This window comes from Vigna unguiculata, chromosome 6 (assembly GCF_004118075.2).
Source record: "Vigna unguiculata cultivar IT97K-499-35 chromosome 6, ASM411807v1, whole genome shotgun sequence".
In the NCBI taxonomy this organism is placed as follows: Eukaryota; Viridiplantae; Streptophyta; class Magnoliopsida; order Fabales; family Fabaceae; genus Vigna; species Vigna unguiculata.
The window spans coordinates 22,294,478-22,416,884 of NC_040284.1; the positions used below are offsets into that span (position 1 = coordinate 22,294,478).

Here is a 122,407-nt window from a genome sequence, read left to right on the forward strand (position 1 = left end):
CGTTATCAATTAGCATAACATTTTATTTATAATTCTAGAAAGAATGGTTTTGAAAGTCTTCCATTTATAAAGATTAACACAATTTAGTTACGAACATATTAACATTTCCACTATATATAGTGATATAAAATGTACGATTAGGATGACAAAATAGGTCAATCTGGTTTGTTTTGGCCTGCTTCGCTCTTGGCCCGCCAAAAATGGATTAGGTTGTCACTGCACAACGAGTCAAAAACTACAATTTGTCCCGCTACAGGACTGACCAACCACTTTTATTTTTATTTCTTTTATTTCTTTTAAATTTTTATTTAAATTTTTTACATATATACTTATAAATAAATATTTAAAAGATATTTAATTATATAAATATTTTCTAAACTTTTAATTGATCCATTAATATATTTAATTCAATAAATTAAAATAATTATTATATTTACATATTAAATTACTCTATTATAACTAATAATTAAAACTTAATTTGTAAATGTTAATGATTTAAATTATAATAGTATTACATATTTATATTTATACAAAAATTTAATTTTTTTATTTAAAAAAAAAACGGATCAGCGAACCAAAGACGAAATTACCCATTTTTGGCCTATTAGTTTAACGGATTAGATGGATCAAATCAAAACAGATCAACAAGTTAAAAATTTCAACTCGACTTATCTTTTTCTAGGCAGCCTAGCAGACCGACCCAATAGACAATACCCGCTTTGACACCCTATGCACAACGAAGTTATTTACCAACACTAATAATTAAATAAAAAACACAAAAATGATAACACTTCTATGGAATCTCGTTTAACAACTTATTTGTAAAGACCAAATTTAATTAGCATCGGTACACATACAAGAAGACTAAATTCAAACACAATTTTGTCGGTTGGACTAGGATTTTAGGCCTAGAATTCATTGGATTGGGCATTTATAGGTCTACTTTTTATGTCGGGCCACTTCTTCCTGCACCTCCATGGATATCAGCCTCCAACCCCATAGACATGTTAAATGACTTATCTGCTCTTAGTTTTTTTTTTCTCCATCTCCTTCTTCTTCCACTTGCGCACCCTCTCTCCCCCATCTTCTTCCACCTGTGCCGCATCTCTTCTATTTTATTAGAAAAATATATTTTCGTCGTACATTTAGAATGCATTATTTATTTTATATCATGAAATATACAATTTGAAATATAAAAATTATATTTTAAATTGTATAACCTAAAAATATTTCTAAATATATAAATGGAAATATAATTTTTGTATTATGAATTGTAAATTTTGAAATGTTTTTTAATTTTGTATTTTAGAATTCAAAATAAAAACAGGGTAAAATTAAAATTTTAAAATATATGAGGTGCAGGATGAAATTATGGAGGTGCAGAAAGAAACTGCTTCGTTTTTGTCATGTAACACCATACGTGGGATTTACCCGTAAATCTCAATTTATTAGTTTTTTTTTTTATTTGGGAAGGAATTGAAACACATTACAGTCCAAGTCTTAGATTGTCATATTTTAGACAGAGTATAATATTTTAGATGGAGACTAACTCTTTATAAATCCTTGATATGATTAAAACGAGTTTCATGCTGTTAATAAAATCTTCTTTATAGCTATATAGTCTGAAATCAAACATAAGTAGCATGATAAAAAACTTAACTTTCTTTTAATTCTTTTGGATTTCACTGGCAAAACAATTTCAGCAAGAAATGATCCCAATGCTACTACTACCACAAATTTGGAGTGTGAATACATTATTATATTTTTAGGGGAAATAGTAGTGAAGCTATACCACATGCTATAATCTCCAATAAAAGGTTTCAAGTGAAGACAAACCTTGCATCAGTGATCACTTTATCTCATTTCTCCACCATACAATTCACACAACACTTAGTTTGTCACGAACTTCTGCTACTAATGCAAGCTAACATTTTCTTCTATCTTCCAAAAAACACCATGAACCTCATTCTCCAATAACCAACCTCGCACATCAGTGACAAAAGAGCACTCAATCAAATAGAAAAAAAGAAAAAAACATGTCATGCAGTGGTGGTAGCTTGGGTTATGGGGGAGCAATAACCTGCTTGAGCAATGTTGACCACACAAAGAAGGTGCAGCAATCAGTGAGAAACAGTTTCATGGGAAGAAAAATTGTTGGAGCGATGAAGAGTTGGAGAGGAAAAAATGGTTGGAAAAGAAGGGTAGGAGTTGTGCAGTGTAGAGGGATTGGAGACTTTGTTGGAGGGGACTTGATATGGCTTGATATTGATCGTTGGCTTTCAGATGTTGAAGAGCACAAAGCACTTGCAATATACCCTCCTCATGAGGGAGGCTATGAGGGGCGTTACTTGTCTCGTCTCACACGTCAGGGCTACTATTTCCTTGACCTCTCAGCTCGTGGCCTTGGTGACCCTGAAACCACCCTCACCAAGATTCACCCTGTTTGCCCTGTCAGTTCTTTTTTCACACCACTCTTGTTTGTTTCTGGTTGCTTAACCATGTTTACTTGTGATGAGTTTTTTTTATAGGAGTTCACTAGAGAGATTATACATATGTTCACCACTTTTAATCCAAATCCTCAAAATATTAGTATTCATACCACGTCCAATAGTCTAACCTTATTTAGAAGTCGAGACCCACGACGGTTTGAATATCCTTTCTCTTTTCATTCATCGAGATACTTTATAAAAACAAAACTGTGTTGAAGTACGCGTTCCAAAGTACACGTTCCAATGTATAATGATTTACATCGATTTTATCATCGGACTTAAGATCGAAACAATTGGATTTATGGATTTTTGTTCTTATACTGTGTTTAACTTTGTAACTTTTATTCAATGTGAGACTTAAACTCACGCTTGTGTTATTCTGAACAACTTGATTGTTCTTGATGGATGACTGTGTGTTATAGTCTGTAATTGCAAATGGTTTTGTGATGAATCTCAGGCTCATGTTGGAAAGCAGCCAATAGCAAGGTGGTATTATCCTCCAGAAGTTGATTTCAGATTAGAATCATTGCCACCAAATGCCAAAGGATTGGTGGTGTGGATACTTGAAGCCAAGGTGTGAGGGTTATGGCACTACTTCTTCACTTGTTTTCCATTAACAATTTACTTAACACACAATTACAGGGTATAAGTCACTGTCATCTTCTTTTGTTATGTGTTCCCTTAACTAATATGTGTTGTGTTGCACAGGTTCTCTCTAAGGCAGAACTGCAGTTCCTAGCTTTGCTGCCAACACTTAGGCCTAATGTGAGGGTCATTGCTGAATGTGGAAACTGGTAAAGCTAACTTTTTGAACCTTTAGTTATTGTAGCTAGATTTTATAGTTTTTCTTTTGTTGTTGTTGTTCCTTGTGTCTTGAAACTATGAGTGCTTTCTGCTGTAAAACTTGTGCTTGAGAACTTTAATTTGTCTAACTAAGAAGGGTTTGATTAGAACAGCATGAAACATAGTATATAAGATTCATTTTGTTTTTACTATAAAGTGTAGAACACAATATAAGATTCATTGTACAACAACACAATATAAGATTCATAGATTTTCACCTTTTGTGATGATCAGGAGAAAGTTTATGTGGAAGCCACTGAAAGAAATTGCAGGACTAACTACCAGTGAGGAAACTTAGTGGTGCTTCAGTGTTACTTATCATTCCTTATTTTCAACCTTCAACAATCAAGTACAGATAATTTATTTTACCTTCTCCAATTTAAGGCTTTTCATAGCTGCAGAGAAGTCACATAAGAAAGGAAGACACAGAGATGTAGGAAAGATCAATTTCCTTGTAAATAATTAGATTTGTCTGTCATGAGTGACCCTTTAATTCTCAAGGTTTAATTTTGTCCAAGCACATACATTTCCTCAAAATATGATATCCTCAAATTCCAATGTGAAATTGTTCACAATAATTTATTTGATCTAATACTTAATCCTGTCTCTTCTTCCACTGTGTTTTAAGTTATAAACAGTATAATGGTGGCTTTGTTATGGTATGCTTTCTGAAATTTTTTAATAATTAAATTTTGATAATTTTTTTTATGAGCTGAAGTGGTGACATATTCTAATTTTATTTTCCCAAGTCATAAACTCTTGAATCACCTTTTTATATTCTGTATTTACATTAATGTTTTTGTTTTACAATTGTTCCATTCAACAGTTCTATATCACATAATTCTGAGACCAAAAACCATTTAAATGCTCATTTTTCTTTTCAACATTTCAAAATATCTTTTACAAAATAAAATCGTAACAATAAATTCTAAATTTCAAAACGAACGGTAACTATCTTTTAAGTCTAACTCTAAGTAGTAATACATTATAAAATCAGAACAACAAATTTGAGATTTGTTCAACTAAGTTCAAAAATGTTATTTCTAAATTTTATTATTAAAAAATAATATTCATCCTTAAAAACAAGTTAGAGTTCTTTAAATCTTATCATGCAAGTTATGTTGAAGTGGACACATCTACACAAACATTTATTAGTATTAAAGTTCAATAATATGGTATGAAGTGCTGAAATATACTCAATTTGACTACTTATTTTCCACCATGTTTATTCTAATTTATATAATAACCTTCGAGGATAATGTGATTTATTCAAATGTCATTGAATATCAATAGTTATCATCTTCAATTATATATATATATATATATATATATATATATATATATATATATGCATGACATTTAATTCAATTTACTTCATAAAACTAATAAAACTACTAATACTTGTTATTTCAACCCTAAATCATTTAATATTTAATGTATTTTTTTTTAATTATTCTCAGGGTTCAGAGTGATAAGTCAAGCTTAATCTATTTAGAGAAAGGATAGAAATTACTTCAAAAAGTTAGAAAAAAGAAAAAAGAAAAGAGAGGAAAGAGTTTTACATAAAAATAACAATACTTATAACATAGTCACACCTTAAATCAACTTTAGAAAAATTTAAAATAGGAGAAATAGAAAATAATGAAATGATGAAGGATCAGGAACTCTCTTTCTAAACAAGTTTATACTCCTTGAGCATGTGTCTTCATCTTTGATAAGGGTTAAGGTCTCATCACAATTCGAAGAGTCCAAATACGATGCAATTATGATATGAAGTTCCTCCTCACATTTTCTAAGTTTCTATGTCTTTTTTGGTAAAGCCCGTAATTCTCAAGCTAGCCTATTTGATGGAAAAAATGCGTCAAAATAAACAATACCACCATCTTTACCTCAAAAGTCATCTTACTATCAAAGAAACAAGATAAAAATCATCAACATAAAAGTATAATGTGAAAACTACAAATTCAAAAAAAAAAAATCATGATTGTTGTTTATCAGAAAATAACACTATGTAAAAATATTTATATATAAACAACTCTCATGTGTCCTTTCACCCTAAATATATCCACACTTTTCGATGTAAGAGTTTAATCCAATTTCAGAACACACTCTATTATAAAAATATAAAAAAAATCAAATACAAATTTAAATATCTTCAACTTGAGACAACATAAACTTAAAAGTCTTTATATAATAATTAACACCTACTCTATTGATTATCTAGATGATATGAAACTATACGATATATATTATTTTGGCTTAAATGGTCTTTTGATCCTAGTTTTGGACGACTTTTTTCATTTTGGACCTATTTTTGAAAATGTTTTCAGTTTGGTCATACCTTTCGTAATTTGTTTTCAATCGACTCCTTTTCGTTAACTCCGTCTAAATCATTAACGGAACAGTGTCAGCGTGGTGATTTTGTGTGACGTGGATACTGTTCAGTGACATGTTCGTTTGCACTGTCATAGCCCAGATTTTAAATTGAAATTTAGGGTTTGTGTTCATTGTGGTTTAGGGTTTCATTAAAGTTCAGCTGAAAACGAATGTCTCGTGGGGCATCTTCATCTTCTTGCAATAGTTGGGTTCACCGAACATGCAATTCCTGCCATGGTGGTTCTAGGGTTTCAGGCTCATCCCCAATTTACGATTGCGGAGACATTGCAGTGGTGCGCACAGCTAGAACTACAAAGAACTTGGTAAACCCAATCAATACTGACCAAAAATAATACCCTAAAGCAGGACATACCTCCGTGATGAAAACGTTTTTTCCTCCGCAACGATTGTCCAAAGATGAGCGACGAACTGAGAAGACATAAATTGATCCGAAAGGCCAAATTCCAGAATTTCAAAAAGCGACGACAAAATCCCCAATTCGAACCCCAAATCCACAATTCTACATAAACAACCCTAAACCTAATTTAATCCAACTTAAACCCTAAAATGAATCCGCAATTTCAATGAAATGGTCAGCACAGTGCAAACGGACACGTCACTGAACAGTATTCACGTCACACAAAATCACCACGCTGGCATTGTTCCGTTAACGATTTAGACGGAGTTAACGAAAATGAGTCTATTGAAAACAAATTACGAAAAGTAGGACCAAACTGAAAACATTTTCAAAAATAGGACCAAAGTGAAAAAAATCGTCCAAAACTAAGACCAAAAGACCATTTAAGCCTATTATTTTCATCACTTTAACATTGTCTTTAGTAATTTGGAGATTGAGATGTAATTTCTTATTATCAATCCATATCTAGCCGAGGTGCTTCTCTAATAACCAGTCCTTTCCCACTTCCATAAATCTCACGTATCCAATATTTTTCCTTTCCGGTTTAATCTTTTGGATAAAAACACCTCTTGCACCTTTCACCATCTTCGGAAAACTCTCCGCATATCGTATTCTCCATACCTCACCGAAAAACAGAGAAGCGGTCCCTTTCGCATTACTTCCCTTCTGACATTTCATTAATTATTGGCACTTTGATAGCAGAAAATTACCAAAGTCAACGAGTCTAAGAGATAAGAGAACTGGACCCCAAATGCCATGCGCAACAACACGTACTCACCAAGCTGTCTACCATGCATTGCTCTTCCAACTTTCACCAAACACCATGTCACATTTATTTATTTACATCTGCAACTTATTTAATAAGCTCATACTGTAACAGTATAATTTATTGTGCGACAGCTTTTCTATTTTATTTTATTCAGCAAATGTGGTTAAACCGTATGTTTATGTAGTTTTGGACAAGAGAATACCAATTTAAAATTAGACTTTAAAAGTAGATTAATTCCAATTATGAAATTAAAATCAATCTTTAGTTAAATTAGTATAAATCAGCATTAGGATATACTATTATCATAATTAAAATGATGTATTGAGAAAAACATTGAATAGTGTGCCTATCATACGATCCTTGAAAGAAGCATCAGTATAAAACATTATAATTAAATAATTTTTAAATGAAAAGAAAAACTAAGGAAGTTAAAAGTGCAAAATGATCTATATATGTACGGGATTACCTGTCCTGTATCATAATCCAAGACAACAGAGCTTGGATGTGACTAGAGTCTGCAGTGAAGAGAAGGTGTTCTGTAACCATGCAGCTTCAATTTGATTCTCAGTTTTTCATGTCTATTGTGTTTCTTGGTTTTGCTGGGTTGTTATGTTATCTCTACACTTCCTTTGTGGAGAAGCCAAAAAGGCTTCGTTCAAAGCTAATGAAGCAAGGTATCAATGGTCCACCTCCAACTATTCTAGTTGGAAATATTTTGGAGTTAAAGAAAGCTCGATCAGACACTTCAAAGCCTTCTTCTTCTTCAAAAATCCCTTCCTCTCACAACTGTGCTGCTCTTCTCCTTCCACTCTTTGATAAATGGAGAAACGAATATGGTATATGTCTTTCCTTCTCTTAATATACATCATTATTTGTAGCTACTACCAGTATTGTGTTAGTTAGATTAGATCACAAGTATACATAATGCAGGATTTTTCACCTTCAGCTTGTAGACTAATTAATGTGTGCAGTGATGTTGCAAATAGTTTGAGTGATTTGAGAATCACCATGTTTTAATTATCATGTGTAAACAGGTCAAGTGTTCATGTTTTCTCTTGGAACCACTCAAATACTGTGTGTGAACCAACCAGACATAGTGAGAGAGGTCACTGTATGCACATCCTTGGACTTGGGGAAGCCTGCATATCAACTGAAACAACTAGGGCCTTTGGTGGGTCAAGGCATTTTAACTTCCAATGGGACTAAATGGGTTCATCAAAGAAAAATCATAGCTCCAGAACTATACATGGAAAAGGTTAAGGTATATATAAGGATTTCATTTTGCTTGATATTCATATGGATACTTCATTTCACTGACTCTTAACTTGAAAGAACTTTATTTGATGTGATCCCAAGGGAATAATGAATATAATTAGCGAGTCTGCTGTATCTGTGGTAAACTTGTGGAGTAATAGAATAGAAGCAGAAGGTGGAGCTGCTGACATCAAAGTTGATGAGTGCATGAGAAACTTCTCGGGGAATGTTATTTCAAAAGCATGCTTTGGAAGCAATTATGCCAAGAGTAAAGAAATTTTCTTGAAACTCACAGCTCTCCAAGAGCGATTGTCCTGGAAAAACTTATTCAGACGTATCCCTGGCACGTGGTATAATACCGTTTTTCCTTATATAGCATCACGAATTTTTTTCTGATATTGTCCTTTTCCTTTTTCAATTTAAGAACAATTTATACATGTGACAGCTACCTTCCAACAAAGACCAACAGAGAAATATGGAGATTAGAAAAGGAGGTGAAAGAAATGATACTCCAGGTGGTGAAGGAAAGAAAGGAAACTAGTTTTGAGAAGGACCTGCTGCAAATGGTTCTTGAAAATGCTATGGGTAGTAACCTAAGCAAAGAGGCCATTGGCAGTTTTATCGTTGATAACTGCAAGAATATATACTTGGCAGGGTATGAGACAACTGCAGTTACTGCTACATGGTGCCTCATGCTTCTGGCCTCAAACCCAGATTGGCAAGATCGTGTTCGTGCTGAGGTGACTGAAATTTGCAGGGGTGGAATCCCAGATTTTAGTATGCTTGGTAAGATGAAGCAGGTAAGGATGTTAGTTTCAGAAGAAGTTGAGAATTTGAAAATAAAATGAAGCATAACTTGCATATTTGTTGTGGCAGCTAGGAATGGTTATTAATGAAGCATTGCGGCTTTATCCTCCTGTGACTGTGGTGTCAAGAGAGGCCTTGAAGGACATGAAATTTGGGAACCTTGACGTTCCAAAGGGGTTTAACCTTTGGATAATGGTTGTTAGTTTGCATACAAATCCAGAGATATGGGGAGATGATGCATACAAATTCAAACCAGAAAGATTTGCGAATGGAACCACAGGGTGTTGCAAGTTGCCACACGTGTACATGCCCTTTGGGGTTGGGCCACGTGTGTGTCTTGGACAGAACTTGGCTATTGTGGAACTTAAGATGATCATAGCTCTCATATTGTCCAAATTCACTTTCTCACTCTCTCCACGCTACGTTCATTCGCCTACTCTCAGGTTGCTCATAGAGCCTGAGCATGGAGTCAATATCTTAGTTAAAAAACTATGAACTGCTCCTTCTACTACTAAGATTTAGCATTCTGGTGAAACTCGTTTTTTAAGCATATATATGTTGACGTTATGATGCATGAAATCTTGTAACGAAAAAATAAGGCTCGTATTTTATTTCTCTAGTTTCCTATTTCAGCTTGTAGAAGAAAAGCAATAAAAGCACTTATCGTTATGCTTCTTGAACCTGCACAAGTGTTGTTTGTTACATTCCAACACAGATTTATATGCGCTTTGTGAAATTTCTTTCATATTGACACAGCACTAGTTTGTAGTGCGGTGATATATTGTTGTGGTGTTGGTTTTTTACGAAAGGGGCTAATTTAATTTGAAAATTATACAAATGGGTCTACTTTAAAAATAATTACAAAGGGGTTAAGTCGTGATGCATAATGATGACATGTTTATAAGGAGTCGTTGTATACACGAACGAGTTTTGAGGATGAGTTCGCAATCTGAACAATAATCGTAACACGTGATGACAATTTCTGTCCAAGTTAAAGTCGTCACCTGGCCATCTAATTGATTAAAAACAAAATTTGTTTAATGCTAATTGATGAGAAGAAATGATCATTTGTACGATGACTTTGGTTAAAAATGTTGCATAACAAAAGTCGTTCTCATCTTTGACGAAGTTTAGAGCAAGTAATTTTGAACTCAAGTCGCCATCTCCTCTGATGATTTCAGTGTTTTGAGCTGAAGTTATGTACGAGTTTAGTGTAATTGCTTTTGAATTAAAGTTATCAGCGTCTCTAGAGACTTCATTGTAATTTGATTATGAAGTTGGCAAAAGATATTATAACTTTAGATTAAACTCATTTCGTCTAAACTCGTGGGAGTGTTGGAAATTTAAGTGAGTCTAAGTGTCACATTGATTAGAAATGAAAAAATACAGTACTATATAAGGATAAACATCCATAAATCCATTGTTTTAGGGTTTTAGGTTGAGAGTGATGTCAATACCTTATGTGATTGATTAATTAGTTTTAAGCAAATTTGATTTTTAATCAAAATAGGTGATTAGGTGGGTGACTTTAACTTGCACAAAAGTCATCATCTGGTATTAGGGATACTATTTCTACTCATGATTACTTGTCACTATTGGACGTGAAATATTTATTATTTTATCTCAATTTGGTCCAAATTTTTTTCAAATTGAATCAATTTCATCCCTATACCAAATTTTATTTATATATAAATTTTACAATGATATTTTTATTATAATTCATATTTTTAACAAAATTAAGTTTATTTAAATGTATATTTTGCATTGAATTTTATTTAAATTTTGTTTTAAATATTTATATATCTATAATTTATAGATAAATTTTAGAGTTGCTTTAAAAATAAAAAACTTTATAAATTCAAATATAAAATTTTAAAACAATTTAAAATAAATATATTTATAAAGTTGTTATTTTTAAACTAACTCTAACATTTGTCTATAAATTATTGATATATAAATATTTGGAACAATATTTAAATAAAGTTCAATGTAAAATAAAAACTTAATCTTGTTATAAATATTGTTGTGGCATTTATATCATTGTGACATTTAAATAAAATTCAATGCAAAATATATATTTAAATAAACTTAGTTATGTTAAAAATATTAATTATAATAAAAATACTATTGCAAAATTTATATAAAAATTAAATTTGGTATATGGACTGAAATTGATTTAGTTTTAAAAAAATTAGAATCAAATTGAGACAAAATAACAAATAGATGGACTATATCGAGGCTTTTCGCATTTAATAATGACATGTGGTAGTGTCACATCACACTGTCTCTATCTCGTAGCACAACGTCAAATTGACACATGACAATTTTGTTATTTGTTTTTTTTTTAAATTATAAAAAAAATTAAAAAAATTAGTAAATAAAACACGTGGTGACACGTGACACATAATTAACACTATTAGTGTACTATTAACGAAAAAGACCTAATTGTAACAAATTTTCTAAAATAGGGACCCAAATGAGTCAAATAAAAAGAAGGAGAAGCACTTGAGATTTCGTTACAAAAATGAAGACTTCTGGAATGATTTAACCTTTAATTTAATTTTTTTTAATTTTATTTAAATTTTATTTCAAAAATTTATTAAATATCTTTTTTTTTAAAATTTATATAAACTCATTGACAATGACTCTATCGAGTGGTAGAGACTACCATAAGTAAAAGTATCTAGTGATCCTGAATCCAAATGCATGTATTTGAATAATTGAGTTTAGTGTCAATTGTTTGTGTGCAACCATGTGAATTATTTGTAGTTATCCATGAGTGACTTATAATTGATATGATTTAAATAGTCTTAATTATGACAACTTTTTTGTATCAATTTTAATGGATTTATATTTTTTAAAAATTTATATATTTTTCATATTTTTAGTTTTTGTGTTTTGATATAAAATTAAAATTCGTTCTTAACAATTGAGTTATTTACTGTATTTATCATGTCTTTGTTTCAATATTTGTTAAAAAACGGATTTGATATATAAAAAAATTAATTTAATTATATTATATCCATTTATTTAAATTTAAGAATTAAAATGTATCAAAATTTATACAATAACATATTTTAATTTTATATCAAAATTTATAAATTAAAAATATATTAGACACCTAAGATCCGCTACTGTATATAAATGATTTTATTTCATTGATTTACTATTATGTAAGATCTTAGAGCATAAATAATTACTTTCTTTATAATTTGGTTGAAATCATATAAGATAAGCTAAATCCCAATTACCAAAAAAATTATTTAGGATTTTAATTGCCTTTTACAGTTATAGTTACAATGAATTGGATTGAAAACTATATTTAAATGAAACCGCGTTTCTGTCATAGATGCAAACACTTTTTTTTCGACGGAGTTGTTTATTTTGCACTTCAAATGGGATGAAATTTAGACATGTCAAAATGGGTTTCAACCCGTGAGTTAACTTGGCTCACCACGGGTTCGAGCCGGATTGGGTTGAGAAAAATTCAATTTTTTCAAAAGTGGGTTGAACTCAACCCGGTTCACTTAACCCACGGGTTGAAGGTGGGTTGGCTCACTTAACCTACCAACATTTTTTTTAATTTTTTTTTAATTTTTTTTAAATTTTTTTAGTAATTATTTACTACTATTATATTTGTTCACAATTTCATATTTTTAAATGCTAGTTTGTTGCTTAATTATATTTGAATAGTTTGAATGTTTAATTAATTTGATTGTCAAGTTATATATATGTTGATACTTGAATCTTTAACTATAATCTTTATAGTAAATTACTCAAGTAACTGTCTTATAAACAATTTTTTCTAAATTAGCATGAAAAAAATGTGTAGTTTTTTTATTTATATTTTGTTGAATAGCATGATAGAAAATTTGTAATATTAGTCATGCTTTCTTAGACTAATGGATACTTTATTAGAAATAATTCTTCATATATTGATGGTGAGCATGATCAAAACATTGGTTCTTGATTTTACTATGATTGTTATCTCATGGGTTACTTAAAAATTTATTTAAAAATTTGAATACTAAAAAAAAACATTTTTTAGGTGGGTTGATGAGTCAACCCACTTAACCACCAACCCGTAGTGAGTTGAGCCGGATTACAAAATTTCTGACTCACCAGAGAGTGAGTTGGATTGGGTTTACTCATTTTCAATCCAGCTCGTGATAAGCCAACCTGTGTGAGCCGGGTTAGCTCACTTTAACATGTCTAATGAAATTTGATTATATTACATGTGCAACTTAATTTATTTAATTTTAAAGAGTAGATGTGCAACTTATTTCAGCAAATGACAGCGTGATATTTTATATATGGATATTTTTTTATTATATGTTTATTGTTTTATTATTTATCATGTTTATTATTTATAAGGTGCGAAAAGTAAGTCAACTCATTTTGTATGAGTTAACTATAGGTTGAGTTAAAATCAACTAGTTTAATTTGACGTAATATTTTTCTAATGAGCCAATAAATTTTTAATTCAATTTGATCTATCAAAATTATTTGGGAGGTTTAAATATTGGCTCATTTAACAATATTTTTATTTTTGATGTATTTTATATATTTATTACGGTATCATTAAAATAAATTAACTCAAATTTTATTTTTATAACACTAAAATTAAAATATTCATATATTTTATCAAATATTATTATAATAATATTAGTTAAAAAAAAGTGTGAACTTATATATATAATTGATAAATAAATAAATTAAACATTCGTACTATTCAAATATTATTGAATAATTTTTTAATATTAAAACGTTTTTATTATTATATTAAAAGACAAAATATATCAATATTGATTGTATTTTATTTAACGTTTATTTTCTAAATTCAGACTATGCAATGCAAACCACAAAACATTTCATGCATACGGGACAAGGAGAGAAAAAAAAAAGAGAAGTTAAGAGGAAAACTAAAAATTTACCTGCTCTACCATTTTCTAACTAGTGTGCTCTATAAAATAAAGAGAACCAACATGGTTAAAAAAATATATAGAGACAAATGAAAGATTTTCTAAGTATACAGTGAAACAAAATTTTAGAAAAATGAAAAACTAGTGTGCGTGCGTGTGTTTTTGGCTTCTCTAAAAAAAAAAATTACAATTAGCTGTGTGTGTTATCCTTTAAATTTATAAAATATGTTTCTCGCTTCTTTTTAAAAAAAATTACAATTAGCTGCATCAATTAGTTTTATGGTTTTTTTAATAAAATCAATAAATATATTCATTGCTAAAACTTTATATATAAATAACATAGCTAAATTTCCTTTATTTATAAAAATTATAGAGAGGGTGAAGTATAAAAATAAGACAGAAGAGTAAAATGGAAGGAATGAAAAATTTAAATACAATTTATAATTTTCTTTGATCTTAATAATTTATAATTTTCTTTTTAAATTTTAATTTCAAATTTCATTTAATAAACAATCAAACAAAAAAATATAATCTAAACCATTTTAAATTTCCTTAAAAAGTTTTTTTTTCTTCTAGAAATACACTTTTTGGTGTTTTTCTTTCTTTTTGTAGAGATTAAAATATTTTGCAGTGTAAAACTATCAAAACGAGTTTAATCTCTTTGAGTAAAGATACAGTTAGATATTGATTCTTTCTCAATTCATTTAAAAAATTATGACTTAAATATATATTTTATATTTATTTTTGTTGTTTTTATTCATTTTGATTGATCTTTATTTTTATTTTATGTTTAATTAGATGCTCGTTTTTATCAAATTTTGGTCAATTTGGTTATTTTTACTAACTCTTTAAATAGTTAATGTTTTTTAATAATATATGTCACATGACAGTTCCTCGTCATTTTTTTTTTAATTTTTAGTTTTAAAAAAATTGTTTAAGTGTCAAGTCAGAATTGTGTGTCAATTTTGATTAAAATGAATCAATTTTATCTTTTTCAAATTTATACCAAATTTAATATCATTTATAGAAATTATACTAATAATTTTTGTTAAATTGAAATTTTTATTAATTATTTTTGAAATTCAATTATAAATTATTAAATTTAATTCTAAATTGAATATAATTCTTAAATTTAATTGTTAAATAGAATGCAATTATTTAAAATATTATTAGAATATAATTATTAAATGTTTTATTCTAATATTTATATTATAAAATACTAATACTTTTAAAATTGATATTTAAATATTTAAAATATTAGAAATATTAGAAATATTTTACAAAAGTAAACTAATATTTATAAAATTAACCTTTAAATATAAAAAAATTTAGATTTTAATATCTAAAATGCAATAATTTATAATTAAAAAATTAACAATTAAATATAATAATTTATAATTGAATTTAAAAAATAATTAATAATAATTTCAATTTTAAAAATAAATATATAATATTTATAAAAATTAAATTTGGTCTCAACTTAAAAGGGAAAAAATTGTTTTATTTTAACAAAAATTGAGACTAAATTGAATAAAAATAACGAATATATGAACTAAATTGAATAAAAATAACAAATATCAGAACTAAATTGAACAAAAAAAATGATACAACTACAAACTGACACGTGACACTAGCGTTGACACGTGACTTGACATGTGAACAGTTTTTTTGAAATTAAAAAAATTTAAAAAAATTAAAAAGAAATTTAAAAAAAAATAGGAGTTGACACGTGACATGTACTGTTCAAAAACATTAACAATTTAAATACCATTAGTCAAAGTTAAAAGAACCAAATTAACTAAAATTTCACAAAAATAAAAACCTAATCGAAAGCAAAAAGCCAAAATTCATTTACTTGCTAACCGTTATGAAGCTTTTATTATATGAATTATACATATAATGTAAGCAGGATCTTTAATTCCATTTTCAATTTCTATGTTAATAGTATAACAATTATTTGTTCGCTTGATTTGTCCATTAATCAAATCAATAGTAGTTGGATTTATTATTATGTAAGATCTTAGAGCATAAATAATAACCAATGCCCAAAAATTTCTTCCGGATTGTTAATTGATTTTTACGGTTCTATAAATACAGAGAATGGGATTGTAAAGTATATTTAAATGAACCACGTTTCTGTTCGAGATGCAAGCATTTTTCTTAGACGACTTTGTTTATTTGCACTTGTAATGACATGAAATTTAGTTATATTACATGTGCAACTTAAACTTAAATTTATTTAATTTTGAAAAGTACACGAAAAGAACAGCGTAATGCCTTATTAATATAATCAATAAATTAACGAATTCAAAGAAAAAAACCATAACGATGCATGTTCTAAGACTATAGTTAGACCCTAAAGTAAAGGCTGCATTTCGGGCTATCTTACTTCAAGTGCATGAGAATATTATTACAATATAAGTCAGAGTATTTAAAAAGTGTTTTTTTTTTTTTTTTTTTTTTTTATATCTGGTCCATGTGATTATTCTTAGGAATCCAGAAAACCTAAACATTATATATTCTTGAACTTTGAATATTATATTGAACTTGAGCTTGAAAAACACACAACAATGTTTAAAGGCGTAAATGTACTGTCAACTTGCAAGATAGAAAAAGAAAAGAAAAGAAAAACTCGGAGAACTTAAATATTTCTTCAAATTGAAGTGATGAGATGAAAATATTTTCTTTTAAAGTCAAAGAAAGCATATTCTGAATTGAATTGCTTGAATAATAAAACCATAAGATTTTCTTTTGTATTGACAAGGAGGTATTATTGACATGGATCATATTGGTGTTTTTTTTTTAAAAGTTGCAATAAATATATTTATAAATTTAGATTCTTGGGTTTTTGATATTTTAGTTTTATATATTGTACTTTTACAATACACTAAATATTTGAAGTTATATTAAAAATCTAGCTTATTAAATTAGTGTTATTGTCACTAAGTTAAAATATAAAAGAAATTAAACATATCTAAAAAAATGTCCATAGTTTTTTTATATTTTTAAAGTCATAATAATTGAATCAGGACTAAATTTTTTAGCTATTCTTTTTCTAATGTAAATAACCATATTTCTGCAAAATATTCATCTTTTATTTTATTAACGTGCACAGATTGATTCAAAAGTTTTTACAAACTTTTATTTCATTGTGATGCGACGATGAACAATTATATTATCATGTTTTCATACGTTATTACTATGTCAAAAGAAGATCAAGGTGTTATTTTTGATGATGTTCAAATATTATGAAAGTTGTGTTTAGAATTATACCAAACTAAAACTCATTAGAATCTTAATCATTTGCATAATCTACATTGGATAAAAATAAAAATTTGAGCACAAGAAGAAGACTAATAAATCTATAAATGTTTTGTTTAGAAATAATGTTAATCTTTTATATAAGTTCCATTTATATCTCATTGATGTTTTGTGTTCGATAAGATTTTCTAGAAAGAACTATACAAGATCTGTAACTTACCTTCATTTTCAATTTAAAGTAAAACATTTTTTTATTATAAAAATATGCAATCTTGATATGATATTATTTTTTTTTATTGGTACCGATTATATAAAACGTTATAATTAAATAACTTTATAATGAAAAAAAAAACAAAGTGTAAAATGATCAATATATGTACGTGATTATCTGTCATATATCACCCCATCACAACAGAGCTTGGATGTGATCACTTGAGTCTGCAGAAAAGAGAAGGTGTTCTGTAACCATGCAGCTTGAATTTGATTCTCAGTTTTTCATGTCTATCGTGTTCCTTGGTTTTGCTGGTTTGTTATGTTATTTGTACACTTTCTTTGTGGAGAAGCAAAAGAGGCTTCGTTCTAAGCTAATGAAGCAAGGTATCACTGGTCCACCTTCAACTATTCTGCTTGGAAATATATTGGAGTTACAGAAAGTTCGCTCTTCCACTTCAAAGTCGTCTTCTTCTTCTTCTCAAATCCCTTCCCCTCACAACTGTGCTGCTCTTCTCCTTCCAATTTTTGATAAATGGAGGGACCAATATGGTATAATATGTGTTTCATTCTCTTAATATATGAAGTTCATTACTCAAGAATCATGAATGAAACCTATCAGTAATAGAATTTCAAATTGCTGGGGTACTGGCTGAAATAAATTGCTTATAGGTGTGACTTAGATATTTAGGAATACATTTTTTCACCACTCTCCAACCAAACTAGTAATTGCGTAAGTTTTAAGGAATATGAGTATATGATATCTAATATTGTCCTGAATATATACCAACTTATATAAGGGGGAATGTTATGTTAATGATAATTTGTACCTACTATCAGTACTGTGCTATTTAGATCACAAGTACATAATGCAGGATTGTTCACCTTCAGCCTGTGGACTAATATGTACACTGATTTTGCAAATAGTTTGAGTGATTTGAGAATCACCGTGCTTCAATTATCATGCGTAAACAGGTCAAGTGTTCATGTTTTCTCTTGGAACCACTCAAATCCTGTGTGTGAACCATCCAGACATAGTGAGAGAGGTCACTGTATGCACATCCTTGGACTTGGGGAAGCCTGCATATCAACTGAAACAACTAGGGCCTTTGGTGGGTCAAGGCATTTTAACTTCCAATGGGACTAAATGGGTTCATCAAAGAAAGATCCTAGCTCCAGAACTATACATGGAAAAGGTTAAGGTATATATATAAGGTTTTCATTTTGCTTGATATTCATATTCATATCATTGGAATAACTTTATTTGATGTGCTCCCAAGGGAATGATGAATATCGTTAGAGAGTCTGCTGTTTCTGTGGTAAACTCGTGGAGTACTAGAATAGAAGCAGAAGGTGGAGTTGCTGACATCGAAATTGACGAGTACATGAGAAATTTCTCTGGGAATGTTATTTCAAAAGCGTGTTTTGGAAGCAATTACGCCGAGAGTGAAGAAATTTTCTTGAAATTCGTAGCTCTCCAAGAGTTATTGTCCTGGAAAAATATCTTCAGACTTATCCCTGGCATGAGGTGAAATGCAGTTTTTCCTTATATAGCATCACGATTTTTTTTCTGATATTGTCATTTTCCTTTTTCAATTTAAGAACAATTTATGCATGTGACAGCTACCTTCCAACAAAGGCCAACAGAGAAATATGGAGATTAGAAAAGGAAATGAAAGAAATGATACTCCAGGTGGTGAAGGAAAGAAAGGAAACTAGTTTTGAGAAGGACCTGCTGCAAGTAGTTCTTGAAAATGTTAAGGATAGTAAGCTAAGTAAAGAGGCGATTGACAATTTCATCGTTGATAACTGCAAGAATATATACTTGGCAGGGTATGAGACAACTGCAGTTTCTGCTACATGGTGCATGATGCTGCTGGCCTCAAACCAAGATTGGCAAGATCGTGTTCGTGCTGAGGTGACTGAAATTTGCATGGGTGAGATCCCAGATTTTAGTATGCTTGGTAAGATGAAGCAGGTAAGGATGTTAGTTTCAGAAGAAGTTGAGAATTTGAAAATATTATGAAGCATAACTTGCATATTTGTTGTGGCAGCTAGGAATGGTTATTAATGAAGCATTGCGGCTTTATCCTCCTGTGACTGTGGTGTCAAGAGAGGCCTTGAAGGACATGAAATTTGGGAACCTTGACGTTCCAAAGGGGTTTAACCTTTGGATAATGGTTGTTAGTTTGCATACAAATCCAGAGATATGGGGAGATGATGCATACAAATTCAAACCAGAAAGATTTGCGAATGGAACCACAGGGTGTTGCAAGTTGCCACACGTGTACATGCCCTTTGGGGTTGGGCCACGTGTGTGTCTTGGACAGAACTTGGCTATTGTGGAACTTAAGATGATCATAGCTCTCATATTGTCCAAATTCACTTTCTCACTCTCTCCACGCTACGTTCATTCGCCCATTTTCAGGTTGCTCATAGAGCCTGAACATGGAATCAATATCTTGGTCAAAAAACTATGAAGTGCTCCTTCTACTACTAAGATATGTAGCATTCTGGTGAAACTGGTTCTCTAAGCATATATATGTTGATGTTATGATGCATGAAATCTTGTAACGCAAAAATAAGGCTAGTATTTTATTTCTCTAGTTTCCTATTTCAGCTTGTAGAAGATAAGCAATAAAAGCACTTGACAGTTATCATTATGCTTCAAGAACATGAATAAGACTTGAGCTCAATCACATAAGGCATTGACATCACTCTTAACCAAAATCCTTAAGGCGATGTGTTTATGGACCTTGATCCTTATATGGTACTCAACTTTCTCATTTTTACTCAATGTGTGACTTAGACTCACACTTGTATTCTCAACAATCTCCCCCTCAAGTGTGGGTTCCTTCACATTGGTACTTCCCTCTCGAGCTAACTACTGAGTACCAATTTTTTTTTGTACCGCCGTTATTCTTAACAGGACTTTCGATATATGACCTCGTCTAAGCCGGTCACCACATGAACCCAGGCTCTACTACCACTGTTGGGTCTTTCGAGAGAGGATGACCTGAGAGATATAACACTAATGAGCATGAGCCCAACCCAGGATTGACACCACTCTTAACCCAAAACCTTAAGGCTTTGGGTTGAGACTGATGTCAATGCCTTATGTGGTTGGGCTCAGGTTTCATTGGTGTTGTATCTCTCCATGAGACCCTCACTGTAAACCTAACAAGTGGTATCAGAGCTGATGGTTAAAATCGACTCAGACGAGTGCAATATGATCCTTGTATCGAAAGTCTTCCTAGCAAGGGTTCCAAGTAAATTTGTCCCGTTAAGAAGAACGACAGTACAAAAAAGGCAGAAAATGAGTACTCGTGGTTGGGAATGCTTCCGCTGGAGGGGGAGTGTACCAATGTGGTTGAAGGGACTCACCCTTGAGGGAGAGATTGTTAGGAATCCAAGTGTAAGTCTAAGTCCCACATTGATTAGAAACGAGAAAGTAAAGCACTATATAAGAATAAAGACACATAAACCCATTGTCTTTAAGATTTTGGGTTGAGAGTAGTGTCAATGTCTTAGGACTCAGGTCTCATTGGTGTTGTATCTCCCCAGTGAAACCCCCTCTCTGAACTTAACAAATGCACTCTGAAATTTCTCCTATAGTGTTCTATTGAACAACCAAAGTTTACAAATGCAAAACTTTCACATACAAATATTAGAGACCATACCCTTCTCCATATAATCCCAAAATGTTCCATCAAACACCAAGATATGAAGACATGTCGGCCAAAGTCGAAGAGCATCCGTCCGAGAGATTCAAAGATTGGGATAAAATAATAAGATTTGAGTCTCATAATAATCTGTTATTTTTCTGCAAAAACACATGCAAAGAAGAGATTAATATTGTTAGATATATATAAATAATGAGAAGTAAAAGTATGTATAAGAAGTGCTTCAAGAAAAATAGTTGAGAGAATTTTCCTACATTTCATATTGATCTATTAAAAACTTATTTAATATATAAAATACAATATTCTATAATATAAAGGCAAAATTAAAACTTAAAATATAATAATAATATTTAATATTTAATAATAATAAAAAAATAATATATTATATTTTCATCAATAAAATTAAAATCAGATATGTCTGACAAATATATTTTCCGTGGTCTTGTAGGGAGGTTTTCATTTGACGAGGACAGAGCAAGAAAAGAGATAAGATAGCCTCTGTCTTTCATTTTTGTTTCACCGATGTAGGGGTTCCCATTTGGTGTTGGTTTCAAAAAATTGTATCCTTTGTGTTCGTCTCCGGAGTTTCTATTTGTTGGTGCCATTTTGGGTTGGGTCTGGTAAAGTGTTCGCGTTCTTGGTTGTTTGAATAAGGGCGCGTTGAATCCCTTCCCTTTTTAGTTGCTTAAAACTTTTGTGTTTCTGTTTAACTGTTGGAGTTTATTTTTTATTTTCTGTTAATTCTGAAATGTAATGGTTAGTTAAGATTTGATGATAATGGCCTGCAACCTAATTCTCGAGTTTATGTGCGAGTGTTTAAAGAGGTTTATTTTGTCGAATATGAAAAGAAATTATTGTCCAGTGCTTTCTTTATGCATAAATGGAGCTCATGTAATATTGTTTAATTAATGCTTTTGAAACTTAAGCATGATTGCATGTAGGCCAAAGCATATAATGTGATGCTGTGATGCGCGTGGGAGTTGTTTTTTTTTTTTTTTTTTTCTATATTCATATAACGTGGTCAATTATAATAACAGTGACTTAAATTATAAAAATTATGGTCTAAAATTTAGAAAACGTTTTTTAGACATGATCTCGATCAGTATGCATAAGCAATAATTTTCAGTACAACATTTATAAAATTGTTAGTTTAAAATATTCGTAATAAGCAACAATTTTTGTATTGAGTTTAGACTATATTAATATAAATGTTATCTTTGAGGTTAAGTCACATTTATAAAAATGAGATTTTTTTTTAAATTATACATATAGTACTTATACAAAAAATTCAATATTTAAAAAAATGTATGACTTCAAACCACAATATTATACAATTAGATACATTATCAACACTCCAAACAATATTCAAAAGCAAAATATCTATAGTAAATCCATGATAAATGTCATACATATATTTTAATATTAGAGTTGAAACTACATTATTAAAATAACTATTTTAAAGTTATTAGTAAAATGAATCTTTCAAAGTTAAACTTACGAAACTAAAATATAATATAAGTAAAATTGTTTCTTTATTACATAACAAATTTCATTATTCTACAAGATTATCTTTATTGTCTTCGTAGTCTTCATTCTCTGCATTATATTTAAGCTGAAAATAACATCAAAATATATTCTCAATTTTTTTAACATATTATTTATTTTAATTAGTTAATTAAGTAAAAGATTGATGATTCGTGAATATGATAATTAATTTGGAGAATAAATATAGTTTAGGTTTTATATATGTTATTTAATGTGTGACAAAACTGGATAATAGTGAAAATTCCACCAGCCCTCAGCAGATTTGGGGGCCATTGCATTACTGTTTGAGATATGAGATAGACACCTATTTCCGACAGATATAATAGAAAAATTATAATTTGATTTACTTTTTTTATTCATTATTTATTTTCTAGTTTATGTGAATTATTGATTTTTTTAAAAGATAATAATATATTAATGAATGACTTATAAATAAAAAATGTAAGTCATATAAAATAGAAATCATAATATTATTATTCAATATAATAATATCAACAAAACTGCTTCATCCTCCTAATTCAAAAACAAAACATTGAAAGCCCCAGAAAAAAGTATACTAAACTATAAGAGAGAAACAGTAAGCAACAAACTAATGATTTGGTTCAGTTAGACAACGGAAATAAGAGAGATCAAAACATAGACAAAATACTAAATTATAAAATTACGTCATTTACTTGATTTATACATCTGTTCATGCTAAAATATGAATAATTATAAAAACAATCCATTACTATTTTTTATTAAATGTCCTGTTATTGAGATGACAAACTCCTTGTTTTTGTTGAAACCTTCCAAACAAAACATAAGAAACTGTATACAAACAGAGTATCATTCATCAAGCAAACCCTTAAACTAACTTGATGTAACTTCCACCGATAGACTCGACGATGTGAACTGACGTAAGAAAATATTTTATTAATAACTTATTATTTAGATAAAAATTATTAATTATTATAATGACAATTTTATATATTAATTATTAAAATAATTATTATTATGAATATAAAATTATAATTAACTTTTTAAAATTTAGTTAAAAAGAATTGATTATTAAATATTATTTATCAAAATTTTTATTATTAAAAAATTAATTTTAAATAAATCTTTAATTAATTAATAATAATTTAATGATTAATTATAATTTTTATTTATAATAGTTACTATTTTATTAATTAATAACTTTTTATTTTATAAATTAGTATACAGGAAAAACATATTTTCATATGAGACATTCTTTTAATGAATGTTCAGTAATATCATCATGGATAATACCCTTAAAAGGTTTATTAAGTTCACCGAAAAACACTAAAATATCCAATCAAACACTTAAACACTAGAACATCACCCTTGTTTACCTTATTGCAGTACCAACCAACGACATTCTAAAACATATACAGTAATTGATAATGGAATTTTTTAATGTTGAAAATATTTTAATATAATTTAATAAATAAATATTTATGTTTTCATTGATTTTAATTTTATAATTAAATGTTATTTATGATTTTAATTTTAATATATTTTTTATTATGAATTAATCTTTTATTTAATCAGATTTATTATAATTAATTGTTAAATCTCTTCCTGTTATATGTAAATATCTCTTATTTGTACGAGAATAAATACACCAACAAACACCGGATCTCATATAAGTATTTTGTACTTTTACTTATATATTATCTTTAAGACATAGTGCTCATAAGGTTTGGAGATCTTGAGATTTTTCACTCAACTCAATTGATTCGACAGGTTGTTGTATTTTAAATGAGAAACGCATATGATTTTGTTATGTTCTATACAATAGAAATGTTTTCTCTCTAAAGATAGTGCTATGTGTGCTTCAATCCAGACTATTTATACTCCTCCCCTCATCTATTTTTTATATCTTGTTGTTATAAAAGTTATTAGGTCTCTAATTAATATTTATTTATATATATATATATATATATATATTAGTATTATTATTGTTCTAATAATTATTATTATATTATTTCATATTTTTATTATTAATAATTTTATTTTGATTCATCGTTTTCTAACCATATGCACCTATCCATACATACCTAAGATAATATACTAATTATTAATGAGGAAGAATAAGGGGATGTTAAGTGAACGCTTTGGCTGTATATATTATGTTCCTTCATAGTTTTTTTAAATCCGGAAAACTTTTAATCCCACACAACTCCTCTATATCTGGCATAAAGATCTAGAATTTATTTGTGCAAGGAGACCATAAAAAAACAGAGGTAATAAAAGCCTTGCTACACCTAATTTATTTGTGCAATCAGACAATAAAAAAAATAAATAGAGATAACTAGTCTTTGAATGTATACGTTGTCCATGATCTCTAGACAACAAACACACATTAATTTCTCTGAGATTCTTTCCAGAAAGATAGATAACTGCCCTACCTACTCTATCCAACCTTCAATAATCTCCAAATCTGAAAAATACTGATCAATAAAATACCAATAATAATCGAGCTGAATCATTGTCAATACAGAACAGTATATTTTAAAATGATTTATTTAAATATAATAAAATTATATTTATATTTATTTAAAAATAATAATAATAAGAAAATAAAAAAATGAAGCCCGTGCATGCCCACGGGTATCACACAACATATATAAAAAATTCACGGGTTGGGTCTCATACTTATTATACATATATATAAATACACATGTCCATAAGTCTGCTGAGACGAGTGTTCTCTAGCCATGCAGCTTCATTTTGATTCTCAGTTTTTTATGACTATTGTGTTTCTTTCTTTTATTGGGTTTCTATGTTATCTCTACACTTCTTTTGTGGAGAAGCCAAATAAGCTTCTTTCAAAGCTAATGAAGCAAGGTATCAATGGTCCACCTCCAACTATTCTGCTTGGAAATATTTTGGAGTTAAAGAAAGCTCACTCTGCCGCTTCAAAGCCTTCCTCTTCTTCAAAAATCCCTTCTTCTCACAACTGTGCTGCTCTTCTTCTTCCACTCTTCGATAAATGGAGAAACGAATATGGTATATGTGTTTCGTTCTCTTAATATACATCATTATTTGTAGCTACTACCAGTATTGTGTTAGTTAGATCACAAGTATACATAATGCAGGATTTTTCACCATCAGCTTGTGGACTAATTAATCTGTGCAGTGATGTGCAAATAGTTTGAGTGATTTGAGAATCACCATGCTTCAATTATCATGTGTAAACAGGTCAAGTGTTCACGTTTTCTCTTGGAACCATTCAAATACTGTGCGTGAACCAACCAGATATAGTGAGAGACTTCACAGTATGCACATCCTTGGACTTGGGGAAGTCTGCATATCAACTCAAAAACCTAGAGCCTTTGTTGGGTCAAGGCATTTTATCTTCAAATGGGACAAAATGGGTCCACCAAAGAAAGATCCTAGCTCCAGAACTATACATGGAAAAGGTTAAGGTATATATATATATATATATATATATATATATATATATATATATATATATGTATGTATAAGGTTTTCATTTTGCTTGATATTCATATTCATACTTCATATCATTGGAATAACTTTATTTGATGTGCTACTAGGGAATGATGAATATAGTTAGAGAGTCTGCTGTTTCTGTGGTAAACTCGTGGAGTAATAGAATAGAAGCAGAAGGTGGAGTTGCTGACATCGAAATTGACGAGTGCATGAGAAATTTCTCTGGGAATGTTATTTCAAAAGCGTGCTTTGGAAGCAATTATGACAAGAGTGAAGAAATTTTCTTGAAATTCGTAGCTCTCCAAGAGTTATTGTCCTGGAAAAATATCTTCAGACTTATCCCTGGCATGAGGTGCAATGCAGTTTTTCCTTGTGGCTCCAAAAATATTATTGTCATAATTGTCCTTTCCTCTTTCCAATTTAAGATTAATTTACTCGTGCATGTTACAGCTACCTTCCACTAAAGACCAACAGAGAAATATGGAGATTAGAAAAGGAGGTGAAAGAAATCATACTCCAGGTGGTCAAGGAAAGAAAGGAAACTAGTCTTGAGAAGGACTTGCTGCAAGTGGTTCTTGAAAATGTTAAGGATAGTAAGCTAAGTAAAGAGGCCATTGACAATTTTATCGTTGATAACTGCAAGAATATATACTTGGCAGGGTATGAGACAACTGCAGTTTCTGCTACATGGTGCATGATGCTGCTGGCCTCAAACCCAGATTGGCAAGATCGTGTTCGTGCTGAGGTGACTGAAATTTGCAGGGGTGAGATCCCAGATTTTAGTATGCTTAGTAAGATGAAGCAGGTAAGGATGTTAGTTTCAGAAGAAGTTGAGAAATTGAAAATATTATGAAGCATAACTTGCATGTTTGTTGTGGCAGCTAGGAATGGTTATTAATGAAGCATTGCGGCTTTATCCTCCTGTGACTGTGATGTCAAGAGAGGCCTTGGAGGACATGAAATTTGGGGAGCTTGATGCTCCTAAGGGGCTTAACATTTGGGTAATGGTAGTGAGTTTGCATACAAATCCAGATATATGGGGAGATGATGCATACAAATTCAAACCAGAAAGATTTGCGAATGGAACCACAGGGTGTTGCAAGTTGCCACACGTGTACATGCCCTTTGGGGTTGGGCCACGTGTGTGTCTTGGACAGAACTTGGCTATTGTGGAACTTAAGATGATCATAGCTCTCATATTGTCCAAATTCACTTTCTCACTCTCTCCAAGCTACGTTCATTCGCCCACTCTCAGGTTGCTCATAGAGCCTGAACATGGAGTCAATATCTTGGTCAAAAAACTATGAACTGCTCCTTCTAATACTAAGATTTAGCATTCTGGTGAAACTGGTTTTCTATTCATATTTATGTTGATGTTATGATGCATGAAATCTTGTAACTTAAAAATTAGGTTCGTCTTTTGTTTCTCTAGTTTCCTATTTTCAATAAAAGCACTTGTCATTATGCTTCTTGAACCTGCACTCGATTTGTATGCGCTTTGTGAAATTTCTTTCAAATTGACACAACACTGTTGTTGTTCGGTGACATATATTGAGGTGATGTTTTACCTAAGAAAAAAAAAGAAGATAAGAAAATGTTTTGTTTTGGAAGAGGATTTAATCGCATATTTATAAGTGATGAATGGATTTAAAAATTCATGCTCCAAGTCTGATGTAAAAAATAATATCATAAAATATGGATGTCAGATAAACTTGTGAAAAAATCTTGCTCAAATGCAACATTCGAAAAGGAGGGAGACTTGTTAAAGTTGCAACAACCGTAAAGTTATTATTTTTGCATATACTTATAGATATATAACGTTATTAATTTTGCAATATACTTATAGATATATAACATTGTGTGTGTGAAATAGTGTGTGCGTGAGATGATGTGTGTATGTACCGATAAAGTGTTCGTGTTCTTGGTTGTTTGAATAAGGGCGCGTTGAATCCTTCCTTTTTTAGTTGCTTACATCTATTGTGTTTCTGTTTAACTGTTGGAGTTTATTTTTTATTTTCTATTAATTCTGAAATGTAATGGTTAGTTAAAATATGATGATAATGGTCTGCAGCCTAATTCTCGAGTTTATGTGTGAGTGTTTAAAGAGGTTTATTTTGTCTAATGTGGAAGCAGAAACTTGTCTACCTCAGGTTTGTTTGCCTCTAAGGCTAATGGATTTCTGGTTCATATGCATTTCACACTGAATGGTTACTCGGTCTTCGTTAAAGAAAGGAAAATGATTTTTTAACTATTAAATTTTAAAAATTTTCTTTTAGAATTTTAGGTGTCATTTTTTAAGTGGTTTTTATTTTATTTTTTTTTTAATATTCCAAACCCACTTAGAAGATAACATCTCATATTACAAAAGAAAGTTGTCAAAATTTAATAATCAAAATATCATTGTTTTATAAAGAAATTCATGCCACCGGTGTTAGTGATATAAAACAAATGATAATAATATTATAACTACTATTTTTTTACGCTATTTTTTATTATTTAATATAATTTAGTATGAGTTATTGATTAATATATCCTCTCTTATATTTTTTTAGAAATTGCTATCTGTATGAATGAAGCTCATATTATTATAAGGGTTAATTATGTTTTTCGTCTCTCAAGTATGAGTAATTTTTGGTTTTAGTCCCCCACGTAACGTTTGGTCATTTTCAGTCCTCCACGTTTTAAATCTTATGGAATTGGTCCCCAATTTTAAACTTCATTAATTTTAATTCACACGTGTCTAACGGATGGCCACGTAAGAATCCCATTTTCACAGCTGAGAGGAATTTTTTTGCACGTTTTAGTTACTCATTAATAAGGCACATGTCATTAATGTGATTAAAAGAACTTAGCTGAGGTTTATGTTAGCATTAAAATGTCATTAACTTCACTAAACCAACTTACCTGCTGAATGGGGGTTATGTTAGAAAGTAATTAAGGTGTTTTCATTTGTAAAAAATCTCAACTGAGGAGATTTGGAAGAACCCTAGGCACGACGAAGAAGACAGTCCCTAGGCACGACGGAGCAAGCTTTGAACGACGAAGAAGGTGGTGGTAACTGCTCGCATTTGGTGGACGAAGAAGTGAGGTTAGCCGTTTATGCATTTTGAATTTCTTTGGTTTAATGTTCACTTTTGTCTTTACCGTTTATGTGGTTGAATGTTGGATTGGGTTGGTTTGTGATGCGATTTCAAATGTAGGGCTGGAAATGGGGTTCGCGGTTGCGTTCCATCACATGGGTAGGTTTGAATGGAATAGGGGATTGAAGTATGTGGAGGGTGAAATCCATGTGGTATCGGGTATCGATCCAGATTTCTGGTCATTCTTTGAAGCATTAGGCATCGTGAAGGAGTTCAAATACGCTGGAGATGTTAGACTTTGGTGGAAGGGCTCGAAGGAAACGTTGTTGAACAACCTAAGATTGTTGAGTGACGATAAGGAGGCATTGGCGTTGGCTAAGTATGCGGAGGATAGGAATGAAGAAGTAGATATATATGTCCAGCACATTCCTTGTCAGCCTGAGGTGGTTCATTTTATCACTGGTCCTGGAATGGATGAAGAAGTTGGTCAGGAAGAAGTTAGGGTTGACGCACAGAGGTGTGAGACAGAAATAGGAGTTGATGGTGGTCCGGTTGGTGAGACAGACATAGGAGTAGAGGGTGATCAAGAGGTTCAGGTAGAACAAGAGGTTGAGGTTGAAGAAGGGGTTGAGGCACAGAGGTGTGAGACAGAAATAGGAGTTGATGGTGGTCCGGTTGGTGAGACAGACATAGGAGTTGAGGGTGATCAAGAGGTTCATGTAGAACAAGAGGAGGTTGAGGTAGAAGAAGAGGTTGAGGTAGCACAAGTGGGGGGTGGTGAGGATGTGGTAGTTGAGGATGTGTCTGATAAGGATGAAGGTTCTGCTGCAGATAAACTAGATGAGAGTGAAGAAGAAAGGGTGGCAGATGATGATGATGGTTTTGGGATGCACACTGAGTCTGAGGTTAGAAAAATTGGGCCTGTTTTGGATAGGTGGAGAGCAATGAAACGAAATCCAAGCACTGTGAGGAGTAAAAAAGATGTGGGACCTGGTTCATTTGTGACTAATGAGGAAGTTGGACAACATGACATGAGTGATGAATATGATACTGATGAGTTGGATTCAGATGTTGATAGTGAGGATGGTGTTCGTCGCGATGGGCCAAAATTTTCCAGATATAGGGCTGAAGATATGACAAAGGACTTCAAGTTCAAATTAGGAATGGAATTTTCGTCTTTGAAAGATTTCAAGCAAGCATTAATGGAGGATAGTGTTTTAAATGGTAAAGAAGTTCAATTTGTAAAAAATGATCAGAAGAGAGTCAGGGTTGTTTGTAAAAAAAAATGTGGTTTCTTAATGATGGCTAGCAAGGTTGGTGGTAGGGAAACTTTTCAGATCAATACCTTGGTTGGGCGTCATAGATGTGGCAGGGTATTTGGGAACAAAAATGCTAACTGTGATTGGATAGCACAAGTCTTAATAGACAGGTTTATGAATGTTGGTGTAATGACAGTGAGTCAAATTATTGAGGAGATGAAGAAGACATACAGTGTGGGTATAACCCCTTGGAGGGCTGGAAAAGCTAAGCAAATAACAATGGACTGTTTGGTTGGGGATGGACAAAAACAGTACAGTCGTTTACATGATTATGTAGCTGAATTGGTTAGAGTAAAGGCTGGAACATTCAAAATTAAGATCAATCAGCCTCAACCAAGTCTGCCACCAAGGTTTGGTTGTTTCTACATGTGCTTAGAAGGCTGTAAGAATGGGTTTTTGGCTGGGTGCAGGCCCTTTATAGGGGTTGATGGGTGCCACTTGAAAACAACTTATGGTGGTCAACTTTTGGTTGCGGTGGGCAGGGACCCTAATGATCAATACTTTCCACTTGCATTTGCTGCTGTAGAAAACGAATGTAAGGAGACATGGAGGTGGTTTCTTTCACTACTGCTAGAAGATATTGGGGACATTGAAAACCATCGTTGGGTTTTCATCTCAGATCAACAAAAGGTAAACAACTTACTTCCATTCAATTTATATAGCATTCATTCAGACTATATTCTAACACATAACAATTAACTTTTGCAGGGACTTATGACAGTATTTGATGAAATTCTGAATGGGGTGGAGCACCGTTTCTGCTTGAGGCATCTTTATAGTAATTTTAAGAAGAAATTTGGTGGTGGGATAGTTATCAGAGATCTTATGATGGGGGCAGCAAAGTCAACATTCTACGCAGGTTGGAAAAAAAAATGGGTGAGTTAAGAAACATTAACCCTGAAGCCTATAACTGGTTAATTGGCATACCTAGAAGCTCATGGTGTAAGCATGCATTCAGCATATATCCTAGATGTGATGTTTTAATGAATAACCTGTCTGAGTCATTCAATAGTACTATCTTATTAGCTAGGGATAAACCAATTATTAGTATGATGGAATGGATTAGGTCATACACAATGAGTAGATTTGCTACACTAAGAGAAAATTAAATGCATATCCTGGTAATGTTATGCCTAAGCCACATAAAAGGCTTGATAGGGAAGTGGAGAAAAGTGGCAATTGGCTTCCAGTGTGGGCAGGGGGTGCAAAGTTTGAAGTAACACAAGGGTTCACCATGGAGAAGTTTGTGGTAGATCTGAGTAACCATACTTGCACATGTTATTTTTGGGATTTGATAGGCATACCTTGTAGACATGCTGTAGCAGCAACTAATTATAAGGTGGAAAACCCTGAAGCATATGTGCATCCATATTACAAAAGAGCTACATATGAGGCATGTTATAGCCCAGAAATAACCCCAATCAATGGACAACAATTGTGGCCTAAAAGCACTCAACCTGAACTACTCCCACCAATTTATAAAACACCACCTGGGAGACCCAAAAAACTGAGAAGAAGGGAAGCTGATGAACATGTCAGTCATTCCAAGCTATCAAAGAAAAATCTTATCATGAAGTGCAGCAGGTGTAAGCAGATGGGACACAACATTAGGAGTTGTAGAAGGGGAATTAGGCACAGAAAGGTAAGAACACAAACTTGACCTCTGATACAATTTTTTTTTCATTCAAACGAACAAAATCTACAGTTGTAAAACATACCTAATTCACAGGCACAATCACAAGGAACTCCAAGTGTTAGTGCACCTAGCAGCGCTGCAGGACCATCTACCCAAAGCTGCAGTAGTAGAAGAAGATCCAGACTGAGAGTTGCTGCAAACGTGAACCAGGGAGAGAGACCACCAACAACCCAAACCAGAAGCATGGCTGCACAAGTGATAGGGTCTCAAGCAAGTACTGCAACCTCTGCTCAACCCACGTGAAATACAATGAGGAATCAAACTGTTTTGGTTGCTTTTAATGGTGGACCACTTTTTGTAGCAGTGGGCAATATCATAGTGGACAACTTTTTGGATTAAAGCAATATTGTATTCAGATGTATGGACCACATGTCTGGTGTCCAATACTTTATTGAATGTAGTTAAACTTATTTTATTCAGATTTATGGACCACATGTCTGGTGTCCATTAAAACTTGTGTATGAATTACTTGTGTTTTGTGAATGAAGTAAAACTTTGTGTATGGATTATTTGTGTTTTGTGATAATGCAGTTAAACTTTGTGTACGGATTACTTGTGTTTTGTGATAATGCAGTAAAACTTCGTGTATGGATTAATTTGATGAAATCAATTAAATGTATATCCTGTTAACATCAAAGGAAACCTTACAGGATAAAAGTCACGGCAAATAACCACTGCTATTTAACAATGAATTAAAACACAACCATGTAAAACACAATTGAACTTCTCATTTCATTCATTACTGCCATATTACAAATACAAAACACTTCCCCAACAGAAGTTACCTCAAACTTACTTAACCATTAAAGTTCCATACATAACTAATCACAGCTAAATAATAGTTACTAAAAAACTAGTTGCAATTGAACTTGAACAGCAACATAAAAACAAAGACAAATGTTAATGTCCACGACAAAAGGAAAAAAACTTGCATGAATCTTCCAAACTTTTTCTCTTCTTGCAATTTCGCCTTCAATTTCTCATTTTTCTTAATCAACTCCACTATAACTTTCTCCTTCTCCAAACACACTTCATCTTCTTCAGTTCGTGTTCTACCACTGTATTCAAAGTCCGGTGCGTTTCCTTCATATTTAGAATCTTCTTCATTAAACCATTCAAAGAAATTGCATTGAGAATTGGACTGCATAAATAAAATAAAACCATTAAGAAATCAAAGGAAATCAAGTTCGCCCAATAAATACCAAATTTGTCACTTACAGCCCAGTTTCTACATCTCCAAAATAATCTCCCTTTGTTCTTCAAAGTCGTTGCCTTTAGGAGCAGTAATCTTTCCCCACACCCACACAGTTTGGATGTCATATCCGACGACGATGAACAGCTCTGCAAAATTTTCGAACCATTACTCCTCTGCGTACAATGAATCACTCTACTCCCACTTTTCATCACCCTAAAACGATCTTCAAACTTCAATTTTGGCTGCCAACACGAACACTCATCAATAATACGATACCCCCCCAAACCAACACGAACACTCCAATTTTAGGGTTTCAGAAAGACCCCAAATCCCTCTTTTAAAACGGTCCTAAAATATCAAGACCACGTGTTGTTCATCAATTCCTCTCAGCTGTGAAAACGGGATCCTTACGTGGCCATTCGTTAGACACGTGTGAATTAAAATTAACGGAGTTTAAAATTGGGGACCAATTCCATAAGATTTAAAACGTGGAGGACTGAAAATGACCAAACGTTACGTGGGGAACTAAAACCAAAAATTACCCATACTTGAGGGACAAAAAACATAATTAACCCTTATTATAATATTGTTTAATTAATACTTTTAAAAAGTAAGCATGATTGCATGTGGGGTCAAGGCATATAATGGTGATGGCCTTCATGATACGTGATGTGTGTGGGAGTAATTTTCTTTTTATTCTATATTCATATAATATGTTCAATTATAATAAAATTTACTTTATACAACATCATAAAATAGTGACTTAAATTATAAAAATTTTGGTCTAAAGTCTAGACAGCGATCTTTTAGACGTGATCTATATGAGTGTGATCATATATAATAAATAATAGTTTCAGTACAACAACATTTATAAAAACTATTATTTAAAATATTCATAATAGATAACAATTTTTATGTTGAATTCAGACCATATTAATATAAATGTTGCCTCCGAGTTTAAGCTACATTTATTAAAATGTGGTTTTATGAGATTTTCATTTTTTAAATTATACATAGATTACTTATAAAAAAATTCAATATAAAAAAATGCACATCTTCAAACCACAATATTATATAATTAAACATTATACTATATCAATATTCTAAACCATATTCGTAAGCAAAATATCTATATTAAATAATAATAAATGTTATTTATACATATATTTCGATGTTTGAGTTGAAACTATATAATTAAAATAACTATTTTAAAGTCATTAATAAGATGAACCTTTGGATAAACCTACAAAGTTAAAATATAATATATCTAAAATTGTTTTTTTATTGCATAACAAATTTTATTATTCTACAATATTATTTTTATTGTCTCCGAATCTTCATTATCTATATTATATTCAAGTTGAAAATAACATGAAAATATATTGTCAAAAATTTTAACATATTATTCATTTTAATTAATTAATTAAGTAAGTAAAAGATTGATGATTCGTGAATATGATTATTAATTTGGAGAATAAATATCGGTTAGGTTTTATATATGTTATTTAATGTGTGACAAAACTAGATTACAGTGAAAATCCCACTGGCCCTTAGCAGATTTGGGTGGCGGCCATTGCATCAGTATTTGAGATAGACAAGTATCTCTGGCAAATATAATAATATCAACAAAGCTGTTTCATTCTCCGTATTCAAAAACAAAACATCGAAAGCTCCAGAAAAAATTATACTATATTATAAGAGAGAAACAGTAAGCAACCAACTAATGATTTGGTTCAGTTAGACAACGGAAATAAGAGAGACCAAAACATAGACAAATTACAAATTTATAAAATTACGTCATTTACTTGATTCATACAGCTGCTCATTCTATAATATGAACCATTATAAAAACAATCCATAACTATTTTTTATTAAATAGCCTGTTATTGGGATGACAAACTCCTTGTTTTGGGTTTTGTTGAAACCTTTCAAACAAAATATAAGTGTCGCAATCGGAATTGTAATAGTAAGACGAATAAAAAAGAAACGGGTTTAAAAAGATATTTGTAGTCATTATCATAGTTATTGTTGAGAAATTATGGAAAATCATAAAGATAAAGTAAGTCTGCGAAAAAATAAATTTTGAGCTTGAAAGTCGGTTACACGTAGGAAAGATGTTAGCATCTAGAGCGCTTGTCCAAGGGCGGTACCTTTAATTAAACATACAAAGTTGATATGGTTTTCAAAATGTTAATTTTCCCCAAAAAATAATAAGACAAATGATACTAAAAAGAGACGAAAATATTTATTTTGAATTTTTTTAGGTCCAACAAGGATTGACTTTGGTCATACGTATTCATTCAAAAGAAAAAATCATTGGGTTACGTAGTTCTTAAAAGAAACAGTTTGGACAACTATTTGAAAAATGATTTAATTTTTTGAAAGTGAATCTGACAAGGACTTACCTTACTCCTACGTATCTCACACGGGAGAATCAAGAATAACGTAGTTTTTAAAAGACCTTTTTTTGTTTGAAAATGTTGATATCTTTATATTTTGAAAATGTTATATTTTTGTGGTATTTTTGAATTATTTGAAAATTGGTGTCACACGACGCGAGTGGTTGAACAGACACTAAAAAGAAAAAAAAAACTATTTTTTGGTATTTTTTTAAAAGTAGATTAATTTTTATGTTTTTATCTTATTTTAATAAAAATGTTAATGTACAAGAAAGTGAGGTGTTAAAAAGCAAATGGAGTGAAAAGTTTAAAATACGTACCTAAGAGCTAAAATAAAGGTCCAAAATCTAAAATAGCCCAATATAGGTGTAGAATAGTAAAAGACATGGTGCAGTGAGCAAAATATTTTGAGGTGTGTGTAGTGAAAAATGGGGTGTAGCGAGTAAACATAATAAAACAGACATAAGGACAACAAACAAAACATAAGGAGGTGCGGGGTTATAATAACGAGAGTGCACGCAGAAAAAGAAGACAAAACCCAATAAACACATGAGGTGTATAAAAGGTGAAAACTAGGGTGCACAAAGAAATGGTGGATTTACATGAAGGATCAAGGTGATGATGATTCAGTGTGGTATTGATGGGGTAGTGTCAGTGTTGAACTTGTGAAAACCCATGTGCGGGTGAAAAAATGGAGTGGAAGAGGGATCCCCGTGAGAATCCTGAGGAGCCAATTTATCTGTATATGGTGGATTCTGCTAGCGTGTTCAATGGTGTTGATGAAGAGAAAAATGATGATCGACGTTGTTGGCGGTTGCGTATGTTGATGGGTTTGTTTACTGTGCTCGTTGGTTTGAAAAAATTTGAGTTTAAATGTGACGTGACATGTAGCTTCGCTTTCAGTTTGTTTATCTCTTCCTTTCTTACAACATTCTTGTTCACTAATTCATCACACTCTCGTTGCAACACTGCAATCTTTATCGTTGATTCCTTATTGCATTGGTCATCTAAGCTTCCAAGTTGGGTATGAACAATCCATGAACTTAGACTGATTTCAGACCTTCCCAGCAACACACCTTCCTCTTCAACATATTATGTGAGAAGGTTGGTCGTCTCTTCCCTCTTATTTTCGGATTGACAATCCCTTGCACAATGTTCGACTTTACCACAACTGAGACACTTATTTGAGTAGCACTTATTTGCATAGTGATCATATTTGCCACATTTGAAACACTTAAAAGCTTAGTTGCTTGATCGACCTCCTCTTCATTGATCTCGTCCTTGGCCATGCTAATCTCTTCTTCTTGTCTTTGACTTATATCACCAGGATAGCTTTTTATACCTTCATGTTCTGAGTATAAGATGTCTTATTCTCCTTTATGATTGCATTTGCTTGAAGTGCATGATCAAAAGACTCCTCTTCATTTTTTTTCCTTCTTCGCTGCTCATGCGCATCAAACGACCCAACAAGCTTTTTCACCGAGAGCATTGACAAATCCTTTGACTCTTTAATTGCACACACAATATTCTCAAAATCATCGATTAATTACCTTAAGATTTTCTCCACCACTCGACAAGTGGACAGGGTCTCTCCATTCCTTCTGAGCTGATTCACCATAGTCTCAACAAACTCACTTTTGATAATCCAGTTCTGCAACTATCCTCGTTTAAGTTTACTTAACAAAAAACTGGAATCATCCTTCTCCCTGTCCTCTCTCTCACTCACACCTCTTATATCAAACAAAATTTGGAAATTGCATTCAAAAGGTAACGACTTCAATGTTGGCAAATAAATTCAATTGAAAGTTGTCTGACTATCGTGGCCAGTCAAAAACCGTGAATTACGACTTTAATTAAAGAAGTCGTTTTCATGACATACGACTTACATGGTAAATTCTTTAAAATCTGGCTATTACAGTAATTTTTATATAAAACTATACTACTTTCGTAAAAAACAAAAAAAAAACAAAATTTCTCCCATATATAGTTACTGAACAGACACAATTCGAAGTATTTACATGTACAAAAAAAAATTATAAATAGGTGATTTTACATAACAGGATGATCAGTAACAGTGCTTAGTAGTTTAATGCACAGTTCTATTGAACAGCGAAAGTTTACAAATGCAAAACTTTCACATATTAAATATTAGAGTTGTTCCAAAAGTTATAAGTTGTGTTGTTTAAAAAAAAAAAGGTATAAATACACATTTGGTACCCAAACTTTTTCAGAAAGTTCAATGTGGTACCCGAACTTTAGGAATGTTCAATTTGGTACCCCAATTTTCTAAAGAGGTTCAATTTGGTCCTCTCCGTTAAGTTGGAATTAACACCGTGTCCGTACAGGACACGTGTCAAGCCATGAAATTTTTATTTTTTTTTTATTTTTTTTTAAAATTAATTTTTTTTTTCAAAAAATTAATTTTTTTTTTTCGAAAAATTTAAAAAAACTGCCACGTGTCAGTTTATTATCGTGCCACGTGGCAGCTTACAAGCATGACACGTGGCAGTGTAATAGTTATTTTCAATTTAGTACCCCAGTTTAAATTTTTGGTTCAATTTAGTACCCAAATTTTTTAAAATGATCCAATTTCGTCCTTTCCTATTTGAGACCAAATTAGTAAATAAGCTTAATTATAATTTATATAAACATGTTAAAATAATTGTTTTGAATTTATACATCAAATCACTACACCTAAATATTCAAATTATTTTATTTTTTACAAGTGTAAAAAATTTCATGTATAAAAAATTACAAAGGTTAAAATGAAGAAAATAAAATAATTTAAGTATTTAGGTGTAGTGATTTGATGTATAAATTCAAAACAATTATTTTAACATGTTTATATAAATTATAATTAAGCTTATTTACTAATTTGGTCTCAAATAGGAAATGACGAAATTGGATCATTTTAAAAAATTTGGATACTAAATTGAACCAAAAATTTAAACTGGGGTACTAAATTGAAAATAACTATTACACTGCCACGTGTCATGCTTGTAAGCTGCCACGTGGCACGATAATAAACTGACACGTGGCAGTTTTTTTAAATTTTTCGAAAAAAAAAATTAATTTTTTGGAAAAAAAAATTAATTTAAAAAAAAATAAAAAAAAAATAAAAATTTCATGGCTTGTACGGACACGGTGTTAACTCCAACTTAACGGAGAGGACCAAATTGAACCTTTTTAGAAAATTGGGGTCATTGAACATTCCTAAAGTTCGGGTACCACATTAAACTTTCCGAAAAAGTTTGGGTACCAAATGTGTATTTATACCAAAAAAAATTATAATATGATGATGTTGTTAGTTATTCATTGACTTTCACAAGTTTGTCTAAAAGAAATGAGTAGAATGTTGTAAAAAAACAAGAATTAAAATGTTAGACAAAGTAGTTTACACAAAAAATCATGAATTTAAGAAAAAGAAAAATTTAGAATTATATGATAGTAAGACACCGTCTTTAAAGACAGTGACGTAACTTAAATAAAATATCCAGGATCTAAAATTTGATTTTTTATATATAATTTTTTGAAGTAAAAAAGTATTTTCTTTACTTAAACAATCCCATTCAAACTTTTCGAATTTTTATCTTCTTTTATTGAATTCAGATAAATGATTATTCTTTTTTTTATTTCAAGATTATTCAACTAATTCATTGTATTTAGTGGACAATACAAAATATCAACCTTTTATAATGTTGGATTATATACTAATTTGAGAAAATATAATTAGGATTCATGCCAATTTCATACAAAAAAAAATTCTAAAATCATAGTTAGGGTTCATACTAAGTTGAAAGAACTTAATTTGGAAGCAATATCGTAATGAAAGAATCATAAATATAACATACATAAATCATATTAGAATATTGATTCATGAGATAATGTATGTATTTGTATTCTCTCTGTTTCCCAATTTTTTTTGTTGTAATCTGTCTTTCTTTTATTTCACATTTTCTAGATGACTTGGTGTGAAAAAAAATCTTATAATCAGATATAGAACCTTAACTCCTTTAATCCACTTATTAGTTAAGGTCCATCTAATTAATTTTTATTTTACTTTTTAAACAATAAATATATATATATATATATATATATATATATATATATATATATATATATATATATATATATATATATATATTAAAATCTTAGGGAAAGCATGGTTCCCTTAATCCCAAACAAAGTCCGCCTATGCTTAAAGGTAAGGAAACTATAAGACTGGGAAAGAAAGATGTGGAAATAAAGTTTTAAGACTTGAAAGAAAACAATTTTGAATATTTATTCGTAGAACTTTTTTTCTTAATTTAACTAAATAAAAAGAAATTTATATTAGAAATATTTATTTATTATAAATTTTAAGTATACGAAACGAATATTTATTTGTGTAATGTATAGATATAAAAAACAAATATTTCATTATAGATAAATATCATACAAAAATAAGTTAATTTGAAAAGAGAAAAAAAAAACAATAAAAAACAAAGAGGAAAATAATATTTATTTAAACTCGTGATTGCTTTCATGCGAATATTAAGGGGTGGATTACGGAGTACATAGGTTCTCTGAGATTTGTAACAATACAGAGGTAGAAAACAGAGTTTCTCCAACATGAATCCATATATTCTTGAAAAGAAGAAATCTCGAAAAGGATAAACTCTCCACTGTTTATTGATTCATGATAGTAAGAACTTGTATATTTCATCTCACAGACTTTGAATATTTGTGCATCAGCATGCAAATTCTTGTGCATTTGTCATAATTTGAATGAATGTTCTTCATTTGTTCATGGAACGAACATATTTGTAACATTGATTAATTAATATTTTGTTAATGCATGTCATTGTTTTTTCTGGAAATGTCATTCTTTACAGGTTATACTGTACGTAACAACATTAAGAAAGGATCCAACGTATAAGGAAGAGGAGGTTAAATAATACCTGAACCAAAAAATTCATGGATGTTGCAGACTCGGATTTTCTCAGTAACAAAGAATTCGATGATGAAGACTCTGAATTTGAGACTGATTTTGAGAGATATTTTGTGTTCTCCACTGCCAAGAACCGCTTCTTTGGCCGGAAAATACCTCTTCGTGTTACCCTAGGCTCTGGACTGAGTATTCTCCTCTGGCTCTTTTGCATAATTTCTTCATACTTGACATAATCTGCAAATTTCATTTGTGTTGCAAAAATCGCATTGAATCTGTTAACATAGTATTAGGGTGTGAATTAGAAATTACGGTATCATTTTACACAGAACAGTTTGCAAAACTGTTGAGGTTATGGTAGAAACTATTGTAAACCTTGGTTTCTTTTTTCTTAGTCGCTGATATTATACTCTGGAGGAAGAAGAAGATCTCATTAAGCGTTCTTGTTGGTGTAACTTTGATATGGTTGCTTTTTAAGAGGATGGATTACACCGTGATTAGTTTCATTTGTGACTCTCTCATGCTTCTAATGGCAATGTTATTCATACGGAGCCTTTTAACATCCGTCATTCGCATGTGAGTTTAATTCACTCTATCAGTCAGTTCTTAAAGTATTTCTTCCCTATTTTAAGACTCTCAATCCAGCTAATGTAACTTGCTATTAGTAAATTGATATATACTTTCAAGAGATATTTTTAATATTAACTTGCATTTTTTTCCTTTGATGAAAAGCTTCTTTAATTAGTCATCTGTAGCATCCTTCCTGTTATATTCATACTTAATTTTGGAGTAACAATTTACAATGATACAACTCCACCTATTATGTCTATTACCACCACATCCAGGTGTTGTTTCTTATCTTTGGGAGGATATGACAGTGGGATAACTGATTGATATTAAAATATTTTTTGTTTAGTTATTCTTGTTTGCCCTTATTATCTGTCACAGACAAATCAAATTGCCATGTTAAAGCAGTGTGATTCTTGTTTTATAACCAGTGTGAATGAACCAACAAGTCCCTGCCTAGAGGGCTAGGCAAGAGCTGGTGGTATGAGAATTTGTTTTCTCCTATCTCTTCACACTGTGTTGCCTGCTTATTTTCACTGTCTGCACACTTATTTAGATTATTGTTTTACACCAAGAAATGATGCTATCTTCCTGTTGATACAGATTACCACCACTTGAATTATCATCATTCCTCTTACCCAAAGGATTGCTTGTCAATACAGCTATTTCAGTGACACGTATACTTAATAATCTACTCATAACATTTGGGATCATAGCTTCCGGACAAGATTTGAAGAAATTTATCTTGGTGCTTCTCAGCATGTTCCTAACCTTTCTTACTCATCTTGTCAAAATGCTATTTGGTTTTATCTGACAAGAATGTAATCTGCAGGTCACAGGGACATTAGGAGCTATCTCATTTCTTGACTATCGGTACCCTGCTGCAACTCTAATCTACATAGGTCAGCTACCTAATTCATGCATTTATTTGTCATAACAATGAAACATTGAGTGATTCTACTTAAGTGCAAGTTAGTACTAATCTGCTTTCTCTTTTGCTTTGATGGTGCAGCATCTGTGATATTGCTGATAGTGCCAGTGGTATATGAAAAGCATGGGGATATTATTGATATCCTTGCTGAAAGGACCCTGTTTGAGTTGAATAATCTATATGAAAATTTGATGATGAAGATTTTCGGGAAATCGCAACCCTCGCAAGAGTACATTCAGGATTAGAAGTAATGAAATTCCTTTTCATACCATGGCATTGATTAACTATGTACAAACTTGTAGTTAACACGTATTATGTGATTAACAGAAATATAATGGGGAAATATAATTTGATTATTGATCTTTAGAAATCGATTATTACTGCTACCAAAAAAACTTTGCAGGGTTAACCATTTAGTGTGCAAGAACCATTTTCCATACTCGATTGCTATTGGTTACTTATACAGGCTTCTGTAACCATGTAAACCATCATAGTATATTTTCTTTTGGTGTACTATTATATCGTCCTGCGCCTCTTGCATGCAGAATAGGTCCAATTTTGTGTCACTCATTTGCTTGGCGTTTCGAAGTTCACTGGAAACTTTCATTAGAAAGTAAAAAGAAACATAAATAGAAAACAAAAGCGCTGTAGAAATTGTTTACAACCTGTTCTCTGTCGTCCTTTAAGAAACCAGATCTAAATGAATCATTTAGTTTGCTTCACAAATAATGATATCATGTATCAATATATGTACCAAAAAGGTTTACATATTAAGGTTTATTAAACATTTGATATACTTTTTCTGTTTTTGACTGGATGCTGGATAATGAGCATTTCACTATCATCCAGGGAACAGTTGTTCTTGTTGGCAAGTGTCATACCTAGAAAGGCCAATATTTGTGAGTATAAAGATGCATCATTAGTGAGTCATTGAGGAAGGTAACAGAAATCTCTAGTAGACGGACCATAACAGAGGCAGGCTGTAGTTGATGTCTGGCAGACTCATGGAAAGAATGAATCAAGGGAATGACTTTACAACCTTCAAGAAATGCAGAAAGTGTTCTACTTACGTGAACTAGAAAGAAACCTAGTGGTTCTTCTTTCTTTGAAGCATAACTTCATTGCACTAAAGAAATATATCAGACCATTTTTCTTTTTGTTATAAAATGGCATCTACAGTAGGCAAAGGGTAGGTCTAGACATAACAACACGTGAAAAGTAATACCAATTTCCACACTGTTGAATTTAGTCGTGGACATGATCAACTTCATATATAATAAAATTTGCAGACCTCTGTATGAAATCAAATAGCCCAACACTTATTTGGCTTTTTTTCTGCTATTCCCCGTATCAAAGTGAATCTTGTAAGAATAAAAATAGGAGCATCCCCTGAGAAACTACCTTAAGTCATCCAATGATAGCCTGTCTTTTATGCTAAGTATTACAGTCTGTCAAGCCATTATGGAGTTTATTTTATTACTTCCCCACTCAGTTTGTGCTGTTACATGAAAAAAGTATAAAGTGAGTACACTTGCTTGAGGTAAGTTCATTTGATGAATTGTTATTTCAAGCCTCACAAGCAAGCTTTAGATAATGTAAATTTGAGAGCCTTAGAAGTCAGTCTATTCAAAAGATAAAAAAAATATATTAAGTTCCACGCCTTCACATACATTTCTAGAAACAGAGAACATCAATCTCATAACAATATACATACTTAACTCATTTGATAGACATAAAATGCAATTCCTACAACTTAGATCCTAAGGGCAACACTTCAACTTAAATAATCATACTACCTCCCAAAAATACAAAACTGAATGCAATTTTAGCCCTCTTTAACTACCATCCAGCTGCACTTGCACAGAAATCATTAGAGAAAAAGATTTAAGATTATCAAGCACTGAAGCAGTGCTGATAAAGATTATCTTAAGGCTTCACCTCGTTCTGAACAGGGGGCAAGAAGGGTTCCCACCATCCAGATTCATATTTGGGATAGGGTGCCACCCATTTCTCAGGCTTCTCAAACTTCAAATCAGTAGGATTGAAAGCTAATGCTTCTTCTAGAGTCTCAGCTTCAAAACTGTCAGATAAAACTCGGTCCAGTCTCAACTTCATGAACCTGCCAAAAGTCCAAACCATACATAGGGACAGAATTACAAAGTGGCTGAAGCATTATAAACTGGCATTTGATGCTATTCTGATGATTTTCATTGCAGCAATTTTGTTGATCAAACACTGCTTCTTTCTTACACCATTGTTTCATGTTATATCATTTGAAAGGGTGGAGCTCCTACCAGCAGAACACAAACACTAAAAGTAAAGGGAGGAAAATATACAGAAACCCTTTTACAACATTTAACAACTGGCAGCTTTAAGATTGTGAAATAAAAAAAAGCTAAATGATCAATTTTTTCTTGAGAAGTGAGAATCACCATGATGCAAGCATATAAAATAGCATCGATTTTCCCACATAGACTTAGATTAGGTTGTCAAGCATAGGTAGCTAGGGATTTGTCAACATATAATGGCTTTCAATCCAAACAACTGTATGAAAACATTCAGAGACACACATAACTTGTATATAATATGGAAAAATTTCCCTTCTTTCATTGTTTATGATACCCAATCCAAGAATCATATTTTCATTTATACTCCATAGTTTAAAGCGCTTGTAGAATCAATCGCTGAAAAAATGAGGAGTTGGTGTTCTTACTTGATCCAGGTACCATTGGTTGACACAAGAGCAACAGCAGGTCTCTTTAACCTCTTGGTAATGTTAGGGAACTTATCCAAGAACTTAGGCTCAATGACAAGCCAGAAATCCTGTTCTTGATTACGCTCCCCAAAGAGACGGAGCCGCTCAAACAATTGCTCCTGGAAATGCTCCTCCTCATCCAACATAAATTTTGCATTTGCAACAACAAAATAATACTTGTTTGCTTCATTCTGCAAAAGACAAGCCAAAAAAGAAAAAATAAAAAAAGCTAAAAGTTAATTGTAATGCTCTGACAGTGTAAAACAATGTAATCAAATCACCCTACATGTCACTTTTAAGGTAGCTGTGGTAAAAATTAACAAATTGATCATACATTATGGTCTGAGATTAGATGACAATGCATAGCATATTTTCTTATAAAGTAATTATCTTCAAAACCGATTGAAAAAGTACACCATCAAGCGTTTCTCTGGTTACAAGGATAACAACCCTCAGTAGAGAACAACCCAGAATAACATAACAAAGGAAAAACATCAAAACTGAAAAAAAACGGTCAAAAAATCCAAAATTGAGGACAAATTCAATGTGGGGTTGGAGTGGGAGAGAGGAACAAACCTTGGTGGGAGGATCAGATGAGTTGAGCTGGTCAGAATCAACAGATGCAACAGCTGTGGTGAAGGGGCGTGCAGGTGCTGATTCCTTGAAGGAAGAGAGAAAGGTGAAGCTTTTGTTGGTGGGAGACACCAAACTCATGGAAGAGGAGTGAGTCCTGTTGGAAACACTGTACCTTCTGTGTCCATTGACTGAGGCAAGAGTGGTGGCATGGTGTTGTTGAGCATGGTTCTGAGCCACCATTGTGGTTGATGAACCCAAAGTAAGAGTGGCCATACCAAGCATCGTGGTCTTGTTCCCTCAACACTCTTCTTCCAAACTTTTCTTGTTTCTCAGAATCTCTCAAGTTGGGAGAAGATAGAAAGAGAGAGTAAGTTTGTGCTTTGGGCTTGGAAGAAGAAATGAAGGCTGCAAATGGCGCATGGACAGTGGCCAATGGGACAAGTTAGGAGATATCAACGACAACCTTATCTAGTTATCTAAATCTACCTATATTACTTACCTTCCTAGTTACTTTACTAAATATTTAATTACCATATAATTATATTATAATAATAAAAACATTGAAACAATTATTTTGCGTACATAACAAATAAAATAATTATAATATTAATCTTTTTTACTTTTTATCTCTGATTTATAATTTCTGTCTTCATATTTGAAAAGTTTTATGTTCTTATCTAATCCATAATTTTATATATGTCTTACTCTTTATTTTTATTAATTGAAGTGTAGATATAACAGATTCATTTAAAATGTTACTAATAATCGATTTTATTCATTAAAAGTAAAGAAAAAAATATGCATAAAAATCGTGTTTTCAAAATTTTAATACTTTTTACATTTGATATAGTCATACCTGCATAAACTAGAAAAAAATGACAGAAAAACACAAAAATTGAACTAAAAAATCACGTTCTTTAAAATAATGTTTACATTACAACAAACGAAACTACTACAGTAGATTTAAACTAAAGAAATTATTCCATTAATAAATGCATTCGTCAATTGAACCATTAATTATAACGAATTTATTTTCACACTTGCAAATGCCACTATAAAACATCGTTACCTAAACCTAAATTAGTTAGGATCTTGTTTATGTTTAAAAAAAGGATAATGATAGTTCAACCCGGCAATTTTTACCTCTTTTTAACCCGCTTAAGTGTCACCTTAACGTGGCATTTTTGTTTCGTTATTTTAATAATTTTAAGTTGTGTGATGTGGCCCCTTAAGTTGCGTGTTGGGGTGGAGAAAATGATAGGCGCGTGTGCGTGGGAAAAACAGAGAAGGTTGGCAAAGTGGTTTCACCACTCAAGCGGTTCACTTTAGATTTTGTTTTTATATAGTGGATTTTCGGAAACAGTTTCGTTGCCCCAACGGAAGCAGCGGAGACATTGTTTTTTCAGACTTCTGTTCACCTTTTCCGGCAACCTAAGAGAAAAAGGTTTCCTTTTAGAACCCTAATTTTAGTTTCCATTGTTTTGTCTTCGGTTAGTGTTAACCAATGGTGAAGTGTTTCTTTCTTTTCAGAACTTGAAGTGCCTCCGTTGAATTGAAAGCGAGCGAAGAGGTTCCCAGCCCTGAAGCGGTTCGTCTTTTGTCGTCTTCGAAGCAATTGTCGTCACGGTGGGCATCGTGGTGTGGCACATGGTTTCACGGTTTGGTTGTTTAAAGGAGAGCAAAGCGAGTGAAACCTTTTCGGTCTGTGCATTTTTTTGTTGTTGTAGTAGTTTGACTGAGATGTTGGAAGAAGACATAAACGTTCGAAATTCATTTTTCGTGGTTTGTTGTCAGTGATTGTAAACTGAAATTGTGTTGATTGGAAAATCACAATTACTGCAACCAATAAGTGCCTTTTTCCAACTTAAATAAGTGGTTTTTTTGTTACCATTTTTTGAACACTGAAAACCAAGATTGATGTTGTCGTTAACATTCTTTGTTTTATATTTGGACTTTTAAGCGTCTTGGATTAGGTGCACCTAATAGGGAGGTAGTCTTTCCAAGAAGTGCTTGAGCACTATGATCTTTATAGGGTAGCATAATGGTTGTTTTTGAAAAGGTTTATTGTTGTCAATATAATGTGATAGTCATGGTCACTTTAGAAGTAGTTGTCATTGATGAATTGGTTTAATTGTTGATATTATTTTGTATACAATTATTGTATATGTCCATATGAATGTTCTTCTCTTATGAATGAAAAATTATAATGAAAAATTATAATTAGTAATGGAAATTGAATTCAAATTTTGAAAGTACTGCCCAGGTGTGATGTGTTCAAAATGATATCCAGAAAAAAGTCACTTATTGGTGCTGAGAAAAGCATTTATTGTTTCTGGTAATAATGTTTCCCTGATTTCTAGTGTTCAAAAAGTGGTAACGAAAAAGCCACTAATTTTTGCTGGAAAAGACACTTATTGGTTACGATAATTGACATTTCTGAATCAACTCAATTTCAGTCTTGGAAGTTTCAAATGTGGTCAAAGGTGGATCCAATTGAACTAAACCATTTCTTCAATTTGTGGAAAGTACAAAGTCACAAACAAAATAAACAAACTCTCAAAAAACAACTCTGCTTTGTCTTGTTCAAAAAGTGATAACGAAAAAATCACTTATTTCTGCTAGCAAAGACACTTATTGGTTGCGTTAATTGACATTTGTGAATCAACACAATTTCAGTTTTGCAATTTTCAAACATGGTCAAAGGTTGATTCCATTGAACTAAATCATTACTTCAATTCATGGAAAGTACAAAGTCACATAAACAAAATAAAAAAACTCTCAAAAAACAACTCTGATATGTGTTGTTCAAAAAATGGTACCGAAAAAGCCAGTTATTTCTGCTGGAAAAGGCACTTATTGATTGCGGTAATTTTCATTTCTGAATCAAGACAATTGTTGTCTTGTAATTTTCAAACATGGTCAAAGGTTGATTCTATTGAAGTAAATCATTACTTCAATTAATGGAAAGTACCTAGTGACTTAAAAAATAAACAAAGTCTCAATAAACAACCATGATTTCCAGTGTTCAAAAAGTGGTAACAAAAAAACCATTTATTTATGCTAGAAAAGGCACTTATTGGTTGCAGTAATTGTCATTTTTGAATCAACACAATTTCAGGCTTGCAATTTTCAAACGTTGTCAAAGGTTGATTCTATTGAAATAAATCATTACTTCAACTGATGGAAAGTATAAAGTGATATAAAAAATAAACAAAGTCTCAATAAACAATCTTGGTTTCCAATGTTCAAAAAATGGTAACGAATAAAACCATTTATTTAAGCTAGAAAAGGCACTTATTGGTTGCAGCAATTGTGATTTTCCAATCAACACAATTTCAGTCTACGGTCACCAACAACGAACCACGCGAAACGAATGTTGAACATTTATGTCTTCTTCCAACGTCCGAGTGAAACTATTACAAAAAAGAAATAATGCACAGGTGGAAAGGGTTTTGCTCGCTTTTTTCTCCTTTCAACAACCAAATCGCGGAACCATGTGCCACACCACGATGCCCACCACGACAACGATTGCTTCTGAGACGATAGAAAACGAACCCACAGCTTTTCGTGCGAACAACTTGGCTACACAGGTTTCAAACGTCAACCGCTTCAAGGTTGGGAACCTCTTCGCTTGTTCTCACTTCAACGGCGACACTTCAAGTTCTAAAAAAAAGAAACACTTCACCGTTGCTTAACATTGACCAAAGTCAAAATAGAGGCACAACAATGGAAACCAACATTGGGGTTCTAAAAGGAAACCTTTTTCTCTCAGGTGGCCGAAGAAGGTGAACAGGAGTCCGAAAAAATAATGTCTCTGCTACTTCCGATGGGGCAACGACACTACTTCCGAAAATCCACTATCTAAGAACAAAAATCTAAAGTGAACCGCTTGAGTGGTGGAACTGCTTCGCTCACCTTCTCTGTTTTTCCCACACATACGCGCCTATCATTTTCTCCACCCCAACACGCAACTTCACAGGCCACATCACACAACTTAAAATTATTAAAATAACAAAACAAAAAAGTCACGTTAAACTGACACTTAAGCAGGTTAAAAAGGGGTAAAAATTGCCAGGTTGAACTATCATTATCCTTAAAAAAAACACTCATTCGGTTTCAAAATATGTATGAATTTAGTTATATAGAAAATTTCAAATTGATAAATTGAAGTTATTTTGATAAGATTATGCAACAACTTTAAATTGCATAGTTAAATAGAAGTAGTAACTTTATTACATATTTTCATTATTTATCTACTAATATATTTTTTTTGTCGATAATAATGAAAGTAGTTTTGGTATTGGTAATACTGCTTTGAAAATTTAACAAAATAAATTAAAACTAATTATTTTTATTATTGACAGTCTTGTATCAAAGACCAGAAGTATAATCTGTTATCATAAACTTGATTACAAATTTATTAAAATAAAATTAAAAATATTTATAAAAAGATCATAAATTCAGATAAAATTTACATGAGGATCTCAAACACACTTTAAATTAACTGTGATGGTGTGGCAGAAATAACATTTTTTGTACGTATATTATTGAAAATTGAATCAAGAAATTATTATCAACCCATGAACATAAATGCGGCACAACTAATCCATATAGTAATAAACTAAAATTCTAAATATGTGATTCTAAAAATAAAAACAAATCAACTCTTTCTTTTAATTCAAATGTTGAAATAAACTTTATTTTTCATCTAGTATGAGTTCTGCATAAAATAATTTTTCACAAAACCACTTTCCTTGGTTGCATAGCTTACCACTGAGTCATATTTGTTTTTCTAGTATAAATACTAGCCAAAGAACAAATTCAGCAAGTAATATGAGTGCTAAATCAACCAATGTAACAATGTATACATTTCCAGTACAAATATAATATAAACTTTTATCATTGAGAACAGTTTTCCATCATAAAAGTTTTCATTCATCAAACAAAATAAAATTCATCGTCACAAAAGTCTAACCGAAAAAATACCTAATCAGACTTTCCGACAAAGCGTTTAAAGACGTTAATAAGCTCTTCCAGATGATCCTCAAACACATCTATTTCCTCCTCCTGCTGATCACCATCAATTAACTCTGTGGCCTTAGTAATTGCAGAACTGATCTTTTCCCTGTCTTCTGAGAAAAGTTTTGAACTGAAATTTTCATTTTTCAAAGCATTCTTTAGCTTGTAAGCATAGTCATCAATTTTATTCCTTGCTTTGGCCTTCCTAAGGAATTTCATATCTTCAGCTTGATAATCATCTGCTTCTTGAATCATTCTATTGATTTCTTCCGTTGACAGTCGTTCATTGTCATTGGTTATGATGATTTTATTGCTGATGCCAGTTGTATTTTCCTTAGCAGAGACAGATAGTATACCATTTTCATCTATGGCAAAGCACACATCAAAACGATGGCCCCTAGGAGCTGGAGGAAAGCCGGAAAGCATGAAAGAACCCAACAAATTGTTATCACTGGCTCTTGTCCTCTCACCCTCATAAACCTGAATTTTAACACATGATTGGTCATCTGCAACTGTCAAATATTCTTTTGTCCTCTTTACAGGAATAGTAGTATTCCTTGGAATCATTACACTCATGATATCTCCCAATACATGCTTACCGAGTGATAAAGGTGTTACATCAAGCAACACCATATCCGGAACATTTTTAATACCTTCACTCAACAAAGCACCCTGCACAGCAGCACCATATGCTACAGCTTCATCAGGGTTTATGCTTTTGCACAAATCCTTTCCCTCAAAGAAGTCCTTCAATAGCTCTTGCACTTTGGGAATCCTAGAAGACCCACCAACAAGAACAACATCATGTATACTGCACTTATGCATTTTAGCATCAGCAAGACACCTATCTACTGTCTCCATACACTGGTTGAAGAGTTCCATATTGATTTCCTCAAATCTTGCACGAGTGATTGAAGAACGGAAGTCAATGCCATTAGATAAACCATCTACTTCAATGCTGGCAGTGACGGCAAGTGACAGTGTCCTTTTTGGCCTCTCACATGCACTCCTCAACCTCCTTAAGGCTCTCGGGTTTCCACTAATGTCCTCTTTCTTTTCCTTCTTTATTTTCTCCACAAAGTAGTTCAACATTCTGTTATCAATGTCCTCTCCTCCAAGATGAGTGTTTCCAGCTGTTGCCTTAACTTCAAAGATCTTACCCTTAATGGTTAGGATAGAAACGTCAAAAGTACCACCACCAAGATCGAAAATGAAAATGTTTCTCTCTCCAACACAATTCATCCTTCTATCAAGACCATATGCAATAGCTGCAGCAGTTGGTTCGTTGATTATCCGCATGATGTTAAGGCCAGCAATGGTTCCAGCATCTATGGTAGACTTACGCTGAGAGTCATTGAAATAAGCAGGGACAGTAACCACCGCATTCTTCACTTTAGTTTCCAAATAGGCCTCTGCAATCTCTCTCATCTTCACCAGGACCATAGATGAAATTTCCTCAGCACAAAATTGTTTCTCCTCACCCTTATAGTTAAGGGTGATCATTGGTTTGTCATTAGCCCCAGCAACAACCTTGAATGGCCATAACATCATGTCTTTCTGAACAACAGGATCACTATATTTTCTACCGATCAATCTTTTAGCATCTGAAGAGTTATCCAAAAATGTTCCCCTCGTTTAGGGTTAGATAAAAAAGTTACATGAAATAATACAAAGGAAGACACTAGTTGAGAGAGTAGAAAATATACCAAAGACAGTGTTTTGTGGATTGGTGGCAGCCTGGTTTTTAGCAGCATCACCGATTAACCTTTCTTGGTCTGTGAAAGCAACAGAAGAAGGAGTGGTGTTATTGCCTTGGTCATTGTGAATGATATGCACTCGAGAGTGATGCTCCCGCCATACAGCAACACATGAGTAGGTTGTGCCAAGGTCGATTCCTATGGCAAGTCCCTGATCTTCTTTGGCCATTGCTTGCTTTCAAAGTGAGTGAAGACTCAGATGGATACTACACAGGAATTGATATCAAAGTTTAGATTTCTGCATGATGCTTTTTATATAGCTGTAGAATTAAGCATTGCAGTTTAGTCATTGGAAATCATGACATTAATTACTCACATTAACTGCGTCTCCTCGTATACAGTATATAGGCAATGTGGAAATTGGATGGCCATCAAGCTAGATTTCATTTTCCTTCTTTTAAGAAGGTAGTAAGTATAGTTCTGCTAATTTATGCACAAATGCATAGGATTAGATTTCCCAAAAGTTTGTTTAACTAATTAAAATCTTAAAACTTAATATCAAGATGTTTTCCAGTCGATTTTGATTTGGTGATGCTTCTGTTATCAGTTACATGCTATATTTTTACATTTAGACTCTTCATATTACTTCATTTATTTCTGCCATCACCGGTTTTTCTTTTTTTGTTTTCCTCTTCTAAAATAATACCACAATATTTGTTAAAAATTACCAATAACTTCACTTCTTAAACATGTAATTTTTCATTAATCTCCTTTGTTTTCAAAATGTAAAATTCTATTATGTCAAATTTCAAACGGTGAAAAAGGAAAACCTTAAAATGTCAAATTTAATAAAAACAAAACTTATGTTACTATATTAATCATTATTGATGGGGATTTGGATTTTCTTTTACGCAAATGATGTAATTGGAATGCGTTATTACAGAATGGACAAAGTTTCAAAAAAAATAAAGATTTAGGTGTGATTATAGATTTAATTGGTAAGGTTTCTGAGTGCATGAGCAGCAAAATCATTAAAGGTCCTCGTTCTTTTACGCGTGATTATATATATATATATATATATATATATATATATATATTAATCTTACAAAATATAAAATATTTGACACTACTTTATTTTTACTCTAAAACTTTAAAATAATAATATTATAAATCTTTATTCTTATATAATGTTTAATTTTATCTATATTATTTGATGTAAAACTTTGACTTATTCCTAATGGAATTGCCAATTCCTTATAGTGTCAAGGTAAGCAGCACTAGATAAATTACTTGGTGCACTCTCAAAACCTACAAGAACCTTTCACCACTCAATTCCAAACCCAAAGCTAACTCATGAATTTGGTGTTGAGACCGTGTTCCCCCACTTCTAAAAGAAACTCAAAAAAACCACGGAAGTCGTATGGGCATACACGACTTCAAGAAAAAAAAATACTTAATTAAGTTTGAAACAAACTCGTGCGACTCTAGGACAACTTCTTCATTTCCCTGCAGTCGTGCCACCTTTCAAATCCGTAACATTAATAAAAAATAACTCATTAGAACATTAATAGAAAATCTTAATCGATATCAACTGAAAAGTAATATTTCTAACTTTAATTAGAAAAATTCGAAATAGCATTGATCAAAAGTTAACTCTAACTTGATAAAATAATTTTAACTGATATTGGTTAAAAAAAAAACCTAACAAAATAATCTTAGTGGACATAAATGGAAAAAAGAAAAACTACAACCTTAATAAGATACTGGATGAAAAATAAGATGAATTTTAGTGTGAAGTACTATCATCAATATTGATCAAAGAAACAATCTTGAGATTATAACATCAATACAAATAAGAATGTTTTGGTCTTAATCAACTTGATTACATCTCAGATAAAATCTAACTTAATAGGGAGTGCGAAGAGTATAGACGTTAACTTAATCAACTTGACTACATCCCAAATTTTAATTTTAAATAATACAATTATGTTTGTGAAATTTATAATTTCAACCTTTTAATTTCTTACTTTAAAAATATATTTAGTCAAATCATACAATTATGTTTATGAAACTTTATAATTTCAACCTGTTTATTTTGATCCAATTGAATCATTATGAAGTTTGAAATAAATCGTGTTTCCATAATTCAATATTTTTACATTTGATAGAATAATAATGCATAAACTAGAGGTGCTAGTTAAAAAGAACAGAAAAACACAAATTGAACTAAAAAATAACGTTTCTAAAATATTATGTATATAATTTACAAGAACCAAAACTACAATATTATATTTAAACTAAATAAAGTATTCCATTAATAAATGCATTCATCAATTGAACTATTAATTTTAACGAATTTATTTTCACTTGCAATTGCCATATAAAACATCATTACCTACACATAAATTAATTAGGATATTTGTTACATAAGTGTATGTTAGCTAGGTAAAAAAAAAAAAATTCATTCGGTTTCAAATTGTCTATGGATTTGGTTATATATAAAATTTAAAATTGATATAAAATGTTGAATTTAATTTGATAAAATTATTCAATAACTTTAAATTGCATAGTTAAAGTATTAACTTTATTACATATTTTCATTATTTATCAACTAAATATTATGAATATAATTTTTTTTTATCAATAATAATGAAATTTGTTTTGATATTGGTACAACTGTATTGAAAATTTAACAAAATATATTAAAACTAATTATTTTTATTATTGGGTGTGACTATCGTATACGATTCTTGTATTAAAGATCATTTATATTGAGTGTGACTATGTTATACGGGTCTTGTCTCAAAGACCGGAACTAAAATCTAATATCATAAGCTTCGATTACAAATTCATTACAATAAAATTAAAAATACTCATAAAAATCATAAATTCAGATAGAACTTCCATGAGCATTTCAAACACCCTCTAAATTAACTGTGATGGTGTGGCAGAAACAATATTTTGTGTACGTAATGAAAATTGAATCAGAAATTATCATATAAACAAAGAACATAAATGCTACACACCTCATCCATATAATAATAAACAAAAATTCTAAAAATGTGATTCTAAAAATAAAAATAAACCAACTCTTTCTTTTGATTCAAGTATTGGAATAAACTTTCTTTTTCATCTGGTATGAGTTCTGCATAAAATAAAAAAGTATTTTGAGAATTTTCTTTTTATAAACAAGTGTATTTAATTGGATCTTCCGTTGATAAAATCTCAACTGTGTCCAAAAGATTCAACAAAAGCATAGCTTACCATTGAGCCATATTGTCTTTTCCAGTATAAATACCAGTCAAGAGCAGATTCAGCAAGTATAATGAGCGCTAAATCAACCATGGTAACAATTATACATTTCTAATACAAATATAATATAAACTTTAACATTGTCCACATTATCCATCATAAAAGTTTTCATTCATCAAATACAAAGTAACAATTAAGCACCACAAAAGTCTTAGCTGAACATTACCTAACCAGACTTTCCAACAACGCGCTCAAAGAGGTTAATAAGATCTTTCAGATGATCCTCAAACACATCTATTTCCTCCTTCTGCTGATCACCATCAAGTAACTCTGTGGCTTTGGTTATTGCAGAACTGATCTTTTCCCTGTCTTCTGAGCAAAGTTTTGAACTGAAATTTTCATTTTTCAAAGCATTTTTTATCTTGTAAGCATAGTCATCAATTTCATTCCTTGCTTTGGCCTTCCTAAGGAATTTCATATCTTCAACTTTGTATTCCTCTGCTCCTTGAATCATTCTATTTATTTCTTCCGTTGACAGTCGTCCTATTTCATTGGTTATGATGATCTTATTGCTGATGCCAGTTGTTTTTTCCTTAGCAGAGACAGATAGTATGCCATTTTCATCTATGGCAAAGCAAACATCAATAGGATGGCGCCTAGGAGCTAGAGGTAAGCCAGAAAGGCTAAACGGACACAACAAATTGTTATCACTGGCTTTTGTTCTCTCACCCTCATAAATGTCAATATCAACAGATGATTGGTTATCTACAGTTGTATAATATGTATCTGTCCTCTTCACAGGAATAGTAGTATTTCTTGGAATCATTACACTCATGATATCTCCTGATATATAAATACCAAGTGATAATGGTGTTACATCAAGCAACACCATGTCTGGAACATTCTTAATACCTTCACTCAACAAAGCAGCCTGCACAGCTGCACCATAGGCTACAGCTTCATCAGGGTTTATGCTTTTGCACAGATCCTTTCCATCAAAGAAGCCCTGCAATAGCTCTTGCACTTTGGGAATCCTAGAAGACCCACCAACAAGAACAACATCATGTATACTGCACTTATCCATCTTAGCATCAGCAAGGCACCTATCTACTGTCTCCATACACTGGTTAAAGAGCTTCATGTTGATTTCCTCAAATCTTGCACGAGTGATCGAAGAACAGAAGTCAATGCCATTAGATAAACTATCTACCTCAATGCTGGCAGTGACAGCATGAGACAGTGTCCTTTTTGCCCTCTCACATGCACTCCTCAACCTCCTTAACGCTCTAGGGTTTCCACTAATGTCCTCTTTCTTTTCCTTCTTTATTTTTTCCACAAAGTAGTTCACCATTCTGTTATCAATGTCCTCTCTTCCGAGATGAGTGTTTCCCGCTGTTGCCTTAACTTCAAAGATCTTACCCTTAATGGTTAGGATAGAAACGTCAAAAGTACCACCACCAAAATCGAAAATGAAAACATTTCTCTCTCCAACACAATTAATCCTTTTGTCAAGACCATATGCAATAGCTGCAGCAGTTGGTTCGTTGATTATCCGTATGATATTAAGGCCAGCAATGGTTCCAGCATCTATGGTAGACTTACGCTGAGAGTCATTGAAATAAGCAGGGACAGTAACCACCGCATTCTTCACTTTAGTTTCCAAATAGGCCTCTGCAATCTCTCTCATCTTCACCAGGACCATAGATGAAATTTCCTCAGCACAAAATTGTTTCTCCTCACCCTTATAGTTAAGGGTGATCATTGGTTTGTCATTAGTCCCAGCAACAACCTTGAATGGCCATAACATCATATCTTTCTGAACATCAGGATCACTATATTTCCTACCGATCAATCTTTTAGCATCTGAAAAGTTATCCAAAAATGTTCACCTCGTTTAGGGTTAGATAAAAAAGTTACATGAAATAATACAAAGGAAGGCTCTAATAATTGAGAGAGTAAAACATATACCAAAGACAGTGTTTTGTGGATTGGTGGCAGCCTGGTTTTTAGCCGCATCACCAATCAACCTTTCTTGGTCTGTGAAAGCAACAAAAGAAGGAGTGGTGTTATTGCCTTGGTCATTATGAATGATATCCACTCGACAGTGATGATCACGCCATACAGCAACACATGAGTAGGTAGTGCCAAGGTCGATTCCTATGGCAAGTCCCTGATCTTCTTTGGCCATTGCTTGCTTTCAAAGTGAGTGAAGACTCAGATGGATACTACACAGGAATTGAATTCAAAATTAGAATAATTCATGATGATTTTTATATAACTGTGAAATTGTTGAATAAACTTAGATGGGTAGTTCTAGAAAAAATAAGATGTGTTGAGTGGTTGATATTTCTCTTCATATATACAATAAATGCTAAAATTTATAAATTTCAATGCATATACGCATGCTTCAATTCATGAATTCATCAAATATACCTGACACTAGATTGCCTAAACCATGCAATTAAAATCACTCCAAAAACATTAATTCTGGACAATGCGGGTCCTACACAGAATACATATATATATATATATATAATATAAAAAGGAACCCCCACACGTAGCTAGAAACAAAAGCATTGAAACATGAAATCCGTCTCTGTCCCAGAGAAGGTAAAGCCATAAAAAAGGTGCAATCATTTTATGAAGATTCTGGAGGCAAAGTATTCCTCAAAGATTAACAAAAGACTCAAACTAAAACCAACAAAGCCGAGGCAACAATGCAAGCTTTATGTTTCCCCAAAATTCTCAACAAACACACATGAAAGCAAACCCGCACCAAGACACTCCGCAGTACTTATGGACAAAACTGGAAGCTTTTGATTTAAAGAAAAAAGAAGAAAACTTGGCGATGCAAAATGAAGGCTTAAAATGACAGTAATAAGTGTTCTGTGTGGAGGACAAGGAAGCCTAACAGGAACCACATCAAATACAAAACCTGAACAACGATCAACGGGGTCTTTCAATCAACAAAGAAATGAACTTGAAGAAAACTACGCAAAAACAACCAACCCACATAAACTACATCTAAGTATGTTAAAGAGCTACAACAAAGTTAAAGAGACATTACCTTCCAGAGAGCCTGTTGCTGGGTATTCCTCTTCTTCTTTCTCTGTTGCTCTTTCACTTACTATTTTCTCTCTTCTTCTGCTGTCTCTTTTTCTTTTTTATTTCTTTAACTCCTTCTCCAAAGAAAATTATATCTCTCTAAATTCCAGTTTTTGAGATTTTATTTATTTGTAGGAAAAGCAAAGACACAGGTAAACTGCTACCTAGACCTGCCATGCCACTAGACCATCCTTTCATTTTGTACCCACTGCCGTAGTTGCAGGAAGAGTGTGCTTTACGTTTTCTTTTTCTGTTTATAAATTAACAGCAGAGCAAATTGTATTTGTTACTTTTTTAACTTTTAAGATTATTAAGAATATAGGATAATCTAAAATTTTATTTAGCAACTTTTTAAAATTTTATAAATTAAATAAAAGCGAGACATAGAAGAAGGGAAGCAGAAGAGAGAAGCAAGGAACGAGAAGAAGTGAGCTGTCTCTTATTCCAACTACAGGCATGGCTTCCAGTGCACCGAGATGGATGCTACCCTGCCAATCTTGAAAGGCTTGTAAGCTTTGTTATGGTTTGGTTTAATTAATATATTATCCGGTCTGGGACTACTGTGTCAAATAGGTACTCGGTTTTAAAAAAGTGTCAATTACATTTTAATTTTTGAAAATTGCTTCAATTAGGTCCTTTTCAGACAGAGTTGACTAACGCCGTTAGTCAACGTGCCACGTGTCAATAAGTAGTTTTTTTGATTTTTTTTTTTAATTTTTAATTTTTTTAAATTTTAAATTTTTTTTTAATTTAAAAAAAATAAAAATGCCACGTGTCAAGTCCCTGTGTGTGACACGTGGCATTGTCAGTGCCACGTGGCATTGTAATACCACGTGTCAGTGTCAGTGTCACTATCAGATGTCATTGTGATGATTTCGATTTAATCCCCATTTATGTTTTTTTGTTTCAATTTAGTACCTACTTACGTATATTTGATTCAATTTTGACCTAATAATTTTTAATAATTAAAATATTTTTTAATAAAATTAAAAGTAATTAAGTATAAAAGTTTTAAAGAAATTAAGTATTTGATATTTACATTAAAATTTAGTGGTAAAAGTCATTTTATTAAGTCATTTTTAATAAAAAAAAAGTAGTATAACATTCATATCAATAGAAATTTTGATTTAAAATTAGTAAGAGACAATATTGTTCTATTTTGAAAAAAAAAATTAACAAAACATGAGTACTTAATAAAAAAATAATTAATAAAGTAATATGTTAAAAAGCCGTTTTTAATAAAAAAATATTAGTATAGCATTTATACAAATAATAAATTTGGTCTGAAATTTAGAGAAATATTATAAATATTAGTACTTAATTTTGTAAAAGTATTTATATTTAATTATTTCTAATCTTATAAAAAATGGATTACAAAAATATTTTAATTATTAAAAAGAAATTGGGACAAAATTGAATCAGATACACATACTTAGGTACTAAATTGAAACAAAAAGGACTAAATCGAAATCAACACAATGACATCTAACAATGGCACTGACACATGGCATTACAATGCCACACTGACAATGCCACGTGTCACACACAGGGACTTGACACGTGGCATTTTTAATTTTTTTTTTAAATTTAAAAAAAAATTAAAAATTTGAAAAAAAATTAAAAATTAAAAAAAATCAAAAAAATCACAGATTGACACGTGGCACGTTGACTAACGGCGTTAGTCAATTCTGTCTGAAAGGGACCTAATTGAAGCAATTTTCAAAAATTTGGATGTAATTGACACTTTTTTAAAATCGAGTACCTATTTGACACACTAGCCTCAAACTAGATACTATGCGATTAATTAAACCTTATGATTTATATCTATGTGTATGATACTAGTTTTTGTACCCGTGCAATGCACGGGATTTTTTAGATTTTATATATTTGTAATGGTAATGAACAATGAGTGTTATGCAATAATCTATATATAAAAATATGATGTCCTAAAAAAATTGTCAAGTGTAAAAATAGAAAACATAAGATAAATGAATTAAGAACATAATAAAAAAAACATATTGTTGTTGCTTTGAGAAGCATTATTGTTGTATTTTATTTTGTCTTTGGTTGTTTATTTTTTTTATCTACAACAACAACACAAAAAAGATTACTGATAGAAATGTTAAGCTATGCTGAAAATATTATTTCTTTAAAAGACAATGATTTTCCTCCAATAGGGAACAGAACATGCAATACTTCGAAAGATAACAATTGAAGAAGAAGCAAAAAGATAAATAAGTTCATGTATGTTTTTACAAACTAATAAGTTAAATTCGAAATCAAAAATAATAAATTACATACCTATAAGAAGATGAAGCATATAATAATATGTTTTTACTATTTAAAGAAGCATATAACATCTCAAAAAACAACATGATGATATAAAAATTTTATATTTTTTATATACTTTAAATTGATAAATAATATTTTTGGTGAATGTCTTAAACTCTAATTATGTGTTTGATTGATACCTCATGATTCATTGAGTTCCACAAATCATGATTGTTATTGTTCATAATAAATAGTCATATTTCAAAATGTAAAATTCTTGGAAGACGAAAAGTTTTTCATTTATTCTTTATATTTTTGACATTTATATTGAAAGACGTAAGTGTTGATTTATAAAGTTTATTCAATAAGCTATGTTGAAATTTAAGAAAATTTTTGAAAACTGTATAAAGCTCTCTTAAAAAGGTAGGTAGATTTTAAAATATTTTCCATTTAAAATTTTAATACAATAAATTCATATGTAACATTGCAATGAGAAACACAAAAAGTTGTTGGTTTCTAATATTTAATGTTATTTAATGGCAAAGACATTCATATGTGAAAAGCCGTCAAAATATATCTTGAAAGTAGGTTGGAAGAAACTGAAAAGTTCTTTGAGATGTTGAAAAAATATAGCTTGGAAGTGGTGTTAGAAAAAACTGGAAAATTGTTTTAATTCTTCTTAACATCTTTATATTTTTTGAAGATGAAAAGTAGATTTTGAAAAATATAAATATATTTTTCAGTAAGCTAGATAAAAAAAAACAAAGTCTTAATTTTTAATTTGGTAATTAAATATATTTAAGGTAAGTAAATTTATTTGCATTTATTAATATTGTTATTAATTATTAAGAAACTATTAACCGATCTGATTTTAAGAAAAGTGTAATATGTAATGACTATTTTTAAAATAAATTAATAAAATACATAATTTTTCTGTAGAAGAGGAGAAAATATTAATACTTATATAAAAAATATTTGTTAGTTATAAATCTTTCTTCTACTTTGAACTTTTTAAAAGTCTATGTTATCATTAATGAGACAAATTCATGGAGTCAGAACTTTATTTTAATTTTGTTTGTTCAAAAATTTAAAAACTTGGATTATGCCTTTATAATTTGTATTTATTATAAAAATAAAATGTAGTTTATGATTTGCATTTACTTCACTATAAAAATTCTGAAATAGTAAATATTATCTTATCAAATAAGATTTAATATTATATTTTAAAGTATTCACTCTTTGATGCTACAAAACATTTCAGTCATGTAATATCCGTAAATTCCACACAAAATCCTAATTAATTTATTATATTATAATTTTTAATTAGATTTATTTTATAAAAATTAGCTACCCTCTCCAAGAAACTTTGTAAAAGTTACTAAAGTTGTTATTTTGTCATTCTTACTTCAAAATATTAATTATGAAGATCACCAATTATGTATATTTTGGGACAATGCACATTAGAATTCAAAAGAGTATTGTTAGCTTTGCAATTGTATATAATTATATATTAGATTAGATACTATTAGAGATTTTGGTCATTCAAAATGACTTTAATTTGAGAAGATTTTTGGACCCGTATAAAACTTTTTCAAGAAGGTATGTAGATTTTTTAAAATATTTTTCATTTAAAATTATAATACAATAAATTCAAATATAACATTGTATTGAGACACTAAAAAAGTTGTTGGTTTCTTCATAATTAATGCTAATAAATTATAAAGATGTGTTGGAAGAGACAAATTTTTATCTTGAAAGTAGTGTTGAAAGAAACTGAAAAGTTGTTTTTATTCTCCTCAACAATTTTTAATTTTTGGAAGATGAAAAATATTTTTTGAAAAATATAAAAAGCATATCTAGCAAGTCAAGTAAAAAAAAGTTTTAATTTTTAATTTCGTAAATAAATGTATTTAAAGTAAATAAATTTATTTGCATTTTTTATTAATAACAAATTATTAATTAATCAGATTCACAAAGAGTGTAATATGTAATATTATTTTTAAAAAAATAAAAAATAACTAACTTTGTCTATAAAAAAGGAGAAACTATTAATATTTATATAGAAATATTTGTTAGTTATCATTATGAATTTTTTTAATTTTAAATTATAAATCTTTTTTATACTCTAAAATTTTTAAGACGTGGGACAAAGTTCTGGAATGAGGAAGCAAACGAATATATTTCATTCATGGATTTAACTTATTAAACTTTAATAAATATTGATTGAAGCATGAGCTTTATTTCAATTTTGTTTGTTGAAAAATTTAGAAAATTTAGATTTTACCTCGAACAGCCTCTTTTGGTTTTTACTCTGGAAATAGCAACATATAGCTGGCAGTTGAGAAATCTTGACATTGCAATTATGATTTTTTTGAGGAGTGGACACGATGATGAAAGAAAGCTTTAAAAACTTGCACAGTGATCAAGAATCAGAATTATTATTCATTAGTGGATTATTTTAATGTTGTAATCTGAATCAGTTTAATAATGAAAATGTGTGGGAGATGAAAGAGCAGTTTACATACTTACAACAATGCTTTAATCATCATTATCTCGAGTAGTGCGAATATTAATGAGTTTGAATATTGATTGACACGTTTCAAATTGACACGGTTTAATGCATTGGAATATACAACGTTTCGTAAGACGAAGAGATTTTAAGTGATTCGTGAAATGCGTTACAATTTTTCATATTTATGTAATATTTATATAAAATTATTAAAATATTAAATATTTAAACTTCACGTTAAATAATTTTGGAATGTGAATGTTATAAAATATAATATTTAATGTTTACGTTAATTTTTTTTTAAATAATAAGTAATATTTAATGTTTACATTTAAATTTTGAATTTAGATGGAATGATAATTAATTTTGATTAATTCCAAATATAATTAAAATTTATTTAGATTACAAATGTGCTATAATTCTGATTTTCATTTTTTTATCAAAGAACTTCATAATTAAAATAATTATAATTACATTGAGAGATAACTATATAACATCAAGAGTGGGTACAAATATAACTACTTAGAAGAAGATGAACTGTTTCCTTAGGAAAGCTGAAAAAAAAAACAGATCTAGATAAAAAAAAATGTGGATGTTACCCAACTTCAACTAAGCTCATTCATCTCACAAAAAAAATTCCAAAACAGAACTAAAACAAAAAATATTACAAAAGAAGCAAAAATACAAAGAGATCTGAAGATGAAGATTATCTGGAGCCATGGTGTTGTCTGAAAAAAAAATCAAAATTTGGGTAAAAAGATGAACTCTTCATTTCAAGCTTGTAAACAAAAAAAATAGCATCAACAAAAAGTGGGTACAAATATAAGAAGAAGAAGATGCAGTTGATTTGTTTCCTTCAAAAAACTGAAAAAAAAAAATCTGGATAAAAAAAAAGAAATGTGGACGTTACCCAACTTCTACTGAGCTCATTCATCTGAAAAAAAAAATTCCAAAACAGAACTAAAACAAAAAAATATTACAAAAGAAGCAAAAGTACAAAGAGATCTGAGATCTGAAGATGAAGATTAGCTGAAGCCATGGTGTTGTCTGAAAAAATTAAAATCTGGGTAAAAATATGAACTCTTCATTTAAGCCTGTAAACAAAAAAAAATAGCATCAACAGAAAGTAGGTACAAATATAAGAATGAAGATGAAGATGAACTCTTTCCTTCAGAAACTCGAAAAAAAAACAGATTTGGATAAAAAAAAAAGAGATGTGGACGTTACCCAACTTCTACTGAGCTCATTCATCTGAAAAAAATACCAAAAAAGAACTAAAACAAAAAATATTACAAAAGAAGAAAATATACAAAGAGATTTGAAGATGAAGATTATCTGAAGTCATGGTGTTGTCTAAAAAAAATCAAAATTTGGGTGAAAAGATGAACTCTTCATTTCAAGCCTGTAATCAAAAAAAAAATAGCATCAACAGAAAGTGGGTACAAATATAAAAAGAAGATGATGAAGATGAACTGTTTCCTACAGAAACTCAAAAAAAAAATACAGATTTGGATAAAAAAAAGAAGAAATGTGGACGTTATCCAACTTCTACTGAGCTGATTCATCTGAAAAAAAATTCCAAAACAGAACTAAAACAATAAAATATTACAAAAGAAGCAAAAATACAAAGAGATATGAAGATGAAGATTATCTGGAGCCATGGTGTTGTCTGAAAAAATTAAAATTTGGGTAATAAAAAGATGAACTCTTCATTTGAAGCCTGTAAACAAAAAAAAAATAGCATCAACAGAAAGTGGTTAGAAATATAAGAAGAAGATGATGAAGATGAATTCTTTCCTTCAGAAACTCGAAAAAAAAAACAGATTTGGATAAAAAAGAGAGTTGTGGACTTTACCCAACTTCTACTGAGCTCATTCATCTGAAAAAAAAATTCCAAAAGAGAACTAAAACAAAAAAATATTACAAAAGAAGCAAAAATACAAAGAGATCTGAAGATGAAAATTATCTGAAACCATGGTGTTGTCTGAAGAAAATAAAAATCTGGGTGAAAAGATGAACTCTTAATTTCAAGTCTGTAAGCAAAAAAAAAATAGCATCAATAAAAAGTGGATACAAATATAAGAAGAAGAAGATGAACTATTTCCTTCAGAAGCTCGAACAAAAAAAACAGATCTAGATAAAAAAAAAGAAATGTGGACGTTACCCAACTTCTACTGAGATCATTCATCTGAAAAAAATTCCAAAACACAACTAAAACAAAAAAATATTACAAAAGAAGCAAAAATACAAAGAGATCTGAAGATGAAGATTATCTGGAACCATGCTGTTGTCTGAAAAAAATCAAAATCTGGGTAAAAAGATGAACTCTTCATTCCAAGCCTGTAAACAAAAAAAAAATAGCATCAACAGAAGGTGGGTATAAATATAAGATGATGAAGATGTAGATGAACTCTTTCCTTCAAAAACTCGAAAAAAAAAAACAGATCTGGATACAAAAAAGAAGAAATGTGGACGTTACCCAACTTCTACTGAGCTCATTCATATGAAAAAAATTCCAAAACAGAACTAAAACAAAAAAATATTACAAAAGAAGCAAAAATACAAAGAGATCTGAAGATGAAGATTATCTGGAGCCATGGTATTGTCTGAAAAAATCAAAATCTGGGTAAAAAAGATGAACTCTTCATTTCAAGCCTGTAAAAAAAATAGCATCAACAGAAAGTGGGTACAAATATAAGAAGAAGATGAAGATGAACTCTTTCCTTCAGAAACTCGAAAAAAAAAACAGATCTAGATAAAAAAAGAAATGTGGACGTTACCCAATTTCTACTGAGCTCATTCATCTGACAAAAATTCTAAAAAGAACTAAAACAAAAAAATATTACAAAAGAAGCAAAAATACAAAGAGATCTGAAGATGAACATTAGGTGGAGTCCATGCTATTTCGATGGACTGAGAAAGAGCGGAGAAAATCAGAAGAAAGTCCTGCAACAAAGAATGAGAAAGTGAGAATGAGAAGAAGATGAAGCGAGAATGAGAAACGAAAAGTCAGAAAGAGAGAGAAGAGGTTTAAGAGAGAGAATTGAATCTGAAATTTGAAAGTGGAGAGAGAGGAAAAAGAAGCTGTGGGATACGTGGAGAGAAATAATTGATTTTGTTTTTGAATTTTTTTATGAAGTGCCAAAATCATGAGAACATGACACGTAAGTGGTTTTACTTTTTGTAGATAAATTTTTTTGAATTGAAGTGTGTGATATATAGTATTTAATTGAAGAAGTTGCTATTTGTTAGTTCCCATTTGTATATAGTATTAGATTAGATTTCGAGTATAATTAGATTGAGAATTCATACATGTTTATGCAACGAAAGAGACTTGTGAACATTATTATTACACAGTCACCATTTTTTATTTTTTATTTTTTTCAAAATATCAAACATTAATTTATATTAACTATTTGAATTGTATATTGAATTACATATTATATATATATATAAATAACACTCTTGTAATTATTATTAAGGTACACAAAAAGTTATTCTACACTCAACAATATAAATAAAAAATAACTCATTTCAACATCAATTAAAAAGTTTTAATCGACTTCAACCGAAAAATAATATTTCTCACCATATATTATCGATAAAGTAACTCTGACTTGGTTGAAAAAGAAAAAACTCTAATGAAATATAGACATTAACTAAAAATATATAAAACAATTTAAATTCTCAAATAAAATTTGTAGTTACTTAATTTTCAATAATATAATTATGTTTTTGAAATTGTATAATTTCAACCTTTTAATTTCTTAATTTAAAAATATATTTTATTGTAAATAAGTTGAATTGTCTATGGAAGTGGATTAAAAATTAACATTCAAGTATATTGTTAGTTTGTTCTTCTTTTTTTCATCTCTGGATCCGGTTTTACTAATCGGAAACAGTTACAGGGATAGTAAAAGAGGTTTAAGTTCAGAAGAGGAGAAGAGGGAGGAAAAAATATTTAGATATAGTTTAACTCATTTCGTTTCCACCGCCATCAAAATTTGAAGCTGTCCGAGCCTGTTGGGTAGCACAAACAGGTATACTTGTGTCACCTAATCTCTTGTGTCTTTCAAGAACTCTCATCCCTCTAGAATTACCGTATGCACACAGACACTAAAATTAGTAGTTGATGTCTATTTGATACACTTCATCATAACTTAGAAAATAAATGTCCAAAAAGCTTGGAAAGATGTGGTAAGAAAAAAAAATACAATAAAATAAATTATTTCATAAATCAAAATTTTGAAATAGAAAGCTGATACAATATAATATCTATAAATTATTTTAAACAAAATTGAAATATAATTTATTATAAAAATATTTTCTTCTATAATTACCTAAATATATAACTCTTTCTCCATAAGTATGGTTAAGAGGTGCAAACTGAGAACTGGTAAAATACACAATCCTTTGAACTTTTTAAATGTAGGTAATATCACTTGATATTAGAAATGCTGTGTGTCAAGAATTATTACAGCAAGACCCATAAACACAGTAGTCAAAAAGGCATATCACAAATACAAACGCACTTAAAACATCTGTTATCTTAACAAATAAGTGAATCTATGAACTTCTGCAGATGATCACTTAAAATCAAAGATGATTGTCGTTTGTCCATAAGTACACAAAGAGATGCACAGACTAAAACTAATCAAAAAGGCATAATACACAAACTGTAGAATCATTGTTACCGCTGAATACATAGCCAAGCTCAAGATCGCAGTGAGATTGCTGATAATAGCACCCAAATAAAGGTGATGGTTACACAAGTTCAATGTATGCCATAGGTGCATTATCACCTCGCCTTGGTAGGGTTCTTATAATTCTTGTGTAACCCCCATTTCTTTCACCATAACGCTCTGGCACCTCTGCAAATAAAGCATGAACAATCTGCTTCTCGTAGATGAACCCAAGGGCTTGTCTCCTTTTATGAAGAGATCCATCCTTTGCTAAAGTTATCATTTTATCAACATACTTCCTAATTGCACTGGCCCTTGCTCTGGTGGTCTTGATGCGACCATATTTGAGGAGCTGAGTTGTAAGGCCTCGAATGAGTGCACGGCGCTGATCAGGTGGCCTGTTGAGTTTGGGCACCCGCCTCCCATGTCTCATGGCAAATACTCGGCCACCATTGTCAATAATGGTGAAGGAGTGATCAAAGCCGGTGTATTCTGTAACATGATGAAATTGGAAGTGAGGCCAAAGGAAACGGGATTGATATATTTCATAGTTTAATGGGTGCAATTGGGAAGCAGAGTTCATTCACTCACAACAACCTCAAAGGCAATGTTCGAGTATGATTGCTTCACTTGATCTAACAAGAGGAAGAGGCCTATCAGATTAAGGACTACTTTTTTATGGTTAAAATCACATGCATTGTTTGTAGGAGAAAATTTAATTTGTACCAAAAACATCCATAACATAGTGGAACTAGCTTTCTCATTAGATGTCTTTTTCGCATACAAGTTTCAAATCAGAAATCTATAATTAAGGAGAATCAAACATATACCACTTTAACCAGCCATACCACAAAGACTGCTTAATTTGAAAACACATTTTTGTACTTTTAGAAATACTTAAAAATAATGCATTATTTTCACTTTATTTCCAATAACCAAAGACATGTGATTGGTGGATAGAGTTTTGAATGCATTCATATTAAACTCTTGCATAATTATTTGTAGAGAAAATTATTTACTCACAGTACTATATGATGTTTTTTTAGCTATCACCCAATCACAAATCGTTATACTGATGAGTTTGTCAAATTTAGCAATAACTATTTTACAATTTACATTTACTATGATCAATGGTTAGTATTGCAAAAAAAGTGCAAAGAATTAAACTCAAATCAAAATACAAATAACAACAATTAACTAAATTCGAATGCTTAAGCATCTCAATGCTAATGGATTTCAATGTCCTGAAAGTTCCTTTCATAGTTGTAATCAATAAATCCTGACACCAAATGAACCCTCTTTCTCTCACACAATGCAATGCTCTCCACAACGGATTCAATTCAGGAAATATTTATAGTTTTGCTGTGAAAAACTCATAATTGTTTCTCAAAAAATAAAGCAAAACCAAAACATCAACAAGAAATGAAGATAAATTAACGAAGCAATAAGTCTAAATTACACAACCCTATTGAAGAAGACAGCAAAACAAAACAGAGTAATAGCAACGTAACACAATAAAAGAGAATCAGATAGAAAGGGGAATGAGTGGTAGTGAGTGAGTACCTGAAGCAGAAGAAGGAGCGGAGAGGAAGAGGGGGTTAAGAGGGGTGAGACCAGTGAAAGTGGTGAGAAGGGATTTGGGTTTGGTTCGAGAAATTCGGAGTTTCACAGAAGAAGATGAAGAAGATGCAGCGACAGAGAAGCGCAATGAAGAGGAAAATGATGAGGGAGGAGTGGAAGGAGAGGGTAAAGCAGACCGCAAGGAAGCCATGGACCACCTGCTGTCGCTGCTCGTAGCCATGACTGAAACTGACGCCATTGTTGTGTGCGTTGAGCTACACCAGAAGTTCCACACTCACTAGATAACGAATATGGATAGAGAAAACCGACAGAGGGAGAGAGGGGAGAGAAAATTTTGTTTTTGGAACCGGGCTTTGCCCAGAATTTTTCTTCATATACAATTACTTTCTGCACCTATTGGTTTCTTTCGACACCTCCTTTAGAGTTTGAAGTATCTAAATTTATTGAATAAATTTATTTTCTTGTAGTTTTAAATGCATTTAACAAATTAAAAAAATGTGAAAAAATATATTTTCCAACGGTATTTGTTCATATTATTCTCAACAAATTAAAAATAGTTTATGAAACATTAATTAATTTAATTTAAAAATTTAAAATTTATGTGACTTAATATATAGTTTATGAAATATATAAACCAACACAACTCTAAATTATTTAAAGAAAATACCTTGAAATTGATAAATCTATTATCCCAGTTTTAAGAAATATTTATTTGAACTGATTTTTTTTTTAAGTCTGTGACAGTCAAAATATCATTACTAAATATTACATTTCTATGATGGACTACATTTTATTTCAAAATTAAAAGAGTAAATTCACCAATATAAAATACAAAATTGAAATTTGTGTAGAAATCCTGATTTAAGTCATATATGAAAACACAAGTTAAATATTGGTCGAAGTGGTTCGAAGATGCAAACAGTGTTAGTATCCTGCATTGGCAAGAAGATTCCACATTGGTTTTGGCCACATTCTTCAAAATCGCTACAAATCCGACCAATTTGGTCATCCTCCATTAAGGTAAACATCGATCAACCTTTTCTCTCTGCAATTTCTCACTTCTCCAATAACCATTTTTCTTCTCTTTCACACAGATGGCTGCAGAAGACTACACTTTTGGGCCATACAAGATACACCACACTGAAGTGTTCTACTCCACACATCTCACCTACGCCATGGTCAACCTTCGTCCTCTCCTCCCTGGTAACAAAACATGACACTGCCTATTTCTTCACACACCCATGATTCGCTTCGTTTTGCGTATCCTTTTTCACTTTCCCTTTTGTTTTTAATTGGTTGATTATTCAGAACACAATTAAGCCATAAAAAAATGTCTTCTTTACTGTTTGGTTTATGAAGTTGGTGCCTTTATTGAGATTAAGAAAAACCCATTTTGATAATTTGCTCGTTTTTGCCCCTTTGCAGGTCATATCCTTTACATGGGGTTCATTTCGATAACACAGTGATGGGGTGGGATGATAGATTCTTTCTGGTAGTCGAGATTGAATGAAACTTTTAATTGGATCTCCTTCGGTCGATTGAGTAGTTTGAATGTGTTTTTGCAAATTATTTAGTACCCACATTAATTCCTCTAAACAAAAAATTCTTTTAATTGGGTGGACTTTCATAGCTTTTTTTTTTTTAATCTAAAAACAAGGGTTTTTTTGGCTATAAAGTCAAGGTTTTTGGACTAACCATGACTGCAATTTCTTAAGGATCCTGTGAAACTGCAACCATGATCCCAATTTAAAAACCTTGTTTGTTTTGGTCGGAAAATCAGTACCAAGCTCAAACATAATTATTCTGAGTTTAGTTGCATGCTGATATTGCAGTACATTGCATAAGAAATATGCAATCCAGCATAATATGTTGTGTGTTTTTCATCCCTTAATGGACATTTTAGTAAGTCTGTTTTTAGGGCTTCTGTATTTTATCAGTGTCTATTTTGATTTATCGGTTCATCATGTTTCATATCCATTCGTGTGAAGTTAATTGTTTCATATACCATATATAGGCATGGGGGATTCATTTGTGTTCTTCATGTGTTGATTTGAAAGTGTAGGAGTTAGCCTAGACTTTGGTGGCTATATTTGTTTCATAGTTAATATTTAGAGATTTTTTGCATCGTCTAATATTATAAGCTTGATTACGAGCAGCTATGTAAATGTTTGGCTTAACAGTTCCTACATGTGCTCGTCTGTCCAAAGCGTGAAGTTAAGCGTTTTGTTGATCTCACTGCTGATGAGACTTCTGATTTATGGCTCACTGCACAGAAAGTTGGTACGCAGCTTGAGAGCTACCACAAGGCTTCATCACTTACTTTGGCAATCCAAGTAAGACTCATTTGGAGTATGCTCAGCTTGCTTTTATCTTGTAACTGCTTTGGATTAAATTCTTTCTTCTTTTACATGAGTTTACTTTGAAACATTTTTTTTTCTAAAAGAGGATTTATTAGTTCATATTTGTTGTTCTGTCCTAGTTGGGCACTCTGTGTCACAAATTTGCAATCACGTAAATACACACTCTCCCTTTATATTTGACCAAATTAGAAATCAGATGGAGGCTAACTTTTTTTTCTTTTTCTGTTTTTACTCTTATTTCCTTGTAGTTGTTTACCTATACCTGGTTTCTCTCTTTCATTCCCAATTCATTTTGTACTACATAACACTCTTATTTGTTAGCATTATTGTAGTAAAACAAAGGGTAATGTTTTAGAACTTATTTTCCTATATTTATGTGAAATGCATGACTGTTTATTTATCGTTTCAGTTATTTTCCATGAAGATTCTTGGTTGGTATATTTATTTTATTACTGGCTCTTGTATGCCAAGTGCTAAGTTAGTTAGCATGTGAGGCAAGAATGTAAATTTTACTAATTCTCTTGACAATTCTTTCCAAGTTACTTATTGTCTAATAATTCGTAGTTGTCTCGGTCAAATTTGAAAATAGTTGTGATCTACACTATTTGATGTTAGACAATTTCCCTATCAATGAGATGATTAAATAGTGATACCAAGGGACAGTTCAATTTTGTGATTTTGAGCTGGCAATTTAATGTTCAAAATTGTACAAAACTGACAGAGTACCATAGTTCTGTTGTGATTTTTTCCGATTGAAATTTACATTTTGATTTTAGTTACCAAGATAAAAGTAGTGGTGACCAAAATGAAGTGCTAGTTTTGAAAGATGAACACTATCAAAATCATTTTATGGTGCTATATTTGTTATGTTTTTAAAAAATTTCCTACTTCTACGGACTGTATTGTTGGATGATATGCTACTTGTGACTCTAAAAAATGACTGAGTTATCTTTCTGTATCTCAGGATGGACCCCAAGCAGGACAGACAGTACCCCATGTTCATATTCATCTTATCCCTAGAAAAAGTGGTGATTTTGAGAAGAACGATGAGATATATGATGCAGTAGGATGCTTTATTTTTTTCTTCTTGAGGCTATGATACTGATTTTAGTATTTTTATTTTATTTGAGCTGTATCTGCTGTTTGTCACTGGTTCAGATGGATGAAAAGGAGAAGGAATTGAAACAAAAGCTTGACTTAGACAAGGAGAGAAAGGACAGAAGCCTTGAAGAGATGAGTCAAGAGGCAGATGAATACAGAAAACTTTTCGTATAACTGTTGGCTAGCTGTAGAAAATCAATTCTGTGTGCATCATGTGACCAGATTTTCTGTGTGCAGACAATTGTAATGCACTTCCTTAGAGCCACCGAAAAGTTTATTCAGCTGATTTAGATTATAGAGCTTTGAGTTTTTCTGAACCATACAAGTCACAAATTCTAGTTTTCTGAGGGACTTATTATTTACTGTTACATGTATCATGGTACTAACGTTTCAAGGAATGATGACAATTTGGTTTCAAATAGCAGCATTTGGGTCTCTCTTTCTATTTAAACCTCAACTTTGCTTGGCAGTGTTGAAGCTAAAGGTTCAAAGAAGTTATGTTTGTTTCCATTCAGAAAGCAAGTAAAAATCTTTAGTTGAGAGAGACACCCAAATCTTCTCACTGTTAATTTTTTCCTTATGCATTCTCATGAAGATCCACAGCAACCACCGATCACTTTAATAAATGAAAATATATAAACGGGGAAGAGAGGCAACTTTAGTTTTAGAAGTTGACTGTAAGATTGAGTTAAATTTAACTTACACATAATTCTAGTTTCTTTTCAGTCCAATTTATATGTTATGGTCAATGGTGAACTACTTAGGATTTTAACTAAAACCAGTTGCACAGAACCACTTATGTATACTCGAATTTAAATACATTTCAATTATTTTTAGTTGCAAAACCAATATCAACCTTTTGTGTATAGTATACATCCGTCGGTCGAACATCCAAAAGTAGTTAATCAGTACGTGTGGGCTGATTGATCACATAGATGGCTGACATTGAAGATGACAGATCGGTTGGTATTTAACATAGTTTATCATCTTAAACATGGTTTAGTGTAAATCAATTAAATAGTATTAAAGTATGATTGAACCATAATTTGATTGATGGTAGTTAGGTTTATTGATTGCAACATTTAACACGGTTGTATTCGGACAACTATTAACTTAAATATTAGAGTGTTTTCTATAAGTATACTTAAACAGTTTGGATGATTGAAACTACTTAGCATTGGATTAATATAAGATTGAAGCGACATAAAAACTAGTATCAAAAAGTTAAGAGTGTCCAACTAGTATTCGGATAACTACTAACTTAAACATCAGAGTATCTTCTATAAGTACACTTAAACAGTTTGGATGATTGAAACTCCTTAACATTGGATTAACATAAGATTGAAGCGACATAAAAACTAGTATAAAAAAGTTAAGAATGTCCAACCAGTATTGCAAAAACACTTTGTTTTATCCATCAAAATAGTACATAAAAGAGAATATTATGAAATTAAATCACTTAATTTAAATGAAATTTTTTATAATCTCTTAAAAGAGAAAAAATGATTAATAATTAATTTTTTTCCATAAGTTAAAAGGTTAATTTGTATAGCTTTCTAGAAAATTTATTTTTAGTTTGTGAAAAAACTGGTTTTTATTTGTGTAGAAAAATACGGAATTTTTTTACTTTTTTTTCCTCTTAACATTACATATAAAGAAACTTTTTAAACATATTCTAAAAACATATCTAAGTGTCTTGTTGTGAAAGAGTAAAGTCTCAATTTAAATGTTATTATTATAGGATTAGGTGGCACACAATTAACAACCATTGATTGACTTAATCATTCCCATATTTAAAAATATTTTTAGGAAGACTATAAAGGAGTAGGTAAGAATAAATTACAAGAAATTGATGGAGAAAATTAGTCCACAGATTTTCCACAACTATAAATTCAAAGCAAATTGCAATTGTATTCCATTCTGTGCATGTTTCTGTTAGATTAAGCGGGTGGATTATTGTCTCATTTGCCTCTTCAATTAAGGTAAGATAATACACCAAAATCTTAAAAAGTATATCCCTTGTTATTTTCTTTTTTTCTTTATGCATTACTGTGAACAATTTTGTTAGATGGCTGTTGAATACTATGATTTTGGGCCTCACAAGATCCACCACAGTTCAGTGTTCCATACAACTGATCTTTCTTTTGCCTTCGTCAACCTTCGTCCTTCTGTGCCAGGTATGCTGTTCATTTATGTTTTCAATTCTCTTAGAATCATGCTTTATATCTATCTCCAATATTCAAAGTGGCATAATAATTTCTTTTCAACCATTTTGTTTGGTAGTGTTGTGAAAATCTTGATTATATGCATGCATAGAAGAGAGATTAGGCGTATTTAGTTTAAGACAATACTTTTATAAGCTTTTCATGTTCTCCTTTTCTGAAATAGTTATAAAACTGCAATTTTATTTTCATTCTATTGTTGTTTCGAGGACCAATATATGAAATAATGAAAACCAACAAAAATCTTCTGCATAAATCCTTGTTTTCGATCATAGAACTGCATAAATTTGAAATTAATCAAATGATTCAAAAATCTTCTTTTTTTTCTCTGTGTGAAGTCTTGCTGGTGTTAATAATAGATTTTAATTTTAATTTTATAAATGACTTTCACTTTTGACTCATTTGTACTTCCAAAGATTTAACTCGCTAATTGACTTTTTGTTTTCCATTTGCAGGTCATATCCTTTTTTAATAGAATGTTAGCAACAAATTCTGTGTTTTATATGGTTATTAGTTGAGACACTGCAAAAACCAGCTAAAAGGAAGGCCATGATTAGTCACCATATTAGCAAATAATGCTTCATTATAATTACAAATTTATTAATTGACTTCGAAGATCCATGCGATAATACAATTACTAGCTTTCAATACAAGAGTAAACATGTAGTTGTAAAACTAGTTTGTTTCATTAGGGAATCAACATGACATAGTTTGCATATACCTTCAGATTACAGTATCTATATGAAGAGAACAAAAGAAGAACCACACTTAAGAATTAGTCTCAAAACTAATTTTGTACAGTAAAATCTCAATTTAGTTAGCCATTTGAAGCTGAACCTGTTACCTTAACAATAAATACATGTTCTTGTCTGTCCTAAGCGCGAAGTGAAGCGTGTTACCGATCTCACTGATGAAGAGACTATAGATTTATGGTACATAGCTAAGAGACTCGGTAGGCAGCTAGAGAACTACCATAAGGCATCATCACTTACATTTTGTCTCCAAGTAAGACAACTGAAGAAGACTTTAACCATGCGTTTTTTAGTTTCTACCAAGTCTCTTGTAATTGTCTAAGACTTGCATGTTATGTTTCAACTATTCTTGAACCTAACATCAGCATTTTTATGAATCGTAGGATGGACCTCATGCAGGGCAATCAGTGCCTCATGTTCATATCCATATCCTTCCCCGGAAAGCTGGTGATTATGAGAACAATGATGACATTTATGAGGATGTAAGATTAAAATTTTTGTTTTACCTTTTTAAACTTTTGTCTGTTTTTGCAGGTAGATCTGATAATGTAACTTTGTTGTGATATTTTTCTTCTTTATTGGATGATTCAGATAAACGAAAAGGAGAAGCAGTTCCATCAATCACTTCAGGAGGATAAAGAAAAGAGAGACAGGAGCATTGAAGGAAAGAGAGAGAGGAGCATTGAAGAAATGGCTATTGAGGCCGATGAATACAAGAAATTTACCTTTTGATAGTTTTAGGTGGCACCATGAAACAAAATATGAAGATTACAAACTGAAAATCTATATAAAAATGTTTTCATCAAGGGAACATAATTTGATGGTTGTGTTAGTGTTTCATAAAATACATTTACGTTGTCTAAGGAGTTCTGAAAAAAATGTTGTGTTTGAAGTTTTCCCTGTTGTTCTTCAGCCTATTTGGACGATTTCATGTATGCCCTTCTCTTAGATAATCAACTTATCAAGCTTTGGTCAATTCTTTTTTTTTTTTTTTTTCATTTTATGTTCTCGAAGATGAACCTCAATACAAGTCAGAAAAAGTATAAAAATAGAATTCGATTTTCGAAATATGATTTTATTTTACTTTGTTCTAAAAATTTCACATAAGAATCAATTCTCAAAATTGTCAGGAGCTGTTTGGTGTTCAGGATGTGATAAGATAACGATCTTATCCTACTCAAATCAATTGTTTGAATGAACAATATGACATGGATGCTTCCTGTAAAACTATTGAGATTGAACAAAAATAGCAAGGGATTAAAATTGAGAAATACCAATACGACCACCAATAAAATACAGGTATCGCATTAGACCAGTGAAGATTACCAAAATCAAATCCAAGATTCAGAATCAATAAAAGAGATTACCAAATCATGTAGCAAGATTTCTTCAACAACCAAACCACACAATCACTGCTTCTCTTCCCTGCGAGATGAAGACAAATCCTCCCCAAATTCAGGTGCCTCTGTACGCTTACAAATCCAGAATGCCAATGAGAAACGCAAATAGCTAGGAAATGATGAAAAAGAAAGAAAGAAAGAAAGCATTAACAGGACCAGGTAGCTGAAAAAAAATGATTTGAGTGGGGTTTTTTTAGAAATAGAATGCACTGGATCTGGACATTGGTACCCAGTGCTTGAAAATGAATGAACACAAACACCAAAATTTGATAGATTTCCTTCATTAAATACCTTCACGTGATCCATTGGTTGTCTTCCCTGAAAAGACCAAGAATTGAAGAAAACTATAAACTTCTTAAATTGAGACGACATTGTAGAAAAACTGGATAAGACGAATTCAAGAATGAAAAACCCAATGGAGAAACTGATAAAAGGCACGATGCTAAGCAGGATGTTACTCGACACAGGTGCAGAGAAACAAAGAAATCAGTATATTAAGATATTCAATCTGAAGCACGCAAATAAAATTAAGGTAAAAACATTTTCAACTTGAAAAGCAAAACATACGAGTACAAACCCCAAGAATAAGAATGGCAAAGTCAAGACTCATGAAATTGTAGGCTAAAATAAAAAATAAAATCAAGAATTCCAACAGCATGCAATACCAGATTCAAAATTCGTTTTTCAATTCAAGACCATACAAAATAAAGTTTTGCAATCAAAGAAAAGAAGTCAAAAATCCCTAAGCTCTTGCTAATTACAACTACTAACATGAAAGGAATGACTCAGAAATCTATTTCTCAATACAAGGGTAAAAAAAAATTAATTCAGAACTGCGATACAAAAGATCAATAATCTTGCAACACAAAGTGGGAAAGAACATTGATGCTTTCGAAAGAACAAGTTCAAAATTCATTTGTGAATGGAGAAAATGAAAAAAGACAAAATAAATCTTTGTAGGAAAAAGATTGAAGCCAAGTAATCCTGAGCTCTTGCTAATTTTCACTACCAAAATGAAAGGAATGACTCCAAGATCTTTATTTTCAATTTAGCATCACCAAAGTGCACAAACACTATCATAAATTCAAACTGTCAAATCATAATTCAATCTATTTGTCATGATCATCAGGTAAAATTGGACAATCTTTGGTTAAGCCTAAGAAGAGAAATAAAATTCCAACCTGACAAGTTTGCCAATCACGAATTAATGCAAAAGAAAAAAGATAATCACCCGCCACTGTTTCCACATAAATGTAAAGAACAAGAATTTCAAATAAACTATTACGGGTAATAGAGGAGGAAGTATAGTTCGATTAAATTACTACAATAATTAAACTAAGTATAGAACAATAAGATAAATTCAAGAACTGAAAAAAAAAAAACAATGGAGAAGCTCATAACAGGATATCAATGCCATGCAAGAGAATAAATTAGGTTAGGCCTAGTTGGCCTTTCTAAACTATCAAGAACAGAAACTCTAAGAAGCACAATAGTGGCCAAAGCACCAACAGAACTCGATCTATATAACAAAGAAAAGAGAACAAAGCTGAGGGGATATATATGGAAAGAGTGAGTCAAGATTAACGGCTGAGATTAAACGATGAGTGGAAAATAAACACGTTGATGATATTTAACAATTTCATATAAATATTGTTTTACCTTTACAAAAGATAATTCATTAACTTTTCTTGTCCAGATAATTAAAATTTTAGGACTGTTTTAATCTTTATTTGAATTCAATTTCTAACCTTTCAAATTTTAAACATTATGTAAAAGTTTATGCATTTTTATTGAAATCGATATTTTTATATTTACCTTATCCGTTAAAAAAATTATTTCGTTGAGCAACAGTTTAAACATATATTACATTATTAGTTTCCGGGTTAAATATATTTGGTTTCTCAAATTTTAATAAAATTTGAAATTAGTATCTTTTCAAAAATTTTGACTAATTTAATTCTTCATTTTTTAAAATACGTGAATTTAATTTTTTTAACCAAATTTTATTAAGTTTATCTGTTTCAAACGCATTTTATGATAGTATTTGAATTATTTACACTGTTTGACAAATTTTAGCTTTAATGTTAACTCAAATATTATAATAAAATATGTTTAAAATATCAAATAAATTTAACAAAAATTAGTTAAATATATTTGGTCCTTCAAATTTTAATGAAATTTGGAATTAGTCTCTCTTCAAAAATTTTGACCAATTTAATTCTTCGTTTTTTAAAATACGTGAATTTAGTCTTTTTAACCAAATTTTATTAAGTTGATCTGTTTCAAACTCATTTTATGATAATATTTGAATTGTTTATATTGTTTGACACATTTTAGCTTTAATATTAACTCAAATATTATAATAAAATACGTTTAAAATATAAAATAAATTTAACACAAATTAGTAAAAAAAACCTAAATCCACGTATTTTTAAAAATAAAAAACTAAATTAATATAAAATTTTGAAGAGAAACTAATTCTAAAATTAACTAAAATTTGAGGGATAAAAACATATTTAACCTTTACTTCTAATATTATAAGATTCATAAATTTTTTATCGGTTATTATAATTTTATACTTTAGAGTAATATATTGTTATTGTACTAAGGTTTAAATTGATTTTCTTAAAGCTACATTATTATTATTATTAGTTTTTTCATTTTTTATTTTATTACTAATCTCAAAATCACAATTCTCATTCCTCTCATACCTACAAATCCTCATCATAAATTTGCAAACATTACACAAACAAATTATGAATTGCATCAAGTCAACACCACCTACGTCTGTTCTTCTTCAACCATCTCAATTCATCATGCTACAACCTACAACTATTGTATAAACATGGCGGTGTGTGGGTTGCAGTTAGTAATCATTGAAGTGCAAGAAACAAAATCCTCACCTGTATGACATGAAATCAAGCCCAGCCCATTTGATGATCAGGCCCAAAACCATGTGTGTCTGGTTGAATTGGCGGGAGTGTAATATCAGTTTATTCCGATATCAATGTCAGAACTTTAGTGGCTTCCGACTTTGAGACCTTACGGTGGTTTCTCTTCCTCCTCTCCCCACCATGGAGACCGTTCCCTCTGTTCTCAAGGTAACCCTAATCAACGCCTTATCTACCAACCTCGTATTACCATATCATAAATGATGAAAATGATTGGTTGTACAATGCCGTTAATCCTTTATGAGATAACTTCAATACACACTTTCCAGTTTTTAGTTTCGTTGGTGAGACTGAGACAAGTTTTATTTTTTGTTGGTGCTTTGTCTGTATGATAAATAATTGAATGTGCTATGGCAATGGTGTTGAGTTGCCCCATCAGCATTGTGAATGACGTGTTAGAGGTTTTGAGGGTTTTATGATTGTTGGACGCTGATGTGTTTTCTACTGTTGTTTTCAGAAATATTTTGGTTTTTCAAATTTTCGGCCTTACCAGAGAGAAGTTATTGAGAAAATTATTGAGAGAAGGGATTGTTTGGTAGTCATGGCTACTGGTAGTGGGAAGTCCTTGTGGTAAAGCATCATCATTCCCTTTTTTTTTTCTCTCTCATTCTGTGTTTTTTACCTCTTCTTGGCCCTAATTGCCTAAATTGGAGAGTTCAGAGGTGAACTTTTATTTTATTTCTTAACAGCTATCAGATACCTCCCTTGGTTGTTGAAAAGACTGGGATAGTTGTGAGCCCTTTGATATCGTTGATGCAAGACCAGGTTAATTGATTGGTTCTTCTGAATGAGTCTTCTTGTTTTACTTTTTTATGCTCTCAATGCCATTCTGTACCAGTCAATAGTGATTATCTAATAAGAAGAGATGGAAAACAGGTGATGGCTTTAAAACAACGAGGTATTAGAGCTGAATATCTTGGAAGTGCTCAGAAGGATTTCACTGTGCACTCTAAAGCTGAACGTGGTCAATTTGACATTCTGTTCATGACTCCTGAAAAGGCATGCACAGTTCCTACCAGGTAATGGATTAAACACATGTCTAACATTCAGCTGGCAGATTGTGGCCTTTATTTTGAGTGAATTTCACTGAAAATTATAGCTTTTAACAATGGAAGTGTCGTGGAGCTATTCTAGAAGTTACATGACTAGTTTACTTTATCAGTTAATTAACTTTTTAATTTCTGAAATTAGATCGTCAATTTAGTCCATACCATGTCTTGTCTAATTAATTCTGTTCACTTGAACTTATTTTTGTAGTTTTTGGTCCAACTTACTAAATGCTGGAATTAGTCTTTTTGCTGTTGATGAAGCCCATTGCATATCGGAATGGGGACATGATTTTAGGGTGGAATACAAGCATTTAGACAAGTTACGTAAGGTCTTGGTTGATGTTCCTTTTGTTGGTCTAACTGCGACTGCCACTGAAAAGTAAGCATCTTTTTCTTTGGCTTTTGGTGAAGCATATCGTGGCTGTACTTTATAATGTCTCTGATACACATTTTGTGCCTTCTTTATCTTGTATTTATTATGCTCACCAATTGTTCATCGACAAATTTGTTTTTAGTTGCAAGTCGGATCATGGTTTTTTACTTTTACATGAACTTTATCTCCATGCTTTGCTTGTGATGGATTAAAATTTCAGTCCATTTCAGCCTTTTGTCTGCCTGTCTATTTGTCTATTTCTCTCTCATGTTCCCTTTCCCTTTCCACAAATAACAGCAAGAAGGGTAAATGTTGGTGAATGATAGAATTATAAAATGAAGGTAGTTTGACCTATAAAGACTAACCAGAAACTAATTCTTTTTATTAGAGTATAATGCAAATTCTAGAAGAATCTAGAAAAATATAAGATAGAGTTGTTGAAATGTAAAGAAACTTCTAGAGTATTGGAGAAAAGCCTAGGATAGAAAGAAAAATCAAGAACATTCAACTATGTAGAAAAATCTAGAAGTATTTGCATTAGTTCTAGCTAGGAGATTCTAGAATAATCTATGGGACTATAAATACCCATGTATCCTACCATTTTGTAACATGAAGAACAACTAACACAACATCCAATACAACTACTCTCAACTACAAATACACTTCTCCAACTACTACTTTCACACTCTACTATCTACACATTTTCTTTATCCCTTCAACTATCCCTTTCACAACCTTGAATTACTATCAGTGGTACCAGAGCTACGTTCGGTCATCTACTGGGCGTAGATAAACTTTTCAACTACTTCAAAAAAATTAGAACTTCATTCTATTCTACTTCCAAAATATTTTCTCAACCTATGGCCACTACCAATCAAACATCATCAATTCCAGTACCTATTTTCACAGGAGAAAATTATGATTTTTGGAGTGTCAAAATGAAGACATTCTTTCGCTCCCAAGATTTATGGGACATTATAGAAGAGGGATTCACTATTCCAGAAGACACTTCCGCTCTTACTGCAGCTCAGAAGAAGGAGTTGAAGGAAAACAAACAGAAGGATTCAAGGGCTTTATTTGCTCTTCAACAAGCAGTTGATGACACAATCTTTCCGAGAATAATAGGTGCCACAAACGCAAAGCAAGCTTGGAACACAATACAAGAAGAGTTTCAAGGAAGTGATGAGGTACGCAATGTTAAACTTCATTCTCTAAGACGAGAGTTTGAATTAATAAGAATGAAAGAATCTGAGACCATTAAAGACTACTATTCTAGAATAAAGGAAATAGTTAGTCAGATGAGAGCCTATGGGGAAACTATTCTTGACAAAAAAATCGTTGAGAAAATTTTAATTTCTATTCCCCAAAAATATGATGCAATCGCAACTGCGATTGAACAAACAAAAGATTTGGCCATATTGTCAGTAACACAACTAATGGGCTCTCTTGAAGCTTATGAACAAAGATTGAAAAGGCATGAAGAAGACTCAGTCGAAAATGCCTTTCAATCAAAACTAAAATTACGGTCTCAGAATAAAGAATATGAAGGAAATAAAAGTAGAGGAGAAATTTCTAGAAATAAAGAAAATTCTAGAAGCTTCCCTATGACTCGTCAAGGAAAATATCCCCCATGTGGCATATGTAAAAAGACAAGTCACATGGAAAAAGATTGTTGGCATCATGGAAAACCTCAATGTCAATACTGCAAGAAATTTGGCCATGTAGAGAAGTATTGTCGTAATAAAAATAAGCATCAAGCAAACTTTGCTGAAGAACATAATCAGGAGCAACGCTTATTTTATGCCAATCAAGAATCTCCTAACGGAGGAGAAAGTTGGTACTTGGATAGTGGATGCAGCAATCACATGGCCAAAGATCAAAGCATCTTCAAAGACAATGATAAATCTGTCAATGTCAAAGTTCGACTAGGAAACGGTACCACAGTGGAGTCTCAAGGCAAAGGAACTGTCATGGTGGAGACAAAGAAAGGTACGGAATTCATCAAGGATGTTTTATTGGTTCCCAATCTTAAAGAAAATCTTTTAAGTATTGGTCAAATGATGGAGAATGGATATTCTCTCCACTTTGAGAAAGATACATGCAAAATTTATGACAGTAGAAAGACAGAAATTGGCCAAGTAAAAATGGAGAAGAGAAATAGAAGCTTTCCCATAAGCTTCAAACCTGGAACTAATATTGCCATGAAGGCAGAAGTTGATGACTCGTGGCTTTGGCATAGGAGATTTGGTCACTTCAACACATATGCCTTAAAGCTTCTATATAAGAAAAACATGATGAGAGATCTTCCATGCTTAAAAGAGAATAATGAATCATGCGAAGGATGTCTCCTTGGTAAACAACATCGATTACCATTCTCGACCGACAAAGCATGGAGAGCTAAAGACTTACTAGAGTTGATCCATACTGATGTTTGTGGACCAATGAGGACGCCTTCACATCACAACAACAGGTACTTCATCCTCTTCATTGATGACTTCTCTAGAATGACATGGGTTTATTTCTTAAAGGCAAAGTCAGAAGTCTTTGGAATATTCAAGAAATTCAAGGCCCTTGTTGAGAAGCAAAGTGGAAAACAAATAAAAGTACTTAGAAGTGATCGTGGAAAGGAGTATACATCTTGCGAGTTTGACAAATTCTGCGAAGATGAAGGCATAGAGAGACAACTCACAGTCGCATATACTCCACAACAAAACGGTGTATCAGAAAGAAAAAATCGCACAGTCATGGAGATGGCAAGATCAATGCTAAAAGAGAAAGGTATGCCTAACACTTTTTGGGCTGAAGCAGTCTACACTGCAGTTTACATTTTAAACAGATGTCCAACTAAGGCAATCAAAGACAAGACTCCTATTGAAGCTTGGAGTGGAAGAAAGCCATCAGCCAAACACCTACGAGTATTTGGATCTATCTGCTACATACATGTTCCTGATCAAAGGAGGCACAAGCTTGAAGACAAGACTATACGAGGAATATTCTTGGGATATAGCACACAATCAAAAGGCTATCGAGTTTACAACCTACAAACAAAAAAGCTCGTCATTAGTCGAGATGTTGAAATTGATGAAAATGCTTCTTGGAATTGGGAAGAAGAAAAAGTTGTTAAAAGCACCACTTTAGTTCCAGTGCAACAATATCAAGAAGAAATTCAAGAAGAGGCAGAAGCTTCAGGTACGCCTTCTCCACCTCCATTAGAAGATTCTTCACTAGAGTCCACTCCAAGACGAGTAAGATCTTTGGTAGACATATACGAAATCTGCAATATGGCCATGATTGAGCCTAACTGCTATGAGGAAGTATCAAAGCAAGAAATATGGGTCAAGGCTATGGAAGAAGAGGTTAAAATGATTGAGAAGAATAACACTTGGGAGCTCATAAACTGTCCTCAAGGAAAAGACATCATTGGAGTGAAATGGGTATATAAAACAAAGTTCAATCCTGATGGAACTATACAAAAGCACAAGGGCAAATTGGTCGCAAAAAGTACTGCACGACAGAAGATCAAATTGCAGATATCTTCACAAAGGCCTTACCAAGACCAAGATTTGAACTACTACGCGCTATGCTTGGAGTTACCGAATTTGCATCAAGGAGGAGTATTAGAGTATAATGCAAATTCTAGAAGAATCTAGAAAAATATAAGATAGAGTTGTTGAAATGTAAAGAAACTTCTAGAGTATTGGAGAAAAGCCTAGGATAGAAAGAAAAATCAAGAACATTCAACTATGTAGAAAAATCTAGAAGTATTTGCATTAGTTCTAGCTAGGAGATTCTAGAATAATCTATGGGACTATAAATACCCATGTATCCTACCATTTTGTAACATGAAGAACAACTAACACAACATCCAATACAACTACTCTCAACTACAAATACACTTCTCCAACTACTACTTTCACACTCTACTATCTACACATTTTCTTTATCCCTTCAACTATCCCTTTCACAACCTTGAATTACTATCACTTTTTTAGTATTTTATTATGTCGTCAAAATAATCTTAAACTGATAATCAGGGGAATTGAAACTAATCTCGAGGTACTGAAATCTATTAATGAAGTTGATTAGGGGCAATATGGGAGGGAAGGAGAGCCAGGACTTGAATTTATTGGGCTTGGAAGTAGTGCTTCTGTTCTACAGCATTGATTCGAATCTTCCTCTCTGATCTAGTATTCTGTTATCCAATTTATAGATTTCCAGAGATAGAGGACTTTTGTTAGTAAACATCACATATTGTTCTATGTCTGATCTAGTTCTGCAAGAAGACTATTAGGTTTCTTAAATTTTTAAAATAGTGCTGTTTGTGGCAAAAATAAATTACCGGGTTCTGGAGTGATTAAACCACCTCTACAGAATCCAAACTTGTTTCTGTTGACATCAGATGTATAGGGGAGGGCTGCTGAAGGTCGTATAAGATATTTCTTCTTTGATTTAAATCTTTACTGGTACAACTATTCTGACGGTGTTTTTCATACTGTGTACTTCTGGTGGTTTCTTTCTCTTTTTTCTTTTCCATTTTAGAACATCTTCTCATCATGAGGAAAGAATTTTCTTACCTGCATTGAACGCTATAATGAGCATTGCTTTAGGATTGGATTAAAATTAATTGATATTTCTACTTCGTAAATTAATTAATTAATTTATGTTACACTTCTTTCTGTTGCATTGTCGTACTTCATGGTTCAATTAATTGATAGCATACTGTAGCTTTATTTAGATTAAAGAAAAACATACAGTCATGTTAATTTGTGTGCTTTATTTGCAGGGTTCGATTTGACATCATCAGTTCCCTGAAGATGGATAACCCTTATGTTACGATTGGTTCATTTGATCGCACAAATCTTTTCTATGGTGTCAAACAATTGAACCGTGGACAATCTTTTATTGATGAGCTTGTGCGGGAAATTTCAAAAGAAGTTGCTACTGGTGGTTCAACTATAATTTATTGCACAACAATCAAAGATGTAGAGCAGGTGATGTGCTAGAAATGAATCCCAAACTAGTTTTCTATCTTGTTCTTTGATGAAGGATAATGGAAGATTTTACACGACTCAGAACGCTTAGTAAACTATGTCGAAGGGACTGATTGCTTGATGACTCATTAAGATTTTTTAGTTATTACACACAATAATTAAGGTGGTGCTGTATTGTACTATATGGGATATTCATTCATGATTCAAGACAAATTTGAGAACTTTCAACAAATTATGTAATAGGAAAGAATTGCAAAACTCATGCTAACACCAAGTATGCCTTCTTAGATATGGGAAATAAATAAAAATATATACAAACATAATACATATATATATATATATATATATATATATATAGATATTTTTTTTTTGCATGGAATATCCTTCGAGTATAGTTTGTTCATGACCTTTCACTATGTCTGGTTACTTATCATGATGGTTTGTCAAAAACTGATAGTCTATCTTTCTGTTTTACCTACTGAACTCTTGTTTGCACTTTTGTTGTCTAAATTCTGTTCGTCTGCAGCCTTTTTAAAGTTTATATCCTGATATTTATTGTTTTAAATAGGTATTCAAGTCATTTACAGAAGCAGGCATTGCGGCAGGAATGTACCATGGCCAAATGAATGGAAAAGCTCGAGAGGAGTCTCATAGGTGAATGTTCTTTCTTATTTTAGAACATGAAATAAAATTTCGTCTCTGATCACTATGAAAGGTGGAGCATACTCCTTACCTCCCTCCTGTTCTCTAATTTTTGAAGATGCTTCAATGTTTTGAACCTAACTAAACTGTGTTCTAATTTATTCACAGATTATTTGTTAGAGATGAACTGCAAGTCATGGTGGCCACCATTGCCTTTGGCATGGGCATAGATAAACCTAACATTAGACAAGTGATTCACTATGGTTGCCCTAAAAGTCTAGAATCCTACTACCAGGAAAGTGGACGATGTGGTAGAGATGGTATAGCTTCTGTTTGTTGGCTTTACTACACAAGAAGTGACTTTGCAAAGGGCGACTTTTACTGTGGAGATGTAAAATCAGTATGTGTTTTAATATTTATCTGAAAAAGTTTGGCTAAGGAATTATTTGTAGTTGAATGAGCATTGAAGCTGCTTACTTCTTGCATATTGTCTCCATATAAGTTATCCCCATTCTCCTACCTAATATTTAAGTCTCCAATGTACCAGGAAAAACAAAGAAAAGCTATTATGGAGTCATTGCTTGCTGCTGAACGCTATTGTGTGCTGACAACATGCAGAAGAAAGTTTTTGCTTGAATACTTTGGGGAAAAAGTTTCAGCTGATAGATGCGGTTTGTCTTTTACTTAGATGCTTCATTGTTGTCCTTGTAGAGTTAGAGCACAAACTTAAGAGCTTGTCATTGTTACTTCATTGACTTTATACAATTAGGGGAGTCGAGAATAGTGTGTTTAATCCTAATACCCCCGTCATGGTGGATCATGTGTGTCATATGCTCCCAAGCTTGCTAAATAAGGTTAAATTTAGGCTCTCTAAGGGACTTACAAAATAAATCAGCTAACTGGACAAGTTGACAAAACCAATAACTATCTTTATCTTGGCTGAAACTAACCTTTTCTTATTTAGTTTACTCCAATTTCTATTTCTTTTATACGTGCTTTGTAGGGAACTGTGATAATTGCAAAGTCTCAAAGAAGGAGCGAGACATGTCAAGGGAAGCATTTCTTCTAATGGCTTGCATTCATTCATGCAACGGTAGATGGGGTCTTAATATGCCTATTGATGTCCTGCGCGGGTCTCGAGTAAGATGTTCAAAATTAAAGCTAGGAACTGTTTTCATTTCAGTTTTAGAGAATTCATTCACTTTTTGAGTTCTTGTTTGGTGGCATTAGTTTCTTATTCCTTTATTTAATCATGTACACATGTACTCCCTTTTTTTTCTTCTGTCATTGTTATCCTTGTGTTTTGATTAACAATATTTTTTTCTTTCGTTAATAGTATCACTTATTATTTACAATAAATTGAGTCTTATAGTTTTATCGTAATATCTATAGGTTGTTTACCTTTTTCAGCCTTTGTTGATAGCTGTCCCTTATTTTCTTTAGCCCTTTTCAAGCATAAGTGTATCTTACTGTCTATCTACTACTATCAATTAGGTGTTTCAGGGAAATAATTGAACTTCTACAAAGAGATCGAAGTTGCGTGTAAATTTTAATAATGAAGCTGTAAATGTAATTTTGAAGCCTTTTTCTTTAATAAAATTGAAAGAATGCTATTGGATTGCTATGCTTTAGGTTAGCACTACAACCTGTACCAATCATATGCTGCATTCTTGATAAAAATAGAAGGAAAAAAAATGCAAAAGTGGGGCGACCAATTATGAAGCCTTAATTGAGAACTTGACAGGAGACAATTTGGAAATTTTGTGTGATCATAAGTCTAAGGATGGTAAGTTTTGTTCTACAGAATACAAAATTGAAAAGAGTACTCAAGTAATGATTCTGTCACAATGATTAAAAACCATGAACTTTACAGTTGCACAAAGAAGAAAAGAAAGAGAAAGCACCAATTTATCTTCCATCCGCTGATGGAAATTTATTACACTAAATTTGGATATTTCAAACTAACAACTCACATTACTTCATTTATATTATCCTAAAATTGTTCAAAAGGAACATTCCAGTTATTCAACTGCACAAAAAGCTCCTTTAGTTCATGATGATGAGGTGGCTTTTAACAAACCTATAAATCTTGTTTCCTCTCATTCATAACTATTGGAAGTCCCACATCGACTAGAGATAATGCAATTTCATAGTATATAAGTGAGGTGCAAACCTGATCTTAAAATTTGGTTTTGTGAGGTTGAGTTAGGCTTAAAGTTTACTTCTAACATAGTATTAGAGCCATTGTTTAAAAAAAAAAAAACCTATCCTAGGGAGATTTCTTGGATATTCTGTTCCACCCGCTATCGGGCCGCTAACAGACCACCCATTAATTTCTAGTCCCACGCACGAGATGTATATACCTCGGTGTGAGGGGGTGTGTTAGAAGTCCCACATCGACTAGAGATAAAGCAATTTCATAGTATATAAGTAAGGTGCAAACCTCACTTTACAAGCCAATTTTGTGGGGTTGAGTTAGGCTTAAAACCCACTTCTAACAATAACGATAAACATTGAAGCCTTAGTGCATATAGAGTCTGATGTTACATGGTAGACAAGCATATTCAAATCCTCGAGTACCCACAAAATGATTTTGAATCTAGCAATTTGGTACCTTCTTTTTGCTGTCTGTAGATACTGCTGCACACTGCTTTAAGAATACCCTCTACTTGGTATACTGTAAAAGCATTAGTATCTTTTTGTTTTCATTCATCCTTAGCCTGTACTGTTGCCTTTAAATTTATTTAGTCGTTCAAATTGTTGATAGTTGTATTAGCTTGTAACTTGTAGGCCAAGAAAATTCTTGAGGTTCAGTTTGATAAGCTTCCACTTCATGGGCTGGGGAAAAATTATCCAGCAAATTGGTGGAAATCACTTGGGCATCAATTGATTTCTCAAGGTATTGAGTGGAAATAATTTACCTAGTTACACAATCATGAGTTATGTTCAAACAGTTCTGTGGATTGACATTCTCAGTTCAGGGTAGTTTGAATTATGTAGAGCAAAGCATTTTCTGTCGCTCTGTTTAAGTTGAGTGCCGTCATTTTGGGTAATTTCAATCATTAGAAGGCAGTTTTAACATTGTAAATTACTTGGTTTATAAAGAATTTCATTGTTTTTGAAAATGAAATCACAATTTTCCGGTTTCTGTTGCCTTCTTTGCTGTCCCTTGTATTCATTTTCTAAGTCTTGGGTATGACCATGGATGAAAGTCTGCCTTTTTCTCTTTGATTATCTAAGTGAATATGTTACATTGAAGAATGGCAAGTGACCCCTTTATTTTTCTTTTTTCCTACTTCCATTTTTGTTGAACTGGAGCTTTTTGATGTAGTAGCAATATCACTATACGTCCATGAAAAGAAAAAATTACATTTGAAAAATAATTGGCATTTTTTTTCTGTTTTCAAACATAATTATTGTTCATACATCTCATGCTATTTATTTGATACTGGTAAGTCTATTTCTTCCTTAAGTATATTTTACATATTATACTATTCACAATCTACATCTAAAAATGACAATCTTTTATATTACACAGTAAATTCTATTGGAAGAAATTGCTAGATGCGATTTTTAATAAACTCCTATTGTTCTACAGGTTATCTGAAGGAGACTGTTAGTGACGTATACAGAACTATAAGGTAGATTCTTCAATTTATTTGGTAGATTGCAGTAGTTATTTGAAGTCCTTTTATGCCACAAGTCTGTTACCCAAATGTAGGATGAAAGAATAATTCTTGGTCGGATACCTTCGTGGAAAATAATGATTCCTCAAGGAGGAAAAGTTTATAGATAAGTATCACTGGGATTTCTGGAGTTCTGCCCTCTTGCACTCGATAACATTACAAAAACTGTTCTATCCCCTTCCAACTCCCGGTTTATCCTTCCCGTTAACTACTACTAATTATATGTTTCCCTTATCCACCTCATCACCCAGACTGTTAATAGAGCCGGACTTCTCTAATTGGGCATCATACTTCTGTCATAATTTTTTATCATTGGGACCTAAAAATGTAAAAAGACATCTATTATGGAACCTTTGAGTTTTAGTGTGTTTCACAACTGAAGCTATAATTAGACCTAACATTTGTTCTTCATGAACCAGTGTCAGTTCAAAAGGAGAGCAGTTTTTGGCCTCTTCAAGACCAGATTATCAACCTCCTTTAGTTTTGACATTGACTGCGGACATGCTTGGAGAAGAAGATAATGGAAACACACAAGACGAATTCAAAGCTTTATCCACTTCAGAATTAGATGGTTTTTCAGAGGTTGGCAATTAAGTGGTTTTATCTTTATCCAACATCTTTTTTCTTTTTCCTTTTTTCTGATCATCAGTGAAGCTTTTTGAATAAGTGGTTGATAATTATATGTATAAATAAGCCATTTATTCATAAAAAGGTAAAAATTGCTTACAGTTTTTGTTTATAAGTGACATTATATTAACTCTAAATCTATGTGCTGTACTTCTCCACTCAGGCTGAGAGAAAGCTCCACCAAATGCTTTTGGAAGAAAGATTAGAGCTTGCAAGAAGTGTTGGAACAGCTCCGTATAGTTTTTAACTTTTAACAGTTTGTGAAGGATATTAATTCTTAGTTTCTTTTATCCATGGTTTCATCACAAAACTGTTATACTGTCTTTGTAGATATGCTATATGTGGCGATCAAACGATCAGGAAAATTGCATTGACAAGACCATCTACAAAAGCAAGACTAGCAAACATTAATGGTGTAAATCAGGTATGCCTTCAATGTTTTCAACATGTCTGGAAACGGGACCAGACCAAATGGTTCATGAAGAAAAAACAGGAAGTTGTCAAAACTCATCAAAATGGCTTTAGTAAACAAATTTTTTATTCATTTCAATTCAGCTTAGTTAATATAACATTCTTGGCAGCAATTACTTTATGGAGAAATCTCCCAGTTGCGAAGGTTTATTGAAATAATATGAAATGACTTACTAGATTTCCAAATAGGGGGAGAAATTATTGATGCATGCAGTGTGAACTAGTTAATCCTCTGAATGAGCAATCACATATCAGACCATGCTGCCTTGTGAAATTTGTTTGGCCTGTAAACATGTCTTAGATAACTGAAGTCATTTTTATTTTATACCTTCTGTCTTTCTGTCATTTGAAATACTAATTTCAAACAACATTGTTCAGCACCTAGTGACGAAATATGGAGATCATTTTCTTCAAGTTATTCGGAAACTGTCACAAGGACTAAACCTATCATTGGACGGGGAAGAAAGGGTCCCAATGGCTAGTTTGCAAACTAATGAAGTAAAGAAAGTGTCTCCACTAACCAACAAATCCAAGAAGTTGACATCAGCAAAGTTTGAAGCATGGAAAATGTGGCATGAAGATGGTCTTTCTGTTCATGATATTGCTGTATGTCATTCAAATCTGCTGTTATTAATAAAGATCTTTGCTTCACAATTTGATTGTATAACTTCATTACATTGGTGTATGTCATATTAGTCTGTTGTTGCTAAATCAATGCCCACATGTTTCACTGTGTAACTACTTTCTCTACTGAATCCTCTCTTCGTAATATCAGAACTTAGAAGTTAGATCGGCTCCTATAAAAGAACAAACTGTTGCTGAATATCTGCTGGAAGCTGCCCAAGAAGGATTACCATTTGATTGGGTTAGATTCAGCAAGATGATAGGACTGACACAAGAGATCATGTCAGAAATTCAGGGTGCCATTTCAAAAGTTGGATCTACAGACAAGCTGAAGCCTATAAAAAATGAATTGCCAGAAGATGTGAGTTCAGATTTCCTACCTTCGTGATTTGAGTACATCTTGTTATTTATACAAATAATATGGTCCAATATATTTCATTCTACTGCTTTATCTTCTATGGCGACAACTTCATGATTTTAGGTTTACTTGTTTTTATTTCCTGAAAATTATTCGAACTTGTAGGTAAGAACTGCTTATGGCTTCATTGAATTTGAGATTGAATAATTTTTATGGTGCAGATAAGTTATCAGCACATCAAGACTTATTTGTCAATGCGAAACTGTGGTATATCCTTGGAAACAAATCAGTCTGGAAGTAACCAGACCGGGAAAGATGAACTTACACACAATGCCTCAAATTTGTCAGACTGTACTTTAGAAACATGTCCTGACAGGCAATGTGAAGATGACATTTCGGTAAAAAGTTTCGCTGAACAACGTGACTTAGAAATGGATGAGGTACCTTCTTTACCTGTCAACAGTTCTGAGGAACATAAGCTTTTAAATGCTAGTGAAGGGGAATTCACAAGAAAACGACAAAAGGTCAGTGAAACGAAGGAAGTAAACTCAACTAGATTGGAGGCTACAGTGAGTTCTGTTGTAGAGTGGATGAACAACCTTGATGAAGGGGTAAGTGGAGACTTGTTTATGTTTCTGACGACTTTATATATATATATATATGCGCGCGCGTGCGCCCGCGCTTTGCTTTGTAATTATAATTGTCGGAAAATGTGTTGTTCATTGGTTTCAGGCTACGTTGAACAATATTTTGGAACACTTCAACGGATCCAGTGAAGATTCTGTGGTTGAACTGCTAAATTGCCTAGAGTGTGACTTTTTAATATATAGGAAAGGGAACGTGTATAGGGTTTTGTAACAGTTTATGCATCATGTTTTATAGATCACGCTTGTGAAAAGCTATTTCTTTGTAGTCTTTTGCATTTTCACTATACAATATTAGCTGCTTTGAGTAATGAACATACTAGTCATTTCGTAACAATTCCATGTGTTTTAGGGTAAATACCTTTTTTCCTCTCTTTTTTTGTTTTATTGCTTTTTTTCGTGTTATTGCTCGTAGATTTCGTATTTGATCCCATATCTAACAATTTTGTAGTTATTCTTATTAAGTCTTAGTTTCATAATTCCTAGACATGTCAAAGTGAGTCAACCCAGCTCACACGGGTTGGTTCACCACGAGCCGGGTTGAAAATGAGTGAATCCAACCTGGCTCACTTTCTGGTAAGTCGGAAATGTTGTAATCCGGCTCAACCTACCACGGGTTGGTGGGTTAAGTGGGTTGGCTCACCAACTCATCTAATTTTTTTTTAGTATTCAAATATTTAAATAAATTTTTGAGTAACCACCAATGTTTTGATCATGCTCACCACCAATATATATGAAGAATTATTTCCAAGAAAGTATCCATTAGTCTAAGAAAGCATGACTAATATTACAAATTTTCTGTCATATTATTCAACAAAATATAAATAAAAAAATTATACATTTTTTTCATGCTAATTTAGAAAAAAATTATTTGTAAGACGGTTACTTGAGTAATTTACTATAAAGATTATAGTTAAAAATTAAAGTATCAACATATATATAACTTGACAATCAAATTAATTAAACATTCAAATTATTCAAATATAATTAAGCAACATTCTAGCATTTAAAAATATGAAATTGTGAACAAATATAATAGGAGTAGTAAATAATTATTAAAAAAATTTAAAAAAAAATTTAAAGAAAATTTAAAAAAATTTAAAAAAAATTGTAAAAAAAAAATTGGTGAGTTAAGTGGGCCAACCCACCTTCAACCCGACTCGAACCCGTTTAACGGGTGGGTTAAGTGAGCCGGGTTGAGTTCAACCCACTTTCGAAAAAGTTGAATTTTTCTCAACCCAACCCGGCTTGAACCCGTGGTGAACCGGGTTGGCTCACGGGTTGAAATACATTTTGACATCTCTAATAATTATTTCATTGAATGAATAACAAACATAATAGAAATTGATGTATCATTAGTTTATGTGACTTCGTAAAGGTTTATAAAATGACCTTCACTTCATTTTGTAAGTCTTTATTTAAATATATAACTCAAACAATAAATTTTGACATCTTTTAGATCTTTTAGTTCTTAATGTGATTTGATCTCTCGATTTAATAAATTTAAAGATGCATCTTTTAGTTCTCAATGTGATTTGATCTCTCAAATTAATAAATTTAAAGATGCAGCATTGACACTTTAAAAATAAAATAAGAAAAAAAGTGGATTATGTGTTTTCTTACTTGTATGAAATTTTAAAATATTTTTAGGATTTTCTCTATTTTAACGTCTAGAAAACAAAAAATCAAGTTTAAAAAAATACCAAATTATTGGACATCTTTTACCACGAATTTTTTAACTAGTGAACTTTATTTACTTCAGACCATTTGAGATATATTTATCCCAACAGTTAACAGAACCACGGAAACAAAAATCGCATGACTGGTACTCTCAGAATTAACGACCAATCAACAGATGGAATAGAACATAATCTTCATGCATTGGTACGAAAATGAGGCAAATAAGAAGGCAAAACTATAGTTAGTTTAATCTCTCCCCTCCAACACTAAAACAAAGGGAACAAAGTTAACTATAGTATAAAGAATGGCAAATCCTCCTGAAAATGTTAATCTCTACTATGTAAAGCATCTTCAAGATCCAGTTCCACCCCTATGCGATTTTTTAAATTGGTACTAGCATGTAAAGGTGTTTTGCACTTGCACTGGAGTTCCTTGAATCTCTGAATGTCAAAATTATGGCTCTTGAAAAGCTTCTTCTGCCTTGAAAGAAAAAGCCTCTTCATCAAGTCTTGGTAAGTAGGGTTTCTTGAAGTGAACAAAAAGTATGCATAGCCTATGACCAACCCTGTGGTTGTTGTAAAAAATGCAATTGGCTCCATTACATCCCATGAAAATTCCCAGAATGTTAGTCTGAAGAAGAGGCTCACTGTCACTAGGCCAAATCCTAGTCCAGACCACAGGATGCGCCGCACATGCTTATGTGCCAACACATCAATTTCCTCTTTCTTTTCTTGCAGGATCTTAAACTCCTCCCTTATAGGATCGTTCTCAGCAGTCAGTGCCAGTGGAACGGCTCTGCGAACCAGATCCACCACCTTAAACACACAATATTGCCATACAACACAAACATAATCAGTAAATTGAGAAAACTTTCCACATCATGACAGTATTGAGTTGGTAGATCAGATAAACTAGGATTCCACAAACATCTTGTATCGGACAAAAAACATAATAAAAAAACATAATAAAGAACTGAAGGAGTCACAAAAATTATTTTCTACTGGTTTTCAAATGAAAAGAGTAATCCTTCATTGAAACAGGTTTAGGCATGATAATCTATGACAAATAGCTTGAAACACAACTAATTAGCTATAATACGTAACCATATTTGAAGTTCTCATGGACACTACTCCTTGTTATGTTTCATTAGTGAATGCATCAGCCTTAAACCAGTAAAGTTGTTCTAAGTTGGAACCTTTTTGCATAACTAGCACATAGAATATTAAACTAAAATATTAAGATTTTGCACTTGAAGAATCCATTATAATTATTAGACCTCTATACAGCAGGACATGAAAACAAGATTCCAGACTCTAGATATCATTATCTGGATAGGACAAGCATAATGAAAAGAGAGGTTCGATCTTAATCTTTGTCATTGAGAGGATACAATGAAACAATTTGGAGCTGTAGAGTTCTTGAAAGCCAATGTTCTTAAAGTTTCTAAACTCAGTTTGTTCTCTCTATTTCAGAAAATAAACTGTAACTGGATTAGACTTCATCAGCTCCACTACATAAAGCTACAATGAGAGAGAGAGCAGACACCATAAAACATAAAACTAAGAGAATTTATATTTGAATCATTAATTGATAGATGAAAAAAAATCACCATCATCACCATGGAGTTAAGCCAAAGGTTGAATCATGAAACTACTTTAGGTTGAATTGAATACGAAGAGTGCCAGACATGCAGGATAAACTGAAGATTCACTAACAAAAACCCACACAGGACAGAAGGGTGGATGCTACACAAGTCACAATCCATTCAAAAAAAATTCTTTACAAATTACATATAATATTTTCCCGTGAAAAGAAATGTGTAGGTCAGGGAGGACCCTCACACACTAAAAAGCAGGAAAAAGAAGGTAAAAATTGACATCTATTGCTCCTACGGTGAGTAGATATTCTGTTATATACTTAGATCCGGACATGCTTTTCATATGTCCCACAAGCACAAATTATGCTCTTATCCCACAGCATAAACACAAGCAATTCAAATCAATCATAACATCTCACCTTATCAGGATGCAAATACACTTTGTCCCGGAAGAGGAGAACAACCCCAGCCTCATCAAGAACCCTAGCAAAAGCTGCAGCCTCCTCAGGACTTCTGGCAATCCCCATGCTCTCACAGGCCTCAAGAAGCTCAGAGTAGCAAATAACTTCCTTCCCTTCCATACCAAGCTTCATCTTGAGGGACTCCACATTCACCAATCTCATAAGCTTCTTGGCTTCAGAGAATGATATAAAATCTTCTCTTTCATTACCATTGCTGACACCACCACCCCCAGTTGAAGTTGACACACCCCTCTTTATTTGATTCAACAGAAAAGATAAAGGTGTCATCCCAACACCACCACCACCACCACCACCACTTCTTCTTACACCACCCCTCAAACCCAACAAAGGAGGATCAAAAGGATGAAGCTTTTCCCTATATCCATTACTAACACTACCAATTGCAGATACCCTTTGCCTCAGAAAACCCCCACCAGCACACCACCGCCACCTACCCCACATTTTTTCAGAACCCAGATAATTAAAAAAATCCAAAATTTATGAGAAAAACACCAGCATCACAAAAAATCGACACTGCCCAATAAAGTCACCACCGTGACAAATCAACAACCCTCATCTCCCTTCTCATCTGAAACATTCAAAACATATTGGTCACTAAAACCGGTGCTCAAAAGTAGCAACTTCCAAAAAAGGACTGGCAAACAAGTATACTTTAATAAAAAATCCGAAGAAAGAGAAAAAGAATCTTTGTGCGTGCATCTGGCAACTTTCATCAAAAAAAAAAAAATTACCTTAAAATATAGAGAGGAAGGAAAGACAAGGTGAGAATCGGAGAAGGTGAGAGAAATAGCAGTAGAGAAAGTGGACGTCGACCGATTTACTACGTACAAATACTCGGTAGATGTGGATCGACGTCGTTATCAACAACTTTGAGTAACGGTTATTAACGGCGAAAGGCGGAAGGATAGGTAGGATAGGGTTGATGAGTCAGAGAGCGAGTGTGGGTCCCAGGAATTAGGATTGACATTCACGAACACAACACGCCATAGACTCGCTTCTCACTTGTTGGACTTCAATGTCTCTGTGTTGTGTCCATTGCGTGACCTTACAGATGTAGAAGTCAGATTAATCTGACGGTTGAGTTTAAATGTTACCTGCTTCTATTTATATGACAAAAGTGTTATTTTCTTTTATGCTTTTTCAGAGAACTAATTGGAATGAGGTTTCGGAATAGTTACAAACTCTTGCGGATTTCAAAAGATTGTCTGATAATGATATGACTTGTACGATTTTAATTTTTTTTAATTCATAATTTTTGTTAATTAATTTCAATAAATTTATATTATAAGAATTTAAAATATTTGAAATGATTCCATCGAGATTTTTGGGGTTAGACAACGTATTTAAGGATGAAAATGGAATGAGAGAGGATTATTTGTATGCAAAGACTTTCATATCTCTCTTTAATTGACGAGATTTGGAAATGATAGAGGTAAAAATACAATCATGTATTACACTTTATTCGTATTCATAATATGTGAATGCATCTTCTTGTTGGAAATCAAAAAAGGATAAGCATTACAAATAAGGAAATCCATTCCTTGGAATTTAGTAATTATGTTTTAATACAAATAATAATTTAATTATAATCTTGTCAAATAATACATTCACATTTAACACTTATAACCATTAATAATAATATTAGTAATAATCATTAAATATAATAAATAATAATATTAATTAAAATAATAATTATTAATTATTATTAAAAATAATATATTATTTTATTATAAAGATAACAATAATCTTATATTTTAATTTATTAAATATTATTTCCATCCATTTGTCAATTTTTACAAACTTATAAATTTATTTCCAAATTAATCCAATCATCAGCTCAAATATTTTAAAAGAAATAACATAAATTTCAATTTTAAATTCATCCAAATTATCCATTATTTCTCCCGATCCTTAAAAATTACATAGCGGGAAGATTTTACGATCCATTATTGCATACAAAAGATGTTAGAGGGAATCTCGTCCAGGTTTTTTTCTATATTATTTTTTTTTATTTTATGAAAAAGTTAAATAATTTTGTTTGATTTTATATATCTTTAGAAATCATGAAGTACACAACTATGCATGTATTATGGGATTTTATGACCAGAAGTTGTTGTGCTTTGTATGAAATGATATGGATGTGTGAGAATAAATATATATATATATATATATATATATATATGGTATGAGCTAGACGAAATTCCATGAGTCTCTTTCGGAGACTTCATGGTGGTATTATAGTGTATGTAATGGAATAAGGATTTAAGCAATGTTGCATCTTGAAACTCTATTAAATCAGTCAAGACTCACATAGAGTATATTGTTTCAAGTGGTGAGAATAGCAAGAGGTCCTAGTTTCTAGCAGGATAATAGTCTTAGATGATCATAAACTAACCTTGTGTGTGGTAGAATGAAATTCATTGGCAATGACAAAATAGTAGAGACCACTATAAGTGCAAGCAATCAGTGAATCCGATCCCATTACATGTATCCGGATAATTGAGTTAGAGGGTCTTAATTGTTTGTCATTACATGCATTATGCTTACTGATTCATTGGTTTATAATCTGCTTGCTCAATTATATGTTAAAAATTATTTTCTTTAGCTTACTCTTTTATTTGTGTGTGTTTCTTGTTTGGTTTTCCATTTTACAATAATCACCAAAATTGGTGTGAGCAGATGTGGAAACCTCTAATGGCCGCCGTGATGATGGAAATGCTACAGTTTAGTTAGGCACGTTGAATCTTCTTCTAAGTTGAGCTTCTTTTAAAGTGCTGTTTTATTTGTAATTCTTTACTCTGTGAACAATCTTTTCTTAAACGATTTATTTTATGTCTAAGTTTGTGTTTATGATATTGTGTTGTGCCTTAAGTATTTTTTTAGTATATTTTGAATAATTCTAATGATTGATTCTTGTATATTTTTTGTCGGCATATAACCATATAATGTGTTATTTATTAGAATTATCTATTCTAAATAATAAATGCATGATTCGGCATATTTAATTATTTTAAAAAATTTAGAAGTTAGAGATAAAACACAATTTAGAAAACAGTAACGGAGTTTTCAATTTTAAAACAAATAATATTTTAATTCATTTTAACAAAATTTGATGTTGGAAATTTAGTTGTTTTGTATAATAAGATGCCTTTGTTTGCAGCATCTAACCCGCAATAAACTGCGCGATCTTATTTGTTAATTTATATGTTAGGTAGATTAATAATCAGAATTTTTTTTTCTACTTTTTAATATGTTTTAAACTTATTTTGCGTAAACCAAATTTTTAAAACATCGCCAAATTTAGCTGCTTCTAGAAAATTAGAAAATGTGAGCTATCTATAAGAGGATTGTTTTCATAACCGCTTAGTAACTGCTTTTTAGTTTATATATTTCATTATTGATTTTATATTTATTAATATAAATTATTTTATTAACCATTTTTTTAAAATTCAGTAATATTTTTATTTTAATAATAACTAAAATGATAAATTTTATATATCTTATTATTATCATAAGGCAAAATTTAACATATATTAAAAAATGAATGTTTTTCCAGTAGTATAAAAAAAAATTATACTATAATTCATATTTTTTAATTTTTATCTTTTATTTTATAATATAATATAACGTGAGTAGTTGATTCTTTTAAATAAAAAGATAATAAAATTTATTGTGAATTATTTATTTTCTTTAAATAAAATATTAATAATACATTAATCAATAATTTACATCACATTATCTCAGAAGGATCGAATGAAAAAAATGAAAATTTTATTATCATTGTCCAATAAAATAATTTAAACCTCCATTGAAATTGTGTCAGCAGATACAGACTTTTCAGGAAAGAGCTGAATGTGATGGAATTCCTTCCACAAACTACTTATGGCGAAGGACTCTGAAGTCAAATATGTAACAAATTCAACTTTTGTATAACACAAGTGGTCCTCAGTGCTCGGTTTCTAATTAATTTATGTATCAAATAGTTATATTTATATCTGAAATATATCAGAATTAAATGCAAAAATATAACCATTCTTTATTATATTTATTATACATGCCTAGATATAACTTCAGGTTTGTTCAAATTTCAATTTTAAACTTTTATTTCAAATAAAAATATTTAGTATCCTATTTTAGAAAGTCAAAATTTTAGTCCAATTTCAGTTTCATTATAATTATTTCTTACATTTAGTTAATTAAACTATTTTAATATTATCTTAAATAGAAAATTTAATTCTACCAAATAATTGTGCATATTCCGAGTTAGTTTAACGTTTAAAATTTAAATCAATAAATTAAAAAAAAGAAATTATTGCATAATTAAAGTACTAATTCCTAGATACTAAAATTGAATTTAGGTATGCATGCATTAAGAAAAGTTGAAACATGGATACAACAAGGAACGTGGACCCATGTTTTAATTTTGTACAGGGGGACCCCAGAAACAGTTGTCAGATTCAGATCATGTTTACATCTTCTTATTAATATTAATTTCATACAATTTTTTAATGGTAATGTTTAAATAAATAAATATTACAAAATTGAATTGATATCAAAATTAAATTTAAATATGTTAATTTACAATTAACAATGTAAAATATTTTTTAACAAATAATAAATAAGTTTCATATTAATTTACTCGTGGAAATATTATTGCAATAACTCGTATACAAAGTCTTGTATTTTGGGACTTTTTTTTCTTCATTTCCAGTTTTTTTCTTTTTTTACAAAAGCATGTTGTTTATTGAGTTATATTTTCAGAACATAATCAGAAGTTTATTAAGAAAATTATAAAACATAAGTTGTTATGAATATGAAGAAAATCTGTAATTAATGATTAGTTTTCTAACAGTTTTACTTCCTTTCAATTTAAGATATATTTCTATTCATATGTTAAAGCCATACTTTTGTTACATTAGATCCAAAGGATTTCTTTTTTTTTTTCTGAAAGCTTAATTTTCAGTAAATTTATAAAGAAAACTGATATCAATATAACTAATTATAACAATGATAAATAATTAACGATACATATGTAACTGGTTATTGAAATAATTTAATTTTCATAAATATCTTGAAACACTCCAAAAAAGAGTGGTTTCTTCTTTACCAACTAAAGTTAAATTATCAACAACCAAAGCTACATGCGAGACAAATAAAGAATTTGTTGTGGTCGGAAAGCAAATCCACATCCAAAGATTTCTAAATAAAAAAATTATCTAAAAAATGTTGAGACGTTGGATTTCATTTTAATGCTTCTTTTTGTTCATATTCTTTCTATCCGTGTTTTATTTAACTCCGTTACAAATTGACACTGACTCTGTTTGGACTGTTTCAAACATGAATAGAAAGATCAATTTGATTTTTGAAAGCTTATGAGACTTTCAATTTAGTCAATTTAAATAAATAAAAAACAAATGTAAAAAACAGAAATTACCTATAAAAACATCTTTATTTATTTACTAATATTCAAAGACCGATTATATATATATATATATATATATATATATATATATATATATATATATATATATATACTTTAAAAAGACCGAAAAGATCATTGCCCCTTCAAACTTAACGTGGGGTCTTTCATCCTGCACTCCCATGGTTTCTTGCTGCAACTTCATGTAAAAGACAAAAGCACCCTTAATATATACAATTTTTGTTTTTTCTGGTTGTATTTTGAGCCTCAACAATAACTTTCAGATTTCACAACCCATAAACTATTTTTATGCAAAAAATTAAAAAACTTTTAAATTATACAATTAAAAAATATTCTCGAATTCCATAATCTAAAAAAAATTATAAAAAATGACTTTTTGATAATGCAATCTATAATATTTTTTTTTCATACAACAAATAATTTTCAAATTATGTAATCTGAAAAAAAATTATGCCAAAAAAAACTTTTCAATTATATAATTTGAAAGTTAAAAGAATTTTCTAAATTACACAGTCTAGAGACTTTCTTTTTATGAAAAAAAAAACTTTTAAATTGTTCCATCTAAAAAAAAACTGACACTCAAATTGGTCAATTCGAGAAATTTCTTTAAACCCAAACAAGCACTTTCCCCTATGATTCTGGGAAATGATAAGTACTTCAGATCTTCACCTTTCAAAGATATTAACAAGATTTAATTGATTTCTCAAAGTAGGTAAAGCAAGCATTTAAGAGTACACTGAACTTTCACTTAGTCTTCTTCCCAAGAAATAATGAACTTGTTAAGGCATCCAGAAAAAGGCTAATGCAATAGCCTTACCATATCCTCATGTCATTTTGTGGATAATAAACAGTATAGGAATGAAACTGAAGCGTGAGTTGTATTCAATCCAATGTCATAATGGTAAACGACAAGGTATGAAAGAGGCTACAGAATGTTTAAACCATGTAATGATGTTTCTTTGTGGTTTTAATTTTAACCTTTTGCTTTCTTTACTGATTCAGAATACATGTATGTAATCACAAGAATATATTCAATTTCTAAATGGCAAATATACAGCATATACCGTACTGAATCTTTTTAGAATGATAAGAGGGAAAAAAAAAAAGTTAATCACAACTGTACTAAATTAATTCAATGGACATTTAGTAGGCTCACTCGCTATGTTTTGCTTTTGAAAGAGTTTTAACCAAACCCTTGGCGATCTTCCAGAACCAAAACAAATTCATAATCGTCAACACAGGAGGCACCACAAGCAAGGTGTAAAACCCCAATGGGAAGATCTCTTTGACCTGAAATTAAGGAGCAAAACGTTTGGTTTTTATTTCCTTAATGATAATCAAAGGGAAATTGTGAAGTTATGTTTGATGGGGAATCACAGAGAAAACGCTTGCCTCATCAAAATGGGTCCACATGTGGATAAAAAAGAATATAAATAGGAAAATCCTTGCAATCTGCAGCACAAAAGATATTAAAAGGGTTAAAGCAAGACAATATCTGTATTTCGAACCACTATTACCACTACTCTTAATTGCATTGCTACAACTGATAATGTTAATTTTTACTATTATCCAAACTATATTTTATTAGCAAAATCATCTTTTCCAAAGCTTTTAATCTACTTAATCCTCAATTTTACCTTACTTTTGTAAATAAATACATTTTGGGTTACATTGATCTAAATATACCACTAATCCCCATTTTTGTGTCCTTCCTGTAGATGGGAAGCTTTGTTCCAAAAGTCCAAACAAGTTAGTGATCATGAGTAGCAAGAAGAAGGCAAAAAGACACTAAATGTGGAAGAAACAGTAATCGCCTGGCGCCACAAAGACACCGCCAAGCGACACCTTCTTCCAGTGCCAGGCGCCAGCCAGGCGCAAATCACCTTTCCAGCAGCTCATCGCCTGGCGGCATCTGGACACCGCCGGGTGGTACACGCAAAGTTTCAGCACTGTTTGGTGGCTTGCGCCTGGCGGTGAGAGGCTTCCGCCAGGTGGCAATTTTCGCTGATGTGTCAAGTTGACCCTTTTTCTTCTGTTTTCGCGAGAGAAAACTCATCTTGGACATTTTGGAGCTCGAGCAACGCGATTTGGAGAGCTTGGAGGAGTGCTAGGGCTTGTGGGAACAACTCCATCTTCCTCTTTGTATCTCTTTCTCTTCCATTTCCATTTTGTAAGCTTGAGCTCTCCATGACAATGGTGAGCTAAACCCATTTTTGTTGGGGTTAGATGTAGCCACTAAACTTTCATGTATTTTTGAATGGTTTGAATATATATATATATGCTTCTTCCATTGATTTCTAGTATCTTTGTGTATGTATTTAAAGCTTGCTTTGTTTTACCCATTCATTGCATGATATTTGGGTCATTAGGTATTGGAAAATATCTCTTGAAACCTAGAATTGGAACAAGATACCTAATGGAACTTGTATCTAGGAATGGAACTTGACCCATTAGTTGTCTTAAACCCTAATTTGTAAAGCGGGTTTGTTTATTTAGGGATTCAAGGAATTGACTCTAAATAAGGGAACCTAGGCTCATTCAACTAAGGGATTAGAGTTTGAGTAGACTTGTGGGTTGACATTAGTAATTAATGGAGAAGAGTTTTATTGCTTAATATACATGAGTGATGTAGGTGAAGTCTAACTCCAACAATATCAATCCATTGCATTTCTAGTCTTTACCATTTTCTAGAGTCTTCAAATATTCAAGTTCAATTTTACTTGTTTATGAAATATTTACTTTCTTGCACACAAAAACCCAAATTATGAATTTATTCATTAGTTTAAATTAGTCACTAATTACGCAAATATTTAGTATACACGAGTCTCTTGGGATACGATATCCCGATCTTACCGGTTACTACTTGTGCGACTTGGTATACTTGCAAGACAATATCTGTATTTCGAACCACTATTACCACTACTCTTAATTGCATTGCTACAACCAACTAAGCATTGAGCTATTGTCACAACCCTTATTACAATCATCATCAAACACTCACTCTCACAGTCTCAACAAAACCACCATTGTTGTTATGTGACTGCCAAAACTATTATTGTCATTATTGTGCTACTATAACATTTTATTGCCGGTATGACCACAACCCATTACTATTATCATTGTCACCATTGTCATTGTTATTAACATCATTATGTTCACTACTGCCAATATGACCACAACCCATTACCATTGTCATTGTTATTACTATCATTGTGTTCACTACTGACTCTACCTTCATGGGATCATTATCGTCACTGTCATCACTCCTACAATTGACATTATTTCAATTGTTGGCATGGTTAGATCGAGCGCTTATCACTAAGCCAAAAACTATAACTGTTAGTCAGGATACAACTCCTTTTACTTAAGAGCATAACAACCCAAGTGTCAGGATTTGTTTGTGACTTGACTCACTTGGCCTCCTCACTGGAAAATTGATGCCATAGGCACACCCCAACCCAACTATAGCCACTATCACAATGGTTATCATAATTGCAAGTAAACTCGTTGGAGTTTACGAGTCCACATGTACATGTGGGTTAAGTCATTGTAAACTCATTTTTTGCAGATTTAGAGTAGACACCATAACTCAAGGGAAAGTTGTGCTAACTACCTAGTTTACTTTGCTGGTTAAAAAGTTAAGCCAGAAAACAACCTTTTGGTGCTTTTTTTCGGTGTTTAGGACCCAACAACCCTAGTTCCATTGTGTCCTGATCCAAAAACGAAGGACCTTCCTATCCAGGGGATGGAAGGGCAGAAGCCTTAGTGCCCCCTCTAGTCAAGGAGTTAAGGCCTGGCAATGAGTAGTCAATATGTTTGCTTTTCTCTCGTGCCTTTTTTTTGTTCATGGTTTCTTATTCTGGTGCCCAAGATCCTGAACTTAGTGGTTAAATGCTAATGTGGTGACGATGGTATTTGTTAATTCTCATCCCATTTTGTGTATCAATCTAAATAAGAAGCCTCCAAGTCAAGCTTTGCTTCTTTTCTCCTAATTGCAAATCACAATTTTCCTTCAAAACAGTCGCACATTTCTTTCTATCTCAATAATGAATTGATTTGTATCTATTCTAAAACAACTTGGTGGAGCATTGAAGCTTTTGTTCCAATGAAGGCTCTATTTCGGTGAAAGGTTACGTGTGTTCTGTGATTGGGTAATTGGTAAATGGTTGATGTCATATTGTAAATTATTTTTTAGCCTATTTGTCATTTGGTTCAATCTGTTGAAAGCTCCTTTGCACTCTCTGTTATTGGCTGGTTCATTCACGTAGTATTGTAACTCATTTAAACACCATAACCTACCTAATTTGATTTTATAGAAGCCTCTTAAAGATCAAGTGATCCATCCAAATTATATGACATGTATTAAAAAAGAGAATGGGGAAATATCTCCACAATGTTTCCTACTTAGGCATGCAACATGTCAGAACCCGCTTGATTATCCCTTTCAATTATCGTTATCACCAACACAACCTGTTCCTTTTGCCTCAATATTTAAGCCACCCAGAACCAAAAGAAAAAAATTAGAAAAAAAGCACCAAAAACACAAGCAATTCCTTCAGGTACTTCTATGGTGGAATTCAAATTGAGACCAAAAGTATATTATACAGTACCAACCACCCGAAGAACAATGCGGCGCCATTCCACACGTAAAGTTTGGAGTTCTTAAGACCAGCAACGTCCAAGTGCCTGTATATATGCAATTAATGTAACAAGTCAATGTTGACTCATGTACATGAGATGCAGAGTTAAAGACTCTGAACAACAATTACCATCTTAGATTTACAAAAGGAGTTGTACTCTCGGAGAAAAGAATCATTAGGATGTAGATCTGTGCTTGACCACTTAGCAAAGATTGAATAATTGAAACCATGGACAGCCCGTGGTGTAAAACCTAAATACGAATGAGTTAAGTTAGTTTACCACCTTCTAAAAAGAAAACCTGGAGACCAAGTTCAATGTGCAAAAACCAGCATTCATTACTTACGTATTCCAGACCACCTAAGGCTGGAAAATGCCAAAGAATCATTGCCACATCTGCTAGAAAATAACCTATAGAAATCTGTAAAAAAGAGAGGAAAAGTATAGAAAACAAAATCACAAATAAGCCAACAGGACAATCATTACTTCACAAGGCAAACAATAATGTTAACAACAAGAATAAGAGCGATAAAAAAAATCAAAAAAGAATCAGAAAGATTAAGAAAAGAGCTACATGGCACTAAGATTAAGAATGCACCAGCAGCATCTGCATCAGATCAATATGGAACTAAAGGGTCCCTTGACATTTCTAACCCTGGGTCCCAACAAGTAATATTTACAGTGCCAACTTGAGGGGTACAACAAGCATGAAGGAACCTTTTCTCTTCCAATGAGCACAACATAAAATGATTTATCCCTCTTACATTTTTATAAAAGTTACACAATCTAGAACTGAATGCTCCACAAGAAAAGACAGGTTCATTTTAAAAGCACTGCAACTTCAACAAATCTAGGCTTCAGCATTTAATACTTGGTACCTAAAGAAGATTAACAGTAGAACTACATGAATATCGAATAATAAACAGAAAATACTACAACAAGTAATAACATTCTCCTTTTCAGTCTGTATATTTTATCCGTACACTCACATGCATCATGATCATTTTAGCCCAAACATAGTTAGAAATTAGAATGAAAAAGAATTTAAAATCAACATCTGACAAATCAAACAAGTTAAATTTTGCTAATATTGTCTTCAACATACCCCCAGTACCGAATTTGAGAAAGTGGATGATCTATTAATGACAAGTTCTTCTTGTGAATCCGTTTTGAAGAGGTCTGATAACACCACAAAGTAAAATGACGCAAATGATACAAAAAGAGCATGAACAGTTGAGAATCCCCTGCATGGGAAGAATGTCCTAAAGTTCACATAAAAATTCAATTATGAACAAAATAAATTAAAACAGAAATTTTTATACTGATCATTTTACCGGTTATTCCATTCAATTTTCTCTGCCCTATTCAATTTGCCATATCCCGCGAACGACAAAGAACTCAAAATAGCAGTCAATCTATAAACCTTCAAAAAGGACAAGAGGAAAGGATCAATTGTCAATAGCTAATTGTTAAACATAATAATCTGCAAGACTATAAATTTTCTAGTAACCATTCATCTAAACTGACCATATATATGTTTCACAAGAGCAAATAGAAAAGGTAATGAAATAACACTATATGAATGTATAGAAATCTAAAAAGCTAAAACTTTTACACTCTCAAATAACCAAAAGTGTTAAGACTTCAGGATCTGGAGCTAAATAAAAATAGATAGATTTCATTTCTACCTAGACAAAAATATAGTGAACCAGAAATTACTTTCAAAGACATTTTCAGATTGTTATTAAGTGAAAATCCAATTGGATTTGAAAACCATGAAGCAATATAAACTCACTCAACATAATTTCAAAATATATACTGAAAAGCAAAATCATGCAGATGTAGTGAAAGGCATTAAACTCCAATGTTAAATATAATCTTCTATTGCTATGTTGACACTTGACAACAGTGACAATACATCTTGTTTATGCATTAAATATTTTGCTAACTAGTAAAGCATCTAATTTTCCTCTGGAATTGTTGTTAAAGGAATGAGGTCATCATCTATGAAAAACTATATTGGGAGTGATATGAAGTAAATAATGAGTGAACCATATTTATCGAACGGAAGAAGTCAGCAGAGCACCTAAAAAAAATCTTTCTATCCTAACAAGAATGAGACAGTTGCAGCCTCTGTTCAAGGATATCCCAAAATTACCCACTTTGCACCGTATCTACAAAGCCTTTACCAATTACTTAACCATAAAGAACGCACAAGAATACAAGCTCCTCCTATTCAATTGAAATACTTGTTTTTCTTCTTCACCATAGACCACATAAAAATACTCTATTCAATAAATAACATCATTTTAAAGATGTTTAGTCCTCAAATTGCATCCTAAACCTATAGTATTAGTATCAAAAGACTAATAGCGATTCCTACTCCATGAATGTCATATCCCTTCCCTCCTATTTTTTTTCTTTTCCTTGTGATCCTCATAAAATGATATTCCATTCTGCTCCTCTATCAAGACTCTAAAATCCTAATTTGGTCCATAGAGACATAAGAGGAATTTGCAACATAAAAGACTCTGAGAAATTGATGAAAAGCTCATTTTACTTACAACAACACAGAAGAAGATGCCAGTGAAGACAGACCCCAGCCATTGAATTTCTTTGGTTGGGGTAGCAACGTCATAGGAGGAAACCGAACCAACCAGGGAACCAAAATAGAAAGTAAATCCCATCCAATCAACTTGTTGAAAGTGCCAAACTGCATCAAACACATAATGCATGAGTGCCCCCACAACAGCAAAGGAATCCCATTGGAAACAAACAATAGAGAGGGTGGAATCCCCACTCAACAAAAAACTGCAGCAAAAAGAAAAAATTAAAATTTTGCCCGTGAGTCATGGAAAAGGAAAACTTGTCCACAATAGTTGCCTGTTATTTCATTTGCACACTCACTTCACGTGACTTTTAGCACAAGTTGATCAATCAAACCATGACGACCATAGGAAAAGCCAATTAAGAAAACTTCTTGGCAAACAAACAAACCCCATCAAAGAAGACAGGTAACAGGACAAAGGGAAAAAGTCATTTCATTAAATCATGTTCGTTTTAATATTAATTGATATAAAAAGAATAATGATGATCATCATACATAAAATCAACATCATACCAATAAGAGAAGAGATAAAGAAACAAGAAGCACTAGAAGGATCAAGAATAAATTTTCTTAAGGAAAAAATAAATGAAATAAATGGAAAGAGAATAATTAGGTGACCCGGAGCAAGTACAGTTATTGAAATGAAGCTTGAAACTTTAGCAGAGAGAGGAAGAGATTGAGACCTTAGGTGAAAATGGGGATACTGATCGAGACCAAGAATTGCGGAAGGAGGAAGAGCTTATTTGGCCATCCGAAGGGAACATCAAACTCTTCCTTACACACGGTCAAACCAATATGACTAATTGTACCCTTTTCTCTGTCAACAGAATACTAATAATTAAAATCTACAAAAAAAGTATTTCTGGCCCAATTAAAAAAAATATTGAATTTGATAAAAAAAATAATATTTACAAGTTGTATTAAATAATTTTTGTCAGAGTTACAGAATTTTTTTACGGAAAAATATGAGTAAAATTAAACAAATAACAAAAGGAATAGTTACAACATTAAACTTGGTAAATATTAAGAAGTTTACTCAACAAAGTGTACACAATTTATATCTTAGAAACAAGAAAAAAAAGGTTGATAAGATTGTTATTGTTTTGGTTCTTTCAGAACATTTCTTAACATCAACATTATTAAACTTCTTTTCTGTTTGTTTAACAGTTTTGTAATTATTTAGTAATATATTTAGATTAAATATGACTCTCTTTTTTAAGTGTTTATATAAATACACGTGATCATTCACTTTTGTTTTTATTATACAGACAAGTAATTTAAAAATATACATAGTTGATGTGATGTTCTAAAGTAATATTTTACTTAAAAACCTCAAATCTGAGTTTTAGGGTATTTCATTAGCATATATAGTAATTTTTCAAAAAGTCTTGGTCACTCTAAAAAACTATATTTATTTGACAAAGGGAAATTTTGCATCTAAATATGAATGCATGTGGAAAGCATTTGGTTATGAGCATAAAATATTGTTAGCTTAAATTGTAAGCAAAGTGGGATTGAGCCTACATGTATAAAATAGAGCGTTGGCGAAAGAGAGAATATAAAGATGTGATGAAGAAGAAGAAGAAAAAGAAAAGATAAGAATGATCTTCATCACATTGAATTAGAAAAATGGTGTGTGATAGGAAACAAGTTTCCTGAGGGTTGTTGATTTGGAGCATGGCTTTGTCTGTGGTTAAACCAGAAACAATACTGCAAGGGAATAACAAACCTTTTGTGATGCAACCATTAATAGTTTGAATCCCAACCACACTTTCTTTGGTGCAAGTGTGGCTAATTCAGAAGCTTTGAACCCACACCTTCCTCTCCATGCTTCCATAACTGTCTCAATGCAAATCTCCACAAACACACAAAATACTATTACTTCTCTCGCCCACCCATTCTTATTTTTCTCAATTTTCATTACCGTGTGAGTCTATCAAAATCAAATTAAATTTTTATTTTTATCTATTTATTTCTTAATCTAATCATTACAATTAGTGTATTTATTAGTATAATCGAATTAAGAAAAGATAGCAGAAATTAAAAGAAGTTTGCTTAATTACAACCACACTTTCTATCTCACATGTAAGAGCTTAGATTTAATAAAATAGGATGTTTCATCGTAGTTTCAAAATAAATAATCCAATGTACTAAATATATTAATATTGTCTTATAACAGATAGGATTATAAAAATATATCACTTGTATATTTAAACTAAACTAGTAAACTATATACTGACTACGACTAAAGCTCCCGCTGAAACTAGAGCTGGTAACCTTACCCGACCCGGCTCGACCCACCACGGGTTAATCACTTAGTGAGTCAATCCAACCCGGCTCACTTATTAGCGAGCCAAAAAAATTCCAACCCGACCGGCCCACCACGGGTTAGTGGGTTAAACGGGTTGGTTCACGAGCTCACTTAATTTAAAAAATATAATTTTTCTTATTTTTTTTGAGTGAAAACTAGAATATAATTCTAATGAGAATCTAAATAAAATTTAATACAATCCAAAATCACAAAAATACAAAGTATCTATATGTTGGCTAAAAAAAAACAACCTAACATAACCCAAATACAAAGCTTAACTTAGCAAAAAATACTTGTGTGACCCTTTATTTGCAGGTTGGTGAGTCAACCCAACTCACCACGGGTTCAACTCGGGTGAGCCGGGTCAAAAATCAACCTGTATTAAAATGTAAAAAAATTTCAACCCAACCTGGCATGACCTGAACCCGTGGTGAGCCAGGTTGGCTCGCGGATTCCAATCCATTTTGACAACTCTAGCTGAAACCTTTCATCAACCTAAAAGATGGTTCCTCATCCTTCAGAGGTGCCTCAGAAACTACAACCACATCTGCTTCCACTGAATAGGTGATCATCGCAAAAGAAAGACAAACAACACAAAACAAGAACAAAGAAGAATGGTAAGTTAATGCATACAAGATATATTCATATATATATATATATATATATATATATATATATATATATATATATATATATATATATATATATAAATCATGCAAAATACTTACAAACATGGTATAATATATATCTGATTTAGAGTTCACACAAACAGTTGACACTAGATTCAATTATCCGGATCATGCAATTGATATAGAATTCTAAGAAAGTATGCACATGTGATTTCTAAACTCTGCAAAGTTTTAGACAAAAGTGGTTATCACCTAACCACTCACAAGATTAATCCCATTATGCCTTAGGTCAATACGTCCCAAGACTAGGATCTCCTGTCAATCTCACCACTAATTCATTTTACTCTATATGAATGTGAATGATTATTAGAATTCAGAATATTTTCCTCTCTAGACATCTCCTATATCAAGGCATACACTAAAAACACATTTACTAAGAATTTCCCTTGAAACTCTTTAAACATCACCACCTCACGTGCTCACACATTAATCCATAGCATATATCAATAGCAAATCTACAAAACACTCAATTAAAATCAGCTAACATTCAACCAGATACTAATTCACTCGCTCAATGAACATATCATCTTGTTGGGATAAAAGTATATTCTTGCCTAGCGAGAGATTGCTCGCCCAGATAGTTTTGTCTTATCCAAATCACTGTGTAAATTTATAATAATTTAAAAATATTAATTTTGAATTTAGTCGTCTTTTTTTTCAATTTTGTTAAACCATAGCAAAATTAGGCTGTTGTTTAGATAGGTATGGAAAAAAATCATAATATGCAAAATTTTAAATTAATATGGGGCACGTCATTGATTTAATATATAGGTTTGTAGCATATCTGGAAAGGAAGATTTTGATTGAATTATGATATATTCTATAAAAAAATATTTGTAATTTCATCTATATATGTGTAATAACATCTAAAATTATCAGAAATAAATTCAAAAAGAGAGTAGTTTTTATGATTAAGAATTTGCAATTTATTATGTGTGTGTAAAAGCTGATTTTTTCCTTTCATACAATTAGTTATATTAGAAATAATCTTCAACAAATTTTAAAAATAAGAATCACTTTCGCATTATTATTTTAAACTATTTCTTAGAAGTATAAAGTTATTCTTCAACATGATTCATATATTGTATTTATAATGGCCTTGACATCAACAACTGGTGACTGAGTGCATGCAGCATAGAATCTATTCATGTGCATATAATTTGACTAACATAAAATATTGTTATCTTAGTTTCAAAGCAATATGAAGTGGGAACATTCTGCAAAGCTTCTTCATCTCTATATAATATATGTATCATCATCGAGGGAAAGATATATTATATATCATTATGATGAAGAAGGAATACACGATAATGATCTTCATCATATTAACTGCTAGTTTTTGTAGCAAAGAAGGGGTGCCGGTTTCCCAGTGTTCTGTTGATTCCATGTTTCAGTTTCAAATTTTCAGCATCAAGAACAAAATCAAGTGTTTTGAACATGTTCCGGATACCATAAATGTGTTACGGATATTGTAATACATAAGACTGTTGGAAGATGCTAATTATATGAAGCTAATGCTAAACCTCCTTGGAGAATATCCCAGCCTAGACTTTTTCTGCAGTAGTAAGTTTCCAATAATTGTGAAATGCAAATGTTGAAAATCTAAGTGTGAGTTTAAGTCTCATATTGAGTAAAAATGAGAAAGTTGAACATTATGTAAGAATGAAGATCCATAAACCTATCACCTTAAAATTTTGGATTAAGAGTGATGTCAATGTCGTATGTGGTTGAGTTCAGGTCTTATTAGTATTTGTATTTCTCACAATGAACCTGTCGGAGCCAGGTTCATGTGATGGCGGGCTTAGGTGAGACTCCAGACTTTAAGGTTGCCATGATGCTATCTGAAAACTCATCTTTAGTAGATTCCAATGATGTTGTAAAAGCATCAGAAGGGTTGTTCTGCCGCTGGATGAAGATACTTTCCTTTTTCTCTGTGACTTTTCTATGAAGAGTTTGAATTCTGATCAAATCCTTTGTTGCTGAGTCCAGTGCAAGTGTTTTAGGCTCGTTGCCATGATTCATTGGCATGTGCCTTAGGCGTAAGATTGTTGACCTTTGGTGAGCACTTTCTGATATATCATAAACTCCATCTTCTTCCTTGTTCAATCTGGTTGGTTCTGAACTAGTGGTTTCCATGTAAGGTTCTTCGTTGGTGAGAGTTGGATCATTGATGTGATCATTTTGAACACCAACTTCACTGTGTGTATTTTGAAAGTGGCACAGAAATGGAAACAGGACCAAAATAAGTTAAACTTTCATAACCATAGTACTTCTTACTCCTTGCTTGATGGCATATACAAGAAAAGTTAAGAAAACAAAATTGAAGTTCTTACTCCTTCCTCCTTTCTTTCACCAGTTTTCTTCTTTTCTCATTTGGTGTATTTCTGAATTTGACACATAAAACACACCAAAAAGTCTTCTGGTAAATATTAATGATAGTGTCTTCCTTTATTTATCCTTTGGATGCTTCTGAATTTGAAATTTGCATAAAAGACAATGATTATAGTTCACAATGGTAGCTATAACCTTTGAGGTTACTTCAAGGTTCAATATTTGGTTTATAAAAACTGACTTTATGGATTGAATTTGATCTGATTGGATATTTAAGTGAGAACTCTTCACTAAAATAAAAATTTAATTAAAAATTTATGTACATTTATAATCTTACTTTAAAATTTGACAGAATGATTTATATTTATTTTAAACTTTTTATTTAAGAACATTTTTCGTTAGATTCTCTCTCTCTCTCTCTCTCTCTCTCTCTCTCTCTCTTTCAAAGCAAATTTTATTCAAGAAAATTAATATTTTTTACTGAATACCTAACTTCACTTAAATTTAGTTTATACCCACCATTTCAACTAATCAGATACTTATTTTAACTCCAAATTACCTTAAGTTCAAAGTAATTTTAAGGAGTGAAAACTTGACAATTTCTTTTAGCATCTCCATACATTTTTCTTGCACCTCCATATGTGTGAGAAAAAAAAAATCAAATTATGTATAAGTTAGAAATATTTTGGATGGTTCAATTTAAAATTGAAAAATTATTCCAACTATTCAATTCAAAATATATTTCTAGATTACGTAATTTAAAAATGTAAAATTCAAATTGCATAGTTTGAAAATTCAAAATATATTTTTTGTACTTAATATTTTATTTTAAATTATATAATTTAAAATACTATTCAAAATCATGTAATCCAGAATATATTTTTGTATTTTGAAATATATTTTCAGATTATGCAATCAAATCTAAATTCTACTATAAAAAACACCAAATTATGGATATTTTAGACTTTTTCAATAGGAAGAAACCATTGAGTGCAAATAGTAATTATTTGAGACCTTCTACAAGGTAGTTTCTTCCCATCTTCGTATAAAGAAATTTACTATTTTATCGATTGTGAAATCCAAAAAAGGACAGAATAAAAAAATCATTTATATAAGAGTGCAGGAATAAACTAATGGAGGTGCAACAAGAAACTTCCCCTCTACAAAGAAGCCAGCCCAACAAAGGAGCGCCAGTATCGCATTCTTCGAAACATCGAAAGAAAAAAATGGGGCGAAACTTTGGCATAATATTAAACTACAAATGGGCAATTTCTATTATATAAAACAAAATTCATTTCTTCACTTTCCTGCCTGAAAAAATGGCCGACACAAATGGCGTTGTTTTGGCTCTTTTCCAGCGCCACCACGGTCTCTCCATCCCCGATTCCGATGGAAACGGAAACTTTATGATCTATTACTTAATTTTTGTTGATCGATGAATATAACATGTTTTGAAAAATTTCATATCATCTAAGATCGGGTGTTAATTAACATACAAGGGATTTTAATTCGATGTTCTTTTTTTCAAGCCAAAGACATTTAAAATTAGTGTTTGACTTTTTTCTTATTCTCTTGTAATAGAATTTGTGAGGTGTAATTAAATTTTTCTTCCGGAGAAGGTGAATGTACTTAGATTAGGGATGGCAACGGGGCGGGACGGGGACGGGTTTCACTATCTCATACCAATCCCCGCATAAAAAATTCATCCCCATACCCAAACCCAACGGGTATTAAACTTTTGTCTCATCCCCATCCCCACCGGGTAACAGGTATAATCTCGTACCCATACCTGTACCGGTGTTCTAACTACTTCAATATTAATTTTTATAAAAGAAAAAAATTACGGTAAAGAAAACATAATATTATCAAATATTCAATATTAGGAGGATGATTGTTTATTCCATATCAAATACTTTGAAATAAATTATAATTGTCTACATTTTAGATTAGAATACCAAATAAAATTTCATGAGAACCAAAACATTTATTAAATTTACAAACTACAACATTGATGAACTTAGTTGATAAAATTAAAAAATATTTCAAAAAAATATAAAAGGAAAACAAATATTCAAATTAAAATATATTTTAAATGTCTGTTTACTTCAATTTTTTAAATTCTAATGAATCTCTTTTTTATACACTAATAAAAGTTATAATACAGAACTTTATCAAAATGACACAAAGAACAAATAATAAACATAATAATAAAATTTTGACAGAGATTTTGTATCTTTTGAACTTCAATATATGTTGGATAGTGACAAAAAAATATTCATAGTAATTACATTAAATTTTTATATTGTAGTAAATAAAAGTTATTTATACAATTAAAGTGAAAAAAAACTATAGTATGATTAATAATGATTTATAAAATAACAAATAATTAGATAGAATATATCGAAATATTATTCTACATGATGAAAATAAACAATAAAAAAAAATATTAAAAAATTAACAAATGTGTGTTTTAGAAATAATTTGAGAAACTATTGAAAGAAATCGCACAAAGGAAATCAAATGTATAATTAAGGTATGATAAGATGAAACATACTTTAGAGAACTAATTATTAAATTATTTTTGAAGTGGTTAAAATTAAATAGAAATATCATTAGTGACCAAAAAATTTGTCATTAAATTACAAATAAATTAGTCACTAAATCAAGTACCGATTCGATCATTGAATCGGTCACTAATTTAGTCATTGATTCAGACAATAAATCAACTAGTACCACCAATGACGAAAAATAGTGACTGATATGGGTTACTGACTAAATCAGTCACCATTTCATGTTTTTATTGTAGTGAATTATCATATACTATTCATAACTATCATTATATATATATATATATATATATATATATATATATATATATATATATATATATATATATATATATATATATATATATATATAATTTTAACCACTTCAAACATAATTTAAAGTGAAAAAATTACAGTACGATTTTAATAATGAGTTATAAAATAAAAAATAATTAGATAGAATATATCAAAATATTATTCTACATGATGAAAATAAAAACAATAAATAAAAATTTTAAAAAACTAACAAATGTGTGTTTTAGAAATAATTTGAGAGACTATCGAAAAAAATCACACAAAGGAAAATCAAATGTATAATTAAGGTATGATAAGACGAAAAATATCTTAGAGAACTAAGAAAACTTTTCAAATATCAACATATATACTCAATGGTTGAAAAATAATGAAAATTATTTTAATGAAACAAAAGAGTTTTTCAAATTAAACAAAAATTAATAATAATAATAAGTAAAGAACTTTTTTTATATTACAGTATAAACATTCTCATGTGAAAGGAAAATTTATAATAAATAAAAATATTAAAAAATAATAGAAATATTCAAATGTGAGGCATAAAATTTTTTTAATTAACATACATCATTTTAACATAATTACATAAATGTTATGATAAGATAAAAAAATATATTGGAGATGAGAATGAGTTTCATGACAAACCAAATAATTAAAAGAAATAAAAAAATAAAATAAAATAAAATAAAAAAATAATATATATATATATATAGGGGTTACTTGATTAATTGTGAATATTTTAATAATTTAAACGAGAATGGAGATATGGCGGGAACGGGTATTATGACGGCCCCATACCTATCCCCATACCCAACTGAAAAAGTCGGGATTCCCCATACCCATACCCATACCCAGTCAATGCGGGAATTCCCCGTCAAAACAGGAACGAGTTCGAACAATACCCACGGGGACGGATTTATTTGACATCTCTAACTTAGATGAAAGAGTTGAAAATATTTTCGGTGTTAAACATAGTTATTGTAGTAATCATTCTCTAAGATTGTGTTTTTTCTTTATATTTGAAAAGTTAATCTTATTTCTTTATTAACAAGGTGATTCTTGAAAGTAAAAAGAATAATACATTATAATTAATAATGTATTTTTTTCCAACAATTTTCTTTATCAATTTCAAAATAATTAATTAAAACAAATAATACTTTATCAACGTTTTTCTAATAAAGTCATGTTGTTGGAATTTAGATACTAAGTTACGAAATATTTCAAATAACTTATATGAAGCAAATATTATGAATTAAAAATTAATAAAAGCTTTAAGAGAATTAGATAAGTTTATTAACCTTTATATTCAAGAGATAAAAGCAATTCAGAATCAAATTAACCTACGCATGTGTACATGGGTATGATAGGTTTAAAACGACTTTTTATTTTATTTTTGGTATTATTCATTTACTGTGTTCTTAAAATATACACTAATTTTATATATTAAAATTAATGTATTTTAATGGTTGAGTAAAAATACAATATTAAAAGTTCAACAGAAAATTTGAACCCGTTCAAAACTGTTTTTCAAACAACAAATATCTATATTGAATTATTAATTGCAAACAACAAATATCTATATTGAATTATTAATTGCAAACAATTATAATTTAAATGTGTATACAACACGCGTGTATACACATATGTATCATTGAGTCTACAAATATGTTAACAAACATGCCTCATTGATTATGATGTTGGTGTCCTTAGGTGGATTGGGTTTCCATCTATATATTATAGAATACAATATATATATATATATATATATATATATATATATATATATATATATATATATATATATATATATATAAAATTGTTAATATGTGAATTTAAATTAAAGTCATATATATCAAAAATTGTCAACATAAAAATTTATAATTTATTATTATTATTGATAAATATCATGAAATATGAAATATGGATACGTCAAATTGAAGTACCTGTTCATAATAGGTTTCCATGTGCATGATTAATTGTATACATTAATTTTAAGATTGTCTTCTACTACAAAAATATTTATTTAAATAAAAATACATAAAATACATATACGAATAAATAATGTATAACATAATTAAATAGTAGTAAAATAACTGAAAAACAAAAGTGAAGCATCATATTTTTTTCCAAAAGTATTCTTAAATGTTATGAAAGTATACATAGAATTTAAAGTTTTCTTTTTTTATTCTCAAATCCATAACAACCATACATCTTGCATTTTGATTTTCGCTCGTCGTAACTGATTACTGATCGCTAACACATTACTGTTGTGGATTGTACAATTATTTCGTGGCGAAAGCTAGATGAATCAAATCATGATCAAATAGTGAAATTTTTAATAGGATAAATACATATGGAGAAATTGTTGCAGATGACATTAATTGTCCTGTGGTAGAGATCATTAGAATCAAATTACAATCAAATCTCGACGTTGTTACACTCTTAAGTAAAACTATAATTTTTTGCCTAATGATAAACGTTTGATCCTAACAATCAAATTAACGAAAGTCAAACAAAAGTTGATAACATCAAAAACAAAAATAGTTATTTAAGTTTAATAAATATAGTTCTGACCCATAAAAATATTATTTTATTTATCCTAATTTATAAAAAGAAATTATCCTATAGTATACATAAGTCTATGTTGAGTCTAGTTTAGATACATTATTTTGTGTAAATATTTTGTATTTTATCAATCAATTGAAATTATTTTATGTGAAGTTTTAAAGTAATAGTTACAATAAGTAATTACAATATGAGTAAATGATCCTATTGTCAGAAGGTCGATTCAGAAGACTAAAAATAAGTTTTTTATAATTTGAGAGATAGTTTAGCCAAAGATAGAAGATTATATATTTTTTGTTTTTTATTTTTATAAAGATTATATTAAGTGTAAATAGTGTAAAAAAACATTTTTCAAAATTTAAAACACTTGTGATTATAAATAGAAAAGTAAATTATAGGTCTAAGTACTTCAATTTTTCTGACTTAAACTAGTATTAACTTTGAATTAAATAATTTATTATTATTTTTTCCTTGGTTTAAAATCAATTCTAGAATAATTACCGTTTTAATTAAGTTAATAAAATGCAGCCAACAATGTAAAAGGAAAATTGGTTTTTAAAGGGAATCATGTTTGTTTGGCTTATTTTCTAAGCAATGAAGTAACAACATTCCATATGCTGCATGGAAAATTATTTTTTAATAAAATATTATTGACAAATTTTTGACAAGACACATTACTTCAATAAATGAAAGAAAAATTTGATGTGATTTAGAAAAAAAAAAGTTTGATATGTGTTGAAAAATAAATTTTATTAAAAAAATTTTGTCAAACTAATGCACTTAACCTCTAAAATGCAATTAGCATAATTGATTAATTGATATGGTGTACAAACTAATGTAATTACTGTTTCTTAACGTATTAATCGTTGAAAGTTAGCTGTTAGTGATTGATAAAACAGAGAGAAGAGTAGTGGGTGGTGCATATATTCTTCAATCAAGAACAAGGTTCTATTCTTGGAAGAAGATGAAGATACTAAACCTCAACAGCCACATCCTACACAAGTTTATTCCATTGTTGAAGTATTTATCTGTAGCTTCGTTGGTTCCATTCCCAACCCAAAATAAGAAAATTAACACTGGTTTTCTGGGTTTAAACTAGCTGCACGAACAAGAACATGATGAGTTTAAGGCAGCCAAGTAAATTTCCTTTATCCTTTCTCTTGCATCTTTCTCTTTTCATCGCAAATTTCAATCCATTTTCGTTCATTGACATCATTTTATATATGTGTATATGAACAAGTCAATGAGTTAAATTGTCTTTGTAAACATCTACAAAACTAGAGGTGGTCTTGGATTTTCAAAATTATTCAATCCACATCCATTTTAGATTCAAATAATTGGATTAGATTTTTTATTCAAA

The 122,407-nt window shown here is 31.3% G+C and overlaps 15 protein-coding genes and 1 long non-coding RNA gene across 23 annotated transcripts in view; 9 read left to right on the forward strand and 7 right to left on the reverse strand.

The window, feature by feature from the left end:
• Nucleotides 1–1,844: 1,844 nt before the first annotated feature.
• On the forward strand, nucleotides 1,845–3,947 carry LOC114187442 (NAD(P)H-quinone oxidoreductase subunit N, chloroplastic). The gene is made up of 4 exons (XM_028075703.1): nucleotides 1,845–2,450; nucleotides 2,947–3,063; nucleotides 3,198–3,283; nucleotides 3,567–3,947. The coding sequence occupies exons 1-4, from the start codon at nucleotides 2,037–2,039 to the stop codon at nucleotides 3,628–3,630; spliced, it is 681 nt and encodes a 226-aa protein (XP_027931504.1). The 5' UTR covers nucleotides 1,845–2,036; the 3' UTR covers nucleotides 3,631–3,947.
• A 3,408-nt stretch (nucleotides 3,948–7,355) lies between these two features.
• On the forward strand, nucleotides 7,356–9,636 carry LOC114187466 (cytochrome P450 714C2-like). Its single transcript, XM_028075727.1, has 5 exons — nucleotides 7,356–7,731; nucleotides 7,930–8,156; nucleotides 8,252–8,499; nucleotides 8,595–8,949; nucleotides 9,026–9,636. Exons 1-5 carry the CDS (start codon nucleotides 7,440–7,442, stop codon nucleotides 9,449–9,451), a joined length of 1,548 nt encoding a protein of 515 aa, XP_027931528.1. The 5' UTR covers nucleotides 7,356–7,439; the 3' UTR covers nucleotides 9,452–9,636.
• A 7,930-nt stretch (nucleotides 9,637–17,566) lies between these two features.
• On the forward strand, nucleotides 17,567–20,006 carry LOC114189064 (cytochrome P450 714C2-like). The gene is made up of 5 exons (XM_028077768.1): nucleotides 17,567–17,901; nucleotides 18,325–18,551; nucleotides 18,630–18,877; nucleotides 18,973–19,327; nucleotides 19,404–20,006. Exons 1-5 carry the CDS (start codon nucleotides 17,607–17,609, stop codon nucleotides 19,827–19,829), a joined length of 1,551 nt encoding a protein of 516 aa, XP_027933569.1. The 5' UTR covers nucleotides 17,567–17,606; the 3' UTR covers nucleotides 19,830–20,006.
• A 5,268-nt stretch (nucleotides 20,007–25,274) lies between these two features.
• On the forward strand, nucleotides 25,275–27,520 carry LOC114189065 (cytochrome P450 714C2-like). Of its 2 annotated transcripts, none has more exons than XM_028077769.1 (5): nucleotides 25,275–25,592; nucleotides 25,785–26,011; nucleotides 26,144–26,391; nucleotides 26,490–26,844; nucleotides 26,921–27,520. In XM_028077769.1, the coding sequence occupies exons 1-5, from the start codon at nucleotides 25,301–25,303 to the stop codon at nucleotides 27,344–27,346; spliced, it is 1,548 nt and encodes a 515-aa protein (XP_027933570.1). In that variant the 5' UTR covers nucleotides 25,275–25,300; the 3' UTR covers nucleotides 27,347–27,520. The 2 variants fall into 2 exon arrangements, with proteins under 2 accessions (XP_027933570.1, XP_027933571.1); XM_028077770.1 differs by having other exon boundaries at nucleotides 25,785–26,005.
• A 12,778-nt stretch (nucleotides 27,521–40,298) lies between these two features.
• Nucleotides 40,299–42,487, forward strand: LOC114186596 (reticulon-like protein B6). Its single transcript, XM_028074549.1, has 6 exons — nucleotides 40,299–40,412; nucleotides 40,603–40,844; nucleotides 41,051–41,231; nucleotides 41,826–41,970; nucleotides 42,055–42,124; nucleotides 42,235–42,487. Exons 2-6 carry the CDS (start codon nucleotides 40,685–40,687, stop codon nucleotides 42,396–42,398), a joined length of 720 nt encoding a protein of 239 aa, XP_027930350.1. The 5' UTR covers nucleotides 40,299–40,412; nucleotides 40,603–40,684; the 3' UTR covers nucleotides 42,399–42,487.
• A 1,289-nt stretch (nucleotides 42,488–43,776) lies between these two features.
• Nucleotides 43,777–45,930, reverse strand: LOC114186629. Its single transcript, XM_028074591.1, has 3 exons — nucleotides 45,485–45,930; nucleotides 44,867–45,099; nucleotides 43,777–44,272 (listed from the first exon to the last, which is right to left on the reverse strand). The coding sequence occupies exons 1-3, from the start codon at nucleotides 45,764–45,766 to the stop codon at nucleotides 44,080–44,082; spliced, it is 708 nt and encodes a 235-aa protein (XP_027930392.1). The 5' UTR covers nucleotides 45,767–45,930; the 3' UTR covers nucleotides 43,777–44,079.
• Nucleotides 45,931–50,470: 4,540 nt separating this feature from the next.
• On the reverse strand, nucleotides 50,471–52,429 carry LOC114187276 (probable mediator of RNA polymerase II transcription subunit 37c). The gene is made up of 2 exons (XM_028075478.1): nucleotides 52,210–52,429; nucleotides 50,471–52,107 (listed from the first exon to the last, which is right to left on the reverse strand). The coding sequence occupies exons 1-2, from the start codon at nucleotides 52,427–52,429 to the stop codon at nucleotides 50,471–50,473; spliced, it is 1,857 nt and encodes a 618-aa protein (XP_027931279.1).
• Nucleotides 52,430–55,602: 3,173 nt separating this feature from the next.
• On the reverse strand, nucleotides 55,603–58,620 carry LOC114187275 (probable mediator of RNA polymerase II transcription subunit 37c). The gene is made up of 3 exons (XM_028075476.1): nucleotides 58,520–58,620; nucleotides 57,421–57,677; nucleotides 55,603–57,315 (listed from the first exon to the last, which is right to left on the reverse strand). The coding sequence occupies exons 2-3, from the start codon at nucleotides 57,638–57,640 to the stop codon at nucleotides 55,679–55,681; spliced, it is 1,857 nt and encodes a 618-aa protein (XP_027931277.1). The 5' UTR covers nucleotides 57,641–57,677; nucleotides 58,520–58,620; the 3' UTR covers nucleotides 55,603–55,678.
• Nucleotides 58,621–67,756: 9,136 nt separating this feature from the next.
• Nucleotides 67,757–69,914, reverse strand: LOC114186992 (50S ribosomal protein L17, chloroplastic). Its single transcript, XM_028075087.1, has 2 exons — nucleotides 69,583–69,914; nucleotides 67,757–68,511 (listed from the first exon to the last, which is right to left on the reverse strand). Exons 1-2 carry the CDS (start codon nucleotides 69,836–69,838, stop codon nucleotides 68,102–68,104), a joined length of 666 nt encoding a protein of 221 aa, XP_027930888.1. The 5' UTR covers nucleotides 69,839–69,914; the 3' UTR covers nucleotides 67,757–68,101.
• A 561-nt stretch (nucleotides 69,915–70,475) lies between these two features.
• On the forward strand, nucleotides 70,476–73,512 carry LOC114186830 (bifunctional bis(5'-adenosyl)-triphosphatase/adenylylsulfatase FHIT-like). Of its 2 annotated transcripts, none has more exons than XM_028074872.1 (5): nucleotides 70,476–70,620; nucleotides 70,695–70,805; nucleotides 71,787–71,933; nucleotides 72,925–73,023; nucleotides 73,119–73,512. In XM_028074872.1, the coding sequence occupies exons 1-5, from the start codon at nucleotides 70,513–70,515 to the stop codon at nucleotides 73,233–73,235; spliced, it is 582 nt and encodes a 193-aa protein (XP_027930673.1). In that variant the 5' UTR covers nucleotides 70,476–70,512; the 3' UTR covers nucleotides 73,236–73,512. The 2 variants fall into 2 exon arrangements, with proteins under 2 accessions (XP_027930673.1, XP_027930674.1); XM_028074873.1 differs by lacking the exon at nucleotides 70,476–70,620 and adding an exon at nucleotides 71,026–71,092 and having other exon boundaries at nucleotides 70,695–70,803; nucleotides 71,781–71,933.
• A 1,411-nt stretch (nucleotides 73,513–74,923) lies between these two features.
• Nucleotides 74,924–77,011, forward strand: LOC114186989 (bifunctional bis(5'-adenosyl)-triphosphatase/adenylylsulfatase FHIT-like). The gene is made up of 5 exons (XM_028075086.1): nucleotides 74,924–75,043; nucleotides 75,130–75,240; nucleotides 76,142–76,288; nucleotides 76,419–76,517; nucleotides 76,627–77,011. Exons 2-5 carry the CDS (start codon nucleotides 75,130–75,132, stop codon nucleotides 76,765–76,767), a joined length of 498 nt encoding a protein of 165 aa, XP_027930887.1. The 5' UTR covers nucleotides 74,924–75,043; the 3' UTR covers nucleotides 76,768–77,011.
• Nucleotides 77,012–77,014: 3 nt separating this feature from the next.
• On the reverse strand, nucleotides 77,015–78,948 carry LOC114186990. Its single transcript, XR_003605179.1, has 2 exons — nucleotides 77,727–78,948; nucleotides 77,015–77,500 (listed from the first exon to the last, which is right to left on the reverse strand). It is a non-coding gene; the product is annotated as an uncharacterized LOC114186990 (long non-coding RNA).
• A 1,326-nt stretch (nucleotides 78,949–80,274) lies between these two features.
• On the forward strand, nucleotides 80,275–94,209 carry LOC114186626 (probable ATP-dependent DNA helicase RecQ). 2 transcript variants are annotated; one of them, XM_028074589.1, is made up of 19 exons: nucleotides 80,275–80,536; nucleotides 80,844–80,956; nucleotides 81,076–81,151; nucleotides 81,263–81,405; nucleotides 81,644–81,814; nucleotides 86,592–86,799; nucleotides 87,368–87,453; nucleotides 87,610–87,832; nucleotides 87,989–88,112; nucleotides 88,445–88,581; nucleotides 90,232–90,340; nucleotides 91,040–91,082; nucleotides 91,547–91,709; nucleotides 91,918–91,988; nucleotides 92,085–92,178; nucleotides 92,604–92,831; nucleotides 93,001–93,210; nucleotides 93,429–93,818; nucleotides 93,940–94,209. In XM_028074589.1, the coding sequence occupies exons 1-19, from the start codon at nucleotides 80,510–80,512 to the stop codon at nucleotides 94,063–94,065; spliced, it is 2,742 nt and encodes a 913-aa protein (XP_027930390.1). In that variant the 5' UTR covers nucleotides 80,275–80,509; the 3' UTR covers nucleotides 94,066–94,209. The 2 variants fall into 2 exon arrangements, with proteins under 2 accessions (XP_027930390.1, XP_027930389.1); XM_028074588.1 differs by having other exon boundaries at nucleotides 80,276–80,536; nucleotides 87,610–87,841.
• A 1,479-nt stretch (nucleotides 94,210–95,688) lies between these two features.
• Nucleotides 95,689–98,619, reverse strand: LOC114188248 (calcium uniporter protein 6, mitochondrial-like). Its single transcript, XM_028076819.1, has 3 exons — nucleotides 98,342–98,619; nucleotides 97,548–98,178; nucleotides 95,689–96,346 (listed from the first exon to the last, which is right to left on the reverse strand). Exons 2-3 carry the CDS (start codon nucleotides 98,049–98,051, stop codon nucleotides 95,858–95,860), a joined length of 993 nt encoding a protein of 330 aa, XP_027932620.1. The 5' UTR covers nucleotides 98,052–98,178; nucleotides 98,342–98,619; the 3' UTR covers nucleotides 95,689–95,857.
• A 5,366-nt stretch (nucleotides 98,620–103,985) lies between these two features.
• Nucleotides 103,986–111,113, reverse strand: LOC114186632 (transmembrane protein 56-B). Of its 2 annotated transcripts, none has more exons than XM_028074594.1 (9): nucleotides 110,980–111,113; nucleotides 110,253–110,401; nucleotides 109,023–109,111; nucleotides 108,794–108,932; nucleotides 108,035–108,109; nucleotides 107,820–107,941; nucleotides 107,661–107,736; nucleotides 104,443–104,502; nucleotides 103,986–104,340 (listed from the first exon to the last, which is right to left on the reverse strand). In XM_028074594.1, exons 2-9 carry the CDS (start codon nucleotides 110,373–110,375, stop codon nucleotides 104,203–104,205), a joined length of 822 nt encoding a protein of 273 aa, XP_027930395.1. In that variant the 5' UTR covers nucleotides 110,376–110,401; nucleotides 110,980–111,113; the 3' UTR covers nucleotides 103,986–104,202. The 2 variants fall into 2 exon arrangements, with proteins under 2 accessions (XP_027930395.1, XP_027930396.1); XM_028074595.1 differs by lacking the exon at nucleotides 110,980–111,113 and adding an exon at nucleotides 110,928–110,946.
• A 10,924-nt stretch (nucleotides 111,114–122,037) lies between these two features.
• LOC114188937 (acidic leucine-rich nuclear phosphoprotein 32-related protein 2-like) overlaps nucleotides 122,038–122,407 on the forward strand; it is a 7,387-nt gene continuing 7,017 nt past the window's right edge. For 2 of the 4 annotated variants that reach the window (XM_028077609.1, XM_028077612.1), the window contains exon 1: nucleotides 122,049–122,184. In XM_028077609.1, the coding sequence (XP_027933410.1) occupies nucleotides 122,163–122,184 (22 nt within the window). In that variant the 5' untranslated portion in view covers nucleotides 122,049–122,162. Of the gene's footprint in view, nucleotides 122,185–122,407 lie in introns of all 4 variants that reach the window. The other 2 variants (XM_028077611.1, XM_028077610.1) reach the window with 2 other exon arrangements.

Coding starts and splice junctions, on each gene's coding strand:
- LOC114187442 (XM_028075703.1), top strand. CDS start 2,037: ATGTCATGCAGTGGTGGTAGCTTGGGTTATGGGGGAGCAATAACCTGC. Junction 2,451..2,946: donor AGATTCACCCTGTTTGCCCT/GTCAGTTCTTTT, acceptor GATGAATCTCAG/GCTCATGTTGGAAAGCAGCC. Junction 3,284..3,566: donor ATTGCTGAATGTGGAAACTG/GTAAAGCTAACT, acceptor TGTGATGATCAG/GAGAAAGTTTATGTGGAAGC.
- LOC114187466 (XM_028075727.1), top strand. CDS start 7,440: ATGCAGCTTCAATTTGATTCTCAGTTTTTCATGTCTATTGTGTTTCTT. Junction 7,732..7,929: donor TAAATGGAGAAACGAATATG/GTATATGTCTTT, acceptor ATGTGTAAACAG/GTCAAGTGTTCATGTTTTCT. Junction 8,500..8,594: donor AGACGTATCCCTGGCACGTG/GTATAATACCGT, acceptor TACATGTGACAG/CTACCTTCCAACAAAGACCA.
- LOC114189064 (XM_028077768.1), top strand. CDS start 17,607: ATGCAGCTTGAATTTGATTCTCAGTTTTTCATGTCTATCGTGTTCCTT. Junction 18,552..18,629: donor TATACATGGAAAAGGTTAAG/GTATATATATAA, acceptor TGTGCTCCCAAG/GGAATGATGAATATCGTTAG. Junction 19,328..19,403: donor TGCTTGGTAAGATGAAGCAG/GTAAGGATGTTA, acceptor TTGTTGTGGCAG/CTAGGAATGGTTATTAATGA.
- LOC114189065 (XM_028077769.1), top strand. CDS start 25,301: ATGCAGCTTCATTTTGATTCTCAGTTTTTTATGACTATTGTGTTTCTT. Junction 25,593..25,784: donor TAAATGGAGAAACGAATATG/GTATATGTGTTT, acceptor ATGTGTAAACAG/GTCAAGTGTTCACGTTTTCT. Junction 26,392..26,489: donor AGACTTATCCCTGGCATGAG/GTGCAATGCAGT, acceptor TGCATGTTACAG/CTACCTTCCACTAAAGACCA.
- LOC114186596 (XM_028074549.1), top strand. CDS start 40,685: ATGGATGTTGCAGACTCGGATTTTCTCAGTAACAAAGAATTCGATGAT. Junction 40,845..41,050: donor TACCCTAGGCTCTGGACTGA/GTATTCTCCTCT, acceptor CTTTTTTCTTAG/TCGCTGATATTATACTCTGG. Junction 41,232..41,825: donor TTAACATCCGTCATTCGCAT/GTGAGTTTAATT, acceptor CTGTTGATACAG/ATTACCACCACTTGAATTAT.
- LOC114186629 (XM_028074591.1), bottom strand. CDS start 45,766: ATGCTTGGTATGGCCACTCTTACTTTGGGTTCATCAACCACAATGGTG. Junction 45,100..45,484: donor CATCTGATCCTCCCACCAAG/GTTTGTTCCTCT, acceptor TGTCTTTTGCAG/AATGAAGCAAACAAGTATTA. Junction 44,273..44,866: donor ACCAATGGTACCTGGATCAA/GTAAGAACACCA, acceptor GACTTTTGGCAG/GTTCATGAAGTTGAGACTGG.
- LOC114187276 (XM_028075478.1), bottom strand. CDS start 52,429: ATGGCCAAAGAAGATCAGGGACTTGCCATAGGAATCGACCTTGGCACA. Junction 52,108..52,209: donor TCCACAAAACACTGTCTTTG/GTATATTTTCTA, acceptor ATAACTCTTCAG/ATGCTAAAAGATTGATCGGT.
- LOC114187275 (XM_028075476.1), bottom strand. CDS start 57,640: ATGGCCAAAGAAGATCAGGGACTTGCCATAGGAATCGACCTTGGCACT. Junction 57,316..57,420: donor TCCACAAAACACTGTCTTTG/GTATATGTTTTA, acceptor ATAACTTTTCAG/ATGCTAAAAGATTGATCGGT.
- LOC114186992 (XM_028075087.1), bottom strand. CDS start 69,838: ATGGCGTCAGTTTCAGTCATGGCTACGAGCAGCGACAGCAGGTGGTCC. Junction 68,512..69,582: donor CGCTCCTTCTTCTGCTTCAG/GTACTCACTCAC, acceptor ATCATGTTACAG/AATACACCGGCTTTGATCAC.
- LOC114186830 (XM_028074872.1), top strand. CDS start 70,513: ATGCAAACAGTGTTAGTATCCTGCATTGGCAAGAAGATTCCACATTGG. Junction 70,621..70,694: donor TTTGGTCATCCTCCATTAAG/GTAAACATCGAT, acceptor TCTTTCACACAG/ATGGCTGCAGAAGACTACAC. Junction 71,934..72,924: donor CACTTACTTTGGCAATCCAA/GTAAGACTCATT, acceptor TCTGTATCTCAG/GATGGACCCCAAGCAGGACA.
- LOC114186989 (XM_028075086.1), top strand. CDS start 75,130: ATGGCTGTTGAATACTATGATTTTGGGCCTCACAAGATCCACCACAGT. Junction 76,289..76,418: donor CACTTACATTTTGTCTCCAA/GTAAGACAACTG, acceptor TATGAATCGTAG/GATGGACCTCATGCAGGGCA. Junction 76,518..76,626: donor ATGATGACATTTATGAGGAT/GTAAGATTAAAA, acceptor TGGATGATTCAG/ATAAACGAAAAGGAGAAGCA.
- LOC114186626 (XM_028074588.1), top strand. CDS start 80,510: ATGGAGACCGTTCCCTCTGTTCTCAAG. Junction 81,152..81,262: donor TATCGTTGATGCAAGACCAG/GTTAATTGATTG, acceptor GATGGAAAACAG/GTGATGGCTTTAAAACAACG. Junction 92,832..93,000: donor TTTCTGTTCATGATATTGCT/GTATGTCATTCA, acceptor TCGTAATATCAG/AACTTAGAAGTTAGATCGGC.
- LOC114188248 (XM_028076819.1), bottom strand. CDS start 98,051: ATGTGGGGTAGGTGGCGGTGGTGTGCTGGTGGGGGTTTTCTGAGGCAA. Junction 96,347..97,547: donor TGTATTTGCATCCTGATAAG/GTGAGATGTTAT, acceptor TGTGTGTTTAAG/GTGGTGGATCTGGTTCGCAG.
- LOC114186632 (XM_028074594.1), bottom strand. CDS start 110,375: ATGGGATTTACTTTCTATTTTGGTTCCCTGGTTGGTTCGGTTTCCTCC. Junction 108,933..109,022: donor AAAATTGAATGGAATAACCG/GTAAAATGATCA, acceptor CTTCCCATGCAG/GGGATTCTCAACTGTTCATG. Junction 104,341..104,442: donor TGTGGACCCATTTTGATGAG/GCAAGCGTTTTC, acceptor CCTTAATTTCAG/GTCAAAGAGATCTTCCCATT.